The 142,279-nt window shown below is 40.9% G+C and overlaps 3 protein-coding genes and 2 non-coding genes across 9 annotated transcripts; 1 reads left to right on the plus strand and 4 right to left on the minus strand.

Moving 5' to 3' along the window:
* Window positions 1-8,644: 8,644 nt before the first annotated feature.
* si:dkeyp-92c9.2 (uncharacterized protein LOC571482 homolog) lies at window positions 8,645-16,992 on the plus strand. The gene is made up of 2 exons (XM_050035102.1): window positions 8,645-9,168; window positions 9,839-16,992. Exon 2 carries the CDS (start codon window positions 10,004-10,006, stop codon window positions 11,000-11,002), a length of 999 nt encoding a protein of 332 aa, XP_049891059.1. The 5' UTR covers window positions 8,645-9,168; window positions 9,839-10,003; the 3' UTR covers window positions 11,003-16,992.
* A 14,768-nt stretch (window positions 16,993-31,760) lies between these two features.
* myo1g (myosin IG) lies at window positions 31,761-95,791 on the minus strand. Of its 2 annotated transcripts, XM_050035098.1 has the most exons (22): window positions 95,585-95,791; window positions 90,875-91,083; window positions 88,701-88,794; window positions 88,284-88,449; window positions 86,222-86,275; window positions 86,006-86,101; window positions 85,692-85,808; window positions 85,313-85,519; window positions 84,926-85,071; window positions 84,707-84,821; window positions 83,851-84,021; window positions 82,524-82,594; window positions 74,868-74,942; window positions 74,585-74,717; window positions 71,551-71,717; window positions 70,273-70,480; window positions 69,442-69,665; window positions 68,215-68,359; window positions 62,605-62,709; window positions 61,765-61,878; window positions 53,921-54,078; window positions 31,761-32,543 (listed from the first exon to the last, which is right to left on the minus strand). In XM_050035098.1, exons 1-22 carry the CDS (start codon window positions 95,677-95,679, stop codon window positions 32,381-32,383), a joined length of 3,033 nt encoding a protein of 1,010 aa, XP_049891055.1. In that variant the 5' UTR covers window positions 95,680-95,791; the 3' UTR covers window positions 31,761-32,380. The 2 variants fall into 2 exon arrangements, with proteins under 2 accessions (XP_049891055.1, XP_049891056.1); XM_050035099.1 differs by lacking the exon at window positions 95,585-95,791 and having other exon boundaries at window positions 31,762-32,543; window positions 86,222-86,270; window positions 90,875-90,921.
* Window positions 95,792-100,542: 4,751 nt separating this feature from the next.
* On the minus strand, window positions 100,543-110,990 carry si:dkey-154b15.1 (RNA-binding protein 43). Of its 4 annotated transcripts, XM_050035129.1 has the most exons (9): window positions 110,923-110,990; window positions 110,657-110,697; window positions 109,949-110,032; window positions 109,279-109,357; window positions 108,891-108,980; window positions 106,446-108,751; window positions 106,133-106,338; window positions 103,560-103,651; window positions 100,543-103,478 (listed from the first exon to the last, which is right to left on the minus strand). In XM_050035129.1, the coding sequence occupies exons 7-9, from the start codon at window positions 106,314-106,316 to the stop codon at window positions 102,330-102,332; spliced, it is 1,425 nt and encodes a 474-aa protein (XP_049891086.1). In that variant the 5' UTR covers window positions 106,317-106,338; window positions 106,446-108,751; window positions 108,891-108,980; window positions 109,279-109,357; window positions 109,949-110,032; window positions 110,657-110,697; window positions 110,923-110,990; the 3' UTR covers window positions 100,543-102,329. The 4 variants fall into 4 exon arrangements, with proteins under 4 accessions (XP_049891086.1, XP_049891089.1, XP_049891090.1 ...); XM_050035132.1 differs by lacking the exons at window positions 109,949-110,032; window positions 110,657-110,697; window positions 110,923-110,990 and adding an exon at window positions 109,735-109,942; XM_050035133.1 differs by lacking the exons at window positions 108,891-108,980; window positions 109,279-109,357; window positions 109,949-110,032; window positions 110,657-110,697; window positions 110,923-110,990 and having other exon boundaries at window positions 106,446-106,527; window positions 106,759-106,829.
* LOC126384573 (small nucleolar RNA SNORA9) lies at window positions 109,718-109,852 on the minus strand. Its single transcript, XR_007569318.1, has one exon. It is a non-coding gene; the product is annotated as a small nucleolar RNA SNORA9 (small nucleolar RNA).
* Window positions 110,344-110,478, minus strand: LOC126384572 (small nucleolar RNA SNORA9). Its single transcript, XR_007569317.1, has one exon. It is a non-coding gene; the product is annotated as a small nucleolar RNA SNORA9 (small nucleolar RNA).
* Window positions 110,991-142,279: the final 31,289 nt, after the last annotated feature.

Below are 142,279 nucleotides of genomic sequence, written 5' to 3' on the forward strand. Positions count from 1 at the left end.
GGTGAAACCCTGACTTAATAGTGGAATCCCTCAGAGAAAGTTGCTATTCCAGCATTGGCAGCAGCTGTCTACATGGCAAAGTTACCCAAAAAAAGAAGACTTATTTTAAAGAGAGTCTGACAGTAAACCAAATTAAACACGTGTCAATATCAGCGAAGCATTTTAGAGATGGAGAGAAAATGTTGCTGATAGTTCAGCCTTCTGTTAACCAGAGCTAGACGCTCACAGTTTTAGCTTTAACTTTGCGTTAATGTAGCTAACGTTAGCTAGAGCCTCATAGCATAGTGTGTCCTCAGCTTCACTTCTCACCGCTACAAACCACCTCACCGGGAGGAGAGCAGGCAGCAGCTCCATAGACAGAACCCCAGTCAGCAGCCACAGCAACCTGAATCCAGACAGGCCAGTCCTCGCCAATCAGCAAACTTTCTGTTGCTGCAGTCACACAGGTTAGACCTGTTGCTGCTGCTTGCCACCAGCCTGCTGTGACACCCGCTGCTGGGGGGCTTATGCTGGACACATGTGGGTTGCCACAACCGCTGAGCTGCTCCCTGCTCTCATTTCAGGAGAAGCAGTCCACAGCAGCTAGGAGAGAAGGGGAGGAGTGCTGGGGTGGCTAACATTAGCTAGCTAACTTTATTTTGATCTGCAGTTTGAAAAACAGAGAGAGCTGGGCAAAGAGGGGCTGAGCAAATGAGCTGTGTGCAACTGTACAGTATAATAAGATTAAATGAATGAATGTATGGGAAACACTGGGTTACTGTGTGAAGCGTGTGCATATGCTCCTGGTCATCTGGTGGGAGGGGCTTAGGACAGGGAGGGGAGAGCTGCAGGAGGAGGGTGTATTTAAGATTCTTGTATTGGTATGAACAGCTTAATATCAGCTGACTTAGTTTAACAAATGCTCAGATAATGTCATTCATCCACCTTTAATCTCAGGATTTAAAAAATAAAAAGTCAAAATGGGGATTATGAAGACACTAACAGCCATCACAGGTCTGTGCTCGTGCCTCCTGTGTCAAATCTGTTGCTGTAAAGTGGTAGTGTGCGTGAGTGTGTGTGACGGTGTGTCGGTGTGAGTATGTGTGTTGGGTGGGTGGGGAGGTATCAGTGGACAACAACAGCTCTCTTCATAGCTGTCAGTGTATCCGGGTCAGCTGTGCAGGAGATGCTGAGAGTCCTGCAGCTGTTGGAGNTGTGTGTGTGTGTGTGTGTGTGTGTGTGTGTGTGTGTGTGTGAATGAGGAGATCTCCCCTATACAGCTCAACCAGCCAATCAGCCATCTTACGCTGACGTAAAAAACCTAAATGGAGGAGAAAAACAAAGATGTGTTTATGCCAGAGGAGGATCGCCTCAGTTTGGTTTGTCTGCATCTCGTCTGCTCAGGCTAAAACTACTCATTCTGGGTTTTATTTGGGTTAAAACGAGTGACTTTAAACATGTGACTGCATGTCAGCTTACTATACCACACATATAACAACAGGTGTGTAAACTATTTACATTTTAAAAGATGTAGAATTAATTCTTTGTCCAGTAAAATCAGATTAAAACACAATCCTCTTCTCTGACGAACATCAGTGTTAAAAGCTCATTTGTTGAGCCATTGTTGTTGATAGCAACTGACATATGTAGGTTGTGTTTGTTTTATTGTTGGCACATATAATATAGTGGTGTCTATTTTCTATGTGTTGCACTAGTGTTTTTTCTTTTTCTTTTTGCTTCATTTATAAATTTAATTGTAGATGTTTTGTGAGATTCCTTTGTTTGTCCTTTGGGGGTTTAAAATTCTGTTTACTCCTTTGATGCATTATGCTACTTTGCAAATAAAATTCTAAACTTAAAGAGGTGTTAATACTGTCTAAATTTCTAAATGTTTGCCCTGAAGCTAAGTCTATTAACTACTCTTTTTAGTGTCTCTGAGGAATCACTAGTATTACGTTATCCTGGTCGTCACATTTGGCTTGGAGGTATTTTTCTTCTTCACTGAAGAGGTCTAAACAACCCTCTGTCTCCTCTTGGTGGGAGTTCATTTGAATTGTTTTCTATATTTGAGAAAAAATACACACACTTTGAGAGGTTTCACTAATATGTTCAGCAAGAAATCGTATTCTGAGATAGATCATAGGATTCTCTGACCTTCCTGAAAACTGACTCACGTAGCCTATTGTTAGTATGTTAATAGGAGAAGAACAGCTTGACAAGCAAACACAAGTCACACTATTATTTATATCATATTACATCCTTATTCTATATTTATTTATTTTTTACTTTAGCCCATTTTACAGTGCCTTTTCAGGGTGGTAATATCGGCCGTAATGCCACCTAGCTGTTCTGTATATAAGGTATGATTGCAGTAAGGGGGGTGGTCCACAGAGTGGTCTCACATTTAAGCCACCACAGGAGGTAGTAACAATGCTCAAACAGTGTCTGTATAAATTGGACAGCTTGCAAAATGGGATCATGGGTGGGAGGGGTGTGATGTTTTGACGATGTGTAATGCGTACGACCCACCGCGGGAGATTTAAAAAGTAGCTGTTAGCAGTTAGCAGCTAACTCAAAGAGGAAGAACAGTGGCCATCAGTGTCTGCAAATTGGGAAAGCAATGAGATCCGAGAGCCCCCTACCCTCCGAGCAGAGGACGAAATCATCTGCCGTTTAACAGAGACAGTAAATGATACGTAATTGACGTGTTAACGCTATTGTCATTGTTTATAAAGTGCTGTCAATGCATGTTAATGTTACGCCTGTCTCGCCTCTTTTGATTCAACCACGCTGTAGTGTACAATCACACAATGAAGCGGGATGATGGCACCGTTGTTTGGTTCTGTGTAAAAATGCAAAGGAGACGTAAAGAAGGGACTTTGTAGTGGCCCTATAACACTATCTCCTTAAAGGACTAGTTTGATATTGTGGGAGACAAACTTATTTGCTTCCTTTGAGAGTTATAGGACAAGATATAAGCCCAGTCGCCAGAAGAAAATGTTGGCATCGTATGTTTCTGCACAGATATATGACATTTGTACGTTTCATACATATCATATCAACATATCCAGAGTGAAGTAGTATATGAGCTAAATTTGTCATCAGGAGATGATGGAAGATGTGGCTCCTCGGTGAGACGATTGCCACGCTGTAGACCACTGTTCGAGACCAACAAACAACAACAACTGTTATTCTTTTTTGCCGAGTTGAGTTTCCAGCTGGGACTGTGCAACCAAAAGCAGGTATTTTAACCCAAAGAATGATCTTTTCCTAACCATAACCAAGTGCTTTTTTGTGCCGTATTATAACCACATGTTAACCACATTTATTCATTTTCCGTAACCGCTTTTCCTGTTGGGGGTCGCACAGGGCTGGCGCCTATCCCAGCGGACACTGGGCGAGAGGCGGGGTACACCCTGGACAGGTCACCAGACTATCACAGGGCTGACACATAGAGACAGACAACCATTCACCCTCACATACATTCACACCTATGGGCAATTTAGAGTCACCAACTAACCTAACCTGCATGTCTTTGGATTGTGGGAGGAAGTTGGAGTACCCGAATAAAACCCACACTGACACCAGGAGAAAATGCAAACTCCACACAGAAGGGCTGTGTTAACCAAAGCGTTGTTGAAAAGTAAAGTTTCTGCTATATAACAACATACAAATGTAATGTATCTGTGGAATGTATTTGCAGAAATATAAAATGCCAACATTTATTCTTGCTATTGGGTTGAAGATCAATATCACTCTTATGTTTGTGTAGTTAGCTTAGCTTTATGCTAAGCTAAGCTAATAACTAGCGCTATCAAAAGGTCACAAAATCCACTGTGCTGCTTGGACAGAGACAGTGGCAGCCCGCCATTGTATCGTGCCAGCAAAGGGGTTAAAATTAGTGCATTTATCCGGGTGTTGTATTTCCATCACTGCTGATCGGAGCTGATAAATACCTGTGACAACTGCAGAATCATTTGACTCTGGAGTGAATGCTGATTGTAACCTTTCCCATTGAATACAAAAACAGACGTCAGTGGTTGTTAGTGGGTTTTTTGTCCAATGGAAAAGGGGCTCTTCACTGTCTTTGGTCGGACTCAGACTAGCTGTCCCCCTGTAGCTTAGCAGTCTTTATGCTAAGCTAAGCTATGTGTGTAATGTTCTCATCTAACTCTCTGCAAGATCAAGGGAATAAACGTGTTGCCCAAAATATGTATATATATTGCAGGATTGAATGTGGTTTTTCAGTGGGTGAAGGTGTGGAAAAACATGTCTCCCTATATAACGGCTCTATAATTAAATATACTGTACATATTTATAATGAAAGAGGTGTAGTGGATGCACAGCGAGGGGTTTTTGTCTTTCTGGCAGCTCCAGTGAAAGTCTGTCTTTTCTGGAGGATGACTCAGTGATAATAAAAGAAGTGGACAGCTGTGAGTCTGACAGCTTGTTTGAGAAGCTGCCAAACAAGCTTTTAGACGTATTCTGTAAGGTTATAAAGTGATCAATCAGATAAGTGGTTTTCACCAAAAAGGCTCCGGATAAGAAAAAAAAACAACTCTTTTTTTGTGGTTCTTATTCACTGATGTATTTAGAATTTGCTATGGAAAATATGCACTCATTGTTGTCATCTTTTAGAGTTAACTGCTGTTAGTCTCTTTTCTCTTCTCTTGTTGAAGCACTTAAAGATTTCTGTTGAAAGGCTGGAGGAAATGGCAGGTTTCTGGTCCTTGTGAGTGCTGCATAGAGAGATGAAGAATGGGATGGTGGCTGAGTGTATGTCTTCCCCCTTTTCTGACTGTCTCAGGGGCTTTTCTGTCCTTCTCAATCCCTGTGGGAAAAGGGAAGAAAGCCCTGTTTTAAGCAGTCACTTTTACACTATATGACAGATTTGAATTTCCAGTTTCTTCTTCTAGAGGCTGCTGGTGGACCTTTCACACACAAGACAACAAACAAGTATTTGCACACAGCTGCAGGCTGTTTACACCTTTAGATGAATGATACAGTGGTCTCTATGGATAAGTGTTTTTTGACCTATAAGCACAGTGCGAAGAAGTAGCTTCTCCGACTAACTTACTCCTTGGAAGACAAGAAGAACCAGATTTAATGGACTTTAATATGGCAGTGTTTAATTTTCAATGTACTTTTTATTGGCATCTTTCTTTTCCTGAGTTTGGGATGTTTAATGTAGGCTACTTACAGTAAATGTGTGTGGTTTCAAAAATTTCTCTTCCTACAGCCTCTGTTTATGTCTTCTTTTCGCCCTCCTTTGCACACCACCACTCTTCTTCTTATCTCATCTGCTCCTTATCATTTCATCTCATCATGTGTTTGTGCTGTTTATTCTCTGGTGTCCCACAATTTCCCATCTTTAGGGAACTCTTGAGACACAATCAAATAGTTCCTCCTTATTTCCAGAAATCTACGGAGGTTTAGGCATAAGAAAATGAAAAGATTAAAGCATATTAGTCAAACAGTAGGTGTGTTTCCAACAACCTCCTTTTATGTACGACATTGCTCTTGTGGTAAATTCTGTGTGTTAGCGCTGTTAAGCTGTTTAGAAATTCATTTTATGCTGACGTAATCTTGTTTCGCTTGATTTGTGTAGGGGCTGGAGATGGTGTGGTTGTGTGACGGTGGATTTTTGTTTTTGCCACCTGTTGTCAGGTATATTTTCTGTTTCATTGAGCTTAATTGAATGTAACATGGCTGCCCTTTTGCTGTTGTGCTCTGTGGGAGAGGGGCTGGAGTTTGTGTGGTTGTGTGTGTCAGAGGATTTTTGTTTTTGCCATTTGTTGTCAGGAGAGGAATAAACGGAGATCGCCTCAAAAGATATCCACGGTCTGGGCTTCTTTATATCAACACAACGCAGATAACACTAGAGTCCACTGGTTACATATCATTTATTCAAAACTCTCTATTGTCCATTGTCCACTGTGCCCTTTGTTATTATACATCCATTATTTTCCTTCTTTTGAGGTTTGACTGACGCTCTTTTAATTACATCATCTTGTTGCGCCCTCTTCTTCTGTTGTGGCACCTGACCAGAGAATCAGCACCATGTTCTGCTCATGCGATGAACAAACTCCAGATATTCACACAACAGTAGTGAATGGAAATGTACATATATTCACATTTTCTTTGCTGATTTTCTGAAAACTCAGTAAACATGAACCGTTTACTGAGAGTATCTAAAATGGAAGTTAGTTTTAATAATGGTCAATGAATCATTTATTTTATAGATCAGTTATAATGTTTACTTTTTGTATTTGGCAGTAATTCAGTTAGAAATCTTAGTATCAATACAGACCACAGTTCCTCACTTAGCCACTAAGTCTGCAGTTGCAAATTTGTCACAAAGTTGGTAATATTTGGGTTTTGGTCTGAGTAATGGACCAACCACTCCAAGGGATTTTTCACCCAACAACCCAAAACCTCTCATTAATGATCTATAACAGTCATTCATTAATTGCCAATTAAGCCATTAGTGAAAACATTTGAACTTATAAACCACAACAGCACCAAGACAACTTTAGTGTCGTTTATTTTGATCAGTGATCCAGAATGAAAATCTGCCTAAATTTAGTCATTTAGATTTTTGCTTGTGATGTGATAAACGATATTACAGTGACGTATTGCGCCAAACCAGGGAAAGAAAAACAGATCAGTGTCACATTATAACAAGAAAAGTTGTTTTTTCACATAATAACAAGATTTTTTCACGTTATCATAACATACAAACTTATCACATTATAAAAAGAAACTTTATTGCTTCCTCCCACAGTCCAAAGACATGTAGGTCAGGTTAACTGTAGATGTGAAATATAACCCTGAATGGTTGTCTGTCAGCCCTGTGACAGTCTAGTGACCTGTCCAGGGTGTACCCTGCCTCGCGCCCAGTGTCAGCTGGGATAGGCTCCAGCCCTGAATAGGATAAGCAGTTACAGAAAATGAATGGACGGGTGTTTACGTCAGTCAACTGAATACCAGACACACAGGCAGATCCAAAGCCGAAATGGATGGATCATCTTTTATCGCCCATCCTTCCAAGCATTGTATCTGATCCTCTTATACTCGACAGCTCAGGCAGCTCCACAACCTACAACACAGGATGGATTTATGAAGACACTTGCATAATAACAGCCGACCTGCCACCATGTGAGGGAGGCTTACTCCAACCCTCTCAGGTGTGAGCTCCTCACCAGCACTTCATCGTGATCTGTTGTTCCCTTTGTCAATTTGATTTCATTCATAAAGCTTTATACAGTTGATTGACACAGAAGGGTTACTGAAACAAAAACATAGTGTCAGCTTTACCATACAAAAGAACAGGGACAGCAAAACAAGTGTGAGTATAATAAAGATTTCAGGGAGGAGCAGTATATGAGCAGCTCAGTCTTATAGCGGACATTTAATATAACGTTTTTGCATATTGTTGCCATAAATCAATGTGAACCTATTATTGTACCTCCCTGTGCGTGACACATATATTTCCAGGCTTCTGAGGGAATATTGCACAACTTCTTTCAAGTCATTACACCTTCACTGGACCACATGCATTCTGCACCATTTGCAGTTTATGTAGCTGAGAGCGTTTATCGGACAAGTGCTACTTTGTGCAGAGCTGGCATAAAGATTTGTGCACATTTTACCTATAAAATAACAAATAGGCCTACTGTTGCTGCCACGGCACCTCTACTGCTGCCACTATCAGTAAGCCCTACTGCTATGATTAACACTACTACAAGTGTGTCACTGTTCCTATCCAGTGTTTATCTATTGTTAATATATTAAAAATGTTTTATTTTGATGGTCAAAGTTCATTCATGAGCTTAGAAACAGCAGTTGAGAACACTACATGACCACAGCATCCATAGCTGTTCCAGAGCTTTCAATCATATCACACTGTCTTCATCAGCAGATGAGAAGAAGTCTCACATGCTGAGAAAAAAAGTTTGACCATCTACAGTTTCATCATGACAACTGCGCTGATGACGATCATGTGATGTGATCAAAAGCTCTGGAAGAGGGAATAAATGAAACGTATGAGTTTCTCATTTAATGAAATTTGTATTTATTTTTAACAGCTTTACTATAATCCTATTTCAGTTTAATAATAATTAGTTGTATTTTGTATTGTAAACTATTATTTACTTACTCAATTGAATTCACTTATTAGATTTATTTATTTTTATATTTTCTTATTTAATTTGTTTTACATTTGTTCAATAAATTTGATTCGGTTTTTCCCTGAATTATTTAATTTTATTTTATTATTATTCTATTTTATTTACATTATTTTTTCCTTCTGTAAATGAATGCAAGCTGTGCATTATTATTTTTGCTTATTTGCTTTATTTCATTGTATTTTTATTACAGTATTATATTTAATAATCTATCTAGAGATAGATAGATAGATAGATAGATAGATAGATAGATAGATAGATAGATAGATAGATTACTATATAGTACTATTTGTTGTACTGCTGTACTGTGTGCTGTTTATTTGTTTGTTTGTTTGTGTGTGTGTGTGTGTGTGTGTGTGTGTGTGTGTGTGTGTGTGTGTGTGTGTGTCAGGAGGAGGCAGCTGAGCCCCGTTAGGAGGAGTCAGTGTCTCGGGGAGGCGGTGTGTAAAGAGTCGCTCTGTGCGCTCACTGGCTGCTCAGCCTCTAATGTGTGCACAGCCCGCTCAGAGGTCGGACCAGAGCCGGGACCGATCACCGGTCAGTAGGCGACTGAAGTGTTCAGTGTGCGGACACCCGCACCGATGACCGGGAACAGAAGCGGGAGACGTGAGAGGAGACTTTACGCTCGGATGTGAGAGATGGAATGCATAGAAAGGACTCAGACACTGTGAAAGTTTACATTTTCGGACATGGAGACACAAACGAAGAGACAATTAATCACAGTAAAGTCAGCCAACAGTCTCGCCTGAGGTCTGAGGTGCAGCGGAGGATGACACCTGCACCCCACCGGGCGAGGACCGACGCGTTGTTCCACACTTGCACATCTTTGAAGAGGAGTGGGTCAGAGCTTCTGCAAGAGTGACTTTAATTCTGCTCCCTGCTCGCTGCCATCTCCAGTTATCGTCTGTGGCTGCAGGAACATTTCTTTTGCGCTCCTTTGTATCTTTGCACCATCGCTGACTGCGGCAAGAAACATCTAATACCCGGACATCTCTGCACACAGGTGAGCATCAGAGAAGCTCTGAGGAGGACAGTGATGGGGTTAACATGTTAGGATTAATTATGTTGTCCTTTACAAACTAAAATAAGGATGTTTACTGTCTGTGTTGACATATAATATCTTATTACAGAATGAAATACTGTGCGTAAAAAGCCTCAAGTGTGTTCTTTACGCACTATTCACCGTCTTAACTCCTGCATTTTAGTCATTTGGAGAAAGATTTGAGTCCTTATATAGTTTTAAATCCAGGAATCTTCACAGGTTTCAGAGAATAGGAGCTCATAGATTAGATCAGGCTGTTGATTAACCCCTTATCATCCAGTTTTACTCGTTTATTTCCCCTGGAAGCTCGGAACAAATTGTCTTAGTCTGACTTGTCTACATTTTGTCCTGTATAAACCAGAAGACTACATGCACATATGGATGTTTTGCATCGTTTAATACACATCAGCCTGGCATGTTTGATATATTTGGAAAGTTTGGCATCTCCTCTAGTATTTAATATAAAGTTATATAGGTTTTAATCATGTTTGACTGCAGCACATTAGTCTGTGGTTGAAGAGATTAATGTCACTTTATATGATGTAGCTGTTATGGTTTTTAAAATGAGATCTAATGTTATTATTTTACTGTGTGTTTAACTTCTGTCCTCCTGTTTGTTGTGATGCTGCAGGTCATTCAGACGTTGACATGTCTGCACTCATCTCTTCATGCCGTCTCCCTGTAGAGAGTTCACATCTGCTGGATTGTAGGAAATAAAAGCGAGCTTTGCTTCCAACGCGTCCCCTCTCTACACCACAGCAGTAAGGCAGTATAATCTGCGGAGCACTGACTCACCATGGGCACTGTACTATCGCTGTCTCCGGGCTCTCGGAAATCAGGCTACTATGACAACCGGCCGGGCTCGCTCAGCCACTACCCGAGCATCAGCAGCCGCTCTCTCAACAGCCAGAAAGACCGCGGGCTGAAGAGGGGGCAGTCCATCTTCCTCCCAACACTCACATGGAAGCGACTGGTGGCCTCGACGAAGAAGAAGGGAAACTCCAAGAAAGGCTCCGGTGGTCAAGTGGCCCTTGGGGACCCTCTCAACAACAACAACAACATCAATATCTATCAGAAGGACCCCGTGTTGCACCTTAACCGTGAGAATGTGAAGAAGTCGCTGTCATGTGCCAACCTGTCCAGCTACGAGGGCCCAGCAGGACTGGGTCTGGGGCTCGGGCTTGGTTATGGCCTGGGGATGGGTCAGGGTCATGGGTGTGGCTACAGCAAGTCCCAACAGCTCTCCTCTGTAAAGAAAGTCCCCCAAGGGACAGTGAGTTCGTCCCCAAAGCGTGTCATAGTCCAGGCATCCACCAGCGAGCTCTTGCGCTGCCTGGGGGAGTTCCTGTGCTGTCGCTGCTACCGCCTAAAGCATCTGTCTCCGGCCGACCCTGTGCTGTGGCTGCGGGCTGTGGACCGCTCGCTGCTGCTGCAGGGCTGGCAGGACCAGGCTTTTGTTACGCCGGCCAACGTGGTGTTCGTCTACATGCTGTGCCGAGATGTGGTGGACGGCGACCTGGTGGCATCGGAGCACGAGCTGCAGGCCATCCTGCTCACCTGCCTCTACCTGTCCTACTCCTACATGGGCAACGAGATCTCATACCCGCTCAAGCCCTTCCTGGTTGAGGCGGGTAAGGAGGCCTTCTGGGACCGTTGCCTCGCCATCATCGATGCCACTAGCGCCAAGATGCTGCGCATCAATGCAGACCCGCACTTTTTCACACAAGTATTTGCTGAACTGAAGAGTGAAGGTGGCTGTGGGCCTCAGGACTATAGTCGGGTGCTGGATCGGTGAGAGGAAGTTTGCTGACTGCATGCCTTTTTGTACACTCATTCACACGTATACTTGCACACACATTTGTCTCATACAGATTCCCCTTGTTCTTCTTCTGCTGCCCTGCAGGAGCAACAAAAGCCTATCTCGTTAGAGTTATGTAGTTAATCATTCCATCTGTGTTTGTCACCATCGTCCCGTCCATCCACAGATAGAAATAAGGAATTCAAACATTTCCTCCCTCAAAGATAATTGGCTGACAGAAGCTCACAGTTGTGTTTTGTTTTGTCCACCTGAGTTTACTTGAATTGAGGAACCATTTGGTCCACCTGTCCCATCTGACCCCGTGTGTCTGGTCCCAGTCGTCCCAGCTGCCCCTCTGGATCTGCACAGCACGGCCTCCCAGCATCCTCAGCCGCCTCTCTGAATGTGATCAATCAGTGTGCACGGGACACGAACATCATCACTCCACACAAATACCGTCAAGGATTTTTCACTGGTTATATTCCAAAGTGGATTCACATAAGAATAAAACAGACAGTGTAATCCGCCGAGGCCAAGTTACATTTTCCAGGACAACACAAGGAGACATGTTGACATCCGCTGCTGGCTAAGCCTCATGTGCCAGCAGTGAAAAGTGACTCAGACTGATGGGAACAGCTGAGAGGTCCATGTTAGGTCCTGCTGGTCCTGCTGTGCGCTGTGTAATCAGTAAAGCAAAGCGAACAGGCAGTGGACCCTTTTGAGGGTCGTCTGGCCTGAGGGGACAGTTGCTGGGTTTTTTTTTTTTTTTTCATCCTTACTTGCTCAAGCCTGCCTCATGTTTCTATTTTGTCTCAGGAGAGTTTCCTGGTGGAAGCAGAATTTAAGACTGACGTGTCTTGTGCGAGTGTATGCATGTGCATGTGTGTGTAGGCATTGTGCAGTGGACGGCAGCCAGGGTCATCAGCTGTTTACTCCATCCTTTTGTTCCCTGCGTCTTGTTGACAGGGCACCCACAGGCCGTGGTATTAATGAGATTAGCAGATTACTGCAGCCCCTCCCCTCTCTCAACCTCTGCCCCCTTCTTGTCCACTCGGCAGCCCTGCAGAGCTTCAGTGGCTAATCCAGGTCAGCCTGGACCGTGCTGGACTGTAAACACACACACACATGTACACAAACACACATTTCCTTGTTGTGTGCGCTCTGATCTCCTCAGCGCATGAATAAAAACGCTGTGTGACACACGTGTGCAGCTCAGGGTCCAGAGCAGAGGCAGGGAAGCGCTATGCTGTTGTGGTTGAAGGGTTTTGTTGTTGTGGCTTCTGAATTTGTCCCACTTTCTCATCAGTCACCTGCGCATCCTCATCTGCCATCAAGAGGCCTGTTTGCTCTCTTATCTCTCCATCAACTCCGGCCTCCTGCGATATTATTCCCTCGAATGAACCATTGGCGTTTGTGCTTCAGTGCCTTTAATGTCGTTTTCCCATGTGTTTTAATGTGTGTTGTCAAAGGGGGTCACAGATGAGCCCAAGATTCATCGGTATTGTTAAAAAGCAGATCAGATTTAATATATCACAGCTGGATTTTTTGTGCTGGCATTGTACATTTCTTCATACGTACCACTTCAACATTTCTAAAGTGACATAGTATATGAGTTGGATTCATCATTAGTAGGTGGAGGGGATGGTGGACAGCGTGTCACCTAGGCGAGACGCCTGCCAAGCTGCAGATCACTGTTTTTTAGACCAACAAACAACAAAACCAGTTGTGGTTTAGCGAGTCATTGCTGTGTTTCAGCAGCGTTTTAGGCACCAAATGTGGGTGTTTTGTAGCAGCATTTTTAGGCATGAAAGACAGTTTTTTTTTACAGAGACATCTCTGTGTTTCATGACAGAATAGTAGCGCAAAAAGTGGTTGTCTTTTTACCTAGACATCGCTGCCTTACCTGCTGGGATTGTGGCGCAAAAAGCAATTGTTTTTTATCCAGATGTTTCCTGCTGTAATTTTGCCCCCCAACTGGTTATTTTAAGCCAAAAACGTGATCTTTTTCCTAACCAAAACCAAGTGGTTTTTGTGCCTAAACCTTATTACATGTTAAACCCTGGCGATGGTGAAACTTATCTGCTGCATAATAACGTGCTAATGAAGCATATCTGTGGTTTTAAGAAATGTACAATGCCAACATTTTTTCTGGCCATTGGGTTTGTTATAGGACAGTAGATGTTGACCTTTTTGGCTTGTGACTCCTTCAACCCATCGTTTTTGGTTGCGTATGTTACCAGTTGTTAGTAATTTAACCAAATACTGGTTTCATCCCGTGAAAAAGTAAAAATCGACCAGTGATTTAAAAGGAAAAAAAGCAAAGATCAGAGGAATAATTTGCTTATTTTCAGTTGCCCCCTCTTTAAAGCATCTGGAGACCCTTCTAATTTTACTTGTGACCCTTTTTCGGGTCTAGACCCTCAGTTTGGGAACTACTGGTTTACAATAGGAAGCTGTTGGTTCAAGATGTGTTGCCAACAATAGCATATTGCAAAGCTTTAATCTTATTGTGTCTGAGCATCTGGAGGTTTTCCACTCCCCTCCTCCATGTGGCAGTCGCTCTTGCACACTTTGTAACGACGCTACAGTATATACTCCCCCACAAGGTCATATGATAAACCAACATCCTCTATAAGATCCGACCTTTACACACATGTGCAAACAAAACACACTCTGCTACACATCCCCTCCTTTGGGTAATCCAGTCCTAATCCTCCCACCCAATCAAATAGAGAGAGGGAGCAAGGGATGAAAACACGAGGAAACAAGTAAACGGTTCAGAATCCGATGAGATTTGGTGTCACACTTCCCCGTGCAGCCTTCAAATCCTGCTCTAACAAACTGGAGGCCTCAATAGACCCAAAGCTGAACCCTGCTGCCTACTGCAGCTCACCCGGGCTTATTGGAGTCAAGCCTCCCTCCCTGCCTGCCTGAGGGATCTGGCGTGAGCTCGCACCAGTCAACCAGAGAGGAGTGACGGCAGTGATTCACGCTCAGAGAGCAGAGACACCACCACTGTCTCTTTTTCTGGAGCTTTGACTAGCAGCCATTTTGGGCTCGTTGTTGCGGTCAGTGCAGCTCGCTCTCTCTCTCTCTGGCCCCGGCTTTGACAAGGACACTTGTGTCTTGACTCAACCCCTCCCTCCCTCTTTCCACCCCTCCAACCCCATTTCCACACACACTCAGCTGTTGTTCCCGGCCTGTTTCATTAGATTTGACACCCCACACCCGCCAGCCATTGTCAGGACGAGGAAGGGCAGAATGAGGCTGTTTGTTGGCATCGGGTTGGTTGTGCTTGTGTGTGAATGTGGGTCAAAGTTAAGGGCAACATCTGCTTCCACTGCGGACCTGGACGTTAATTAAATCAGAAGATACAGTACAGCATGTTCAAGTGCTGCTGATATTAACTTTTGCCCGACAGCAGTGACCAGTAAGGATTAATGTGTTGCAGGTTTCCTTTGATCAGAAACAACTCACTCTTAATGCTCATTAACGACACAGACACAGAGGAACCATGTTCATTTAAGCCTCAATCAAGCTTTAATGCAGTTTGTCAAATGTGACATAATTTGGTCCTAACCAAGACGGCAACTGTCCCCTCAGTTCAGTACCTCTTTCAGTCCAATCACGAAGCTGTTCCTCCAATCGTTTCACATAGCGGAGCAGCTTCCAAGCCAATTAACTCGCATCTCAACTGGAGCTCTAATTCCGTTCATCCAATCAAACCCCTCGGCTTGATTCCAGGGCTCTGACATACCTGACTGATGGTAGACAGACACATGATGCCTGTGACATCTCTGTGGATAATATAGAACTCATGTTACTGATTGACTCCGGATATTTAAACAAGATTACATTTAGTGCAAACTGGACATTTCTCTGTGGATAGGACCTTCATTTTGGACTCTACAGATGGGCCTCAGACTGGCTCTGTTTTAGGGACTGATGAGTTTGTGTGAACAATGTGATATAAGATGTAACGGATAAGTCTAGTGTTAGGCTATACTTTTCTTACTGTCAACAAATACCATGCATTAGACTGTATTTTAGGACTTCTCAACCCTGTCTCTGTTCGGCCACAAGGCCATTTGTCTTACTAAAGACATAAATCTTTTAACACAAGAATGTATAGTTTTATTTTTTAAAAAGCAAAGTACTAAAAAGTGAAAAGTGCTTTTCTTAGGGACTATTTTCAGTTGCGGATGAATAAACATCCAGTGCCCTGGGTATTTACAGCAGGAATACAGTGTATGTAGGGTTGACTGAAAAAACTACAGTGCCCAGGTTCATCGTAGGGAAGGAACATGTCACCCAGTGTAACATTGTGGCTCACTGATGTGTTTTATAGACCCAATCAACTATAACATCTAATTTCCGGGTAGAAAATCCCTGCTTCTTGTACATGTTTCCATTGATTAGTTTTTAGCTACCTAAAAAAAATCAATATAAATCTAAAGATACACCATATTTAGAAGATTTTCACTTACCTCGCCATCAGACAGCCCTTCCTGACGGGTATCTGAGGCTGTTATCTCAAACCAGACACCAGACTCTGCTGACAAAAACAGCAATTTTACTTTGCAAAACACTGGAGTTGCTGGACTACAGCTGTCTTGATCAGTTAGTGTCATTTACAGCTGAAAATAGCAACACGTTTGACATATCTCCACAATTGAAGTCAGTTGCCAGTTTTCTACCTGGAAGTGATAGTTGTGGATAGCGTGATGTCACGGTGATTCGATGTATAGTTTTTGTACAAAAATGAAGCCCCGTGGCGCAGAGGAATACGATTTATCAGACCTAGATCTCGCTGATAAAATTTGTCAGTCGTGTTCTTTTCATGGGATCTGTTGACAATAAGAAAAATGTGGCCCCTAACAAGACTTTTCCTTTAAGTCACCACAGCTCTATGAGTTGTGTAGAGTTATTTCAGTATGCTGCTGCTGCTGCTGGAGGTTGGTGTGAGATTGATCTCAATGGCACACCATCGACCGATGATGTAAATATGTGGGTGTGTAACAGAAAGAGCCGTTAAGAATGAAAAAATGAACAAAAAGAAATAGTCTCTCTGTGTAGTAGCATGCATGCCGGCCAGGTAGTTTAGATCATGTTCTTTTTTTTACCTCTGCTTTTGTTTGATTTTTATAATGTGATGTTTTAAATGAAAGATTGTTTCTTTGGTAATTTAAAACTTGATCTCATTGGAGTGTTCCTTTACTGGAAACATGATGTCAACAGTATTAATACGACCGCAGGTGTACCTGTCGTCTTTATGGTGGTCTGTTCATGTTTAGAAACAATAGAGACAGAAATATAAATAAATGATCGACTCATTTTCTCAAGCTCGGTCCTGAAATAGCAAAGCATGTGACTTCAACAGAATTACAGCTTAACATCTTTTATTTTAAACTCACACCAGACTTCATTTGTTAATTTGTGAATTTAGATGTGGTCATGATGTGTCATCTTCCACATCAATAATATCGCTGCCCCCCCCACTCAGATTCACACTACAGTTAAGAATGATCAAGTGGCTATCAATAGCTTTTCTCACCAGTGCACCAGCTGGTGACACAAAAGCAGCCATTGTTTATGTAGCGTTTGTCACAGGCAGCTCCAGCTCGGTCTGCGTCCTCACTGGTTGTAGCTTCACCTCTGACGCAAAAAAAAGCTTTCAAATTTCATGTCATATTCATCACAACACACTGGACAGGCGTAAATACAGACATGAATATATAACTATGTAGTGTCCATCTCCTCCGCCCATAGTGACCCTCCTCAGCCATCATTGTAACCGTCACACCAAAATGAAGCGGAACATCACCTCCAGTGGCTTTTGTTGAGCCACTAGAAGTGTGTGTGAAGCTAAAAGTGAAATACTGTTGATGAGAAAAACTTGAAGAAAAACAAATGTGACTGTTTCATTTTTTTGTTTGTTTCCGTTTTTCATGATGATGTTGATTATTTAATAAAGTATTGAGTTGAAATCCAAATCTGGTCGTTTTCTCTTTTCATGTAGCTCTTACATCTGCGAGGCTCACACACTTAACCAAAACTGCCTTTGTTCTCCTCACAGTACGCATGAAATACTCTCCGCCTGCAATCCCGCTAACTTAAGACTGGCAGTAAATTCATGTGGGACATAAAATAGCTTAATGCACAGCCACACAATAGCTCGGGCGCTGCAGATGGCCCTTTGGCTTCCTGTCAGAGGAGGGGGTTGCGCTCCATCTGAGCATGTCTCTGCAGTCAATCACCACCCTCTCCACTCCGACCACAGGTGGAAACACTGTGATGCTGCCTCTGCTCAGCAACAACTCTTCTCGGTATGATACGAACCTTTGTGCAGCCCAGAAACATGAAAAGGTGGTGCTGCAGAGTTCAGAGGGCTTTGTTGTGAGAGCGTGGGTTAGTTTAAACTGAAAAAGAAAAGAGGAAATCAGGTTTTATTTGCACATTTAGTAGCGTCTGCCTCCGGCTGCCTCCCACTGTCACTGAGTGTTATCACATTTATACACATAAACACTGTGTATTTCAACTGTGCTCCTGTTATTCCTGCAGTCTTTAAATCTAATGTGTTTTGGCACAGTTAACTCTCAATGTTACTGTATGTCAGATTCATCTTGTCACAACAGTTTGTGCACTTCTAGTAACTAAGTACTTTTACTCAAGCACTGTACTTAAGAGCAAGGTACTTGTATTTTACTTGAATATTTCCAAAACAAATGTACCCTGGGATCTATATATATATATAAATCAACAAGTGATTTCCTTCTCTTTTAGCAAAATCCTAAATGATTGAGTTGTTTTTTTTCCCACCTGGACCTTTATGCTCTGCCATTTCTCTTGTTATCATCACGCTGTAACCTGTGATAGGCTGTTATGGTACCATAATAACTGCACATTCACATTTATGTAGTTCTTTGTTGAGCCGCAAGAGGAACATAGGTTTACATTACGAAGGATTTATGACAGAATCACTTAACGACACCAACTCCTGTGTGTGCACGGCGAGAGAGGAGAGGGAGACACGCTGTGCTGCTGCCAGAGGAGCCGCTGAATGAGTTCCTTTTGCAGGGAGTATGCAACAGGCAGTAACTCGCTAAAAGAGTCTGAGAAGTCCAGGGCTGTTCATAAAACATTCAGGACACCCAGGCCTAATGACGCCACATTTTGTTCCACACTACTGAAGCTGATCCTCTTTTTTTGTTTTTTAACCACCGCGGAGTCGCTAATTATTTCGCTTTCAGCCATGTTTGTTGTTGTCGTGTCCTAAGTCCTACAATTGCAAATATCATGATATGAATTTTTCTTATGATACTAAAAAACATACCAGTATTATTGTGAACAGGATGATATGGCACACCCCTAGTTCCAAAGAGGCAGTCCACAGTGGCAGGGAGCGAGGCGAAGCAACGGTGGAATGGCTAACGTTAGCTTACTGATTCTTGTCTCATTTACGGTGTGATAAACAGAGAGAGCAGCCAAGGTGAGGCTTTACAAATGAAATAAGATTAAATAAATTAATGTATAGGAAACACTGGGTTACTGTATGAGGCATGTGCGCATTTCTGTGGCCTTCAGGTGGGAGGGGCTCAGCAGGGAGCTGCAGCAGGAGGATGTATTTTCAGCGTTTGTTTGTTTTTTTCCTTTCCCAGATTTCTGCCCCCCCCCCCCACGCTTTAAATAACAATACTTATGTACTTTCAGCAAGGACTATTTCTTTCAGCACCAATTGAAAATACATTCATTCACTCTTCATACTGACTAAATGTTTTGAGTCTTTTGAAGAACAATTGTTGGTTGTGCTGCTCTGTATATAATTATCTGGTGTTTTAGAGAATGTGCTCAAGCAGATGAGAAAAGCTGTAATATCTGGATTCACACAGTTGCTAATAGTGTGATATACAAATCACAAGTCTGTAAAATCCCATCATAGAATAAAAAAGCAGTGTTTTCAGTTTAGCTTTTATCATTTAACAGATGTCTGCCATAAAACTAAGACTCAAAAATGACTTTTCAGTCAAAGCAGCTTACTTGGCGAGGCGCGATGTGTCTGTCTGCTCTCTCTGTCTGCTGGCATCGGAAAATGATTATTTAAATGCCATTTATAATCTGTCCACAATGCCGGAGTGAGAGGGTAGTGGGGTAAAAACCATATGGCAGTGGTCAGAGCCAGGGTCAGTGGCAGAGGCCGGGGACACCTCAGAGGGCAGAGAGGTGAGGGAGGTGAGGCCGATATGCTTTGATTAAATGAGATGAGGAGGCATTGCTGCAGATGGCTGCCACAGACTGACTGAGTCCTTTCCAGCTTTTCTCTGTCCTCTGAGGACACAAATCACCCAGCGCTGTGCCTCCCAGTGTCAGACTTCTATACTGGTTCACTGGGCTCCCAGTGGCTTTCTGAAAGCCTCGGCTGCTGTTCGCTGCCTTTTATCAGCCCTCTGGGAGCTAACATGCTCTAAAAAACCCCTCTGTCACAGCTTCCTATGGATGGTATCCACAGACATTATCAGTTCAAGCTGTGTTTCAAAACAAGCATCACTTTTCTAGTTCAATATCACCACAAATTACTCCATATGTTAGCTTTATTATTTAAAATAACTCCTAAGAATCTGCAGCAATATTTGGCAGCACAACCTTTGACTTTTATAAGAACAGCCATGACCAAACTGAAGCCAATGCAGAACTACCAAAAAATGCAGTTCAACAAATGGCCACTTGAAGCTGGCTCCAAAATAGAGTCAATCCCCAAAGACACCCATGTCAAAACGCCCAACTTCACAAAAATAAACATATTTACATCCTGGTACAAAAAACGGTTTTGGTCTCTATAGCTTATTTTCTCATTCATGATATCTGTATGGGGGTTCAATTTTCATATAACTCACCTGTTTACATTTTACTAAGGCTTAATCTTATACACATTTAAGGGCGGGGCCAACTGAGTGACAGGTTGTCTGCGAAGCTTCGCCACATCTATGTGTCAGATCCATCCCTCGCTCCTCCACAGCTCCACCCTCTCATCCCAATATGGTCACTTCTGGCTCCAAGACACCAAGATGGTGACAGCTAATATGACGAACTTGATGTCCACCAACTAATTGGTGACATCATGGTAGCTATGTCCATTATTTTTCCAGTCTATACCCAAAACCTACACACAAGTGCAAGAAAATGGCTTAAAACAGGGGTTCAAAGTTTTGAGTGCCACTTAAAGGGAAATTTCGGTTTATTTCAACCTGTCTCCTATCGTCCTAAATTTGTTTCAAGTCACTAGTGACATTGAAATAATAGTTAGCATGTTAGCCTAGATACAGCCGTAGCGTCAGACCTGTTAAAACTTAATTGAACGGGCATCCTTTCAAGTGCAAAGTTAGTGCAAAGTTAGCCGCCCTTATTTATTTGAGCCAGAATACACTGACGAAGAGCTTCGTGAAATTGAAGAACGGAGGAGGAGAGAGAGAGAGGTGCAACAGGTAGAGGATGACAGAGGAGGAGTGGCTGCTGCAAGGATTTAGCTCTGGAGATCGGTGGTGTAACGTTACCTGTGAATGCTGTACCCCAGTGCCCACAGAAGAGGAATACCTCTGTTGCAAGGACTGGGACCGGTTGCAGCCTTAGCTAAATGGTAAACAACAAACATGGCACCACACCGGTAAGGTAAGACAACACGTTTACATGTCGTTTTCTATATGTTCTCTGACATTTATCCTAACGATATGAGGCGGTCTTTGTGGAGAAAAAGCTTGTTTAGTGGACTAACTTTGCACTTGAAAGGATGCCCGTTCAATTAAGTTTTAACAGGTCTGACGCTATGGCTGTATCTAGGCTAACGGCTAACATGCTAACTATTATTTCAATGTCACTAGTGACTTGAAACAAATTTAGGACGATAGGAGATGGGTTGAAATAAACCGAAATTTCCCTTTAAGGAGCCAACATATGACTGAGGGCTAACCGAGCTAACAACGCTAGCATTGATGACAGAACAGTTTCCGTGCAACCAGTAACTTTCTACAAGTTGACAGATGCTTGTTATGATATATGTTTACTCTACAAGCGACACAGCAACAGGCTAAAAGTCATTTTCAGTGGAAGCCAGTGACATTAAGCTACAGCCTGCTGCCAGACACTTTGCTGCATGACCGCCGTGAAGCGCTACAAATCAAAGTTGACCTGGCGTCAATTTTTTTCAGTGCTTCAATGATGCAGTGAAGCATCGACCAGTTATATGTGTTTTATTTCTAATGGAAACAACAATTACAATTCATGCCTGCCTATTGGGTGGTCGTACAGTATCGGTTGGTGAAACAGTCAAAGTTCACCAAATTCAAACCCTACACAATGCAAAGATGCTTTGCCACTGGAAACAAACGTGTTATTCGCCCTTTCACTTGCACAGAATGGAAGTGAGTGGGAGGGGGAATATTTGTCAAGTTGTTGGTTGTTAGTTGTGCTCATGCATGACCATGGCCCTATTTAGCTCAGTTAGCTGACACTATGCTAGCTTTCTGTGTTTTGCAGTGAACATGGGGACGCATTGGGGCAGCAAAATGTGATATTAAGTGAGGCTCAGACTGTGATCAAAAGCATAGATATTGTTTTGACCAAATACAAACTTTAGTGGAGGTGCACTGTTGCAAGTAGCAGATAAACACAAACACCCATTATGACTAACTCCATAAACAAGCACTTGAGCAACATTACAACTGTGTCTCTACGATAATGTGGCTGGCCTGAGTCGACACTGTAGCTTTTGTCACTTGTAGTGTGAACACAGCATTAGGGAGGCAAGGCTTGATGCAGTAGCTGATGATTAAAATATAATACATGCATTTCATGTCTACTGGGCTGCAGGCTGCACTTTGAGGAACTGTGGCTTTAGCTGTGTTCATCTGCTTCAACATAAGCTGTGATCGTTAGCATGTCCAGCTAACTATCTTAGTACCCACAGTCGTAACTGTGTCAACAAGGCCAAGGAGCATTTCCATAAATAACTACCGTACATTAGTTTGTTGGGTTACTAGTTACATTACCAAAGTGACTGTAAACAGCACGTGCATGTGTGAGACTGGGAAGACTGACAGGCGTAACAATTGAAAAACTACAGTAACAGCTACACTGTGACCTACATATGCATGTTAAAGTTTACATTCAATTACTATCAATGTGGCACAGTTTCAACATTCAAACTTAAGATAAAAGGATTTCCTCGGGCTCAGTGCTGCCGCTGAGCTTTAAAAAGGAATAAAATCATTTGATATCGGGGTCAGTCTACACTGTGAGATTCTTTACAGATCAATGGTACAGTTTTAGGACCTTGGAGAGCTGTAGCCTGCTGGCACATCCTGACTGAGCGAACAGATGGTTCACTCAGCCATGCACCCCTAAGTACTGGGCGAAGGACGCTGCCCGAGGGGACTCCAGAGGACTCTACAGGGACGTCACTTTCTGTGAAGAGCAATCAGAGGTCCCATTAAAGCTTCATAAAGTGCTAAAACTAATAAGCAATCTTATATCCGGCTAACAGCAGTACTGTGGTACTGTACTCGAGTAAAATGTTGAGCCACCTGTACTTTACATGAGTATTTCCATTTTATGCTACTTTATACTTCTACTTCTTTCCCTTTCTACTCTACAACTACTTCTACTATTTTCTAGAGTAAATAATACAAAGGCCATCTCTGGAAAGTACATACAAAACATATGACAAGTATATAATATATGATGCATTGTTTTAGAAAGTAACTACCCTGTCCAGAATAAAGTCATTAAAGTTAGCTCCACCTTGACGTCCAGTTTGAAGACAAAGGAAAACTGCCTACCATAGAGTCACAACATATTGTTTTAATGCTTCTTTTTTCATCAACTGGAAAACAAACAAACAAATCATGTGTTTATTTGTGAGCTTTAGAAGTGCTGATAGGCTAATTTTGTTTTCTTTAGACAGAGTCAGATTCGCTGTTTCCTTATTTCCAGTCTTTATGCTATGCTAAGCTAAGCTAGCTGTAGCTTCATATTCATTGTTAAAACTTTCAATATGAAGCTACAGCCAGGACACGTTGGCTAAGCTTATTGACCTGCATGTCTTTGGACTGTGGGAGGAAGCTGGAGTACCCAGAGAAAACCCACGCTGACAAAGGGAGAACATGCAAACTCCGCACAAAAGGGTTCCCCCACCCTGGGTATCGAACCAGGAACCCTCTTGCTGTGAGGCGACAGTGCTAACCACTGCACAACTGCTCAAGAAAAATATAAGGAAAAAGAGAAATTGAGCTTCAAATGTGCTGCCAAGCTAATTTTGTTATCTTTGGATGGAGCCAGGCTAGCTGGTTCCCCCTGTTTCCAGTCTTCATGCTATGCTAAGCTAACCAACTGCTAGCTGTAGCTTCATATTTAGCGTAGGTCTACAGACACGAGAGTGGTATCAATCTTTTCATCTAACTTTCAGAAATGTATTTCCCCAAATGTCAAATTATTGATTTAAGACACATTTTAACTTTTTCAGAGTGTGGTTTTGATGCTTTTACCTAAGTAGCCTAAATGGTCTGAACACTTCTTCCACAATAAAGTAACTGCTGGAAAGTGGTTTTACATGCTATATCACAAAAAAATCAAGCTTGAGTGCTCTGGTTTCTCAAATATTTCCTGATCAGTAAGCATTCAAGCTGATGGCATGTTGATTCAGAGCAAGCCAAAGTAAAAAACCAATCTCTCCCCTCATGTTACTGTAATCTCCAGCATGTGACCTCCCCTCGGGCTGATGACGGAGGGATGCTGGAAAAACCTGCAGCGCTCACCAAACCAGTGGCCGGTCTGCCCTGAGAGGATTTAGAGGGAAAAACACAGCAGCTCTGGGACACATATTATATTCCCACTGGTAAATCCTCTCCAACTCATTACCAAATCCTCGCTGCAGGGCTGCTAATCTCTAAAGAGAGACGGACCAGGTGCCAGTCTTTTTGTAATGGAATTGCACGCCGCTTTAAGTGATTGCATCAACAATTGCCAGTCCCGATAAATTAGATTAGAAGGAACCAAGAAACTTCATCGTAACACAAAACAAACGGTGGATGAAAAGAATTGATTTACATGCGTCTACATTCAAACTACTCGACTGATTGCAATATTTGTTTCTGCTTTTCATCTACAGGCCTTTCACAGCGAGGAGGGATGTGATTGGAGCTGTCAGAGACAAAAATGATTGTGAAACATTATGTGGAAGAAAAAGCCTGGCAGCGTGAAGCGGCTGCGAATGTGACGGGGAAACAATTCAGAGAATAATTGTTGCACTTGTGCGGATGGAAAAGCTGCCATCAAACTAAACCTATCACAGATTTTTTTTTTTTTTTTTTTTTTTTTAAACTGATGAATAAATGTTGTGCGTCTGTGAAAAAGATTCTGCTTTGATGAATCCAAATGTCCTCATTTGATCTGATGATTAACTGTCCATGATGGAGAGGATAGGCTTGAATTTGCATCAGTCTCACACTTAATTTATAAATCATGGCTTTCACATCAGTGATTAGGATTACACATTAACAAATATGTATATGCTATAATCTGTGTTTATGGTTGAATATGTAATGTAGGGGGGTCATCTGAGTGTTTAAACTGTAACTGGGAGGAGAGCTGTGGTGTCCAGTTTATCTTGGAGCAGCTGATGATCTCTACAGAGCCTCCACAGAAACAGATAAGAGGCAGAGGATGATATGTTGTTTGCGGCATTTAAATAAACAAATATCAGTCATTTGCTTGAGCACGAGTTCCCTCTGCAGCTGTGGCGATCACTCAGACTTCTGGTCAGTTGTATAACAAAAGACGCAAGCTCTCTGACCAAAACAGACTTTAAATTAGATTCACAATTAACTTTGTTTTGCCACTAAATACAATTTGTGGTCAAAATAGGGCAGCAGAGCAAAGGGGCTGAGATGTGTGGAGGACAGCTATTTCTGCCGCATGTTTACTTGCACTTTACTCTGACTAATGAGATTTCTAAAATAACCAAGCACTCTGAAAGTGCTGGAGAATGAATGTGTTGCTGTACAGCTGCTGACTTGGGTCACCTAGTTACTAGAACCTGAAGGCGAAGAGCATTGTGGGTAATGCAGGCACTTTTAATGGAGATAAAAGGGTTCAAAAACATGTGTTTGCTTTGATTAGCTCATGTACTGGTTTTAGACCCACAAAATGCAAATGGGGAACAAATTGGTTACTTTGCCATGTGCACAGGTGTGTCATCCATCAAATACTCACCCCGTGTTACATTAAATTTGTGAAGAAAACTGTTTTTCTCGCATGCCTGCGGTGAACAAAGAATCCAAAAACTGAGAGAATTGTTGATTAATTGAAGTCATAGGGTGCGTGTTTAACAACAGCAAAATTATATCAAAAAGTCTATTTGCAAACACACAAACACACACAACTTGTGCAGTATAATCCAAGTCACATTTATCCAGTCCTATGCTCAGTACCTCATGAACAGACAGCCCTTTCTGGGAACATGGGAGCTGCTGGTCTACCACTGCCTTAGTCAAAGGTAGGTTGTTTGTGTAATTGTGTGACTTTGGTGAACTTGAACTAACTCTTTAATACACAAAAGTCACACAACAACACAAACTAACTGGCTGATTAAGGCAGTGGTAGACCAGGAGCTCCTGTGTTTGGCAAAGTAAAATCAAAGAGAAAAGAGAATAGATAAGTGTCACTTTCTGCTCAGTTTTAAACATTACGGTTTTAGTGAAAATGCATGTGTTTGGGAGGTACTGAGCTATGACCAGAGACTTGGATTATGTTGCACGACTTGTGTGAGAGTTTGTAAACAGATGTTTTGATATAGTTTTGCTGTAGTCTAAGGTGGACCCCTTATGACTTCAATTCATCAAGAATTTTTTTTCCATTTTTGGATTATTCGTTTACCGTGAATGTAGTGAGAAAAACAGTTTTTTATATAAATTCAATGTAATACAACTTAAGTACTTAATATACAAATGGTCATTTGGAGGATGAAGAACTCCTTCAACTCTGATCATGTAATTTAACCAAAATCAGTCCTGCTTTAAAACAACACCCTGGGCAGCACTGGTGGTGCCAATGAGAAATACCATCCAGGAAATCCTGTGAATCTCAGACGCCAAAACTCTGCACTTCATTTTCACACCAGAAACATGCAGTCTTTTCTCGATGATGTTATTCAATAAGCTTGGCTCCTTTTGTTTCTATTTTCTCCAGTACTGTGACTCATTGATAAAAATGTAATCGAGGTTTGCGGGGTTAGGATTAAGTGTGCTCTTTTTTTTTGGCTTATAAATGTGGCATGACAGAAAATGTTTGGGATAAACTGTCTCAAAGTATCTAAAAAATCCAAAGTCCAACTGAATTGCAGTTTTATTCAGCTTTCATACAGGATCTGTCCTGGTGGCACACACCACCACGCATTTTAACTTCCTCCAGGTCGTTCACACGTTGATGTCACCTGTGGGTCATTCAGGTCACACTGAACTCATGTAAGCATGGTTACAAGAGTAAAGGTGTGAATTAGTGTCAAACTGCCTGAAGGGACGTCTCAGGATGGCTTGGTAAGTAGCTGATAAGTGCTGCTTCAGGCCCCTGATCTGGGTGACACTCACTCGACAAATCCAGTGACTCATTGTGCTTAGACTGTGTCACAGCCACTTCAAAGGAGAGAAGGGAAGTTGCATATTAGGGGGCTTTCACATTATCGGCCCAAGCCCAGATCTGAGTACCCTTGATCCAAATGTCCAGCTTGTTTAATCAGTGACAGCGTGGGTATGGCTCATCGATTGGTGCCCAGGTTCACTAGAAATAGTGGTCTCGAGTACAGTTTGCATCTGGTGTGAAAACCAACTGTACAAAAACAGAAATGGACTGGCCATTAGGCGATTCTGGCACCACCAGGACACCACCAGCAATGTGGGGGACAAAATGTAGACAAAAACAAGACCTGCCCACTTGATGTTGGAACAGTCCATATAATTAGGGGTGAGCCTATATGGTCCCAAAGTTGTCAGTAGGCTATCTATACTGTTAGGTAGGTGCAGTGGTACCAACAGTCGTCATGGATAAGAAAGGACAGAAAAAGCAAAAAGGAGGAACAGTAAACACATCTGAGGCCCCTAAAAATCACACTGGGGGTCAGTACAGACAAAAACTGCTAGGGCTGAAATTTGTTTCCAGCCCAACTCTGGGTGAGAGGGTGGTTAGTAGGTATAATGTCAAGGTGGACTCCATTGTATGGGCTTGGGATCTAGTGATTGGTGCACTTTTTTGACACTGTAGCAAACAGATGTCACGCTGATGGCAATGCAAGTGTAGCCTACATGAACGAATGATGAACGATGGAGGAGTGGAGAGGAGGTGCAATCATACTCAGGCAATGTACAAATCAAACATACCTAATACATGGAAACTCCTAAAATTGGCATCAGTTTAAAGAATCCATTTAGCTGGTTTTAACTCTTAAAAACACCAAATGACCTTTACAAATTAAATCTTAGGGACATTAGTTCAAAAACAAAGAAATTAAAAATTCTGCTATGCCAAAAAATCAAAATAGCCGTTTCTCCGTGTTAACAGATGGTTTTTGTTTGTATACACATATTTATGGTGGTATTCAAGTTATTGTTTAAGCCATTTAAATAAATTTATCTACATGTACTTAAACAATGTTGAAGGTCGTATTTATCAACTGGTAAATTAGGAGCATGAAGACATTTCTTCTGTTGTAGTAACTGCAATGTAACTTACATTATAGTCATTTGAGGGACCACAGTTAGTGCTACAAATCAAGTGATCCGCCATTAAGTGCTGACATTGTGCATTTATTTTAAACAGACAAAGCTGAGCCAGTGTTCAGTGTCCTGAAACATGATTTTAACAGGCTCGTAAGCACCTGACAGAGACATATTTGTGTAAAAGCAGACATAAAATACAGACCGCAGCACAGAGGGACCGACAAATTTATATCTAATAACATGATGTACATTTGTTTTTGCAGTTACAGTTATTTTAAGTGGCAGGGTGTTGATTGAAAAGATGCAGCGCTGATCAGAAGTGTTAAAGTGATGCTCACAGGTGTGAATGCACTGTACAAAAACACAGCAGTGTCTCAGAGTTCGGGAGATGTAGCTGAGTGTGGTGTAAATTATACAGATACAATACAGTACACTCTGTCTCCACATTATGCAAATCACACACACCAAAAATAAACAGACTCATCATGCACACACATTCACAGAGGTATGGGGAATCACAGTCTCACTAACAGGTCAGTGTGGTGATGTGATGGAAACTGGCAGTGACGACAGAATTAAGTTCTCAGACAGAAAAACATCCACCATTTGACAAAGGATTCACCAACATATAACAGCGGATGCTATTGTCTGTATTTAAAGTGGAAACAGACAACTTTTCCCCCCTAGCGTTTCCAAGTGGTATTATTGTTGGTGCCGCTGATGCAAAGATGACCGCATCGCTTTCTGTTTTCCTCAGAGCCTAGCAACTATTAACACAGGACACACTGCATTTTGTTTTCCATAGTTACTTTGATTGCTCCACCGTCCACCATTTCCACTGCTGGGGACTAAACAACTGCAAAAAACTTATGATGCTCTTGTAGAAAATGTTGATCGAGACTAGTGAATGAAATTCAAACTAGCAATATGCTGTTATCAGATTAAACAGCTGTCACATTTTAAACAATGATTTGTATTAGTGTGTAGCGTCCTCATAGTGACTGCCCTCTAGCAGTTAGCAAGAGAAGACATTTGTGAAACATGATAATCGATCATTCTATGTGTTGATTTCATTTTTTATGTGGCGGATCATCTGTAGGTCACCTGTTAGTTTGCATCTGATGCTCCAGACAAGACCAGTGCAAGAGTTGGTGTAACGGAGGTCTTGTTTGTTGAAGGCGCTCTGCTTTAATATAAGTTAAAGACTCTTCTGTGCTGTTGTGTGCATGCCAGAATACTCTCTCCAGGCCTGCTCAATAAAGAAGAACTTGACTGAAGCATCAGTCTGTGTTCCCTGATCCCTTCATTTTACCACAGTAAACACTCCACCTGCATCACTGCAAACTTAAACAGCAGGAAGATTTTCCACACTCTTTAGTAACCAGGGATAGCTACCAAAAGCTACAGTGGAAAACAAAGTGCTATCCTCTACCTGTTACAATAGTTGATGCACTTCCTTTGTGCTGTAATCTGAGCCTTTAGTTTCCAGAGAGATTGCACCCAGTGGAAGATGGAATTGTGAAAGCAAGGAACCAATTGTCATCATTCTACAGCCATTACATTAGTCAGTCAACATTTGCTTCATAATGATGAGTTAAAACAAAAAAAAAGACTACTGACTAGACTACTATCACTTTGAAATGATCTTAGTTCAAAGTAAAGTCCTGTGCAGCACTGTTTTATTAATCCCGCTCCTGCCTGCTCCTGGTGGATTTCTGACCATTGCCAACCGTTCCCACTGTTTGCGTCTGCTCCCGTAGCCAAGGTGGTAAGGGTTGATAACATATGTACAACATACAACAGTCAGTTATGGATGGTGGGGGGTTAATGTGATAACGTATGTATTATTGCAACTCTCACCTGCACAAATACAAATGTCTATCACATTCTCCAGAAATGGTTGTTGTTATTTCTTTAATAATCTGTCATAGAATGGGCCAGTGAAGAGACAGACTTGTTGTATTGGGACCCACAGTTTATATTTTGACTTTCCGCCCCAGTGAGATGTGTTGGTTCCCATGGGACGCCAATACCAATGCAGTCCTCCAATTCAAAGAAGGACCCAAAAGCAAAACACCAGGTCGGCAACAAACAGGCAAGCAACAAAAACTAAGGAAGGAATCAAAGTACAAATCTAAAAACACAAAGACTAAATGGAGAACAAACCAGAATGATACAAGGAACACAGACAAGGTATTTGGACCATACAAACTCACAGCTGACAGAGAGAAAGCACACACACTAAATACACAAGGGAAGGAGGTTGATAATGAGGGACAGGTGAAACACATCAGGGTGGGGCACACAGTCACAACATAAAACATAAAACACTGAGCATGAATGAATAACTCAATCAAACAAAGGCAAAACGTGACATCAGGAGCAAAAAGCAGGACAGACCATGACATAGCCTGCTCCTCTTCTCTGCTGGAGGCTTTGCCACTACTAGAATATACCACCTGAATCTCTGACAGAACTATTGGTGCTTGAGATGCATTGTGGGTAATGTAAGAACCAGGAAGAAGACAAGTTCTACTCATGAATTATGTTATTATTTTCCTTGCAGTGACCCACAGGGCGCTTGTTAGTGTTTTATGTGATGCAAGGCTGAATCACATTGTAACATGCTTAATGTTGTCAAATGGTTACTTATTTGTTTAGAAAAAAACATGTTTTGGGTTAAAAGTTTGTTGTGTTAACACACTGTTACGTAAACTGAGCGACGTTATGTAGACTTCTCAATGTGCCAAATTACAACCTGAACCGAACTGACCTTGTGAGTTGAAGCCCAAACCCAGGCCGTCAGAGATCATCAGGCCCGAGCCAGACAAAGCTAAATCCCCCAGAAAGCACTACTCAGCTCCTCATGCACGGGACACATCGGCTCCAGCGTATCTACAGCAGACAATGGACCAGTTTGGTGGATCATCTACTCTCCACACTGTACTTCCTTGCCAGCGAAGCTTCCTGCTCCAGCCAGGAGGAAGAACAGAGAGCCCAGCACTGAGCCTAGCTGCCCCCTCAGCTGAGACAGAGCTGCTCACAGAGCGCTTTGTTTTTAATATTTGTTACAAATAAAAGTTGGTATTTGTTATTCATTTATTTAAAAAAAATGGAGGGGACCACAGCCCGAGCCCTAACCGACCCAGCACACATATTTGGCCCGAACCTGGTGAGACCCGTCAAGCTTTTCGGGACCACACAGGACACGAACTGTGGTCTCCTGGGTGAAAGTCCGGTTTGTTTGACCCTCCCTCCCTACCTCCTCGCCTACATGGACTTTCTTGCTCCTTGTACTCTGTCAGTTGCTCTCAGCATCCAGTATTATCATGGATGGGTTTACACTGAAGTTAGCTGAAAGCCGCTGAGAGGTGTGACAAAGCATTCCAGCAGAGGAGAATTAAAACTGGACATGTCTGGTCTAAATATAATTTCCCAGACAGGTGTCTCAAAACATGAGAAAATAATGAAAACATATCTATCTGCACGCTGCACAGCACAATGGATATGTAAGAAAATGTGATGGTTTTGTGACATTTCTCTGACAATCTATTTGCACTGGACATCTTTGCACATCAGATGTTTTGAACTCCTGTAAGATGATGTCTGCAGGGTCGTTGTGTTTGTGTGTTTATCAACCCAGTTGATCTGATCCAGAGGACACCGAAGGGACAAGAGAGGAAACAGCCCTCACGTCACTGAGTCCAGTTTTCTCTACTGCTGTTTGAACATCTCTTCCTGCAGGGTGGAGAAGTGTAATATACAAACACCAGGACATTAACTGATGCTGTAAATTGACTGTATTTGTACAGGAAATCCTCTCAATCACAGAGCAACACTGACAGGCTCCTGACCTCTCTCATTCATATTCTTACTTCTTCAGTCTTCCATTAAATCCCCAGACCACATTTGAGAAACACATTTTAATCATTGTATAATGTCGACTTGACTACAGCACACTGTCTATTCATGTGGCAAAGCATTAGGGAGAAATTAACACACACAGAGCTCGCTTAAGTAAATCTTGAATAATTTATTTTCTTTCTTCTTGTTTCTCTTTTTCCTCTTTATTACTTCTGACATGGAATAATTGCCACAGTCTGCCTTTTGAGGCAACAGCACAAAAAAAATAGTTCTCATTTCATTTAAATTCAACTCAATGTACAAAAATATATCTGGGATGTTTTCTCTTGGTTGTTTTGGTGCATTATGATGTGCAATTTGTCATTCAAAAAGTGCATTTACTTCTGTTTTTGTTCCATCTTGTCTTTAAAAAATATCTTCAAAAATCCTCAGTATTTTATGTAACATCAAAAGCAAGGACAGACTCATAGATGTGTGTTTGGCAGTTGTGTCCTGAGTCTATCCAACAACAAAATTATCTCCTAACTTCTCTATTCAATACTTTCGTAATTGTCTAGTAAACATTGTCCTCCTGCAGCTCAGGATTCAGAAAGCAGTCTCTGCTCTTAACACTTAAAAATCTTTGTGAAAATATTTCAACAATCTTTAACAATAAACAACAGTTTTTCAAGGCAAAATTGTTCCCAAAAAGTTCCCAAAAGGCAGAGCACTCAGGTCCTGAGGTCAAGCTGTCGGTGTTTCAGTCAGACAACTGTTAATTAGTGGGGACGAGCAGGATGAAACCATCTCGGCTCTTCTTAAAATCTACGTTGGTCTGGCCCGGCTTGGTTTCTACGGTGACGCTCTTTGGTTTTCCCCGCATATGAAGCTGCACGGCTGAAGGGCAAACCTTCACTGGGAAATGGACTTTTCTTATACTGAAAGAGAAAAAGACAAACACACATTTTTTTGTATTATTATACTTGATCAGAAGTTTATTCCTGCAACCTCTGAACTTTGCTTTCTCCAATTAATACCTTTCTATTCCTCTTACCTTACAGCTGTAGTTGGTAACTTTTATGAAAATAACTTTTTATCATATTTGCCGAAACTGCAACAAATTCAACAATATTATATGAGACAGATAGTCTGTAAATAAAAATAATTTGGTAGAACTGACCGCAGCTAAAGGAAAACAACCAATCAGAGATGAGGAGTAACACAGCTGTCATTCATGTCAATCGCTCTGTAGTCAAACTGTCAAACTAGGCAGCGCTGATCAAATATGAAACAAGACTCTGTCACTGTATTGCCCATTACTCACCTCAAAGGTATTCAGAAACATATTTTAGTGTACTGTTTGGCTGTAAAATGAGAGAGTTTGCGACCACCATGTTGGTTTTATTGGTACCATCCACAGCTTTTCACGATTGAAATGGAAATAATTTGTACCGAACTGAACTGAATTGGACTGCTTGGTGGAAACATGGTCTTAGTTCCTCTTCAGCTCTGATTGGTTGTTTGAACCTGATTTTTTTCCGGATTATCTGTCTCATTGTGAATATAGTGACAGTTTTAGCAAATATGACGAACACATTTTTTTTTAAGTTACCAACTACAGTTCTAAACCTCACGTTATTTCCTAACCCCAAACTAACACCAGGACCCCATGCGCATGAGAATTTGTCATGTTTCTAAAATATGTAATTTATGTCACTGACATCAATGCACTGATGGAGGACATGGATTACAGTGCTTGAAAATAGGAACCTATGTTTGAATTTTTTGTTGAAATGTGCTTCAGAAATTTTAGACATTTACAAAAGTTTGGTACATTTTTGGAAAATTCACCCACCAACGTCGTTAGATGTTGATATGTGGTTGAATTTAGGATGACCAAAATTAAATGTCAGGGCAACATCTAATGCCAGCAGCAATTTGATGTAAAATAACAACACTGAAGCGGGATTTATAGTTGTGCGGCAGACCCTACACCATAGCCTGTGCACATGGCCTCCACCGTTATAAGCATTTATATTCGTGCAGTGGTGTGTCTGTGTCACTCTGCAGTTACACCTCCAAAATGCTAGTCAGCAGTGGAGGTTTCTGTGAAGTGCTGTAAAGTTTAGTTGATTCAAAACACACAATAAACATGGCTTAATAGACACAATTTCAAAGACAAGTACACAAATTGGCTTCACTATAACTCGCAGCATTCACAGACAAACATTTGTCTTTATCTGGACACATTTTCTCCACAAATATGACATGCTAATGTTATTAGCACAAGCCTATGGCATTTTACATTGTATAAATTAGCCTAGCAGCTAGTGACCTTTTTTCTGTTCTCATATTAAACCAGGGACAACAGCAGCATTTAACAAAGGTAACAGTACATAATTTTGCTCTATTCCAACTCACAAGGTTCACTGAAAAAACAACTGTACCGTACTAAACACGTTTCCAAACAAATACATCATGCTAACGTTAATAGCACAAGTCCATAGCATTTTACATTTAAATATCGTCAACCTGATTTTCATTCTAACCAAAATTTAACGGGCAACAGCCCATTGGTCCGACATCCCTTTGTTCCGACCATATTAAACCCATTGTTCCGAAGTCCGTTCCGAAATCATCATGATGCCCTGTGGTTAAGGTCTGGTTAGGTTTAGGCACAAAAACCACTTGGTTAGGGTCAGGAAAAGATCATGGTGTGGGTTAAAATGAAAAAGAAAGTGACAAACACATAAGCCGTGAGCCTGCGCGGCCTCAAGCATTTCCCAGCTGACCCAGAGCTGGTCATGGCGCACCATACGCCCGCCGCGAGCCGTTCAGCACCGCGGACAGTCGAACAAATGGGATGTCAAACCAATGGGCTGTCGGACCAATGACATGGACCCAATTTAACATCCTTCCAACATAAGAGTCCAACATCTTTCTGATGTCATACTGACGTCTGGTTTCAGCTGTAAGTGTTCCTACTTTTAAATGAAAACATGCTATGACACAAAGAAGCTTTACACTGACATTCAAGTATTTCATGCAAAACAAAGCATTTCAGGTAGATATTTTAAAGCAACAAAAGATAGCAAACAAAACATCACAGCAACATATAAACGCTGCAGGTCTAAAAATGCAGTTCAACATCTGTAGGTCTAATAAAAATAACATACAGGTTCAAAAAATACTTACTATAATTATTTTTTATTTCCTTTATCTAGTTTATTACAGAGAAGTTTAGCACTGAACCAAAGTACTGCCAAAGTGAAGCAAACCGTGTTTCTTCAGGCACCCAAACTGCCTGCCAACATCTAGTTGAAATCAAAACATCACAAGACACTGTGTTGTTTACTATGATATTAATCATCCGTCATGTTGTGTGTCAATGGTAAAAACTGACAGTTGTGTTTGAATGCATGAACCCATCTCTAATGCTCCGCACAGAGGTGAAGATCCACAAAATCACAACCTGTCTCTTTTTAGCAGCCTTGTTATTGATCACTTGACACTTCCCCCATGTTGTTGGATGATTTCGACTGACCGCAGTCACATCCAGGGTGCAGGTGCTTTGGTGTCACACACCCACAGTCCCTCTGCTGACAGCTGGGACGAGGAAGTGTGGCTTTGCTGGCTCGACAGGCCGGTCGCTGCACAGTCAGCTGAAGATGATCCACTGTGAAGTCGCTGCTTCCTCTCAGCCCCCGGGGGATCCTGCAGCCTCAGCCCGGCCACGGCGACCCCCACAAACACAAGCTGGCCTGGCACATGGCTCAGGCTCTGCGATGTGCATACAAAGAGCCTCAGACTGTATGCACCTACATCACAGCCTGAGGCCCTGCAGAATACGAGTGCTTCAGTGATATTTCCATTTCTCCTGTGAATGTATTCAGAATGTTGTTTGTCTATCCACAGACGCACTTTGTATGAACCCAACTTGAAGCTTTAAAAAAAGCAGATGAAAAAAAATATTTGCCAACCAGCTATTTGTGGACGCCTTTGAATGTTGATAATGTGACTGATAAGAAGAGCTGGCTCATGCATACAGTATAGGACACCTTGGCAACTGTCTGCTTCCTTTGGCAAGAACAACTGAACGACCGTCCTATCCTCCACAGACTGAAGGGTCCTCCTCAAAAACTCTGGCTGAAAATCAGATGAAGTCCCACCTTTGAAAGGTGAACTTAATTTAAGCAGATTACATAATATTTTAGCTGTTATGCAACAGTGCTGGCAGTCGGGTTTAGTACAGTAGATTCACACACCAGGTGAGAGCATCACACACACTAAAATCTGAGCATAGAGACAGACCTAAAACACCACACTCTAAGCATCTGAATAATGATACTGCTCAGTAATAAACTGAATTCTAACAGTGCAGTCACATATTTGTTAATGTGACAGCAAAGCACTTACTCACTCCATGGAGTATAAACTGTATGTAAAACAGCTTATTGGTGCAAAAGTTAGTTTGGTACATTATTTGTTTATCAATCCATTTTTAAACTGGCAACTGTGTGTTGTGATACCTCATAAATACTATCGTTAATAGTAAAACTACTCGGACAAAATCTCTGGTTATGGTCTAAACGATACAATTTTAAACAAAGTTTAACAAGATTTACTCGCCTAATGGAAAATTTACATGCATTTGGTGCCTGGTGGGTGTTAATTTCGGACTTCAATTGTGTTAAGTGCAGTAAAATTTGATTGATTCAATTAACACACCTAAAACATGGCTTGATAGTGACAATATTAAACAAAAGAACAAAATTCAACTCCATTTTAACTAACAAGGTTCAGCTTCACAGACGAAACAACCTTCTTTCGTTAGACATGTTCCCCCCCAAAAAGACATCATGCTAACATTATCAGCATAAACGTGTTACATTTTACATTGCATAAATTAGCCTAGCTGCTAGCGGTCTTTTCCTCTACTCACATGAAGCAAAGGTAACCTAACAAAATTCAGCTCCTGTGTAACCCATGAGACTCACTGTCAAAACTAGTGTCTAATACAGAACATGCCTTTTCCTAGGGCTGGGCGATAAATCGATTTTATCGATTAATTTTAGGGCTGGGCGATAAATCGATTTTATCGATTAATTTGAATTTGCAGTTTAGGCCGATTTGTTTTAATGAAAATCGAGTTTCTATTTAAAATCCGCCACCGCCGCTCCACGCTGGTCTCCGGTAGTTCAGAGTGGGCTCACCCCTCCCCCCCGCATGCTTGATACACAAACATGGCAGCGAGCGGGGAAGAACTCCTTCTCAAGAAAGGGAACGAGTTCTTCAGCGCTTTTGTGTGCTCACCTGTGTCTGTGTGTGTGTGTGTGTGTGTGTGTGTGTGCGCGCATCAGGGCCGAACTCCGCCGTGCGTGACACAGAGAGCAGAGGAGGATTTTAGACGCGCACCGTGTAGGGACATAAATAACATGCCGTTGTGTAAATAAGATGAATAAGTGTTACCAACGCCAAGCTGGCAGACCCCTGAACCGTAGTAAAGGGACCTCCGAAGACCATTAGCTCCTTTAGCTTGTGTTAGCTCGTTGTGGCAACAACACATAAACAACGGGACTTCGTCTGCGTTAAAGAACGGCACTTTATTTTCAGCACTGCAGGGATGATGCACAGCCTCTCTCATCAGTGTCTGACTTTTACATAGAGGGAAATAACTCAAAAACAGCATGCAGAACTGCGTAGGCTTCTTCACTGTGGCTGCTCGATGTAAACAACATAGCACATGCCTCACTTTCTTCCTGGGGCGCATCCATCTGACGTCACACACCACACCCGGCGCACTAACGTCTCATACCTCCTACATCTACACACATACACAGCTCCACACACACACACACACACACACACACAAGCCACATGGGAACTGCCCATTGGTCTGACAGCCCATTGGTCCGACATCCCATTGTTCCAACCATATTAAACCCATTGTTCCGAAGTCCGTTCTGAAATCATCATGATGCCCTGTGGTTAAGGTCTGGTTAGGTTTAGGCACAAAAACCACTTAGTTAGGGTCAGGAAAAGATCATGGTGTGGATTAAAATGAAAAATAAACTGACAAACACAGAAGCCGTGAGCCTGCTCCGCCTCAAGCCTTTCCCAGCTGACCCAGACCCGGTCGCGGCGCACCATCAAGGTAGAAATACGCCCACCAGGAGCCGTTCAGCACCGCGGACTGTCGGACTAATGGGATGTTGGATCAATGGGCTGTCGGACCAATGACATGGACCCAAGTCACACACATCAGGCTCAGCCTGTAACATAAGGCTATTTAGTTTGTTTAATAAAAGGACAAGGTATAGACCTGTTCTATAGGAAAGGTAACCTTAAATGACTTCTGTTGTGATCCAATATAATAGTACGGGAAACACTGCCATATGATAAGAAAGGGGTCCAGTGGAAAGCGATCAAAGATGCAGTCGCAGTGTATATTGCAAGAGATATGGTGCCAATATATATATTTTTTTAACTAGGAGGGGAAAAAATCAATTTAAATCGTGAATCAGATTTTTTGTGAAAAAATCAGAGATTTTTTTTTAGGCCATATCGCCCAGCCCTACCTTTTCCACATACACAACATGCTAACGTCATTAGCATAGGCCTATGGCCTTTCTCATTACATAAAGTAGCTTCCTGATAGCAGACTTTCCTCTATTCATATGAGGCAAGGATAAATCACACACAAGACTTCAAATGCTATTTTGTGGGGGTGATATTGTATATATCCTACAAAAATGCACACACAACAGTTGGTATGTATACAAACTGTATACCTACCACACAAATACCACACAAATTAGCATGGTACAAATTACATTATGTACTTAATGCAAAGTCACGTAACTTATATTTTAAGTAAATGAACTTAATAACAATCACGTAAACGACATGGAGAGCATAGCATTTTGCTACTTTTGATTAAATCTAACTTTTACCTGCATGCTCACAGTCTCCTTCAAAGCTAGTCTACACACACATGATGGAGTTTTTGTTGAACTGGATGCAAAGAGATGAAACTGATGTTTTTCTGATCTAAGTCTTGGTAAGACAGCAAAAGAGCAAATCACCCAGACCTGGGACAGCTCTGTCACAAAGGTTATACAAGGTCATCATGGGTGTAATCCTCCCTTAGATACATATGCAATCAGGAGAGAATGACATGCAAAGTGTGACTCAAGCCTGGTACATCTGATCCACAAATACAGTCAGACGTGTTTGATGGTAGAATGCGTCACAAAAGCCTCATTAAATCTGTTCCTCCATCCTCCGTCTTTCCCACTTCCTACTGGGCATTGGGTAATTATATGTGACACATGACCAGCATGAAAGCAGGTAATGTGAATAGAGAGAGACAGAAAGAAATGTCCTCATAAACTACATAAAAATAACCAAACATTAACCAAGCTTGAAATTCAAAGCCATCACTTTAAACTGCCATGTTATTTGATTTCCTGGTGCTAAAAGACTTTGGACATGTTTCCAAATCTGTGTCACTGTTCATCATAAGTCACTCCAACAGGTGTGGCCTTGCTCTCTTTTTTCCACTTGGCCCCTCGTCAGCCTCAGACCTCACCTCGCTGAACCCCCTAAACCAGCTGTCCTGCCCCGCCACAGCAGGGACAGGCCAGACACGGAAACCCACTGACCTCCACAGGGTTTTGATTTTGTGTGTGATACTGATCTCATCCTACCGGCTACCACAAGTGAAACCTGACACCAGCAGTGTGTTTGGAGGAAGGCCTCTGTGGTGCAGCCATGTGCAGCTTTCTGCTGCTGAAGACTGTGGAGGCTGAGACCGTCCATGATTAAATATAGCCGGCTGTCACTCTTCATGCGCGCGCTTCTGTTCAAATACAGCTGGGCGATAAATAAGAGCTGTTATTGGGTAAAATGGAAGTTATGTTTGATCACTGCACAATTTGTGCTCAGTGTACAGCAACCAAAAGGTTTTGGCTGTGATGAGTTTTTTTCCAAGACTGTCCTTGCTTCAAATGCTCAAAAATCTTTCCCAGTAATTGTGCAAATCTAAAAGATAAAGATGGAGTTGAGATGTTGTTACAGTGCTGCCAAACCTCTCAGGGAGGAGGCTAGGTTGGAGGTTACCGGACACTGCGGTTTGCATCCAACCAACAAAAACATGGTTTCTCTTAGCCATGACCATGATCGTTTCCTGACCTTAACCAAGTAGTTGTAGTTGCCTAGCTGACAGAAACCCCACCTTAACATTTGAGGCAGCTCACGTGAAAACAGCACTGATAAACAACCTGTTTTTTTCCCTTGTAGGTTTAAAGAGTTGTTGTGTTTTCCAACCATCTTTCCGTCATAGCTGCTAACGCCATTTTTGAGGTTTGGGGGGACTTGTTAGGGTTAAACTGCAAACAATTATGAAGCTTGATTCTTTTATTTCCACTGGAGATTTTAAACTGTCATTTTAAAAATATTTTTTCTATGTAGTCCAGTATAAAAAAAACCTTAATCTAACACACTAAATAAAGGATCTAGACACCAACTCCTGTGCTTTAAAGCTAATTGTCAGTATTTAAAGTCCGCCTCTACTCAAAGGGTGTTTCTTTTCTGTTTATGTACCCAAAATTGTCTGACCTTGACTAAACTGACTTGCATCTGTGCAAAGTTTGTTACTACAGAGGTCACTGTCTAATACAGGAAACACATATTGGCAGTGGAACAGACGTTGACACAACACTGGCGAAAAAATCCTAAAACCTCCAGCCCAGAGTGGACTTGTCAGCATAGAGAGCTGAGTTAGCATTAGCACAGTGAAAGTTTTGACACCAAACATGGTAGTGTGTGCAGTTTATGGATGTTAACCAGACCCTGAAGCTTCCTTCCACTATCTACTGAAACCCCATCGTAGCAGATATAATTGTGTGTTTCAAAACCATTAACATAAGATACTTACTACACCTAATATTCTGATGCGTCTGGTAGTCGCAGATTTTAAAGCACAACAGACTCCTCATCTGAGTCAGACTGAGGCTCAAACACGTATGTCTGAATCTTTCAGATGTTTTCTGTGACGCTAACGCTAGCCATCTTGATGTACACTGCTCTTTCACCAGTCAACCTTGCAATAGTAGCACTAATCGCCACATTTTGTTTTAGGACTGTGCCAGTGCTGGAGAAATCGGGAAGCGAAACCTAGCTCCAGCAGCGGTGTTGAGCGGGATCCGGAATCCAGAACTTTTTCTGTGGGGAAAATTATGTTTTTTCCACTTTAAAACTTGTCTAGAGTGGGGTGTCGGTGGCTTAGTGGTCGAGCAGGCGCCCCATGTACAAGGCTGTTGCCGCAGCGGCCCGGGTTCAACTCCAGCCTGTGGCCTTTTGCTGCATGTCACTCCCCCCCCCCCCCCCCCCCCCCCCCCCCCCCCCCCCCCCCCCGCTNCTGTGGTTGCTGTTCATACCATGTTTTTTATCACTTGGCTCTGCAGAAACATTTAGAGTGTAGGTGTCAGCATGACTTCTCATTAATCTTCTCATTCAACTCTTACAAGCATATTTCCTAAAGTGTCGAACTTCTCCTTTAATACAAAAAGGCAGCAGCCCTCTCACATTCACCTGTAGCTTTCATCCATCAGAGCCCCTCCCCTCCATCTCACAGCCCCCCTTCATTCCATCCCACCTGACTCGACACCCACTCATCAACACAAGCCTGCAAATTTCCCCTTGCAATCTTAATTAGCACTTCCTCAGCTGCCTGGCAACCATCACTGGGGCAACAGCAGCATCTGCAGCCCCAGCAGCGGGGGCAACGAGACCACTCGAGGTCTCTGGCATAAGGTGGCGGGGAGCGGACCATATCGGGGTCCGCTTTGGCGTCATGGTGTTCACCATCCATTAAAATTACCATCACCATCATCAGAAACAGTGGGCCTATCTCAACCAGCTGCACCCTGTGTCTTGAGTCTCTTCAGGGGGCATTCTGGGAAAAAAATGAGTCATAGTGTAACAACAGTGGAGCTAATGCATGTAGAGTGGTTTCTCTAAATGGTGCAAATATGTTTTAAGATTCAACACTGTGGTCTGAAATGGCATGACTCATAAATGTGTGTCATTGAGTGTGATGTACTTCAATAATAGCACTGGCTTCAATCATTTCCTCAGTGCTGATTAATTCTTGGGACCATCAACACATTTCTGAGATAAGAGCAAATCAGTTTAACAGCGAGGTAGCTCACAGAGGGAGAGCTGAGCGTCTCATCAAATCGGTTCGTGAGGGAAGACGCTCGATTGCTATCAGGGGTTTATATGCAGCAGGAGCTTCAGACATGTTAGTGATGGCTTTGTAACACATCATATTAGTCAAAACATCAGCTAAGAGACAACACCAGGACAAACAAGCGCCTCTTGACATAAAGACTGATTCTTTTAACAGATGAATTACCGTGTCGTACTCGACATTACAGTGAGGCCGTTGTGAAGAATGAAAATGTTGCTTAGGAATCCATTTGTTGCACTCTGAGGTCGATTTAAAGGCAGCACGTGTGCGTGCTGTTTGAATCCACAAAGAGGGCCTTTTGATGCTGCTGCAGTTTTGAGGTCAGCAGCCGCCTCTGTGAGAGTGCGCCCAGGAGGCTTTGAGATGCTCAAACAGAAAGTCCCAGAGATTTAACAACCAAGCCACCAGTCAGAACCTCTTTAAAAAATATCTGCTCCTCCACAGACGAGCGTCTTTGATGTAAACTTGTGACAATGAGCTCATCGGGAAAATATGATGTTCACTGTCTCTGATTCTTTCACTAAACCACCCATCCCATCATCCTGTTAAATCCCTTCTCTTCATCATATCACCGTTTATGTCTGCCTGGATCTTCCTGGGGAATCCATTTAATGTGCATCAACATAATGAATCAGTGCACATGGGTCTTTTATTCAACTAGACGGCTTGGTTTAACAGACAACATCATTCTATCTGTTAAAACTGCATTTAGGTCATAAAGTCAGGAAGTGTGTTTACTGATTTGCTGAAATATGAGTTCAAACTGCAGCAGAGCATTTTAAAGCTTTACATTAAAAGGAAACTTTGTTTTTTCCAACCAGGACTCGTCTTTCTAATGTTTTTTGTGTCTCAGTGACTAATGGAGACAACAGATTTGTAAACTGTTCCAGTAATTAGAAAGCACTGTAGCTGGCGGGCATGAAACAGGCTGCTGTGTAACCACTCGAGGCATGTTCGTCCATGTGCTTGTTTTGCCACTGACAGGCTCATATTGTGATTATAAGTGTCAAAGAAATAAAACTTTTGTTGGTTTTACTGTCTATATCTGTGCGATGTTGATGCAAGAGACACTCTTCTGTCTTAACATAATTCTGTCTTAACATTTTTAAGACTTTTAAAAGATTGATCAAAGACATTTAATACCAATCAACGCCTTGTGAACGCCTAACGACTCCAATGCCTCCAAAGACTTTTTAAGGATTTGCAGGAACCCTGTGTGAGAATTCAATTTTGTTTTACGAGTGCATTCTTAAACCCAATTCAGAAGGGATTTTTATCTCTATAACCTGCGCTGGCCAGTGATTTTTCAACCTCAATGCTATCAATAACTATAGCCCTAACTAGCTACTGTTGCTCTTTTAGCTAACTCACTGATTATCCTGTAATTTAAGTCCAGTCCAGAGAGACACTTTCACAATTCACAGTGCATCTTTGAGCTTCATCACCTCAGAGCGGTGTAATAACTGAGGAACAGAGAGATTTTGCTTCATGTATGAACGTTGTTGCAGATTTCAGTCTGAACTGTAAAAGCAGCCTAATCCACTTAAAGAAAAACAAGTTTAAGTGGTTTTAAACTGTCTGTGTTGATGAAATTTCAGCTAAATAATTACCTTAAACATGATACTAATATTCAGTACAATACCAAGTATTATAGTGTAATGAAGGTCACATGTTTTCCCACACAGCAGCTAAAATGATCCATGAGCATGACTTTTATTATTTACTACTCACTTCCTCTGTAGTATTAATCCTGTGTGAATGAGGCCTTTGTAAGTCACTTAGTTATTCACAGACAGCGAGGATGCAGTTCTTTGTGTTGGTATGAAGAGGAAATGAGCGATAAAAGTTTATGGGGACTGTCTAGTGTTAGAGATATATTTGACTGGATATTATATAAATCTATGACCATAAAACGACTATTGTTCCCTTTTCAACTATTTTGAGTCCATTTACTTGTTTTTAGGAAAGTGTAGACGGTCCAGCTCTTCATACACCAACACAAAGTACTGCATCCTCACTGTTACATCGCTATCTCCACCTCCCCAGTCTCCTTGTGTTTAGGATTTAAGACCTGGAGTTACAGCTGTAGCAAGTTATGAGAACAACCAGAAGAAACATCTTTGCTAGTTTCAGCGATTTCCAATGTCTTGCTACAGTACACAGCTACAAGCTAGCTTCTGCCAGTGTTCACCAAAGCACCGTCCTAGTATCGCAGCGATGGATATAACAGCAGCAACTGCTTTTAAAGACACTTTGATTTTTGGGATAACCCCTTTCAGGTTGGCGGTTGGCTGGTGAAAACAGCTTTAGACTTAAATTTTACAATAAGTGTTCATCGTGTATCTCTGGGGTTTGGTTTGTGAGCTCAGGGACAATGTGTGTCAAGCTTGGCCAGATGAGTGGGAGGACACTACCAAACGACCAAACTAAAATGTGTCTTGTCGTTGCAATAACCTCAAAACAAGCATCTCCACTAAACTTCTACAGACTTGAATTACAGTTGCAGTAGAAAATCAGGACCAAATTGTTCGGGAGGAATGTGTCTTCAAAGTTTGATCTCAAGTTAATTTAGTTATAAACGACCCTGACGGTTTTGGCCTCACAGAGGGGAAGCATTCAAAGCAAGGGACAGTTATCAACAGTCCAGTGGAAGAGATAAAAGTAGATCAGGAGCCAGAGCCTTCAGCTATCAGGCTCCTCTTCTGTGGAATCATCTTCCTGTTTCGGTCCGGGAGGCAGACACCGTCTCCACATTTAAGACTAGACTTAAGACTTTCCTCTTTGATAAAGCTTATAGTTAGGGCTGGCTCAGGCTTGTCTTGGACCAGCCCCTAGTTAGGCTCCTCATCAGCTGTGAGGTTCCAAGGACTGAGGGATGTCGTATGCTGTAAAGCCCTCTGAGGCAAATTGTGATTTGTGATATTGGGCTTTATAAATAAAACTGAATTGAACTGAATTGAATGAAGAGACAGAAAACCCTACAAACTGCAAAACTAAAGAACTGCTTGCACTGTATTTTTGAAGCAGTTACCTGCAGTTTGGGTGCAGTTAAAGAGTAGATACACACTGTGACGGTAACGAAAAGGATCACTATAAAAGAGATATAGTGCTGATTAGAGGTGTTTCAGTATTTATCGCAGCATTATCTGATCTGATAAGCGACAATATTTACCTAAAAATTAAACTGAAAGAAGGGTCTTTTATTTGAACACACAATTTATTTAGAAAATATATAGCTTCTTAAATGTGTCAGACCTTACTATGTGACCGAAATATTACTAATGTAGGCATGAAAACTGTGAATCATCTTATTTAATACAGGCATTTGGCCACAACATGAAAGACGGACACACATACAAAAAACAAAACAAAAAAAACCCCACTGGTGCTAAATTTGGTGCCAGCTCTACTTACAGATGCTGAACACTAATATGCTTATATGTCATGGAAATGTATGTGTTAGGATAAAAATGTATTTAAATTATTCACATATGTGCTGATGGCAGTCAGTCACACACTGCAGACCAACTGTAATCAACAGATTCAGGATAAATCAATGAAGCACATGACCTGCCAGCTGTATGAGAAGGAAATAGGTCAGTGTTAATATACTACTATTACTACTACTGTTTGCGTCCACCTGGGTTAAAAGCTATTGTCATAGTTACGCTCAGTGGAGGAGGAAGTACTGAGATCCTTTACTTACTTGTACTAAAACCTCATTGCAAAAAATGACAATAAAGATGATATTTAGGAGAAAGTATGTAAGTATAATCAGGAAAATGTACTTGAAGTAACAAAAGTAAAAGTACCCATTGCACAAAATAGTTCCCTGTGACTGTTACATTATTTTATACATTATCATTAGATTATTTTTACTCATGCTTTCGTAAACGACTGATTTTACCATCAGTCTACGCCTACTGGAAGTACTTGCCACTGACACTCTCTGAAAATGTTACGGAAAGGATCCTTACAAAGACAAACCTTTTTGTTTAAGAGCAAGATTCTTTTTGTTTCATCAGAAAAAGCCCCAAAATTGCAGTCATTAAAATGAACAGTATTTTTTTTCTCTGCTTTTTTTCTCATCTAACTTGGTGAATTAAAAATGTATTTCAACCAAACCAGGGTCTGTGATTGTTGGGACAGTGTAATGATGAGCCAAGACAGTTTTTGTGAGATTTATTGTGTATCTGTCAACTGAATGATGTGATATGATAAAATGACTGTTTATTTAAATGGAGCCTGGTAGCGACAGCGATTTCAGGGCTGTTTCTGGTTCAACAGAAAGGATCTTAGACACTTGCATTAATAATCTGAGCCTGTCAGTGGCAAAAACAAGCACTTTTAGTGGGCGTAAAGTCAGGGTGTGTAACTGCACCAAAACTGCCATCAACAAACCCACCAGGCTCAGTTTAAAAAGACGGTGACTCCATTTAAATAAACATTGTAAAACATTGGTTGACAGAAACAGCTGACAGTTGGCTTGTTGAAATAAATCCTTATTTCACCCAGTTAGATGTTAAAATATGCTTGAGTCTGGAGAAATTGGTGGATAGTGATGTTGTAGCAGTTTCTGGGTAACTCTTTACTCTTTAACAAAAAGAACTATCTCTGTAGGGATGCTTTCGATAATACTGCTAGGAACTCAAATAATTTGAGTCTGTAAGTGGTAAAAAAATATATATATATATCAACAATACCTTGTTGAAAAATACCAAACCTACCCTTTTAGGTACAATACTTGAGTAAATGTACTTAGTTACATTCCATCACTTTTGATAAAAACTGCACCAGCTGTGATCCTAAGGGCCTGTTTATACGGTTCCGTATATTTCTGAAAACGGGTTTTTATCTTTGCATTTGCACCTATCACTTACACGTAACCGCCGTTTCCAAAGTGAAAGTTTTTAAAAAAAATATCCATTTCTCAGTCAGCCTCAGTCAGTCAGTTAGTAAGTACGTCAGTAATCAGTATAAATCCACTCACGTGCAAACTGCAAACATGGCTGGAGGAGGCAAAGCTGACCTTTTCCCACTGGCGAAAAGGACAAAGTCGGTGGTGTGGGAACATTTTGACTATCAGAAGAACCCCCAGAGCCAAGGCGAATGGTGTTTGACATATGACGTATCGCCACCTACTGGCATGGAATGCTAATTGCAGCAAAAAGCTGCCGTTTTTGCGTTTTCATGTAAACAGGGATATCGTTGTCACAACTGATCGTGTAAACCCCGAATTTTTTTATACGGGATAAATAAAAATCCCTTTTTTATTTGTATCAGTATCCGTGTAAACAAGGCCTAAGTCATGTATAAAACCAAAACTAGAACCAGATCAGAAGCTGTGCAGTCCAAAAAACATACAAGGAAAGAGACAAAACAAGGGACAGGAAGTGTGCGGAGGGGACGAGCTGACCGAGGAGAGTTCAGAGCACAGGCTGCCTCTCCGGCCGGGAGACGAACACATTTAGGACAGCCACTGAGGGAGAAAAAACTGGGGAGGCAGGGAAAGAGATGAGGCTATTTCAGGCTTTGGATGACGCCTTTCACGACCTAAAAAGTGAATTTAGAATAGAGAGGGCCTTCACTAACTGACAAACTGTTGACGTCCAACAAGATCAAACAACAAAGTCAACAAGTCCTTCGACTCCACTAACAGGTCACTGTGTGTCTCTGGTCATTAAAGCCACATCACAAGACTATTCATGTATGCTTTGAGGTTAATGAAATCATGTTTTTTTTCTCCTCCTCATTTTCTTCCCTCTTCCTCGGGAAGGGAGGGGGTGACCCAGAAGATTGCTATTAATGCAACACCGTCCCAGGTCTTTCCATATTCATAACCAAAAGTGCTGATTTAGAAAATGCAGGAGAAGGAGAGAGAAGCTAGGAGAAGGAAGAGATGAGAGTAAATGAAAACAAATAAAAGGCGAGAGGAGCGGAGTAGCTGTTTTGCCCACAAGCTAATGAAGTGGCATTTTATAAAATGTGAGGTGTGAGCTGGTCACCTACAATCACATCTGATTGAATAAATTCATGTATACACCCTCGGGGGCAGCAGGAGTCATCAAAAGATATTTTAATGATTTACAGGAGGAGAAAAGGTTTTTTTTTTACATAATTAGAGTGTCACTTTCAATTTATTATTGTGTGCACAAGGGGGAAAAATGGATCCCTGTGAAATGCACCATCTGACCCACTGCATGCCCTGTTAGTTAACTTGGCTTCTGTTGTTGTCTTCACTAACTTTAAATGGCGCAAACTAGTGCCTGCGCTGAACAATTATAACGCTACCACTTGCTGTCATCACCACCACAGAAGGGCCGCCTTTCAATTCATCTGATTGGACAATGGGAAAAAACTCAGGAAAAAACTTGGGGAATCACAAGACAAGAAATACTTGTTAAATTTCTTATGGTTCTTGACATTTATTTGACTTGGCCAAGAAATTGCAAAACAATGAATGTAAAGGAGAGGAACAGGATAAGAACTTGTATTTGTACTGTACGCGTAAACCTCTACATGTGTATTTCGTTTCAGAGCTTTTTCTTTTCAATGGCACAAACTAAGTGCTGCAATTTTTGGTGAAGCATCACAGCTGATAAAGAAACTTCTCTTCCATCCACAGGGAATTTCTGTGATCAATAAGATAATAAAATCCCCAAATTGCCTTTTAAGTAAAGAATCCTCCTCAATCTTTTAAGGCTGGGCAGATCATACCCTAAATCCTGCTTTTAGCCCACTCATACTCCCCCAGCTGTCCCAGCAGATGGTCCACGAGTCCAACCCCCCTCCAACACACACACACATGCACACAGTAAACAGGCACATACCGGCACACACACACCTCATTCATGCCGACAGCTCAGACCCAGGTGACAGGAAGAGAAAGCAGGAGAGAGACGGGGATGAGAGGATGAGGGAACACACAGGAAAGAGAAGAGAGGGGAGGATGAGCTCTGCTGAGGGAACAAGAGACGGATGTGACATGACAGAAAACCAGACAGCTTGTCTTCGCTCGTCCTCGCCGACAACAGAGAGCAGCTTTGAAGTCAGATTTTACCTTGTGCCTCTAACGCTGCTCTCTCTGACCCAGTTTTGTACAACTCACTGTGCCACCAACTCTCACACACTCACAGATCCACTCTCTCGTGTCTGATATCCAATCATGAGAGAAAAACACAATTGTTCCATTGACTGTTTCCTCCCCTGACCAATCTCCAAACCTCATAAACTAAAAATGACATGCGCGTGATTCTCAAAGTCTGGGATCTCATTTCCTGACAGTAGGAAGCACAAGAGGAGTGTGTTTGTGTGTTGTCATCCTCCTCCCTCCCTCCTCTCCCCCCTTGCACATGCTCACACACTTACACAGCTCACCCCTGACTTTGTCTCATGAGTAGAGGTCGCGACCCCCTCCATTCACCGCAGATGGTGGCACAAAGACAGGCGGAGAGCTGAAACTGACTCCTGATGGTCGACTTTCCTCTGTGACACCCGCCGCACCCTGACAGGAGCCACACAGCTGCTGCATAGACCCCAGTGATGCAGATATCACCCCCACCCCACCAAAAACAAAATAACCCAGACCAAAAGTCTAAGACTCGTTAAATCCACAAAAGCCTCACCAGGGATCTGGGATCAGCTGGCTGAACATACAGAAAGACTCACAAAAGTGGGCACACACGCTCATGCGGCTGCCGTCTGCCCAGCCTGTGCACTGCATAAACAAAACAAGTGACTAAACATAAGAAGTAACATCACACTGATGTGAGTGAGCTGACAGCTCATTAGATGTTTCATCTCTACATGACACCAGAAATCACATAAAAACAAAAAACTGGCTCTTAACTGTGAGTAAGGCTCATGTTTTTGGATATTCACTGATATATAACAGAGTTTTTTTTAAAATAGGCAGATCAGTTTCACCCTACCCTCGTTGATAAAACTGGGCTGAACAAAATTTTAGAAACACCTTTTGGTGTAATGCAGTACAACTCCACAGCATTACAAAAATACAACTTATAGCCTCATGAAGTTGTTTCAAAACACCTCCTTAAAACAGTCTCAACAAAACCTTTATGGGGGTACATTTTTTTGCATTTTGTATTACACCGATTCCTAAATGGACGCGATGCAAATGAGTAAACATCAGATTGTTTTTGTTGTTCCCTATTAAGATGTCCTTACATGCACTGTTTGAAAAACCGCTTGCCCTGGCTCTATTTTTGCAAATCTATGCACACCTCCAATCTATTTTTAGAGCAACAGCAAATCGTTCCTTAGGGTCGCTCAGGACTTGATAAACTCGCTGAATGTTGTTGCCGCTTGTGGATTATTTGGACACTTTTTTGCCCTCTGTCCGGCAGAGTTACTTTGCTTGGTGTGTGTTAGGAAGAGGTGTAAGACTCCGTTGAGTGTAGCTAGGTGTACCTAATAAACTGGCACCTGGGTGTATGTCACCACTATGGCTGTAACTGTTTATTTTATATCTGACAATTATCTGCCAAACAATTAATCTAGGTAATAATCTGCAGATTACTGTATAATGTAAATAACTGCTAGCTGCAGCCCTACCAATAAATAAACTAAAGTGTTTACTGTACCAGAGGCAGGCTATTTTTAAAATCCAGCTCTCATGAGATTTGGAACAGATTTTAAAGGAGCACTACATAATATTCCAAGCATTAATATAGCAACAAACAATTATTTGCTATGTAAAGATATAGTAGAGTAATGGCATCCTGTGCAGAGAATAAAGTCATGCTCCCTCTGTGTGTGTTGTAATATGAGCTTCTCTGTTTTTGTTGTGATAGACAGTCTGGCCCAGTGTGCATGTCAGTGCATGCGAGTCCCTGTGTTTGTATCCCACTTGCTCGCTAATCACTGCTGTCTGCACTGCGCTCATACGTTGGTTGCTGCTAATATCAAGATGGCGTTGTAGCAGAAGCATAGCGCTCACCCTCCAGTTCTAACACCAGTTGCTCTGTCAGCACTGTTGTCACTGTTAGCACTGTTAGCTACTAGCCACCAGCTCAGCCACCTCCATGTTAAGAGTTCATATCAGGCACATTGTATATAGAAGTACATATGTGTGTGGGCCTGTCTCGTTTCTACCCCTTAAATCTTCCACTTGATATTGAGTGCCCTCGTTTGTGAGATAAACCTTGATGAGGGAAGTGAGAAATATTAGGGTAGAGATCTTCTCCTAAGAAATGGGACACCACTTCATGCAAATCGGCGTGGCCGACATGCAGGCATACGTCACGCGGAGTAGCGATGCAATGAAAATGCCAGATCCAGCGCTTGTGTTGTGGCGTGTGCTGTGTTTATTCTTCTCCGTCTGATGATCTTCTGATCGATTTTGTTCGGGTAAGTCAATTTGTTTAAATATTTTGACGTTGTGTTCAACCATACATAGGTAGCAGCCATTTTAAAGAACTCAACTGGCTTCCAGTTGAAGCGAGAGTCACTTTATCTAGGCTGTGTATGGTACATAAGATCATTTATGGTGCTGTCCCTGCTTTTTTAATAAATTATTTTCAACATGTTAGGGAAGTACACAGTATCTCTACAAGAGCCAGTGTTGCTGATGTGCGCTTGTATAAGTTTAACTCTCTTATCGGTAAGGGATCCTTTTCTTACATTGGGGCTTTTCAATGGAACGGCTTGGATTTGGTTATTAAATTAGCCTCCAATTTAAGACGGTTCAAATTTCTTACAAAAGCCTGGCTTTTGGAAAAGGTTCCTATGTGAAAATTGCCTCAGCTCTTGAAGACGTATCTGTCTCAAATATGATTGTTCCCTTCATTTCTTTATTGTGACCATGGTTGTGTATGTTTTTGTATGGTTTTATTGATGGAGCTTTAACCGCCGCACATGTGGGTTGCCACCTTGTATGTATGAGGACCACAATGGAAATAAGACTTTATTTGTGTTTTTATCCTCGATTGTGTTAGCCAACGTGCATGGGTAATATGTACTCTTGTGTTTTATGCAATCTAATAAAACTAAACTAAACTAAACCGAGTTGCTGATGAGTTAACGCTAGTCCAACCATCTGTTGTTTGTATTTTCAAAACTTTGCCAAAGTTGCTGACTTCGCAAGGTGTTCTGAGAAATTTCATCTTCCACTTTGTTGAAAGTGTGGGTCGGGGCTCCCTTGGAATCTAGGGCGGGTTTTAAGTGTTGGAAACCACTTCCACTACCTCAGTTCTGTTTTGGGACACCACTAGCCTAAACGTGAACGCGCACAACCAAGTGCAAGTGGGTATTCCTAGGGGAAGTGTGGGTATTGGGACAGGCCCAAGGTGTGTTAAGTGACCATGAATGTGTGAATGTAAGCTATATTGATTTCAATATAGACTCTTAGAGGACAGGCTTTGAACTACAAAGAGATCCAAATAAACATACTGAGATGCTTTAATTTGTAATCATATGACCTAAGTTTGTAATTTTGTATCATACGTAGTGGCTGAAAGCCTCAGAAACACCAAGTAAGTGGACGTTGTTTTCAAGAATGAACCTTTTTGAAGTCCGAACTATGAAGACATCCATAGTCTTAAACATATAAGCATAAGCACAATGAATTTTCACCAGACCAGCGCCACTGTGTGTTTGTAATTTTCCATCACTCATTGTAGTCCTGGCAGGATTTGGAGGATTTAATACTTTGGGAGACCCATCAGTGCAGACTGGGTGCTGTCTCAGCGGGCCCTACTTATAACAACACACCCACACTAACACATACACACACCCACACACACACGCACACACACACACACTACTACCAAAACAGTCTGCTGTGTGTGAAAACTTGTGCCATTCAAATGAAGTCTGGCAGAGATGAATGGGGGTGGATGTGAATCAGGTTTATAAACAGCGATGACAAATCAGGTTCCGAGTGATAAATGTGATAAATGTCAGCATGACTGATTCATTTCACAGCAGTTATTCAGAGTGGGGCGCAGACACCGACAACTACGACAGTGATAAATGCCAAGAGTATGATTTGCGTAATTGTTGTGCTGTATTAATAGACTTCGTTTCAGCCGGGGTCTTTGACCGTTAACTCTGAGGCTGCCGCCATGTTGTTTATTCGTGTGACACGGAGACACAGGAAGGCTGCATGTTTTCCCACCAGGCAATCACTTCACAATCACTAATTAATTTCTCCTCTCTGCTGAAAGTTTGCTAATGAGTGAAATCAGCTGCCATAGTTTTTGGTACTAATGAAAACCTGACAACAAACAAACAAACAAATAAATGATCAGCATGAGTAAAAAAGTTCCAAACTAATTTGTTTTCTTTTTCCATAAAGGAAATATCTGCATGTTCCCATAGTGCTTCTGAAACTTGATGAGCTGACCTGAAAGAAATACAAAGCCAGCCCAAAACCTAAAACTTGTAACTAAACATTTTTGTAACAGTTTCAGTGTGTTTCAAATTTGGATTTGTGACACATCAAATTGCTTCAACCTGATTATTTCTTGTTAGGAAGGAATCATTTTTGTTGTGGTTGAGCTTGAGAGTGGACAGCACTTTCCAGTTTTCCTACCTTAATGGACAAAGCGCTTCCAACAATTGCCTCTCACTGACAAACTCACATACCAATGGTGACGGAGCTACCATTCAAGACACTGGCCTGGCCACTGGGAGCAGTTTGTGGTTCAGTAACTTGCTCAGGGTCACATCGACATGTGGGTGCTGCAACTAATGGACAACCCACTCTGTTAATAATGCTGACAGCTGTTTTCTCTGAATGCTCATGGTACCAAATTGTTGGGGAAAAATACTTGTGTCTTGGTCTAGATTGAGCTTTTGAAGAAACTAAACTTGGAATCTAGTATTCAGCTTTAGCATTTGTAGTTACATCATCCCAGGTGGGGAGCACTGAGGGACGTCTTTATAAACAGAAATCCTGAGTCACAGTGTGGAATGTCCCTGAAACTATGGAGCATCTCGGGCTTTTGAAGGCCGCATTACAAAGAAATTAAGAAGCCACAGGATGAAGTCAGTGAGGTTTTCCTGGTGAGGAAACACTGTCTGGTTATGTGAACTGACCGTGTGAAGTGGTCCACCAACGCTCCCACCAGCTCGCCCACTCGGTCCTGGTTGGTGCACAGCTCCCCTCGCTGCAGACACAGCAGGATGTCATCCTGGGAGGTCGTGTGTAGCGCCACCATTTGGTCGACCCCGCTGGTCACACTCAGTCCTGTTAACTGTGGAGAGGAAACAAAATTACAAAGTGAGACACGGACACAACACCAACTCTGACTAAGAGTGCGTCCACAGTAAAAGATGTACGTGTGTTTGGGAAGTCACTGTTAAACAGCCTCCATTCTTTATGCAAGTAATAGAAAGAGTAAAACTGACATTTATATCTTGTTCTCTCTTGTTTTTGTGTTTGTTGACCTTTTTTTCTGTGTTGTTTCAGCAGGAACAATCAGTTTCTTCAAGCATTGTTGGTGACAGTTTTAAAATAATATCTGTTGAAGTGTTCAGACATGGCGGCTCTTACTGCTTGTACCTTTACTTTTGATACTTAAAGGACATTCTGCTAATAATATGTCTGTACTTCTGCTTAACTCTGAATGCAGTGAAGAGGAAAGTATTGTTTAAAAGTTGCATTGCTGCTTTTAGTTTAGTAGGAGACCTGACTATAGGCTGACTGACAGATACGCAGTGTCACACTTGAGCACTGAAAATTCATTTGTGCAACAATGTCAGAGATTATCACATCAACGTATAATACCTGTAAATTTAATACAGCACAGTACGGTATATCCTGGATCAAAAATCACGCCATGAATGAAGTCAGTGGATTATTTCTGCTCAGAGTATGAAGGGTGAGAGAAAATCTGCCTGCAGTGCACGTGTGCAGTGGGGGAAAGTCATGAGTTGTGACCCAGTTGGAATAATGTACAGATTTACTGAGCCCAGTGGGGGAGGAAGTATTCAGATATTTCACTGGAGTAAAAGTAGCAACACTACAGTTTAAAAATACTTGATTACAGGTAAGTCCTACATTAATGATCTCACTTCAGTAAAAGCACAAGTTTTAGAGTCAAAGTATATTGAAAGTACCAAAAGTAGAAGTTGTCATTATGCAGAATGACTTATTTCAGAATAATGTATATTATATTACTGGATTCTAATAATTCATACATTAATGTGTTCCTCACTTTATATATGAGAGAGAAACAGACAGAGAGAGTGAGGTGTGTCACAGATTTTAGAGATGGGAATGGGAGACGGAGTGGATTAAGCCTCTTATGGTCCCCAGCACACACAGGTTAATCCGGCAGGGACGACAGTGTGTCAAGGCCAAACTGTGGTACAACCTGTCCCTTCAGTGTTCAGCCAGTTATTGTATTTACAAAAAAATGTGATAAACAAACATAATTCTTAATTATTTCTTATAATTTCCAAATAAAATAATGTCACGGAAAAAATGTGTGGTATTTTCTGATCGTTATGACATTTTTTCATGTTATATAAAGCTGTATATCTATGAATAATTATTTTCATTATTAATTAATTCAAGCCAACTGGTTTCTCAGAGTACAGGGTGACATCTTTAAGTAACAAACAAACAAAACAAAAAAATAATTACATAAAAAGGGAACCAAATAAAATCCTCACATTTGAGAAGCTAAAACTGGCATTATTTTTTTTTTTTTTTTGGATAAATTACTCATATAGCTGCAAAGTGGGAGCAACCACTGGATCTGAATGTGTTTTTCCCATAGACTGTATAAAAAAATGGACATAGCTTCTTTGACATCATCCACTGGTTTGTGGACTGCTGTTTTAAAGCCTTGAGCGTGGCCATTAAGGTGACCAAGAGGGTGGAGCTGTGGTGGGGCGAGGGGTGGATCTGACTCATAGACTGTAGCGACACCTTGCAGAGAGCCTGTCACTCAAAGTGGAACTGCTCTTAATTATGTGTAACTTTTTAAGCCTTCATTTATATAGAGCGTCACCCCCCCTATAGTTGTCATGAGCTGTGCTGTGCATTTTAACATGGGTGGGGACTGACTGGTTTCTGCAGCCAGCCTCAAGTGGCCATTAAAGGGAACTGCAGTTTTTGGCACCTCCATGTTGCCTTCATCTCTCAGCCCTGGTTGCTGCTTGGATTTTCTCCATTCTTTATTCCCATTTCAATTTTTTATGTGAACAAAATCCTCAATGTTGCTTACTACAATGTTGACTACTCAACTACTTCTTGGCAATAATGAATGCCCTCAGACGCCAGCTTTTCTCAGAGTAATCTCTGAAATAATGCAGTGAATAAAAGGGAATAAAAGCAAAATGCAAAACACTTTGTTATTGCAGTTGGGAACAAAATGTTGCTGACTTTACCAAACATTGACCCAGACTCATAAAGTAAATTAGTTCATGCTGCAGATTGTATTTTTCAACAGTGTTGTTTTTTAGCCTCCGCCCACCATTAGTGGCACACGTCATTATGAGCTCTGTGACTAGACGTGTTAAACTGTGGTCACAGTTAGCTGCTCACTTTACATGTCAGTGTACACGCTGACTTTTTATCAAAGAATCACACATTTTCTGATACAGTTGTTCATTTACTGCAAACAGATGAGTGAGTGATCTAACTATGAGTCACGTAACACTTTCTATGGGATAGATTTTTACTTCAGGCACCAGAGGCATGGAATAGCTCCTTCCTGCATGTGATCAATCAATTATCAAAATCAGGAAAACGTGTCACAGTTATGCACGTAGCTGATGTTTCATCATGTTGTTCCATCAGTTTGTGACCTAAGCGACACTTTAGCCTTCAGTGGTCAGACTTTATGATTCTGTACCAAAGAGTCTGGTGACACAATGTGAGGACAGAGCTGCACTGCTTCTTCTCTATTCTCTGTTTCTGACCTGGATAAGACTCATATCCTTCACTCTGAGCAGCAGAGCTTAATGGCATCAGCTATCTTTAGCTACTCCGCTGCTGCATAATGATGGTTTTTAACCCTCTGGCATGTTGAGTGCTCTTTCTCTCTGTCTCGCTCTCTATAACCACTGCTGGACGTCCAGCTGTGCTGACTCATTGTGTGTTATGTAGGTGTTGGTGGTCTTTACACAAACCCTCAGTAAAATTACACTGCACATACAGCGGAGAACAGATCTGTACCATCTGATCACTGTTTTACTTTAACATCCAGTCTAACCCTGTTTATCTGAAACTTTATGATCCATCTCATTCTTTGCTGTCACAAACAGCTGACAGAGAAATTATATTAAAATAACAGGAAGTGAGTCTGAGATGTTTCAATATGACAAAAAAAATACCAAATGACAACTCAATGTCATGAAGTCGACATCAGCACATGAATATTTCATAATGTAAAGTACCAGCGATAAGTTCACAAAAAGTCCCCAAAAATTCCTCCCACTGTAACAAATTGCAATTCTCTGTTTTTAACAGTGGAAACTATCACAGCATAAATCAAACTGTATCCTCTGCGTAGAAAACAGTACATGTTTTTATTAGCTTTAGCTTCAGTCCTTTAGCACCATAATGTGTATGTCGCCATTCCCATTCTTATTTTCTGCATATTTTTGCAGGGTTGTCATTTTAAAATCAGATAGAAACATGTAAAGATCAGCTACAGTGCCAGACAAAAGGAAATGACCAAAATACCAAAAGTATTGCCCAGCTGGCCAACAATGTTGTTGATATTTGGTTGAACTTCTTTTGTGACGTCAGGTGACCAAATTCAACATCAGGACATCTAATGCCAAAGTCAATTTGATGAAGAATACTGACAAGAGATGACGTTAATATGTTTCTGTTTTAAGTTGTGTTGTTAAGTAACCACAATCCAACGTCTTCCAAACATCTCATACCTAAATCATCTTGAGGTAGAATAGCAACCTTAGGTCATAATGTGAGGAGACCAAAACACAACGTCTGCAAAACATCATAATGTTAACATCCATGCGACGCGACATTCTAAGTCATTAGACATTTAAAATATCGTTAACCTTATTTTTCTAACCAAAATGTATCGTCTCTCCAGCGTTAGAGTCCAACGTCTTTCTGATGTCATATTGACATCCGATGCCAGCTGGGTAAATGTGGCAATTATTTGTTTTTTTAAACAAAGTTATTGATCTACATATAAATCCTGAGCTAAAACTTGACGACTGACTTAAGGTCCCCTGCCTTTGCACTGTCTGCAAAATAACAAGTGGTGATGCCCAGGCAAAAGGCATTTCACTTAGTACAGTAAGCCCAATACTGTATGATAATTATGACCTAGATAGAATCCAGTGATACATCATTAAACTATCCACTTATTATGAAATAACAAAGAATAAATAAGTCAATTTGTAGGTTTTTAAAAACCTGCTTACTTTGATTGTCATTTGATGGTACATTACCGACTCACATCATTAGGACCAAATTACTGTTTTTCCTAACCCTCAAAATTTCAAGTTGTAACACAAAACAGTAACTTCATGGTGGGGAAACAAAGAACCTTAAGTAGGTTTCTTCAGACCTTTCCATAGTTAAGGCAGTCTAAAATAAGAGACAGAGTTTTCAGCCAACTGACAGGGTTATCGTCAGGTAATTAGATAATGCTAGCTACTTGTAGCTGAGAAAATCTGTCTCCAACATATTTCAGCCAACAAAATTTCGATGATAAAAAGAGTTTACAAAGTTTCGATGGTGCTTATGTGCCATGCAAAAGGCCCTCTACTTTTTGTCCGGCTGCTGTTAAACTCTTAATTCAAGTCCCTGCTATCTATACGTCTCCCCCCAACTTCCTGTTCAGAAACATCAAACTATGGAAAAAAAATCATGATCTCAAAGCTATTTCAAGGGAGCATCAAGATTAAATAAAGCTGTCATCTCCTCTCTCTTCACTTTTAGCCTGCCGTCCTTCAGAGGTGACGGCCCTGTGAGATTCCTGATCCAGTTTCTCACATCGGGCTGTGAAATGAGCCAGGTTCACTGTAGACGGCCGAAAACCTAACGCTAAGTGTATATGTCACAGCACGACCACAGCCTCACACACCAACCACAACACCTTACGTAAACCTACATATCTGCACACGTACTGACTGATCAACACACCCTCTCTAAAACAGGTCATAAGCCCCTTTGAGTCAGACAGAGACGGTGTTCTCTCACTTACTGATGGATGGCACTGACCCAGGTCAGCCATGATAGAAGATGTGTGTGTGCGTGTGTTTGTGGAGTGAATAGAGGAAGTGCACAATTGAGAGGACAGAGTAAGAAATAAAGGACAGCTGGGATAAAGTACAAGAGGTCTGACCCACATTCCTGCTGGCTGTGAGGAAGTGGAGCGCTCCTTGGTTCTGTACTGTGTGCATCGGTGTCCTTGTTTATGTCTCAGTCTAAGGTTCTCTAAGTGTTTATTTTAGGAATAAGGTTAGAATAGGGTTTTGGTTAAAGAGGCACTCCACCAATTTCACACATCATAGATGGAGTTAGAGAGTACATGTTGTTAATGGAAAGCCTACGTTACAAATTGGAGGCATGAAGCCCTTTTCAACCAAGAAGTTCCAGAGTAACTAATGTGGGGACTAAATGTTCCTCTTGCACATTCCTGATAGTGTTTTCACTGCATCTGAAGAACCGCAAAGATTATACAAATTAGATGGCTGATTAAAAAATGGCAGCGGCTTGTGAAGCACAATTTTTTCACATTAGTACACAACACAGTGATTCTGTTGTACAGTATGACTGATGTTTGAGTTGTGATTGATAAATAACTGAAAAGGAGAAGCGCCTGTCGCCACGGTAAATTATCTGCTGAGTATTTGGTTTATTTATTTTTGTTGTACAAAAACATATCCATCATGAAACTATCAGCAAATAAAGTTATAGTTCATTCAAAGACTGTAGTTTTGTCGACCACTGCTCTGCCTTTCTCTCGTTCACAAAAAGAGTCAATAAGCCAAAAACCAAAATCTGGCTTTAACGTTAATAAAAATCAAAAAAAAATTAGGACAAGAGCACTTCCTTGTGAAGTCTGAAGTCTGGAGTCTGGTGGGTTTGGCGATAGGGATTTCGGGACTGTTTCTCATTAAACAAAAAGGATCTTACTCTATAACAAAAGGTCTATCTGTGTAGAGCTATTTTCCATAATGTTGTCAGACACTAAGAATACTAATCTGACCAATTTCAAAAAATTGTTTGTCTCCATTTGTCACTTAGACACAAAAACATGAAGGGTCCAGGTTGAAGAATTCCAAAGTTACCCTTTAAAGCTCCTGAACATTTTGAAAGTACTTCCCCTGTCGGAGCAGGGACCTTTTGCCACCTGAAACTATCTTACAGGAACTAAATATAGTTCCCTGTTCCTCTGGTCAAAAGGCAGGTTCAGGTCCCAACTTCCTGAAAAGATTCTTGGGTCTCGTGGGACGGTTAATTCAGTGAAGACTGATAGAGTTTGAAAGATGTGGTAGTTTATCAGGTAGGAAAAAAACTGCCACCACAGAAAGATGCTATGAGGGAAGTGTAAGATCCAGTGCTTTTTGGGGCTAACCTACATTAGAGACCAAATGTAAAAAATATTTTGGTATTTGCTGATTTAATTTTGATTATCCTTTTAATCATCTGTCTTTTTAAAGTTGAGTAAAAAATGCTAGTAGTGACGTTACCACCACGCTACTGGGAATGCAGTTAAATTAGTAAAGTCACTACTGCCCAACACCGTAAAGTTCTTTTTCTTCTTCTTATCCGACCAAACTCTCATTGGTTGGACAGTCGCAGGTGTTACTTTAATAAGGCCATGTGTCCACCACAGCGTTTCTTTTCCCAGCTGGAAATGGCAAATGTTGTTGTTCAGCACCTCTGTGACTGTTTGTCTTTATGGTATTTGTCCCACCCCTTCACCACTGCGATTGGACAGTTAGTGACAGTGATGAGTGCAGAGCTTTACCCAAAGTTTAACATTTTCCAACTCTCATTTTTCATCGGAAAACGGACAAATAATCACAGAAGAAATTCAGTGTCGTATTTATGATTATGGATTTATCTTACTAAGTCTCCAAAAAGACGCGATCACACCAGAGCTAATGTTAGCTTGGATGGCTAACATTAGCTTCTGGGCTAAAATTAGTAAGTCTTTCTCTCACATGCATATGGCAGTGTCCCCAGAATTACCTTCTATAGTGTCCAGTATGTTAGATTTTTATCATCAGTCCTTTTCATTGTTTAGGAGTGAGATGGACTCGTGCAGGCAGCTCAGGTGGAAAAACATTACCATGCACAGTTTATTTTTGGATAACATCACATTGGAGATCACATTTATGTTTCACTTGAGGCATTCCACTTGCCTGAACAAAGAGTTAACTTGCCCTGGGCAAGTGTTAATGCCGAGCCCTGTGACAGGAACAAAATGCTTTGGTGGACAAACAACACTACCAGGTAGAATGCACTCAGTGCACTGTGGCTGATTGACTTAATCTAGAGATAATGTGCATTTTTTTCCTCCATCAAACAATTGATTGGTTGAAGATTAGGTACAATTTCAGTCGACCATGATTTTTGTTTTTGTTTTTAATACAGTCCTACACTTTAGGAACCTTTTTTTGTCCAAAGACTACAAAAAACACAAGAAATTGCCACACCAGAGCATTAGTGTCACCTAGTCCTCCACTGCAATGACCATGATGGGGATGTGACTCTATGTTTACACTGCTAGTTGACAAATTAATGTTGAGAAGGATAAACCACACTGCTCTCAGTGAATAAAGAAAGTGTAACCTTAATTCAGCAGCGTGGGTTGTACGCTGCATATGTTTTTAATAGTATTTAGAGGACTGAGGCGCTCAATAGCTTTAGATTAAGGCTGTGCAACAGTGCATGAATGTGTGAGTGTGCATGCATTTCCCGTGTGAGTACTTACAGTGTCTAAGGGAAGCCTCTTCAAAACCTTGTACTGTTTCTTTGGCTCTAATTTGTAGACGCACTTGTCTGTGATGAGCACGGCTCGGTCTGTGCTTTTGTTGAATCTGTTCACCTGAGAGAGCAGAGGGAGGAGAGAGAGAGAGAGAGGAAGATCTGTAGCATTTCTATTTTCTGTGAAGAGCCTTTTCTTGCCACTTGTAGGATCTTTTGGGTTATCACGACTCTCGATTCAGAGAGGTTTTCCTTGTGGAACGCACGCAACAAAACAAAAAAGGCAAATTCAGATAAAAAGACAAAGGCTCTCGTGGGTCTGTCAGTGTTGGAGGTTGTTTTATTTCACTTTATCAAAGCCTGCATATCTTCAGAAGTACTTTGGCTAAAGCTGCACCCAGAATTTAGTGGAAGCCCTCTCTCTACAATCCCTGATAAGGAAAATATGGCCATTATTATCCACAGGGAGATGATAAGGGCAGGTTCATCATGAGGTGAAATAATAAGCAGGGCCTAACTGACTCCATTTAGTGAAATCACAACGAGCAAGCAAAGGAAATCTTAAAGGTTAGGAAAATTGTAGGAGAGAATTCATAGCTCAGTTCCTTTTGTGATTAATCCTCTGATCATTATTTCTTATCTCATTTCTGAGAGGGTTGTATTCACCGCTGGAACACGAAAACTTGAAAGACGAGCCGACACAAAAGCAAGAGAATGAGGGGGTGGAAAGCAGAACACAGCAAGTGAGAAAAACATCCCAAAGCTAAAAGGAAGCAACAAAAGAAAGAAACTCCTTGTATAAAACAGACATTTTCATTTCAGCGTGTTCTTTTCCCACATACTGTACCTTCCGACAGAAGCCAGAGAAGAGGACCTGACTGTACTCGTCTTTGTTCCTCAGCTCCTTGGAAGCACGCATGAAGCTGGAGCTGGTCTGAGGGCAGTCTCGCACCTGCACAAATGAAAGACCCCGTGTCATTTCCAAGAAGCCACCAGCCACAGTACGGTGGTATAGGAATGTGTCTCGTTGTGGGTTGTATAAAACTCTGGGTGACCTCTCTCAGCCCCTTTCAAGCCTTTTTTATCGCTTTAATTCCATAAGCAGCAGATCAAAAGCTTGTGGCCTTGGGCTGCTGTTACCAGACACGGTGTTTGACGTGCCATTAGAGAGGAAGCATGGCGGCTGATACTGGAGCTAAACTGCCTGATGAGAAATACAGTCGGGGGCTGCTAATCTAAAACCATGTCACCGTCTGCCTCCTATAGAGCCGTCACAATAATGTCTCCGCTGCTATGAGACAAAGAACTGCTTTGCATTCACTAAATGGGCATTCAGCAAAATTCTTATTAAAATATTCAGTAGATGTAAGGATGTATGCATACTGAATTAACTAAAGCATGTGGCCAAAAGTATGTGGACATCTCTTGTCCTTGTGTTTCCATTACCAGGTTCAAGTTGTGTCAAATCAGGCCTGAGATGGACAATCTCTGAGGCCAAAGCGTACCAAACAGGTTGCAGAGGCATCAATTGGGCTTTGTCATCATTTAAAAACACAAATACATAAACCATCAGAGGAATCCTGAATATGTCATATACAAATATTGAAAAAATTATTAAATTCACTGTGCCGCTCAATGGCTACAGGCAGCTACCGGCCACTTTTAAAATGGAATGTTTCATTGCATGTTACTCAATGTGTGAGTTAATGTTGTGAATATGTTACCACGCATTAAAGGGAAACGTCTGTGTTTATTAACCTGGACCCTATTTTCCCATGTTTTTGTGTCAAACTGATTAAAGGGAACAACAGTTTTTTAAATCACTCCAGTATTGAGAGAGACTGCTGCAGCAACAGAGGTGAAACAAGCTGCGGGCATTTGTGCACCGTCAATTTATGTCCACTAAAAGTGCCTGTTTTTGCCACTGACAGGCTCAGATTACTATAATTTTATGATAACATTATGGAAAGGATCCTACAGACAAATAAAATGTTTTGATGATCAGGTCTGTTTGTTCTGGCAACCAAGTCTCACTCATGGAGAAGTCTTGTTTGAAATCTAGTAAGACGTATTTTTTTTCAGGAAAGGTGGGAACATTGGTGAGAGTTGGAGAGAGGAGTTTATGTTTATGTTTATGTTTATTTTATTTAAGAAGGGACAGTGCACATTAATTAACATGACCACTTAAGTCACGTAAATGTGCCAGATTTAGCCATACAGGCTAATTTTCATCTGCAGTCCCTGGCAGGTTGATGGTATATACATATATATATGAACAGGCATTAAAATAACGTACAGAAGTACAAAAGCACAGTGCGGGGAAGACTTTACTGTGTTGGAGTACAGACAGTGTAGCTCAGTGTTATCTCAAATATTTTCAGTGTCTTGGCTGAGCTGATTTGAACAAACAGACCAGATCGGTGAAAGGTGTATAGAACATTTCATTTCTTTGTAGGATCCTTTCTAAAATAACAATGTGAGCCTGTCAGTGGCAAAAACAAGCACTTTTAATGGGCATAAATTGACGGTGCACAGTTGCCCATTGGTTTAATATTGCAGCCTGTTTCACTGCTTCAGCTGCAGCAGTCTTGCTCACGCTAAATGTCAATTAGACAACTGACCATTTCAATTGATTTCATTGTCTCTCTTGCACAACACATGCTCCAGTGATGTCTGGATCTTAAAAAATCTTTAAAATTTTTTTAAATGAATTACAACAGGAACATACAAATTGCGACTATTCTATTTCCTCACTTGGAGCAAAAAAGTGGTGGAGTGTCATTCCAGGGTGCTCCAGCAGCACTACGCCCACAGTATGCTTCTGAGACACTGCAAGCAATCTAGTGGAGATGGGCATCTAGCATATGTTGGTGCAGTGCTGGGACCACAATAATACCAGCAGGTAGGGCTGCCACAATTAGTCGACTAATCGATGACTAATCGACTATTAAAATAATCGGTGACTATTTTAGTAGTCGACTAATCGGTTTGAGTCATTTTTCATAGAAAAGTACTATAAAGTACCCCAAAATACTCTTACTGCAGCTTCTTACGTTCAGATATTGGCAGTTTTACACACTCTCCCGTGACAGTGAACTAAAACCCTTTGGCGTGAGTATGAAACAAGACATTAGATGACGTAATTTTGGGGTTTGGGCGAGACAGACCAACATTTTTCAATATTTTAACACATTTTTCAATGAAATGATTAGTCGACTAATCGAAGAAATAATCAACAGATTAGTCGACAATGAAAATAATCGTTAGTGGCAGCCCTACCAGCAGGCAGACAGAAAAATGTTCCACTGGTTCACAAGCACATCAGTAAAAGACACCTTCAAGCGTGTAGTCAGCTCCATAAAGTAATGGTTTTAAGAGTTGGGTAAGGAAGCACTCAACTGGTCTGCACATCGATCCCCATCCAACACCTTTGGGCTGAACTTGTTACAGCAGAATGACCATGTTTCTGGAATCAATTAGATGTTTAAAAATGATACCACATATCTCGGATGTCTTAAGAAGAATTGGCTTTTGTTATTCCGATGGAAATATGCTGAAAAGGTGAGGCTTCCTCACAGAGCTCAGGATGGCACCCCACGCACGAAGGTTATCAAATAATTTAATCATAACACACTTCTGGACTTTCCAAATTTTATTGGACTTTATCAATTTCTGATGATACAAAGAGTCTGGGAAATGCAGACGCAGTGTTAGCAATGATTGTGGATGGGGGGGAAATGGATGTAAATAGCTATTCCAAGAAAGATCTCGGCTTTGATTTCTAAGATGAGCCTGAATTTGAAATAATGAAGTAAACTTCCTGAATCTTGTGATCTTGTTGAGCATTTTTGAGAAGACGTGACATACACTAATATGTCTAACTTTTCTTTTTACCGTCTGTACCTAAAGACTTGAACTAAAGTAACGTCAGTCACATAAATGTCATGATTCAGGCTGACTGCATGCCGGATTACATGCACTTATCTATAGGTCTTTGTGGAATTAACCACAATCTCGTGAAGCTGGAGCCCTGAAGGAGGGCAGCAAGTCACGGGCTGTCTGACAAACTAACGAGGGGAGTGACTCAGTCATGCTCACGCTCCCTGAAGGCGTCTTTCAAGCCTTCGGCCACCAAACAAGCTCAGATTAGCTGTTAAATGAGCCGACTGTGGGATTCATTAAAGAAGGGCTGTGTTCACAGGCACCATCCTTCTTTAGTCACACTGTGAGGCTCTGCGTCACATGCACCGTATACATTCACAACAGCAGATGCTGTGATCCAAAACACTGCTGCTTATTCAAGTCTTATTTACTGCGATACATTCAAGTGAAAAAATCCAATGGATTTTCCCACTTATTTTCAGATAAGACAAAAGCATTTTGTTGTGTTGGTTTACAGTAAATGAGGTCCTCTTGTGGCGAGGACTGCTTAGAAAACACTACTGGGAGAAAACACAAAACTTCTGTTGATTTTACATCAGAGTCCATGAGAGAAAAAACTATTAAAAATAGAAGATTAAACTACAAAGTGTCCGCACTGCACTGTGGGTTTATTATTTTGCTATCTTTTTGCCCAAGCTTCAAAGCAAACCAAATTTCCCACAACAATCACAAATGAAACTGTGGATGTGTTATGAAAGCTAAAAAGCTGCTTTATATCATTAATAATTTTAAAAATACCATCTTGTTAGGGGTATGTTTGTGTGGTGCACTTAAAAAGGGGGCACAGAAATGTGGTCGATGATGAACAACAACAGAAAATAAGACCTGTTTAATTGTGGAAAAGTGGAAAAAGGAGAAGTAACAGTACCAGCTTTTTTTCCACAGCCATATTCATCACAGGGAACTTGCTCTGGTGACTTTAGTATTAAACTCTGGTCACGTGATAACGTGGTCGTATATCAAGGAGATCATCTGTCCCAGGTCATGTGATGATGCCTGATAAGGTTCCATTTACTGAGGAGGGTCATGGGTTACAATCGAAAGTCCCAGAACCATTTTATACATTTGTTTGTTTACGTTTGTTTTAGTTGTTTTAACCTGACTTTTGTTGCATACACATCACATCTGCTGCATTGCTTCAACTTATGTGACAACATTTGCACTGTCCCAGTTGGATAAAATAAAGGCCCTATTCACACACGAGTAGTATTACCTGCAGACCTCTAGTAATTTGTAAGAACTACAGTAGTGGACTGTGAGCTTAATCCTGTGCAAATCTGCCATGTCCATAATTTGTCAAGTAAATATTCCACCTCAAAGTACCTACCAAACTTCGCAAAACACAGAGGTCTTGTGATTAGTCCAGTGCAAATCGGCTTGGAGTCGTATATATTTATTGATTTTGTAAGGTTTTTTGTTTTCTCCACACCTTTTCTGCCTTCTTCCCAGTCAAGAATTATGGAGGCTGCATTGGCAACTACAAATGAAGCTCAGCGTAAGTTCAATCAGGAAGACTTTCTTTGCACTCATCCATTCACAATTCTCTCCCTCCCCCTCCCACTGCTTCCTCTAATTAGCTGACTATGGGTGTTCACTCTTCTAGTTATCCAATCAAGCTTTGCCACGATCTCTCTCAGCCAATCAGGATGCCACTGCAAAATTTAAAATCTGCTCTCTCTTCTGCTGCTGCCTCCACCCCGTTCACCTCCAGCCATCGTATCCAGAGTCCAGAACAAGCTCAACAAAGGCTCATTCCACTACTCATCAGCACTTCTCCATCTATTCTTTTTACTATTAAAAAACGACTCTCTCCTGATTGAAATGAAGGTTTTGGCAGCATTTTGGGTGCAGGGAGCTCATCTCGCTATGACATCATATCCAGGGGATAATGTCAGTAAATCTGAGTAAAATACAGAATAGCTTATCCTGTGACAAATGTGCCGCACGATACACAGACGTGAGGGGATCATTTCTAAATCACATGAGGTCCCCTGGTAATACTAGTCCTGTGCAGATAGGGCTTATGACGTACATAAATTAGAAGTGAAACAATTGGCAGAGGAAGTTGATCTGCAAACATTTTGGACTGGTTAATCATTTTTTGACATTTTTAAGCAGAAGTAACACAATTTCAGTGGTTGCAGCTCTTAAAATGTGACTTTTTGCTGGTTTTTGTGATCATAAACTTAATATATGTGGATTTTGAACTGCTGCTCAGAAAAAACAAGCTGTTTTGAGCACATTAACCTGGGCTTTGGGAAACTGTAATGAGCATTTTTCACTTTTACTACATTTAATTCATAATAAAAATGATGGGAGTTGCAAATAAATAAATGAGTAAAAGGGTGAACTTTGAATACTTCTACACAGATATGTCTTCCCATGGTAAAGAATAAAACTTTGACTTTAACAGTTTGTTTTATGTGCGGCAAATATCGGGAATAATCATGGACAACTTTCCCATGATGTGTGGTAAATTACAGATCTTTGTGTTTTGTTCATGTGCAGTTCTTACATTGGACAGGTAGTCCCTCTCCCAGGCTCTGCTGACTCCCCAGTCTTTCCTCTCTCCGCTCAAAGCAGTCAGAGCCGCAACTTTGGCTCGAACCTCCAGCATGTCAGACGGAGGGATGTTCTTCACAATCTGCCTCGCCCACCACCTGACAACAATGGATGGGAACAAGACAGCATGTCACGTGGGCGGAATAATACATCAAAAGGTGCAAGAGAAAACACATCCTTGTTGTTCCAAAACTCCCTCACTCACTCAGAAACTCATTCAAGTTATTTTACAGTTGCTGAGAATTTATGTTGAAATTTGGCAGAAATAATGATCAATAATCAAACTTATTTCAATGCAAATCAGTGTTTTAGAGCTAAATTAAAAGATCAACACCACTCATGTCGGTGTGTTCCTATGAAGCTGCAGCCAGCAGTGCTCACAACTTTAAAGTTTAAAGTTTCTTGTTTATTTCATCTGTACTATAACCAAAGTGTAAACGGCTCGCTGTGTGTTTGAGGGCCATAATATGATGCATTTCCTGTCCAAGTACAGTGACGTCTCAAGACGTAGCTTTGGACAGAGCCAGAAGTTGCTTCCCTGTTTGAAGTTTTTATTCTAAGCTAAGCTAACTGGCGGCTGGCTGTAGTCTCAAACTATTCCTTTAAGGGGTTAAAGTTTCATTTTGTTTCCTTATTCAAAACAGATTTGTGATTATTGTCCAAAGTAAAATATGGTTATAAACTAAAGCCTGATTTATGGTAGGGTGCTCGACACTTCGATGAATGTTACTCGCCAGAAATGACGTATGTATGACGTACTTGACGTATGTTTGACAGTGTATCGTCTCGTCCATGTCGCACATTAGTTGGACCAAAACGTATTCACCCTGTAGCTCCCTTGTTTAGTTCCTTTTCTTGTGCTCACGTTGTCTTCTCATTAGCAGTAAGTTTACAACCTCTTCCTTTTTCTATTAACCCACTGATTTCATCAAATCCCTCCATCATCAAAATGCAAAAGTAAACAAAGAAGCACACATTTAGATGCAAAATAAAATAGCTTTCAGAGGGACATATATATCGATTAGGATATTGGAGGATATCATCTGGTTACCATACATTGAAAACATCCCGCAGCTCTTTAATTTCTGTCGACAACACTCATCATAAGTGTTGAGCTTCCCGCCATAAATCAGGCTATTTTACATAAATACTGATATTAATATGGGGTATGAGATCTTACCGGCGATGCAGCATGACTGTGTTGTTGTGAAACTGGGACAGAGCTGCAGGCGGGGTCGGCCACTCCACACTCTTTCCGTAGTCAGCCATGGTTCGCACGTTAGCGAACCTCCTCTCCACCTCCCAGAAATGGGCCTTCACCTTGTAGCGCTTATAGCAGCCCATAATGGTGTAGATGGCCCTCATTCTTCGGCACCTCATGCGAGCCAAAGCCCCGCGCCACACCTGGGAGTTTAAAAAAAAGAGGGATGTGTTAAAGACAGAAAGGAAGAGAGGGGAAACTAGAGAGTCCCACTGAGCTGAACTTGTGCTCCAGTTAAAGAACCAGACTTCTCCGCAGAGTCATCAAAGTAGGTCAGGGAACAGAGAAAGGAGCAGGGTGTTTCATTGAGCGAGTGCAGTAATTGACTGTAATGTAACTGTGCTCTGGATCTCATTAATTATCCCAATTATTGTTACAGGAAATTAGGATTCAGGCTGGCAGATGAATTCCAGTCAAACATAACCAGGAGCCACATATTCATGAGGCTGAGGCAAACTCCAGTCTCAACTTTGAAACCCAGAGGCCTGGGTTTGAAACTGGAGAAGATAAAGTTGCAGGTGATTAACGGAGATCACATGATCCAAGCTGCGCCTGGCGTTAAATTAGGTCTCTGTGTCAAGTAACTGGACTGTCAGATAAATACATCCTTAGACACAGTACATGCACAACTTTAAAAACAGCTGACGAGATGTGATGTTTCAAATCGTGTTGAGGCTGTGGATGAATACCAAAAGTGCAGATGATGACGACACCGATGGCAAACAATATAGTGATTCTAATATGGCTGACCTTCTGCAGGAAGAGCACCAGGATGGGAATGAGGGCAGCTCTCTCCTGCTCGAGAGTGTAGAGGGACCGCGGCGTTCTGACAAACAGCTTAGTGTGTCCGTACGCCACATCGTCCTGGAAACCATGCTGGTTTACGATGGCCTCCACAGCCTCTCTGTCCGAGGCCATCAGGTGGTTCGGCCAGGTGTACTCGCACGTCATTTTATACCTGAAAGTTACAGAGGAAATCAGGGCTTACAGCATGGAGACAAGGGTGCAGCTCAGGACTTCTTTCTGTATATACAAAAGTGAAATTGTTACTATAACTGGGTCGCTTTTTAATTTACCTTTACCTTTTATTTTTATATGGAGGATGGAAAATGACTTAAGTATAAATAAATGAATAAATTAACGTGTAAATGAATACAAGAATTAATAAATATGTAAATAAATGCATGGATAAATGAACAAATAAATAAAGGTTGAAAAAATATGTAAAATAAATACTTAAATGCATAAATAAAAAAAGTTTAATTAAATAGGACATAAAAAATAAAAAATATGTCCTTTAATACACCTACATGTATTTATTATCATTTTTTTAAAATTCATTTTTATTCACTGATTGATTTTTGTATTTATTTACTTATCTATTTACTCCTGTATTTTTGGTATACATTAATTTAATTTCTCATTATGTCATTATTATTACTCATTATCTCTTTATTTCTAATTATTCCTGTATTTATTTATTTTATGTACTCATTTATTTCTGTATTTATTCATTTATTTGTTTATTTATTTATTTCATGTATTCATTTATTTTCATATTTATTTGTTTATTTATTTATTTTGATACTTATGTCATTTTTTTCCCCTCCATACTTTTAGCCAGTTTTTTTTTTTTTTAAAGGGTCACTCCACCAATTTTACATGTTATGGTGAATTTCTTGGTCACAGGGACGTCTACTCAGCTTGTGACGCTGGGAGTTGTATAATGTCCTCTTTGGGTCTGGAGAAGATCTGTGAAGTTTATATTAAGACTGCATGCAGCATTGTTCTCCAATTTTAAATGTAACTTATTGTTAACTTTTAGGTTAACAGTTTTAAATAAAATTCCATCTTAGTAGCAAGGAGCACTGGATAGTTTGGTACATTTTACACTGCTGTGTCACACTGAGCTGCTTAAGTAATACAAAAAGACACAAGTTTTTCTCAACTTCCTCATACAGATATCTACAAAAAGATGAGCTGAAACACAGAGGAAGTCTTGCTTCATAGAGCCTCATATTCTCTTACCGCTGTAGGACACGAGCGTAATGCTGCCTGTAGGCAAAGCCCGCTCTGCGCACCATCACATTCTCCATCAGGCCCAGGTAGGCCACCTGGTGCTGGCACCGGGCGTCATCAAACAAGACCGGAGACTTCATCTCATTGGGCTTTATGCAACGCACGTAGTAAGGCTCCTGAAAGACAGAAGAGATGTAGGTAACTCATCCGCTGACTTTGTTCCAGTGTTGTTGCTGCAGGACTGAGAAGTGAGATCATTTTATTTACTGTAAATTATTTTTCTGGTATCACATCATCGCATTGCTCTAACTGACTTGTGCATCAGTATACAGAAACATAGACAGTAATACTGCAAGAAATCAAAGGATGACATTAAACACAATAAAAGTACCACCGTAGCACGACACAATGTTGCTCCAACACTTGACATGATTCAGTGTTTGTATGATTGAGGCAATATTTTTTCTTAACACTCTTGTTTTATCACCTGCACAAACTTTGATTTTTGTCATGTTTATCATTGTTTTCATCACTGCTGTGTTCATCACTGTGCGAGTAAATAAACCATACTCAGCTTGTAAACGATGACAGAGCCCCAGCCAAGCTGCAAAACTGGCAATCTGAGTTCACTGACCTTAATCAGACTTGCAGAGTATTCCAACAGACGCTACAGTGAGCAGCTGAGCCTCATAACACATCCAGCACATCTACTTATTAACAGCACATTAAACTGCACATTTCAACTTTGAAGACGATAAAGCCTCCAGTGTGAAGCTACAGCCGGACGCGTGCACCTTGACAGGGATCTCTAAGGGACACGTTCATCCTGTCAAAGAACAGAGACTGCTGTGTTTTCACTCTCTGTCCATGAAAGATGAACAAGGCGGGACAAAGTGAACACTTTCTGCTCCCCGACACTGTCGTCCATCATATCAATGATGCATGCGCATGTGTGCCCCCTGTTTCAACCTAGCTGAGCAGAGATTCAAGAAAAGAGTCAGTTAATGGGGGCTGGGAGCAAATGGGGTGGGCAGAGTGGGCACAGGTGCTTCTGTTCGGCAGCTGAAGAAAACATCCGCTCTTCCAACGTGACCTGAAGGTTGCCAGGGGAGTTTCCTTTCATTTTACCTCAGCCACACCAAGACGAGATGCTACAACAGCCTGACAGCAGGCCGTCCCAAAATAACAGCAGGAAATGTCAGACTTCAGTCAGTGAGATGAGGCCAGGAGAGGTGAGCAGAACATTTTGTGGTCCAACACCACCTCCCCCTCACCACCCTATCAACTCCACACACACACACACAGCCAGACGGGATGAGGACAAGCGACCTACAAAAACTGTTACTCTCTGACACCAAAAAGAGCACATTGCTATGTATACATGTTCCTGCTGGACGGCTGCATACTGCCTCCAGCGCCATACTTTGTTATGCTTGGTGAAGAGCCGTCCTCCCAAAAGAGACATCGCACAGACACATTGGCAGCCTCAGAATAGCCTGTGACTCATACAGGCTTTACAGGGACCAGAACAGGCAAACTGGTGCAGAGCATCTTCCAGATGACAACAGAGGAGTAAACTGGGGAAAAGATCTATGTTGGTGCTAAATACTCCAACATGAAAATATGATTACAAAATCAAACCTCCGGTGGCTTTGGTTTGACACCAATTCTGCCCTACAAACCCAAAACACAGTAACTACATATTTGGTCAAAACAGTGCTCTGACTTTTAGTCAGAGTCTGTCTTGGGGTATGAAAAATTGAACACAGTAATGTATCATTTAACTAACTAACATTTAACTGCAAAGCAGGGCTACAAATCAGGTCAAACAACAGTAAAGTGAGGCCGACTCAGCAAAACAAGACAGCTATCGCAAGTGTTAGCTAGCTAACAGGTGGAGATAGTCACAGTTAGCCAAAAGCTAAAATGAAATTTACTTATCTATTTACATCCAAATTTTTCCCAGCTCTTTTCTGTAATTGAAAAATATCTATTTGATAAATCCTCACTTTATTATTGTACTAAATGAGGCAGTAGCTAAATATAATTCTGATAGAAAAACCTTCGACCTTTGACCAATGACAATCAAAATCTAATCAGTTCACACTTGACTTAACCCTCCGGAGTCGATGGACGCGCCAGTGCGTCCAAATCACATGACCGATTTAAGATGACATAGCAGCAAGACGCAGCTTCGCTGAGTCTCCGTTTCAAATTGTGTCGAAAGTGCAAACTTCAAACTATATACCATTTTTAAATTGTGTTGATAGGCCAAGTAAAACCAGACTTTTGATAAGCTACGCCCTGCTCTTTCCTGAATACTGTCATCACATTTGGTGCAGGAAGAAAAACAGGCTATTCTAAGGAAAGTGCTTGCAAGCAAAAAACACACATGACACCACCTTTCCTACTGGTGGTTTTCTAGTGTGATTTTAGGTCTAATATAACTATAAAGTCACACACGTGAGGTTGTGCTGAAAAGATGACACCAAACAAGGCAAGGTAAACAGTTTTTAAGGTGAAATTTAAAGGTAATCAAAAGTAGCCAAAAACGGCCAATTATACCCATGACCCCAGAGGGTTAAAGTGGATGTTTGCACCAAATTTGAGGAAATTCCCTCAAATCGTTCTTGAGATATATTCACAAAAATGGGATGTACATATCGCAGGCGTGGAGGCATAAAAAGAGAGAGATATTTAATTTTTTGTGAACTATAGATTGTAAATAATCAAAATCTTTATTTTCTTTAAGAGACACAGCATTTTGTTAATATTTTATGATGTTAGATCATTATCATGTACATTCTATGGCATCTTGACGACAGTACCACTTCTCTATTTGTTCTGCAGTTTTCAATCCAACCTAAAAACCTTTTCTCAAAACTTACTGCTCTCTGCCTTTGCACCGCTGCTTGGCTTTACTTCATATGTGTCAGAATTGGGTATCTTTAATCCGTCTAAAAACTGCAAATGCCAACCACAGCTTCCTCCAGGGGTTAACGGGAAAGGAACAGGAAGTCATTTTTAAGCTGAAACCACTGACCTTGCAGCTCAGTTTATCCACCAAGGCCACAATGGAGTTCTTGAAGAGGGTGGCTGCAGTCAGAGGTCGCTTGGTGACCTCTGTGATGCTCAGCTGACCATCTGGCCACATCTCCTTCAGGACTGGGTTGGCACTATGAGAAAGAGAAGGGAGCAGGAAAAGGGGGGCAGAGAGTGAAGAGAGGGTGTCAGTAACTGGGCTAGCAGAGGAGTGATGTGCATGAAACTCATTTATACACTTAACCCAGTTACTGAACTGTCAAGAGCATCATGATGTTTGGCACCTGTTGTACATGAGACGCTTGAAATCTTGGAAAAGCAGGTCCTTGTTTTTGTCCAGAAAGCCTTCGACAGAATATCTGTAATAGATGTAGAAGCAGAAAGTGAGAATAATCGAGAGTAATTGTAAAACAAAGTGGCTCAAAAGAAGGAGCACTCAGAGTGAGGAGGTGTGTCAGAAAAATAATTTAAATGACAAGAAAGTAACACAATTTAAACAGTAAGCATCTGCCACTAAAAGGGTCACTATCACTACCCATTTAACAGACTCCATTCTCTGCTCCAAATGATTCACGGCCTTCAGGCTAGAGGATTAGAACAACAGTCATGCCGCTCAGACGATTTACAAATTAGGAACATGGTCAGATTCCCCCCACGGCTCACGTTTTGGAGAAGAGAAAAAAAAAACTGTCTACAAACTAATCTGTCTGCCTGTTTTTAAACTGCTCAGTTGGTTTTGTTGAGGCATCAGCGGGAGGTCACGGGCGCACTGTGCGGCACGGTTACATAAGCCGTCCAGCCTCGGGGTGAGAGCCTGCTGTAGTGTAAGTGTTGCCTCACACGAACCTCTCCCTCTCCTCTTTCATTTACAGTGTCACAAAAACTTACACAGTGTGGATGATTCGCTTAAAAAACGCACACTGCATTTAAAAGCCTGCTTAGGTCTCAAGTATTATCAGATAAATGTACTTAAAAGGTCAAAAAAGTACCAGTTCAGTACCAATGGCCACTGTGGGTAATGTATTATCTTATATTTCTATAGTTTTACTTTCTCAGACAGTTATTAACTAAAACCATGTAAGACATTGAGAGAGGGACTCACTCCCATAAGGTCACACACCAGTGATTTGGAAATCACTGGCTTACAATCATAGACTGTACACAGTAATGGATGGAGCTACCATGACATCACCCACTGGTTTGTGGACTGCCATTTTAAAGCCTGAAGTTTGGCCACAAGTGACCATATTTGGACGAGAGGTTCGCGCTGTGAAGGAGTGAGGGGTGGAGCTGACTGAGAAGCCGAGGACACTAGCCACAGACACTCAAGTGGCCTCGCCCTTAAATATGAATAACATTAAGCCTCGATAAAATGTAAACAGGTGAGTTATATAAAAATTCATCCCCCTACAGTTGTCCTTTAACATTGGCATTATACGCAACAGGTTGCCCTGCGTCAGAGGGAAACGCAGCGGGACAAGGACGAAAGTTAAGTCGGCAAAAGTCCGAGTAGGGCAGGTGGGAGTGGTGGTGGATGGGTTCAACAAACACCGACTTTCACCCGAGAGAGCGGTGTTCGCATCCTGTAAGATTCTAAAGCCAAACTTTTCCTAAACCTAACCATGTGTTTGACGTAGTTCGTTATTTTGAAAGAGACTGTATGTAAACGTTAAATTTCCTGTGAAAACAGAAGTGTATCTTGAGGGAAGACAATGCATGCAACAGGCAGAACTTGACACAGCGTCCCAGAATGTCAACAACCAACGCACCTTGCACGTTTTATGTGGACGTCCATGACAATGTGTGACGATGTCGGCGTGAGAACGTGTTGATACATCAGTGGTGGAGGAAGTATTCAGATCCTTCACCTAAAGTTCTACCGTTTAGGGTCAGAAATGAAATATAATATTGCTAACTTAATTGTTTTATTAGTTTACAATCACCTGAAATAAGAATCGTTGTGCTTTTGTTGCCTTAGATGAGCAGTTTCTACCTACATACAGAGCGTTAACATCTACATACAGAGCCGGTCCTTTTCCACAGAGTCCACCATGTTTCTACAGTAGCCCTGCACAAGCTAAAGCTAAACATACTTGCTCTAGATAGGGCCATTTGTATTTTCACGACAGCCTCTGTAGTTCTCCTATACACCTGACACACAAGAGAGGTCTCAATTGGTTGAAATCTGCAACCTCACCAGCAGATGCCACTAAATCCTGCACACTGGACCTTCAAGTAAAGTACTAATGGTATAGTACCAATGTAGAAAAATCCATTACAAGTAAAAGACCTGCATAAGAAATTCTACTATGCAGACAAAATGTACGTAAGTATTAAATTAAAAGTACTTGTTCTGTCCCTGTGACATATATTACTATATATGACATTAATTGTTGTTAATTAATTGTTAATGATGCATCAGTGTGTAATAGTGATGGGCAAAGCAGTTCTTTAGATATTACTGAATCACTAGAATCGCTGAGAAGAAACGATTTGAATCACTCAGGGATCGGGGTTACGTCGTTCACTGAGTGATTCGTTCACCGAGTGATTTGTCACGCGGTAGGCAGTCCCTCCCTGCACCCTGGCTGCCTCACGACTCGTGAGTGATTCATCGTTTGCATGGACCGAATTGGCAGTTCCACTCCCAGCCTGCACGCTTGCTGCTGAGCTCAACTGAACTGAGGAATGAACGAATCAGTTCCGGAAGTGATTCAGTTCAGTACGTTCACTCAACAGATTCGTTCTTTTGAAAGATTCATTCGCGAACGACACAACACTAGTACTGTAAGTAGCATAGTTACTGTTGCAGCTGGTAAAGATGGAGCTAGTTTTAATACTAGCTTTAACAGCTTTATATACAACCTAGGGGTTATGCTCCTTCCAAAAGGTCACAGAATAAATGTAGGAGGCAATAAGATGATTAATAAGAAAAAAACATGCATTTTATGTGCTTTTTGGGGAAATAAATCATTTTCCGCTTTATTTAAATAAGATCATGTGTGAATTTCAGAGTGGAAATCACTCTTTGGTGGAACTGCTTGCAACTCAGAGAGGTCATGAGCCAAAAAGGTTGGAAAACACTGGCTTAAACTGCATTTATATTATATTTTTTATGTAAAATCTAAATCCACAACATGCCTATAGCTGTCAGATAAATGCAGTGAAGTAATAATTGTACCATGATACACTCATTGTATCTGTCACAATAACTACTTTTGTTGGATGGTGACAGCAAAATGTGTCACCATGATTTCTTTTCTGTTCATTTGGCTTAGGCAATGTGAAAAAACGCTTAGGCGCTTGTATCCAAGTCTTATACTGGCAGGAAAAAACCTGCTGTTTATTCTGGCATCATGTTGGCTAAAATGTTGGGGGCATTCTTATGTAAACAAACAGGCATGTAAACACAAGTGCAATATCGTATAATATACGGACATGACCTCAGTCATTTTTGCTGATATTAATAAGTCGATAACGTAATTATTGCAATAGGAATTTAAATATAGTGAAGTAAAAAGTACAATATTTGCAGTGAGGTAAAAGTAAAATATTCCTGTCTGAAATGTAATGGTGTAGAGGTATAGGGTAGCATGAAATGGAAATACTCAGGTACCTCAAAACTATACTTAAACAGCACTTGAGTAAATGCATGTCCACCACAGTAGTTCACACTCCACACACACACACATATTACTTTTACATATTTCCTCTGCATTCCTCTTCAGCAAACACACACACACACACACACACACACACACAAACAAAACCACAGGCGCACAGCATGTCACATGTCATCTGCATGGCCCTGTCTGCGATTGTGTCCTCGGCTGTCACATCTGGAGGCAAAGAAGCGGAGGCTAGCTACGACAGATGTGTCCCCTTGGCTCATGGGCGGCGAAACCACCTGACCAAATCCCGGGAAGCTCGCCGGAGAGAGACAGAGTGTGAAAGGAGAAGGGAGAGCAGTCAGGACAACACAATAACAAGCCACAGCGCTCATTTACAAGGACAGGACAGGACAGGACAGCCCTGGCAGAGGACGGACAAGAGAGGACATGCCGAGATAAAGGCAGGGGATCTCCAGAGACAGGAGGATGATTTAAAAGAGAGTGTATTAAAGTATGAAGGTCAAGGATGGTGCAAGGAGAGGGCTGCATTACACAAGGTTAGACAGAGCTCACACTGAGAGAGCCAGGCGACAAAGATGTGAGATTTCTTGCAATATAAAGTTGCGCACTATGGGAATATGATACATCTCATGGCTGCTCAAAGTGCTGCATGTGCAGGCTGAAATACTGCAGGGAATTAAAATGTGGACGGCAAAGAGAGTCAGGTGAGGGTTGCAGTGCAGAGGGAGGAGAAAAAAGAGGAAACAGGAAAGAGAAGGAGGAGGAGGAGGGAGCAAAGTAGGTCAAAGCTTGTGATAGTGGTGGTGTGGTGAGGGTGGAGGCGGGAGGGGGTGGGGGCAGTGGGTGGCGAGGATGAGGGTATATTTAGCCAGAGAAGACTCAGATGTGGTGGGATGGGACAGGGATGATGGGTGGGGGGGTCACTGCCACCAGGAAGCAATATACGAGGGGTGACAGCTCAGCTGGAGCGACCCCGACGTGAGGCAGGGTGACATGGACATGCAGTGACAGGGACAGCCATCTGTCATCACCACTGCAGGTCTGTCATCCATGTTCTTATCCAGCCTGTCTTGTTAACGCTGACAGGAAAGTCCATTTACTCAAGTACAGTAAATATATGTCTTTCTGTATAACATTAAATATTCATCACTAAACCAAAAAGTAGTTTTGCATACAGATTTAACATGTAGAACACATGAAGAGCTTTTAAAATATGACGCATTGTGAAAAATCAAATTACCGAACCGTTTACATTTAGAGCTGAAACAGTTTGATAATCATCACAAAATAACCTGGAACTCTTTACTGATTATTACTTTGAGGGAATACTTCACCCTCCAAATGACTGCTTGTATATTGAATTTGTCAAGGACAGTGTTTTTCTCACATGCCTCCTCAGTGAAGGAAGAATCCAAAAACTAAGAAAAGTCCTGATGAATTATGGTCATAGGGGTCTGTTTGTGACAATAGCAAACTATATTAAAACATCAGTTACAGACTCTCACACAACTGAATGGGGAACTGAACTAAAAGTGAAACTTATCTATACTCTCTTCAAAGCCAGACAAGAACAGTGATTTTATATCTTGCTGAAAACAGGAGCTGCTGGTCCACAGCTGCCTCAATCAGTGTATTAGTTTGTCTTATTTAATGACTTTTGTACTTGAACGGGTTAGTTTCGCTTCAGAAAAGTCACACAATAACACAAACAAACCAACTTATCGAGGCATGTGGACCAGCAACTCCCATTTTTGGCAAGGTAAAATCACTGTTTTTGTCAGTGGAGTCTGGCTTTAAAGAGAACAGAGATAAGTCCCCCTTTTAATTCAGTTCCCTGTTCAAAAGGGCTGTTTGGGAGGTGCTGAGCATACGACTAAATAAATGGGACTAGGATTATACTGCAGGACCTGTGTGAGAGTTTGTAAAAGGATATTTTGATATTGTTTTGCTGTCGTTAAACATGGACCCTTCTAACTTTAATTCACCAAGAACTGTATCTGTTTTTTGGATTCTTCGTTCATTATGTGAGAAAAAAGTTTTCTTTGCAAATTGAAATACCGGGTGAGTAATTTATATACAAACGGTCATTTGGGGTCGAGGTATTCCTTTAAGTCATTTTTTATGCAAAACCAAAAAAGCATTTCATAGTTTCACCTTATCAGATGTTAAGATTTGCTGATTTTCTTTGTCTTGAACTACAGTAATCTGAATAATTTGAGGGGTTTTGATGGTGTCACTTTGGGTAATTGTAATGAGCATTTCCCACTATTTTCTGAGTTTATACAAGCTGGAAAATTAATGGACTGAGCAAGAAGCGGACTAATCCACAATGAAAATATTCATTAGTTACAGTCCTCTGAGGAACAGTCTCAAATTAGCATCAGCTGATAAATAGATGATGTTGTTATTTTTAAGTTGTGTTGTTGGAAAACAAAAATCCAAAGTCTTCAAAATGTCTCATGCATATTGACATAGAATAACATTTAGTCAAAGGGTATGCAGAACAAAACCCAATGGTTACAAAACATCATAATGTTAACACCCACACAACGTGAAACTGGATCTGAATCCTACTAAATGTTGACAAGGGAGGGGCATTTAGGAAGAGAAAACACACTGTCCATGAGAGCTGTGTTGAGCTTCAGAGAGGGATGAAATTACTCTGTGTTTCAATGTGTGTTCGACATCGTGTTAGCCTAGATTTCCCCGAGTCAAAGACCCATGATAAACCCTACTCCAGTTCTCCTTGATTACTGCTGTTGCTACATCTCGTGGAGCCAAAATTGTCTCATCAGCTGGCTCCATCCCTCCCTGCCCTCCTCCTCCTCCTTTCGTGTTCCCTTGACATATTAATGTCCTTCCCCTCTCGAGATTGAGGGCAGTACACGTGAGCAGTGGGGATCTTCTGAAACCAAAGCCATGACGGGTGACTTGCTGGCTAGGGGCCTCATCTGGCCACTGTGACGTTTAAATTCAGTGGGCACGTTAAGGAAGTGGAGCAGTGATGGGAAGGGAAACAGGACAAACTGTTTGATCTCTAGTCTGTGAATCTTAAACCAAACGACCACTAACAAATACAAAAATGAGTGTACTTTCAGAATAAGATAAGAGCTAAAAATCTCTAATGTGCAAATATTCCTTTTATAACACTACCTTTGATTAAAGATGTAATCATACTATAAATTCTATTCTAATGGCTCTGAACATTTTGTGTTTGAATCTGGTCCAGGACCTTTTTGCAAGTCACCAACCCTTCCCTACTTGTCTCTACTGTGATTTTCTCAAAAAGATCTTTATAAATTAGGACTAAAAGAGGAGGGATGGTTTAAAACAAGTGACAAATACACACGTTCATGCTGTTATTGTTAAGAGCAGCACCTTATCTGTCATGTGAACTCTGACAACAACATGACAATTTACATTTTAATTAGGTAAATATCTATCTATATCTATCTATGACTTAAAGGGTAACTTCCATGTTTCAACCTGGCCCCTATTTTACACATGTTTTGTGTCTAAGTGATTCATGGGAACAATTAAAACATGGAAAAATAGGGTGCTGGTAGAAAGAAAATGAAGTTATCCTTTAACATGTGTGACACCTGTCGGAAAATAATACAACCTAGGGAATCTAGGCAACACCAGCCATCAAATAAAGGTAAAACAGACAACTAAGTATCATATACTGAATTTTAAAATGATAATATGATCTGTGAAGTCAACACAGATGAGAGCATCTCCTCTCCCTGCCTCCACTATGTCACATGTGTTGTTCATGCCTATGGTTGTGTCTGTGCGCCTGGCTGTGCAGGTTAGTAAATGTACTTTATGTATGTGAGTGAGGAGTCCTCATGTGTTATCATGTGAGTGGATTGTACAGCACATATGTAGCTGTCAATTCACATGTGTTATGTGGATAACGTCCTGCACTTGTTGGAATGGATGGCCAACATTCAATAACTACAATTTCCATTTCTATACGTAACAATCTCTTAGTGTACGGTGCATGTAGATCTTCTGTCCTGTAAATTTAACACTAAATTTGTGTTGGATATTTGCAACCTCTGGGAATATATCATAAGATCACAGTTCAGACACAAATCAATGGTTTTCACACCATTAACAACACCACTGGAATGCCTCTATGAATTCACCCACTGCTGCCGGTGTCATAAACTGACCTCTCTTAATAGGATTATTTGGCTTACACTTCTGAACTCTGCACTACACCCTGTCAATTTTTCAGCCACAGACCGGCCGCGGGGGGCAGCAGATGACTGCGACAAAGTAAATGTGTGAGCGACTCACGTGACGTCTCCCGCATAGTGGCGAATACGGAAGTGTTTCTTGAAGTCCATGGTTTTGTCCGTGGGGGTGAGCTGGAAATGAGGAGGAGAAGCTGTGAGTGCAGAGCCAACCGTATGAAATATTAAATACAATATATTACAAACATTTACAGTGTGCAGATGTCGGGTTTAAGAGGAGGCCCCTGTTGTTTGAAGAGCAAATGATGATGAGTCTGAAGGCAAAACACTGGAGAAACTGTGCTCTCTACTGAATGCAGCACAAAACTGCACCTGTGTTTAAGGACTTTTTAAAATCAGTGTAGAGTGACTCTTTGTTCATGCTTCCTAATTTTAAGACAGCAAAACATTTGAGAACAAATGAAAATATTATATATTTTTAACATCCTCATAGATTTTTGTCCTCTCTGTCCTGATCATCACATTACCCCTAAAAAATGACTTTACATTTTAGCTGTTAGAGAAGCTGTATGCAACATTCTTAACATTAATATAGCAGCACACAAATATTTGAGATATACAGGAGTAATGGTGTTCTGATGAAGTCATGCTCCCCCTGTGTGTGATATACTCTGAGCTTCTCTGTTCTTTGCTGTGGTAGACGGCCCGGCCAAGTCTGCATGTTAGTGCTAGTGAGTTCCTGTGTGTCCCAGTGGCTAGCTAATCATCACTACTCTGTGCTGCACATATGGCAGTTACTGCTGATAATACTGCTCCTACAAAGTGAAGCCAAAACATCTTGATTGCCCCCTGGTGGCTGGCTGCAGTACAGGCCATAAACCCCATCCCCTCCTTCAAGCAGAAGAGACATGGGCCAAACTAAAAACTCAAAGTACACATCAAATAACATTTTCCGAAAGATGATTTCTGTCATTTTAGGTAGTTCTTATCATGCTGATGTGTGTCTATGTGTTTGTTTTTCTGTTACTAGTTAACAAGTTATTTGATGTTAAAAAGGGGGACTGATTTATTCTACCTGCCCACAATTACAAGCGCAAAACATCTCATCCTTTAGATTCCAAACAATAAACTCTTTCACTTTCGCATTTCTACCCTACAAGAGAAAATATGAATGCTGCAACTTTAGCTGGACAATATGATTTCCTCATTTGTGTTTTTTTAGAAACTGAGAAGGATATGTCAAAACATACCATCACTTCCTACCTACCAAGTGAAGTTATAACTACATTTTCAAAGATCCCCTTTTACAGATCATTGCAGTTTCATGTTGAGTAGCAGATCCCTGCCTAATAATGTGGATAGGTCCTCTGATTATCTGTATGAGAAGGAGAGATTAAGGCTGACAGATGATGTTTCTGATCTGTTCTCACCTTGCGGGAAGTGTAGTGGGGGTGCTGGGCCAGTTTGGTGTCCATGCTCTCCAGGCAGACTGTGTCGGTGACTTTGCCTACAGTGAGGCAAGCTTCGTCCAAAATGGAGATGATGCCTTTGTGAGGCTGCTCCACAAGGTCCACAATGATCTGGTTGTTGAAGTAATCAATCTGTGTGAAAGCAATATGATTCAGTTCAGTGTGGAAAAAATGCTGTGATTTTTATCAATCATGTGAATGCATGTACGGCATGTGTGGTTTTGTTCAAGTGCATGCTTCTGCATTTACAAACTTGTGTGTGTGTCACATCTGCACCAAATGTTTCTGCCACTTTCATAAACAAGTTTTTCATACTGGCAAACCCATTTTAAGATAAAACTACAATTACTGTCAATCTAATCAGTCTATTCCTGAGTCCAAATAGGTGCTCCCTCGAAGTGTTCCTGAGATACATACTAAATTGGGATTGGCCATAGCTGTCGTCCACACCGAGGCATTTTAAAATGTTATTTATCTCTATGGAAAGTGTTGTGTAGCAGTTTTTGTACAAAGTGGGACAGAGTGCAACTAAGACAAAATATAAACAGGAAAAATTATCAGTAAGGTGCGATAACCACATGTACACAATGCAAAACAATAATCCCTAAGTGTGTGAGGCCACTCAAAACACTTGAATAATGTTAGAGAAAATGTACATTAATATTCACTACCCTGACCTCAAACTGACGTATAACTACAATGTACAAACATCAGTCTATGTCCTGCACAGCCACTGCAAATGCAGAACAGCAGAGCATAAAATGCTCTTCAAACATGGCACCTCATGCTTGTGTGGTTGTTTGTGTGTGTTTCTCACATGTTGCCAGGTGATGCCCTCTCTCTGGTATTCGTCTTGCTCCTGTCTGAGGATCAGCTCGATGAACAGCTGCTGCAGCTTCTCGTTGCAGTAGTTGATGCAGAACTGTTCGAAGCTGGCCGACAATAGAGGAACAAACACTTGGGCAACAGTATCAACAATGATCAATTCTTTTCCACTTAAATGAGGAGATATATTTCACAACAGAACAACACCAACCTGTTGTTGTCAAAGATCTCAAAGCCGTAGATGTCCAGCACACCGATGACTGTGTTCTTCCCATGAAGCAATGGGTTGTAGTCTTTAACTTCGATGACGTTGTTGATGCGGCTTACAATCCAGCCGAAAAGTCTCTCATATAGAGCCTACAGCAGAGAGAGTGTTTGTCTTTAACAGAGCCTTAGATTAAAACAATGTGAAAACTGTGAAAATTAGATTAAAGCAGAGCACGCCACAGTGGTGATGTTAACATAATTTTCTTATCCTAGGGAAGCCGTGAAACCATTAATCTGTAAACGGCATAAACCACATCCTGATAAGCTACTTTGTCAAAAGACATTGGGCTGTGTGATTTGTAAATGAACACAGGAAGCAAGTAAACAGCACCTTGGCGAAAGCGTCCCGTCCGAAGCAAGCGTCCTGCTCCGTGTGTCCCTTCTCGATGACCTCGCCTCCCCCGGTGGCCACGGTGCGGTACAGCAGGCTCTTACTGACACTGTCCACATCTGTGTCCGTCAGCTCAGAGATGTGGTTAACGGCTTCAAGTCCCACGATCTGAACGCTCTCACCATCACTCTCAAATTGCATGTTACCCTGAAAACAGACCAGAGGCATGATCTCATCAGTGTTGGTGATCTCATGAATCACAGATTACTCTACATGTAAAAACAAGTGGTGAAGAAAATACTTTTCATATTTTTACATCAATTCAATCCCAGAATATCTGCATTAACTTTTTCTATTTTTAACAATCCATTTAACTCACCAACAGAAGAATGGAGGCCAGGATCTGATAAATTGAATTAATTTCCTCTTTAGAGAAGCCAATCACTTCCAGGGCACTCATCACTGCTTTGTGGCTTGAGCGGTCGTTGTTGGAGGTCTTAAGAAAAAAAGGATTTCGGATTATTATCATCAGTTCAGAGGGAACAATCTGGATTTTTGCAATTCATGCCTCCAAAAGTACAATGATTTATATCAGATTTTCTATTTTGCAGTTTGTTTAATTTCATATCAACAGCTGTTTTTGTAAAATAGCTCATGTTGTCTGTAATAAAACTGAAAGGTGAAAAAACTCACGGTAGTTGCAGCTCCCTCTTTGGTATAGGTATAAAGAGCAGGATCGTTCTGTAGATGACATGACTCCAGCATCTCGTCTGAGCCTCCACGCAGTAACTGTGTCAAATACACATCAAACATCAAGTTCAGACCAAGAGAGTTACTTGAAAGTGGGCAGAGCTGGGCAGTAAATGATTTCAGGGAGTAATAATACTAGCAGCATGGATTAGAATTTACCTGGTAAAATGAGTGGAAGTTCCTCTCCCCATCTTGCTGATGGACCACCCTGGACTTAAACAGGAAAACAGATTATGGTAGAGAACCAGAGATTCATCCTCAGACACTTACACAATTATTCTGTGATGACCAATTTATTCCAGGAGGTCTTTTTTAAAGTCAAGTGCTGCTTGTTGTATCACTTCCTGCATTGTCCTTACTTTAGTTTTTCTCTAAATTACTCTTTAACAACCCCAAGAGGAAGGGTGTTACCTTTACTCAAACCTCTTTGGGTTACAACTTAAGGTAAAGCAAATCATTATAAAGCAGATAGTTAAAGTTCTTGCTTTGATTCAAATATGTTGTAATACTCTGCAAACACACAGCTGTGACCACATTACAATTTCAGTATCACTGTGCCAATTGTCATATGGGGCGCAAAGCTAAAGAGGGCAACCGCCAACTGAAGCCCAATTCTTTATCACCAGCCAGAGTGAGGACCGTAACAAGTTGTGCATTCAGTGAATGCACAAGAAAACCACATAGATGCCGTGAAAGAAACAAACATACGAGGATTTATGTTTGAACAGCACGGGGAGGAAACCCACTGTGTCCTGTCGCTTTGTTAGAGAAATACCTGTTGCTGCCCCCCAATCCACCGGCCTTTTATCTCCATCCAAACTGTTAATGCTAAAACTTTAGCTAGCATGCACATGTTTATTTGTAGCCTATTATACTCACTTTTCTCTTGCCATTGTGTCAATTGCTTGTGATTTTATTTTTGTTTCAGCTTAACATTAGCTTGGTTACTCACCAACAACCCGTGTTTTACAGAGTGCTGCAGGAATTAGTCCTAAAACCCAGAGAATAAGTTAGTATTTTAGCACTTCTAGTTCCCTCAAGTCACTGGGGGCTTTTTAATGGGTTTTTGGATACCCAGGATTAAGTCTGTGGTTAACACAAGCTTAAGAGACTTTCACGTTTTATTCTACAACATAAAATATTTCAGTATATACCCAACCTATGAATTTTGAGGCTTTTACGTGTCTTACAAAGGCTGATTACTAACAAGTAGCTAAATGATGCCAAACACGGCTTTACAGCCTCGTTGTGCTGGTGGGGTGGTTCATTTATAGCCTGACGTTAGTTTTTTACCCCTGGCGATTGCATTTATGCTTCAAAATTCTACAACTTTGTGAAGATTATCTTGCTGAACAAAACAAATAAGAAAGCTACAAAGGGGGTAAAGCAAGTTTTGTACTGCAAAAGAAAAAGTGAAAGTAACACTCTGAACTCAAAGAGCACATTAATGTGTCACAGATAGATTTTTCCCAGGATGGCTGCTGAACTTTGGTGACAAATTGTACATCTAAAAAAAGGTTGTTGCTCTTTGATCCTAAGAGATTGATGCCAAACCCTTACAAATAGTGCTGATGTTGTTGACGGCTGAAAATGTATCTGATCTCCACTGTACTGTGGCTGCACTCAAAATGTCTAAAAGTAACACAGTGCAGCAAAGGATGGATCACACATATATCTGAAGACATGAGAGAAATCCATGACTAAGCAACAAAATCACCGCCATGTGTTTTTCCAACAGTGTTTTAAGACAAACACTGACCAGTTGTGACATCACAGCAGCACCACTTTACTGCTGATGCAGAAGCAAGACAGCATAGAAACAGTGTGGTTATTCCCACCTTCTGAAAATGAATCATGGCACCATCATTCACACCAGCTCTGAGTGCCAGACGGATCTTTAACAGGGCGGATAAATACAGCAGCATCAAGTACCCCCAGGTGAGCCATTCATTAACGTGTGGCAGCGGCAGCACATTGGCTTCACAGATACATCTATTCATGGATGTTCCCTGACACCTTTTTGTCATCACCTCATGAAACATTCATGTTCAAGAGAGAAGACGTAATCTAAAAACTAAATGAGCAGAACTTTTCTTTCAGAGGTGGGCACATCATGTCCCAAAAGAGTGTATAACTAGTTCATTATTGTGTTTCATGGAGCCGTGAAGGTCTCCTGTCTGCACTCAAAGCCTCTCCATCATCCTGCCCACCATGCCCTCACCTTCTCCAGCAGGTAGTTGTTGATGTGTCCTCCAGTGGGGTCCCCGTTGAAGTTGAAGTTGATGTCCATGTACTTGCCGAAGCGGCTGGAATTGTCGTTGCGATTTGTCTTGGCGTTCCCAAAGGCCTCAAGCACACAGTTGGATTTGAGCAGCACATTCTTCACGCTGATTTATCACATTGTGGAAACCATTGATGGAGACGTGAGAAACGGCCACCAGGGAGGTGAAAATAGAGGAGTAGGAAAAAAAGACAGTGAGATGATTTATGTTACATCATGTTCTCATGATCCAATTATTTACTTGTATTGGATTTGAGGAAAAGAACCAATCTGGAGCATTTCAGTTTACAGCACTGCCTTAATAAGTCCTCTTGCCATGAATAAAGGTGCTGTAATGTCACCAAAAGCACCACTCACCTCTCAACCTCTGCCCGCTGGCTTGGGTTTGTGATTGCTGCAATGTACTGCATAATGTATTTACTAGCTTCTGTTTTTCCGGCCCCACTTTCACCTGAAACCCAAAACACACAGATTACACAACACAAATAAATCAGTATTACAGCTGCATTATATGGAAATATTCACACAATATCTCTGAAAGAGAAAGTAGTACATGAACTCTGATTACCTGAAAACACTTATCATATGACAGAGTTTTTGTTGACTATGCATAATAAATGAGGATGTGGACTTATTGTACTGTGTGACTATAGTCTAAATGGAACAGTCTTAGTGCAATTACAAGTCACTGGTGTGATCTGACCAACAGACTGGACTGGACATGTTCATTTAATGATTTTTATGAAAAAATATTTATTTTGTCCCTAAATTTTATTCCTGACAGGGTGAAACTTTATCTAGACCATCATGGGAACCAAAAATAAAAACTAAAACCAAATATTTTGGCGTTAGCAAATGTTTACAGTGAGTATTAGGCTAATGGTAAGGAGTTATTATCCAGAGAAACATAAAAATATGTATATAAAAATGAGCTAGCAATTAGGTGAATAAACATCACGTAAATATAAAGAAAACACATTTGACTCTTAGCTGTGATGTGCAATACTTAGCTAACATTAGCTAGCACAAGTTCAATAACGCTGCTGGCCCAGTAATCCAAGTTATAACCCCAGTTAAGTGTCAGAAAAAGCATACAGTATAAACAACAATTTTCTAAACATTCAGAGATTAACATGAACATTCAGACAGATACCTGTATGATAGGAGAGCACCTGGAGGGTATCACGCTAATATCTCCATCACAGGTTAATAAACTGAAATGGCTAACCATACTGTGGATAACAAAAACGCACCTACTCTGTAGCGGTGTTGTTCTGAGTGCTACATGTCAGTCAAGAGTAAAATATGTCGACAACTAACTTAGCTACCTTATTTTGTAAAGTTATAAACACTCACGCTTCCCTGAAGATGACTTCCTGATGCCATTTATCCTCAGCTAACACTAGCTTTGAGATTAGCCTGATGCTAACATATCATTGCTAATGTTGCTAAATCATGCTAAATGGTAGCATGTGTAGCCATTAACAAATTACAGGCCTTAAAAGAAGACAGCTGAAACTAATGGACACCCAGAGATGAAACAATTGACTGATTGATTGATTGATTGATTGATTGATTGATTGATTGATTGATTGTAGTAAAATTTAGTAGTTTTTTAGTAGTAAATTTACAGTAAAATGATTGTCAATAATTTTGATAAGCCTATTGTTTAGCACTTTTCTAAACAAAGTTACAAAGTAATAAAATAGTAAAGCAGTATTAATAAAACGTTTTTATTTTATTTAAAAAAATATTTTTACTTGTTTGTGAGAACTGAATCAAAAGATATCTCATTCTTCAAGCGTCATATCCTTAGTCGTGGGGCTGTAGGAGTTTCAAGTAAGTTTTTAAGTGAAAATTTCTGAACCTTCAGCCTCTCAAATGTGAATATTAAATGTATTCATTTATCAATTTTTGTCTTCTGTAGCCTGGATATCTTTGAGTTTGAGAAAACAATACATTGTAAAGATGTCCGCTTGGTCTCAAGGTATTTTTCGCTGTTATTTCACAGACCAAACCATTAATTTGACAAGTCAAGAAAATGGATTCATTGATAGTAAAAGTTGACCTGGGCTGATGGTTGCTGAGCCAAGTCTGACAATGTAAAACAGAGTCCAGCAAGCTGAGATTCACAGCCAAAGTACAGAAAATGAACTCATGATTTAACAACATAGCTTCTCATCTGGTGCCACGCACAGGCCAAACCTCAGCGTTAAACAGATGTAAGGACCTAACAATAGTAAAGATGTTGCTTGTGGCAGCATGGATTTTTAAAACTATTAGTGTAGCTAAATATTTAGTTTAATGAAACTATCAATTTGTTGTGCTGGCAATGAATGCATCAGATATAAACATAATGCTGCATTGAATCATTCCACAAACAAGAATTAAGAATGTATTGTCTGTGATCAGGTTTGAAGTTAAAGTGCGGGAAGTCTATATTTAAAACTGTGCAACAGCCTCACACACAGCACAGAGTTCATCTTAGCAGGACTGCGTCTCATTAGGTGAAGAGTGCAAAAGACACAGACCTGATATGACGATGCAGGTATCTTTGGCCCGTCTTTTCATAGCCTTATAGGCAGCATCAGACACTGCATACAGGTGAGGAGGGTTCTCATACAGCTCGCGACCCCGGTACGCATCAATGGTGTCTTTGCCATAAATGTCCATCTGTCTGTACGGGTTAACGGAGACGACTACTTCTCCGATGTAGGTGTAGATACGGCCCTTCTCAAACCTGTCCAAACAACAGAAGATACAAACATACTGATGGGATATTTTACAAAAAATGTGTAGACATATATGTAGATATACTTGATGCATAAATATGTATTTAAGTATTTTTATTTACTTAAACACTCATTTAAGAGGGCAAAGTGACGTTTAGAACCATTTCCCCCATGATGTTTCACACCACCCATGAAAAAACCCTCGACACATGAGTTCCATGCAACAATATGGTGATATGTAATTTCCTGACAGGAAGTGACACAAGTGTGTGTACACTGAGAGCAGGAAATGAAACCTGTGGTTCAAAGGGCGTCACAGCTTTGTGTAACCTCTTGTGGGTTTGTTGAGCTGGGAGAGGTAAGATTGACTCATTGTGTCATGAGGGTTGATGGAGGAAAAATGAAATTTCTTTGTATACTATAAAAGGTGGTCTGGGACTGGACACATAAGCTATGTCACAGTTAAGAGGCTGATCCTTCGAGGTCCATATTTGTAGTTCCAATACATCCTAACAGGACAAGGTTGGTGCAAGGCTGAAACATGGCCTTGTTCCTGAATTTGAGAGACACAACTTGTGTACTGGTCAGCTCTTACTAGATCGTTTATGTGGTTCTTGTTACCCAGTAAAGCTGGGAAATATCATATGACTTTTTACTGTAACAGGTCATCAGTCATAACAACATGTCAATAAGTCTTAAAATATGATGCATGGTGTTGCTCAGACTCAACAGTATGTAAAGTAGTTGGCTTTTACATGTTAACTTGTCAGTCAGTAAGAGGCCATTTTTAATTTACTTTTTACTTAAAGGGGAACTACGCCCATTTTCAAAATTCATACATGTCTTTTCTATGGTCTAAGACAGTCCAAAAATGAAAGTAAAAATGAACAACTCTCTCCCAAAAGCTTGGGAGTGATAAAACTAAAAGTTGTAACATCATCATAAAGTCTGGAGCTGCTCCATAGACAATGAAAAGTGACAGATGTTTTAAATGACACTGAGAGCACCCAGGGGAATGTTCTGGGTATATGGGTACATTTTCTGTTTCACAACTGAGAACACTACAATAAAATGAAGCTAATTTAGGAATAAGAAACAAAACAAACATTCTGTGGGTTCACAAAATCAGACCGCCATTCATTGTCTACGGAGCAGCTCCACACTTTATAACCTATGACATCACAAGTTTGAGACTTCCTCCTCTAGTTTCTGGCTTTGAGAGAGAGTAGCTCATGTTCACAAATACTGAGAACTTTCCTCAGCCATGGAAATAACATATTGGAAGGTGGTGTTCCCCTCTAAGTAAAAGAATATTGACTTCTTTGTGGAAATGTGACACTGTGAAGTCATTCTGATTTGACCACTGGTATTAACATTACATTAAGGCCACTTCCCTTATTGATAAACTTAGAATGTCTTCATTATTCAAATTGAATAGGAACATCTGAAAGCACCATTAGTTTTGGTTTGTGGGAAGCTAGACTTTGTCATTTAGAAAGCAAAAGCTGTTTCAGCCTCGAGTTTAAATTGAGAGTTGAAGGACTCTGCCTCTGAAGTGAGACACAGCTAGAGATGATTATGGCTGCATCTGAGGTCATGTTTACATGAAAACGATCAACTGAAAACAGAATCGCTTCTCATTTTTGTTTTGAAAAAAGTTCTGCTTTTAGACGACAACGTTTTGATAACAATCGCCATGCACAGGGATCCACAAAAATGACCAAAAACGCTGCAGTATAGATGCCAGGCCAGTAGTTGGCGGTGTGACGCGTACGCTTCCTTCTACAGAGCGGCGATGTATAAACAAACAAAATGGCAATCACACGAACGTTTGTCTGGACGGACGACGAGGTGGAGTTGCTACAGTAAATCTACACTATGATGGGGAAGCGTTGATAAATTCAACAGGGTGAGCAGCACAAGCAGAGCTCAGGAGTCCGCCATTGTTGTGATGGTCGACTTTCTCGCGTATGCCTAGTGACTGGAAGCATAATGCGCATGTGCGAAAAGTCTGTTTTCAGAGGAACTGCATATTGCAAGTTTACATGACAACGGAGACGGTGCCGTTTCCAAAAAATTGCACTATGGAACCCGGTTTCAAAACGTTGCGTTTTCAGGCACCCAAAACACCGCTGTCGTGTAAACGATCGGCCAAAACGTAACTAAAGTTTACCGTTTTCAGTTGAAATCGTTGTCATATAAACGGGACTTGAGTCACTGAGAAGGTTGTGGATATGTTTTTTGTTGTTGTGACCAGCAGCTCTTCAGGTTGTTCAGTTGGTCATAAAAAAATTCTACACCTCTTTGGCTGCCACAGTTTTTGCCCTCAGAGGCTGATATTTGGCATGAAGTCCAAGTGTTTGGGTGTGTGTGTGAAGGTGTCTGTGTTCATGCCAGCTGGCTAAAAGGAAGGGGGGGGACAGTGAGAGTGGCCTTTAACAAAAATGTGCATAATTTACAGGGGTGGTGGTTCATGTAACACACACACAAATAGACAAAGAGACAGACATACAAACACACACCATTTTGCCAAATCCACCTTCACAACTCATGAACCGGTTGTCATCACTAGACTAGTGGCAAGTGTTTGTGAGGCTGTGTGCGAGTGAATGCATCAACATGTGGATGCATGTATTTGCGTGGTCACAGCTATTGTGATTTCACACTTGTTTCACAAATATCGCTCGAGAACAGCAAATTATAGGTTTCCTCTGTGTAACAGTTGGGTTTGGTGCCAAAAAAAAAAATAGAGAAGTCACCCCTGTCTCCTTCCTGGTAATATACTGACCAATCGGGTAACAGGTGACTGAGTCCATGTGAGACTACATCTTATGTGAGCTAGAGGGAACAGCTTGTTGTTGCTTTAAAGGTATCAGTTTAACACTTAAAGTGATGTCTTGGTAATGAAAACAGTTTCACAAGTCTCGATCTCTGGTAGTTTTAGAGTTAAGGCAACGAGTGTGTGTGACTCAATAAAAGGATCACCACCAACATGGATAGATTCCTGAACAGCCCCACCAGGCACAGGCACATGCACAGGCACAGTTAACACACACTGACCAGAAAGAGATACAAAAATACCACAAAGAGATGCAAATGAACTGCAAAGAGACAAAGTAAATACAAAGGGGCAAAACAACCACAAAGAGACACAAAACGACCAAAAAAGACATAAAATTACCTCAAAGAGGCAGAAAAAAAACTACAAAAAGGGGCAATACAACCAAAAAGAGACAAAGTGATTGCAACGAGACACAAAACAACCTAAAACTACCTAAAAAAAAACAACTAAAAAAGGAGATACAAAAGGACTATGAAAAGACTCAGATTGTCTACAACAAAAAAAGTGGCAAAAGTGTGTGTTTCCAGTTCTGTGTAGGAGCGGTTGTGGCACCTTTAACATGTCTGTGCCTGGGGACCTATTGTCTCATAATCTGCCCATGACGACCAAGGTGTCTCTGTCCATCAACCCTCATGAAAATCTGTCCAGTTTTCAAGATATCTTGCTGACGGAGAACCCAACATAGGATAAAAAATAACAGTGTTGATTAGCAACGTTATCCGAACAAGTGAAGACAAACAGTGCAAATACAAGAATAGAAATGCAAACACCTGATCTCACAGGTAGAAATAAAAAAGCAGAGCAGATCATTAAAGTAGTCACATATCAGCAAAAACTTGAGTGCCTGTTTCTGCTCTGCCACCAGACAAGTCTGATCAAGCTGTGTGATGAAACTCTACATACATTATTCACACCAAAATAGGCAGACAGACGCCAAGAAGTGTAACTATGTGAAAAATGTTAATTTAGAGCCACCTGCTGCGCACACGTCAACAGAGAGTGTGAATTCTAGAGAAATGTAGAGCTTATTTAATATAACTTGACATTTTGGTGTCTGGCTGTGCTGCCGGGGAAAACGGTGTGATTTTTTCACATTTTGAACTGAGAACATGAAGCCCCTGCGAAAGACACCAAGGAAGTGAGAATGGACACTGTCTGGTCTGGAAAGGTCACAGAAGAAAATAAAAGTTACATTAACTTGAACAGGTTTGGTGAGACCAGCTGTGTTTTCTGGTAATGTTCCATGTGCTTCATTGGCTTCACATGACAGGCGGTGTGATGTCGTGCCGTGATGATCACATTAACCACAAGTTTATATCTGAACCCCGAGGGTGAGCGGGAAAGGTAGAAGTGACTCATACTTGTCTCTTTTTTGTCTTTATGTCCTCTGTTACTTGAGAGATGTTGTCAAGATAATGTCAACTTGATAATGTAGGGGTACTATGACAAATTCTTTTTTTGTTCTTGCAGGCTTGTGTCAGAGACAGTTGAGTATAACAATGTATATCTTTATCTTACTTATCCAACACTAATTTTAACATAGATATTAAAGAACATGCAGTTTTCCTTCATGTAAGAGGGATGTATGAATCGTTAACCGCTGCATCTCTGACACCCAGCTGCCTCCCCTCCCTTCCTCCTCTCTAAGAGTATCTCAGGCCTCTTACCTCAACTTCAGATTCTCCATAAACTGCTCCATCGTCACCTCATCCAGCAGAACAAAGTCTGACTTCCCAAACTCCAGGCCCTCCAGCTCCGCCATCCCTGTCTGTGTTCACTAAACACACTAAAAATAAAAGGACGGACAAGACGCAGAGGAACAGAAAGCAGCTCAAGGAAGAAGAAAGAGAAGTATGGTCGACTTCTGGGGCCCGGTAGTGCAGACAGTGTGTGTGCTGTGGGCGTGGCGAGCTCTCTGGTGGTGGATTCTAGGGTGTGCTTAGTCGAGTCACAGAGAGCTGTGGTCTACAAGCTACAGCACGTCATCCTGTCAGTCAGCCTGAAACCTCATGCAGATCTGTATAAATAGCAGGAGGCTATCTTTAAGAGCTCATACCACTTCTGCATCCTCCTCCATCGCTCTCTTCCTGTCACAAGGCCTTCAAATACCTAAACAGACTGTGACTCTCACTGTAAGGCTTCACTATTTACTCTGCTTTTGTGTATCTTTTCTCCCCAGAAACAGGAACCCACATCTGACATACTGCCAGACAAGGGCAGTTAACCTTGCAAATTTGGGGGTAGAAAATGGCCTTTATCTCCTGGGAAGGATCGTGGCATTTCCTTTCTTAACTTTGCATTGGCAGAGCAACGTGTCCCTCAGGGGTTTCTCTAAACCAGAGGTTCCCAACTCCCAGCTGAGCCGAGCTGCAACGTGAGAAACTTGTGCTTTCGGATGCTGGAGCTAAAAGGTTTCATCGTACAGTTTGTCATGTAGGACAAATGTAAGTGTGGGTGTATCTGATAAAGTTCAGAATGTGTGCTGACTAATGCAGTTGATTTCAAAACCACTTTACCTTTTTCTTGAAATCAAGAACCTTTTCACAAATTTTTCGAGGTAGTTTTTCCTCCACAGGAACACTGGTAAAAATTTGGGGTCTTGAGTTACAAGACAATTACTGTGGAAGGACATAAGACAAAGCTAAACGAAGCTATCCTGTGATTAAGGGTCATGTATAGACATTACCTCATTTGTAAGGGGTCAAAAGGCGCCAGTTTTCTTCTGTGTAGAAAACTGGCGGTTGATTACAATTGCAGAGATATTTAAAATCAGCAAACTTGTTAATTTCTGTTGTCTTTTCAGCCATAACTGGTACAATTAAAGATGCACCGATCAGCCAAAACATTAAAACCACTGACAGGTGAAGTGAACAACACTGATCATCGTGTTACAATGCAATGTTCTGTTGGGAAATCTTGGGTCCTGACACTCGTGTGGATGCCGCCTGACACGCTTTACCCACTTAAACACCAGTGCAGACCAGGCACCCCCTGTTATGGCAATGGCACTCCCCAGTAGCTGTGGTCCCTCCAGCAGGACAATGCACCATGTCACACCACAGAAACTGCTCAGGAATGGTCCGAGGAATAAGACAAAGAGCTCAAGGCATCAACCTGGCCTCCAAATTCCCCAAATCCCAGTCTGATCAAACATCTTTGGGACATGCTGGTACCCCACCTCACATTGTACAGGACTCAAAAGATCTGATGGTAATGCCCCGATGCCAGACACCAAAGGACACCCTCCAGAGGTCCAGTGTCCATGCCTTGACAGGTCAGAGCCAAGTCTGGTCTAAGGAGCACCCACCGTGGATTGGAGGTACCCCTGGGGTACCAGCACGTCCCTCAAATGTTCGAACAGGTTGGGATCTGGGGTATTTGAGGTCTCGCCACATTCCTCGGGTTATTCCTGAGTAGTTGTTGTGGTGTGGCATGGTGCATTCTCCTGCTGGGGGGTCAATGCCATTGACAAGTGCCGTTGCCATGAGGGGGTTTACTTGGTCTCCAATGGTGTTCGCCTGGGTGGAGCACCTCAAGTAGCATCTACATGAATGCCAAGACCCAAGGTTTCCCAGCAGAACATTGCACTGTAACAAGACGATCAGTGTTATTCACTTCACCCACTATTGGATTTAATGTTTTGGCTGATCTATATATAACGAATATCGTGAAAGTCTCTTCAGCTTGTGTTAACCACAGACCTTATTTCAAGCATCTGACCAACAACCTATTCAAAAAATCCATCAACTCTGAGATGAGGGGACTGGCAGTGGTAAAATGCTAACTCATTTCCGGGTTGTAGGGCTAATTCTTGGGGCACTAGGGAAAATGAAGAAAGAAAAACCTGAACAATTAATAACAAAGATCAACTTTACCTATGTTTCCTGTGTTGCTGTGCATGCTACTGCAAGCCAAAACCCACTCAACATGTTCTGTTATTTCCTCGCTATTTGACTAATCTTCATCCAATTTGCCTAATCTTTCACAGTTGTGAAGGTAGTGGGATAGAAAACACAAATATGATGCAAAAGCCTTATTCATGCATCAATCATCAAACACATTCAGCCTCATGAATGAACTGTTTTGGTCATAGTTTCAGCATTTCCTCTGCCCCTGCATCTGTATTACAGGTGTTCAGTTTATGAACAAATCTTTATCAGACAAATATTTGATCTGAGCTGAATGAAGTTATTTGAATCAGCAGTGATTCATGAGGTCCATCTCTAATCTGTATACCTCTCAGCATTGTGTGAAGGTCAAGATGCACTGATGTGATGAGCTTGACCTTTTGTCCCTCACAGTCAGCTGCTGGCAGTTTGCCAATGCAACATGTTACAGCAGTGTGTGTTTATCTTTCCAAACACAGGCTGAATGACACAGCTCAACTCATGACTCAGATGGGGTTTTTTTCCATGACGAGCGAAGTCCACGGCTGTATTGTCCGTTTCATGAATAGAGTCTGTGATAAGGATGAGCAGCCACTTTGTATGGAAACCCTTAAAAATGTTTAAGTTGTGTCTTTACACAGCCTACATGCATTTTTTAAATTAAATTCTTACTAATGCTGGATGATACTCTTACTTGTTTAGGTCAGTCCTTTCTCTTTAAATGTAAAGGCTTGGTTCACCCAAATTACAAAAAGATAAACTTTTTTTTTATTATTTACACCCAGTGGAATTTAGCCATGAATGCTGTATTTGTCCAGGTTTTGAAATATCTTGAAAGTGAATGGAATTTTTATTTGTGGCGCTCAAAAACACATTAGACACTCAAAGAAATTATTTGGTCCATTTTGTCAGGTTTGTGTATTTCAGTTACATAAAAATTCCATTCAATTGAGTCAAGTAACTCTAACATAAAACCAAAAAATATAATGTGTTATAAAATCTAATAAAACTGAGATGAACAGACTATGAGAATCTATGTGACTACAGCTCCATAAATGTGCCTAATTTACTTTAATAATGTTTATGTAATTGCTGTTAATGAAAATCTGTGTATTTCAAATACTGTACATTGAATTAACTTAAAGTTTGTGTAAATTCTGTTAAAAATTCTATGTATTTCAAATATTTGAAGTAGAAGTTAAGAAGTACATTCAACATATTTGAAATACACAGTTTTATTAACAGTAATTAACAATGATTACATAAATTACATAAATTTGGTACATTCTATGAGATATAGTTACATACTTTTTTGTCTATTCCTCTACATTTTATTTGATTTATTTACATGAATAATACTATTTTGGTTTATGTTAGGATCACCTGCTTTAATTGGATGGAAATTTTATATCTAAGTGAAATATGTAAACTTGACAAGATGGACTGAAATAAAGACACTCATCCATTCATTCATTCATTCATTCATTCATTCAATTTCAGAGACAGACATCTCAAAACCTTAGCCAATAAAACTAAAACCTATCTGGCAAGTTTTGGGTAAATTAAGGATTGGATTACTGGACAAAAAAGTCCCACCTCAAGGTGCACTTTCCTTTATCCAAGGTTGAAACAGCACAGATACAGTTCAAAGCTCAGGAAAAGCTGGTAATAGCCTTTAATTTGCCCGGTCAAGTTACTATTTGCAAGGTAAACGATGAATGTTGATGCTTAGTTTTTAAGTAAACACAGACAAGTAGTGCTAAGTGGGCTAATGAACAGATCCATCTCCATAGCACCTGAGCAGTGATGAAGACTTTTGAGTTGAGGTTGTTTTATCCATCCACAATTCTTTTTTAAGACTGAACTTTGATGCTTGATGTTTTTGTAATTTGGGTGGATGAAACCTTTAATCAGCCAGTTAACCTGCCAAATAGACAATTAGTTTAATAGTTTGTCTTTATGTTTCCTTGGTTTTAGCTAAGCAATATATACATATACAGTCAGGCCCATAAATATTTGGACAATGATACAGTTGTCATCATTTTGGCTCTGTACACNTACATCTATACACACATATATAGTGTCCTTGGTTTTGGCTAAAAGATAATGTTGTATCGTGTTAGGTTTTTGAGATACCATGGCAACAGACAAACAGGAACAGGGGAAACCCACTGCACTAAGCTCTGTGGTGGTGATTTCTCATCAGACTGATTTTTATTTTAGGTATTACTGTTTACAGAAAGGCATATGAGTCATACTTACAGTCAGCAGTGCAGCCCCCTTTAAATGGTCTCTTTAATGCACACTTGATACAAACATCAATTGGAAAAATGATATGAGTAGAGGGACTTTACCTTCAAAATGAAACATTTTGATTTGTCATAAATAAATAACACCTACCTACTGCAGAGCATTCATCTGCCTTCACAGCCTGTTCTTTTGTTGCCGCTTTCAATTTTTTCAATGCTGTAAATGCAATAGTATCCAGCCCAATATCCAGTTACCCTTCCTGTAAATACACATGCCTGTTAGATCCTCATCAGTCATACGTACTTCCTCTCTCAGCACAGGTTCAGTCGACTGTCGAAGCATGTTTCACTTCCTGCTCATGCTTCCTCTCACTATTTTCTGTCTCCATGTAGATGTTGTGTTCAGGTGTTACAGTAACAAACAACATTAACATTAATGACAACAGCCCCAGATGCACAGTGTAACTATGGTAAAGCACAAACATGTAATTATTCTCATTATCACATTTATTTAACACTCAAAGATCCTTCAGATTACCCATGATATTAATGTTAGTGTTTTCCCATTTACACAAATTATATTTTAAGCCATTCAGTTTATAATTTCCCGTTCACCAGTCATTACAGTGCAAGCAACTAGCAATGGTGAAATACAACTTTGCAAGAGAAGTCAGTCACAGGCTTCAAATAACTGACTGTTCTCGTGACAGAAGACGTTGAATAATGTATTATTCAAATACAATGAATATTTTGACATCAGGAGAATATAGTGTTAGAGTCTAAATCAGTATATTGCACCACATGACAACAACATTCATCAATCTGACAGATCAATTTGCATTTTTCACTTCAACTATAATCATTAAGCAGAGCTGAATAAAAAAAGTCCAAACCAAACTACAAGGCACAATCGATATATCTGTATGGCTTATCAACTAATTGTAGCTTAGTACAAATACGGTATATTGTACAGCTGTAGAAACAGCTATCCTTGCTCTCTCCAGGAAACTGTCAAAGCACATGACCCCAAAAATGCCACAGCTTGAACAGACAAGATATAAAGTGTTAATTAAAGCTGGGGTAGGCAGGTTTATTTTGGATTCATTGGGCCAAAATAATATAATAGACTTATAACATATTGTAATTCAAGTGGTCTGAGAGAACACTAGACTTCTGCACCTCCTCTTGGCTCTTTTTTCAGGCTTTAAAAAATTTAGGCAGTGACAGGAGATTTTTCAGGGAAGGCGCTCCTATTGGCTGCTCTTAAATGCAGATGCATGCAGGGAAAGCCTGATTCAATGGCGAAGAATCTTCAGAAAAAGTTGGTGTTCCAGCATTGGCAACAACTGCCTACACTGCAGAGCAATGCAAAAAAGGAGGACGGAGTTATCAAAAAGAGGATCTAAAAGAGAGTCTAATAGAGATGGAGAGAAAATGTTGCTAACATTAGCTAGAGCCTTAAATCGCTGTGTTCTCCACCTCACCTGGAGGAGAGCTGGCAGGAGCTCCAGAGATGGACCCCCAGTCAGAGGCCGCAGCAACCTGAATCCAGCCAACACAAACCCCAGCTCCAGGGAACCAAACAGCACTGGATCAGCAAACTTTCTGTTGCTGCTGTTACACAGGTTAGACCTGATGATTCCACTGGCCACCAGCCTGCTGTAACACCTGCCGCTGGGGGGTTTGCACTGACTATAGCCACTCCCTCTCCTCCTGAGGAAGCAGTCCACAGTGGTAGGGAGTGAGGCGACAGGACAGTGGAGTGGCTACCTCTATCATGAAACTCTATCATGAAACAGGATCAAATAAATTAATATATAGGAAACACTGGGTTACTGTATGAAACGCTTATGTCTGTGGTTGTCTGGTGGGAGGGGCTTACAGAGAGGGAGGAGCAGGAGGAGGAGGGTGGATTTTCAAATTGTGCACATGTTTTTGCCTCCTCCAGATTTCTACCTACCCCAGCTTTAATGAGCTTAAAAGGTGCTGGTAGGCAGGGCTGGTTACCTTTGGACAGAGAAAGCTGTGTCCTCATTTCCAGTCTTTATGCTACAGTCAAATATCAGTATTGCTATTGGCCTCCAGAATCCAGTATCAATCACACTTTAGGATACAACGCCATGCACCTGCATACTCAAACCTATTACTCAGTATGGCATACAGCAGGTATTTATGCATGGTCAAAAAGTAGTGCTTAAGATGTAACCTGAGACAAGATGAGTAAAGTTTCAGTGCTGTTTTTCTACCTTCATCAACATTACTTCATTGCTCTTTTGTCATTTTTTCATATTTTTAAACTTTTTCTTTATATCTTTGAAATATGGTAATTCCATGAAGAATTTCTTGGCTGATCTAGGAGGTGGACGTCTGCTTTCTGTCTCTTGCTCTTTAACCCCTTCTGCCCGGGTTTTGTCGTGGGTCTCAGAGTGGCTTCTTCTCTTCCAACCTCCTCGACCAAAAGCCCGCTTGGGCTCAGCAGCTTTCTGTTTATCATCTTGGTAGTGTGGCAGAGAGTAACTAGCAGCTCCTGCAGGAGATAGATTAGCATTGGCACCACTATCTCTTTCTGTGTACTTGCGACTGAGTGGTGGCAGAGAGCTGCTCCTCCTACTGGAGCTTCTGTACGATGTCCTTCCTGTACGTCCCGACTGGTCAGCCGTCCTCCCTAACAGCCTCTGCTGTAATTCGTAGCTCTCACCAGATGGTCCGATCAGGTGAAGTTGATCATTCTTCTGACATACCAGCACTAAATTGTACACGTTTTTGTCTTTCCGAATTCTCTCCAAAAGAGCCTGGCCATCATGATCCACTTGCTTCAGAGGAACTTCCTGTCTGCGCAGCGACTTGTTGAGATCATTCAGGAGGCTCTGAAGTTTACCCACAGCTTTCCTCGAGCCATTCCCCAGTAAAGTGATGTTGCAGCTGTCACCAACTTCACGCACATCCATTCTAACAGCATGGCTGACCAGGATTGTGTCAATGTCTCTTTTCCTGAGCCGGTCTGCATAGCTAAACACATCTGCATCAACGACAAAGGACTCCCTTCCAGACCTGAGTGAGCCACGCAGGGTTAGATGTTTGAAGGGCGTCCAAGATGAGGAGGTGGTGGGTGAAGATGGAGAGGCATGCGGAGGTTTGTCTCGGCCTCTGCCACCATTTGACATCGAGCTGTTACTGTTGTAGTGTTTGGAAATGGCTCCAGATGAAACCGCTGGGACGGGCCTGATGTCCGTCTTAGTTTGCGATTGAAGAATTTGCTCCAAAGACGCCTTCACAGCCTTCAGTTTCAAAAACGACCCCTTGACACGCACCTGATCGCCGCTCAGATCTGTCAACTCAAAGCCATGTGACCTGAGGATTCTTCGCACCTCTGCCTCATCGGGGAAAGTACTTAAATTTACTGTCGCCTCCACTGGTAAATCCACCTGAGAACAGACAGACACACAAATGAATTCTGAGAGAGTAAAGGATGAATCTGACCTAACATAGTGTGTTATCTCAGTTACCTCAGTATGCTCAGGTGCTTTCACTGTCAGATGGTATTTTTGATTATTCATTTCCAACACATGGGGGCTCCTTTGCAATACTCGAGCAGCAACTGTGGAAGGAAATACAGAATTGGACTTGATTTTTGCCTGTGCAAAGACAAATAGAAAAAACTAAAATCTCTGTTTTTGCTGGTGCTAACCTTTTCACTTTAATGTGATATTACACATATATGAACTAAACTGCAGGTTGATCTCCTGTTTTTGTTTTTTGAGTATGAGATATATAGTTTTACATTTGTCCTATACAACCCAATTTAAGTCTTCCTACTTCCTTGCATTTGTTTATTGTTAGTCCTCTCATTTTGATTTTACAATACACATTACAGGCCTACACTTCTAGTATCTGTTGTTGATGATGTATTGGTTGTGTTTTGCATTTTTTGTGAACTGCCTGTTTTATTCCTTATTCCTTATTTTTATTCATTAAGAAATGCAAATGCATAAAACAAAGAGTGGGCGCTACGCTTCCTCAGTGCCACTGTCCTGATATCAGCCATAACCTGCAAGTGAGTGTAGTGGTTTGCTGTTAATGCTCTGAATGTTGCATATAGAACCTTAAATTATGATCCATGTACGCACATAATATTGTGAAATGGTCTAAATACTTCTTCCACCGCTGGCTGAAGGGCACAAAAGACATACAGAAGCCTTTACTCCTCTCTACAGATGGGATACTTTATAATTACAGATTAATGTGGTGAGACTACACTGCTAGAAGACAGCTACTGAAACTTAGACCTACAGTATGTTTATGACACCATTATTCACATTGCTGCAGCTCCTACTGATGGTCAGTAGGGGGCGATAAAGGCAACAGATTAGTTTATAAGCTGTCCACTTCTGATCCACTTTAAATACCATAAAGTGTTGACCATGTTGAAGAGTAAAGGAGGTCTAAGTGTTCCTGATATGTATTTATATTACCTTGCATACAATGCCAGATTTCCCATTGTATGGGGTTATAGCACTAAAACCTGGAAGCCAAATTGGGATTGGTTAGAGGAACAGATAATTAAAGACCATAATAAACATATATCCTTACCATCATTATGGTACTGTCCTAAAGATATGGCAGGCATAGACAATCCAGTAATTAGGTGCTCCATTGGCATAGTGAAGCTCGTGCACAGAAGGCTAGGCATTGTGGGGAGTTCCCTTCCCTCCTGCCCACTATGGAGTAACCCTCTTATTTCAGCAGGCGGCCTCCCTTTAAACATTTCTTCTATGAAAAATTGTGGATTACATACTTTAGGGCAAGTTGTGAAGGATAACACCACGATACCTTTCACTGAAATGTTATCGAAGTTTAATATGAATAATTCCAATTTCCTCTCCTATCTCCATCTTAAGGCTGTGATTACCAAAATATCCTCAAAAGGATCAAGTGTGTGTAGTCATGAACACTTAGACAAACCCCTAAAAAAACTTGTGGGTGGAAAAGGTCTGGTCTCAGGCATTTATAAATTACTACTCCTATCCTCCTCCAATACTAACACTAGGGCTCAGACAAGATGTGAGGAAGATTTAGGTATCTCACTCTCCCAGCATGAATGGGACAGAATTTGGAATAACTGTATCTTTTACTAAATGTGCACGTTTCAGGATTATCAATTTTAAAATCTTAATAGAGCTTACATCATGCCCTATAAGCTAAACAAGATGGATAACTCTGTTTCAGACCTATGCTGGCATGGGTGTGGGGAGGTAGGCACCCTGGCCCACTCCCTTTTGTTCTGTCCTGCTGTCAAGGCCCTCTGGGATACAGTCAAAGCCACAGTGTCCCAAATTTTAAATACTGAACTGACCCTTTCTCCAGCTACATGCCTGTTAGGTGTTCAACCGACTGGCATTAACTCTTCAATTGCACAAAAAATTGTCTCACTCGCATGTCTTGCAACTAAACGTATAATACTCATGAATTGGAAAGTTAGAAACCCCGACTGTTTTAACATCCTGAAATGGCTGGATGAATTTTTAAATCTTGTTAGCATGGAAAAGGCTGCTTTGGCATTGTTGGACCTTCACATGAGGGAGGACGGCTTATGGGACATAATTAGAAACTTTATGACAGCACAGCACCTTGCCCCCACCCCAGCATAATGTGGTCCCATTGAATCAAGGCCTTTTGCCCACTAAGACTGTTAACAGGGCTTTTTGTTGATGTTCCTAGTGATTGACTGTTATCCAGGTGACTCCTTGTAATGTCTGCACCTAAGTTCCATCCATATTGTCTCCCTCTACTCCATACGTCTCCCTCAGGAAATATCATGTGTGTAAGGTCAAGACTTTTACAGTGCTTGCACACACTGCTAACTCAGTGTTACCTACTTATTGTTTTGTACTCCCCCCCCCCCCCCCCCCCCGAGTTTGTTTTGTTTATGTAATACTGTCCTAGTATTGCAATGTTTTGTACTGCACTGTCCTTCGTCTGTTTGTATATTGTATAACCCCTAATAAAATCTAAATATGAAAAAAAAAAAAAAAAATACCTTCCCCTCCACCTAAAATTCATGCTCCCCACCATGACTTACTCTCTGGCTTCTTAAATATGATGAAAGCCTGCCCGGGCTGATAGCAGGGGTACACCACCCTCTCCACATCTCCTCCTCCATGTCTGGTTTTGAGGAAATACAGTTGCAGTTGAGCACATGTCTTCTCAGCCGGTGCAACATCTGGCACGCCCAAAACCTCAATCATACTTCCCTTTTTCTCCATCCTCACGTCGGTGTTGGAGGTACTGTGACAGCAAACATAAACACTTGTTATAAATCATACTGTCCACTTTGTACTGGTTATTTTTATGTTAGGCCTACATGATGATAGGATGATAGGTTTTGAGATTACCTGAAACTTCAATTCCAGGTTTCATCGAAAGTGAAAGTAATGCGGCTCTTGGCACCCGCAGCTTCTTTTATACTTCTGGAAACTAAAATTAATGCCAGTGAAAGAGCGAATGCAGCGGTTAAAGTAGTACAGACAAGAATCACACTCTTTGCAAAGTTAAATCTTGCTTTTTTCTGATCGAAAATATCCGCCAAATACTTTAGAAATACTACCGAGTGAGTTTAGTGTCGACTGATTAGTTAACTCGATAACATTTCTATCACAGGGAAACACACCGCGACTAATTCAAACTGAATCGACAGTGGTAACTTACTTTAAAGCTCACTCCTGATAACTTCATGATTCACTTCACTTTGTTTTTAATCAGTGCGCGATGAAACCGAAAGTAATGACGTCATTTCCGCTCCAGCTTTACAGTTTATTCACTCCACAATAAAATACAAAATTCCTTCTCATCATTTTGTATTGAGTAAGGTAAGATATTACATACATGTCTGCATTTATGGTCTCTGGGTTTTTTTTATATGATAATGATAATAACTTGGCCAATGTTTCAATTAATCAATCAGTTCAGTAACAGGTAAGAAAACCCTTCACATTTCATACAGAGATTGCATCCATACATACATGCATAAAGTAACACACTATAAGGGTGACATTAAGTTATATTAAAGGGTTTCATCATCTAATTTAATATATATTTAAAGTGATTGTCACTGGTCTTTGCTTGCGCTCTCTCATAAGACCCACCTTTGGTTTGCACTCAGTGTAAAACTGAATCATTGATCAGATTTATTGCCAAATAGGCTAGGCTGTCCCATACAAGTGATTTCCCTTTGAGTTATGCCTAACTGTGAAAATTATATCTAAAGTACGAGAGATAACAAGAGTACGGTAAAAAAGTCATCCAATCATTAATATCAAATTAATGTTAAAATGTTAAGTGAAAACAGCTGTACATGATTTAAAATGAAGAGAGTTGAATTAAACTCTAATGCAACCAATACCTTTACAAAGAGGCGTTACTTATGTTTTGTCCATTTTTCAATATTAGAAACACATTCATTATATTGCACCCAGTACAACACCACTGCACATTACAACCTCAGCAATAAACATCAGAAAACACCTCTCTTGCAGTATAAATGAAAACTGAATATTGTGTTAATAAAGGTGAATTTATGACTGATCTATTGTATTGTATTACATTCTACAGGTGTACCTAATAAAGTGGCCAGCAGGTATATATCACAGCATGAAAGCCTTAGTAAGCACTTCTTATGGTATTTGTTATTTAGCAGTAACTTACAACCTCGGTCCACAGATGATATTTTATTCAATATACCTGCTGTAAATTGGGTAGAATTTATCTACATCCATAGAGGAACTAACATAATTTGATTCTTACTTATAATAAGCAGAATAAAAACAAACTGTAGGTCAATACCACACAACTTGCAGTAAGAAAGCCCTCCTAGATTTTAGAGCATTTTATTTTGCCAATGACTCGCTCTAGAACCTACAGTTTATACATGGTGCAATAGTGCCCTCACATGGATCTTTGTAGAATTACACATTGTTTCAGAACAAAATAAGGTCAGTATTTTAAAGCCTTACGTCCTCTAAGACTGTTAAGGCAAAAAGCTAACCACCTTAATTTCATAATCAGATTTAATGTGACCACAGTTGAGTCTCCACAGATTATAATATTACAAATGTTCCTGTCAAACATGTTTTTCCTCACAATGTCACTGTAAGTTGACAGGCTTGGTGATAGTCTAGAAAGAGTCACCAGGAATAACTGCATGCGAATAATATCAGTTACAAATTCAACTAAAATGATGCATTTGTCATGTAATCAGGACAGGAAATTAAGTATCATGTTTTTATTCAAACCTTTCTCCAGTTTCTGGATTTTAATTAATCTTTTCTTCACCAGTTGGCCACAATCCAGAATCCTGATGATCACCACAATCTAATGTGATAAATGTAACACCAGCTTTAGCCTGAATTTATTTCTTGTTCAATGATAATCCAGAGACACCATTACTTTGTCACCCACTGTTTTCTTTACCAACAAAATATATTCTCCGACCACCAATCAAGTTACAAACACACATGCTCAGAACGATGTTTATTTCAATAGTGTTTCTCGTCAAACCCTTGCACAATATAATTTGAATGATTTTACCATCAACATAAATCTTTCTTCTCTCTTCCCTGTTACAGAAGTTTACTGCAGATGCACAAATGTGATCATTGTTTCCTTCAGCAGATGAACTGGTTCTCCAACTCTCTGGATAAACCTGCAGACAAAGAAGACATTGTTATCAACTCCTTACTGTGTATATATATATATATATATATATATATATATATATATATATATATATAAAGACAAAGTAAAGGTCATCAGGGTGATTTAGGGTAAAATGTAATCTTTACCTGCATTGAAGTCTGGTCATGTTGGTGAATTCCCTGAAGTTTGCAGCTCTAATGCAGAGTCACATCATTGATCCACATGGCCAGTAAAGCCTTGGAAAGAATAAAAGCAGTATTTCTAAGACACTTTTTGCACATTTATGTTTATACAAGGACACAACACTGTCCAATAGCCAGACTGGACTGGACTATGTACAACCAGGTAAGAGTACAGCAGCATTTGAGCATGTGAGATAATGACAGGAAAAAATCTAAAATGTCTGAGTTCAGTTAATCCCTTATAGCTAAATTTATCTAGATCACAACTGTCCAGGTCTGATCAATGTTTAGTGATGGATTGCTGGTAAAAAAAACAACAAAAAACAAACAAATGTTAAAAAGGTAAACATACCATTTCACCTTCCTTGAAACCATGACATGACAGACTTCTGCACTCAATGCCTCTGAACATAGTGCTGAACCGTCCACTCCTGTAAAGCAAAAAAAAAAAAAATTCCAGTCGAGCTAACAGATGACACTGGAGCACAACAAGCATGTCATTGAAACCTAAACCTTTGTTTATACTTGTGACAGACACCACGACACAGGCCTCTGTAGACTGTACAAAAGCTAGCATGCAAGAGATGAAAACTCCAGGGTGCGTGCAAAAGAAATATTCTGTAGATAAGCGGGCGGGTGCTTCGTTACAAAAATTCACAGAGGTGCACAAGCAAGTGCTGTACAACTTTTAGAGCCTTCATGTTCAATGCAAAAGAGGCAATGACATTATTTTTGGCACGCAAACCTTGTGCCAGAGACACTACAGCAAGAATAAACCTAAATTCAGATGAAAATGTTGGAGGTTTACCTATAACCCTGCCATGAAGAGTCACAGCAGGGCCTCAAACAGCCTCACATCTCTCTAGCAGACACTACAGGAAAGATCAGAGCCACCGCAGGCTGAGCCTCGCTGGAAAGGTCTGCACACGTCCATTCATCCAAGATAACGTAGCAGTATTGAGAAGTATACAAAATGACAGAGGTTTTCAGGCCACATGTTCTTTAAAATGACAAAAACTTACTTATCAAGCTCAAAGTCATTCTTGAGGATCAGATGTCAGTCAGGAGGTCTGAGTGGTGCGAGGCCTGGCTTCATCTCTGCAGACCTGTCAGAATAAAAACAGAACTTCAAACATTCTGCAGTTTGACGAAGTTTACGTAAAGGTAACATCACACATCATGTGCCATGAAGGGATGAGAGTTCAACAGCTTGTGTAATGAAGCGAAACTGACTTCCCCTCAACAGTGGATTAATTTGCATGATAAAAGCAGATGGCTGTAAATGTCAATATCAAAAATATGTCTTCTGCACAACTGTAGTCTCTAGTGAAATCCACTGATATGACATGCCTGCATCACCTCATGGCACAAGGTTTCAGGTAGAGAAAGTCACATTCAAGGTGTATTTAACACTTAAGATTGTCTGAGGTTTACCTATAACCCTGCCATGAAGAGTCACAGCAGGGCCTCAAACAGCCTCATATCTCTCTAGCAGACACAACAGGAAAGGACATAACCACTGCAGGCTGAGCCTCGCTGGAAAGGTCTGCAGAATTAACTATATAATACAGAACTGTCACTCTGAAGTCTGCTATTTAAAAGCTTTCATGTTGTTCCTGTGTGAGCAACGTGCAGAGTTCTTCACATCCCATCCAGTACATTCACATGGGCTGCCTGGGAGACATTGCTGCTGCCAACGTGATAAAAATAAGAATAAAAAGCGTTTTTACCTTGACATTTTGATGCTGGACGCTGCAGACATGCCTTCAGTCTGTGAACACAGAAAATAGATGACAGCTGTTATAAACTTAGTTAATATGTTTGTGATACAACGAGTAGAAGCGGCGGCATGTGACTGATTTTGACCGTTTAAGAACATTTCCTCAACAAAACCGCCATTTTGTCACAGCTTGATGCCTCTGGTAACATTTCACAAAGTTAAAAACTTTAAACATTTTGTAATTTAAGTCGGATGGTAGACGATTATTAAATTTACCTCAGGTCGACCACTCTGGAGCCGTCTGTTCGTGCTGCCGGATGTGACGTAATTTAAATTAATGCACGGGGTTTCCGTCTTTCTCTTCGTTGACGCCCCCCAGCAGGGGGCAATAAAGTACCAAAGATGGCGGCGGGGTGTTTTAATAGAATTTAATAGAACGTCTTCCCTTACAAAAAAGGAGATTGTTACAAGTAAAAATCCGTCTGTAACTAAAAGGCAGTAGCATCGATAAAACTGTATTTACAGTAATAAAAGGTTAATAAACACAGTACATAGCGATTTAAGAAGAATACAGTAGTGACCATGCACCATTTATAGCACTTTTCAAATCAGAAGTTAAGCTATGATCATAAAGATGAAAGTAAAGTAAAACAAAATGTATAAACCATGAAATTTAAAGTATAAAATGATGTTAAAACATGAACTGAATGAATGAATGAAACTAGTACTGTACATTCATCCCAAATAAACCACAATGTATGAAATATTTTTTAAAAGTTTTATCAAAATGCAAATAATTCCAATAAGGCTGACTCACTTCCTCTTGCTGAAATTTCCCATTCAGTGTGATTACACAGACACAAATAACTCGTTTCTCTAACCTGGGCGAGATCATGTTTGGGATATGGTGTTCACATGAGCACAGAGAAATCAGGTTATTCATATTCCCTGCATACATCCTGGTTTGTTTCAAATTACTCCAGTTAGCATATTTGGGTTTCTCATAAACTGAATATGTGTTCACATACTCAAACACAAACAGGATACTCCCAATACCCCATGTAGACCCACTCAGTGATAACAAATGGAAAACAAATCTTCACCTTAAGCAATGAGTCCAAAATAAGACACATAATGATCACATGGTGTCAATATAACTTCCCATTTTAACCATGTGGACTGATGACAGGAGAGTTTGGCACATTATACAGCTTATTCATAAGACTTTTACTTATTTTTAAAAAAGCCTTTTTGACAAAGTTATGATAAAACCAAGAAACTAAGTGGTTAAGTGATGACTACCCTACTGTACATACAGGAATATATGACATTTAATAGGCTGTGACTTGAATGGAATTAGATCTATAACTTTTTTTTGTATTAAACAGGGCTATAAATGGATAGGGAAATAAAATAGTACAGTAAATACATCCAAAATAAACCACAATGGTTTATTGAAATGCAAATATTTACAAATAAGGCTTTCTCACTTTGCAAATTCATTATGTATCAGTCACATGGTATCAATTTCACTTCCCATTTTAACCATGTGGACTGATGACATGAAAGTTTGGCATATTATACAGCTCATTTATAAGACTTTTACTTATTTTTAAAAGAGCCTTTTTCACAAAGTTATGATACAACCAAGAAATTAAGTGGTTTAGTGATGACTGCCATACATATATGACATTTAATAGGCTGTGACTTGAATGGAATTAGACCTATAACTTTTTTGTATTAAAAAGGGCTATAAAAGGATAGAGAAATTAAATAGTACAGTAAATACACCCAAAATAAACCACAAGGGGTGTTTTTTTTTTTTAAAGTTTATTAAAATGCAAATATTTACAAATAAGGCCTTCGCACTTTCTCTTGCTGGAAATTTCACAGTGAGGACAAGTGGAAAACAAATCTTCACCTTTAGCATGAAGTCGAAATCAAGATACAGAATGCAAATTCCTTATGTCATGATCACATGGTATCAATATCACTTCCCATTTTCCCATGTGAACTAATGACATGAAAATTTGACACATTACACAACTCATTTATGAGACATATACCCTTAAAATAGGCTTTGTTGTGGGGTTTTTTTTTAAGTATCTTTGACTGATTTATTCAGCACACTTACAGTTCATTATACTGGATTTTAGAATGAAACCAATAAAACCATAAAAAGTGATACGAAAACTGCTTTATAGCTACCGACACAGATCGTCTCCATGTAGGAGGGCTTTTATAACTCAGTGGACAGACGCTGCTGGTGGGTGTTGGCAGCTCAGACGCATCCACCAGGAGGGTGCTCGTGGTCGATGACTCAGACTGCATTGCCGTACAACAATACAAACCATAGAGGAGCAGACTTCTGCTCTGGCCGTCTGTCGTGGCCTGTGCCATCAGCAGACATCCGAGATGAATTTCAGCTTTGTTTGTCTGCCGTGATGCTGACCGCTCGCCCAGCTGGCGGGGTTTGCATACTGATGAAGAAAACGTACAATCTGAATCTGTGTTTAGACACAAACATGAGCTGTTTTAGCTGCTCCTCCTGTTTCTGTGTGACTGGGAGACTCTGACGTTTGAAGAAAGTTTTTATATTTAATAAAAACAACAGTGGAGCCAAGCACAGACTTCAGCATCAAAGCTCTGATGAGGCGATAAATAAGAGCTGCATTATCTCCGAAGACTCCACCAAACGATATACTATCATAATTTGATCTCCTTGAATAATCCTATTTCCATCATGTCCTGGGATTAATCCTGACAGAGTCTGTACAATACCACAACAACATAAACAGTACAGATCAGGCCAAGCTTGAAATAATTTACCAGACTCAAAAAATCAGATTATGACATTTCAGCCTCTGGGCAGAGTCTTAAAATAGTTGTTTTGTGTCCCTTTGAAGTTATTTTGTGTCTCTTTGTAGTCCCTTTGTCTTTTTGCAGTCATCTTGTGTCTCTTTGAAGTTGTTTTGTGTCTCTTTGAAGTCATCCCGTGTCTCTTTGCAGTCATTTTATGTCTCTTTGAAGTTGTTTTGTGTCTATTTGAAGTTATTTTGTGTCTCTTTGTAGTCCCTTTGTCTTTTTGCAGTCATCTTGTGTCTCTTTGAAGTTGTTTTGTGTCTCTTTGAAGTCATCCCGTGTCTCTTTGCAGTCATTTTATGTCTCTTTGAAGTTGTTTTGTGTCTATTTGAAGTTATTTTGTGTCTCTTTGTAGTCATTTTGTCTCTTTGCAGTCATTTTGTGTCTTTTTGTTGTCATTTTGTCTCTTTGAAGTTGTTTTGTGTCTCTTTGCAGTCGTTTTGTGTCTCTGAAGTTTTTTGTGTCTCTTTGAAGTTATTTTGTGTCTCTTTGTAGTCCCTTTGTCTTTTTGCAGTCATTTTGTGTCTCTTTGAAGTTGTTTTGTGTCTCTTTGTAGTAATTTTGTGTCTCCTTGAAGTTGTTTTGTGTCTCCTTGAAGTTGTTTTGTGTCTCTTTGTAGTAATTTTGTGTCTCTTTGCAGTTGTTTTGTGTTTCTTTGCAGTCATTTTGTGTCTTTTGTGGTTGTTTTGGCCTTTCTAAAGTTTTTTAAGTTAGGTCAATTTCTGTATAAACAACAACAAATGCATCCTTATTAGTATGGGATAAATTATTATTTTAAACATCTGTTATCAGCCTAGAATTTCATGGTGCAGCCCTAATTTTTACATTAATATTCTATCACATGGCTACACATAATGTGAACGTGTGTCCAATTTAGAATAAAAATCTAGTCGAGTCATTGCTTAGGTGTGACAGACAGGTTAGACTGCTGAATGAACCTTGTGTCAGACGTCAGAGGATTGGCCTGATCTCAGACACCACTGCACATCACCAAACCAGATCTGTAATCTCCCTAAAGGGGGTTTAGCGAGCAGTCAGCTCAGTGCTACGCTGCTCCAAATGTCGTCACTGCTCTCTGATTTGTATCAAGGTGACGCTCTGTGGATCACCTCCAGCTGAGAGAGTCACACATAACGACTTCACCCTGTCAGAGCCTTTTCTCAGAATCACTATGGCGTCACGTCAGTTACTTTCATTACAGCTGCTAAATATATATCCTCCATCTGTTTAACTGCTGCAGCACATTATACATGCAGTGTGTAACAACAGGGCTGCTTTTGTTTCAAACTTAAGATTCAAGTGAGACTTATGTAAGTGGCATTAGATTACACTTGAGTCGGCATGTGAATGATGCCTTTGTGCGAGTGTGTGTGAATGTGTGCGTGTTGTGTCAGCTGACCAACATCTCTGAGCTCCTGGAGAAGCCACCTGGTCTGAGAGATTGCCGTAGCTAACAGTTAATAAGGCTGCAAAGAGCCTCAGCTGTGAACCAGCCCACGTTCCACCAGAACCATTGTAATCAAGGATGTGTCATCAATGGAGGGTGCTGCACAACGCACAAGGACAGTTTACAGTAGAAGCAACTTTTATTTTGTTATTACAGATATTTGTTTTTACCCCTAAAACAAGCATGGACCAGCTATCAATGAGACCACTTCATGTTGTTTTTTTTCTGATGTCTCACTTGACTTCTCCATTGTTCCCTTCTCCATCCTCTCTTTCCAATTCGTAGAGTATGACATTGCCACCACTGTTGACGCCACAGTTTGCGCTTTAAGTCAAGGAAAACTTTTCAGGTTCTAAACCAAATCATTTTAGGTTGAACTGCTCCGAATGGTTCAAAATTAGGTGCAGGAACCAGAGTGGAACTGGTTCTATGTTGGTCTAATGTTTTAAAAACACTTGTTTTTCAGACCTATTGAGTTAGACTGAATCACTTTTTCACGTTTTTTCTTTCATTGATGCATGGTGTCTATTCAATTGTCCAGATACATAACTCCTTCAAAATAAAATACACTGGCAAAAAAAATATGGTCATTATTATTCACATATTTGGATGTAAAAACAAAAATTTGAAATAAATCTTAATTTGTGGTTTAATAATTCATGCATGAAAGGGATAAATTTACTCTATATTCTTAGATCTCTCTTAGAGTGGCGGTTGTGTGGCTCAGATCCTTTATGTTTGGCGTCCTCTCAGATCCATATTCTTCATATTAAATAGCTACAAAATTTGCAATATTGGGCTAAATGAATAAAAGTGACTTGACTTGAATGTAGAAAACAAAGAAATGTAGGAAATCCTTACATCTAAGAAGCTGTAAATTACAAATGTTTGATATTTTTGCTTCATAAAAAACATACACAATAAAACAATCATGACACTTATATAAAATATGTACTTATATTTCAGGAGGCAGATCAGTTCAGAATCTGGTAAGAAAAGTTGGATCGTCGTCTTAAACAATGAAAACCACACTGATTCCATGTCTGCTGATCTAATAATGTTCCAGCTCTGTCCCTATTTTGACTTTAATATCAACTGGCAGGGCCCCTTCTGTTTAAATCTGTGTGCTGGGGCGGTCTGACGTGGACCCACAGTTTAGTCTGATCTGGATGCCACAGAAAGACAGAAAGACCAGGAGAACTGAGGTGCAGCTGAGGCTCCAGCTGGTTCAGGAGCTCCCGGCCTCTCTTATGAAACCACGCAACAATCTGAGAGGATTTGTGAGGTTTGCAGTTTGAGGATAATTGAGGTTTGATTCAGACTTTAGGGGTTTAATGAGCCAGTAATCCTTTTCACCTGATGATCGCCAAAATGAGGTGAAATACTTCATTCCCTCGTGGTTGAGAGAAAGGGGGTGTGGGGCCATGATGTCTTTGTGATCCTTGTTGATTGTGTTTAATCAACCATTGTTAGTACATCACTGGTGGAATGTAACCAAGTGCTGTAACATGTACTGTACTTAAGGACAATTTTAAGGTACTTGTACTTTGAGTATTTCCACCTTCTTCTTCTTTATACTACTACTCCACTACATTTCAGGGGGAAATATTACACTCTTTACTTCACTACATTTATTTGACACTTGAAGTTCCTAGTTTTTTTTTTTCAAACCTATATTAGGTTTCACTGAGAGGAAGCCTCTCTTTTGCAGGAGCCCCCTAAACACATTCCCACAGTTACACTCCTACACACCTGAAAGCTGCCAAGTACAACCACAGTTTGATCTGCTGGCCACTAAACAGCCCTACTGGAGCAGTTAGGGTTAAAAGCCTTGCTTAAGGGCACCTCAGTGGCTGTAATGAGGGAGTGCTAAGTACCGCTTTTTCACTTTCACCACCTTATTATCCTGCCAGTTTAGGGATTGAAGCAATGACCTCCCCGTCACAAGCTCAGACTTTTTATGTTATGTGATGCAGTACTTAACTGCTAATCTACCCAGTAGTGTACAAAGTATTGAGAATAACCTCTACATTGACAAACTGTAACATTAAAATGCTCTTCCATGTGTTTGTTAGTGATTAAAACAAAGTCATATAATATTCTGTAATAGTATAACGCTCTGAACGGAGCCATTCTGCATAGTGCACACTTTCACTTATGATACATTAAGTACATTTTGCTGATACTTCTGTACTTTTACTTAAAGGTAAACTATGCAGATGTGTCCTAAATGTAAAGATTCATACAGAGGTAATCCCTCTCAATCATCATTTATGACCCACAAAGTATACGGCAGTGTATTTGTCTGCAGAGACTTTGTCTGCCTGTATTTAGTCGGGATATTTCTGGGTGTGTCCTTCCAGTCAATAACAGCTTGCAAGTGAGGCTGGGAACTTATAAAAAGCTAGCAACCAGGTTTCAGACTGAAAGCAGCATTCATCCAAAAGGAAGCTATGAAAATTGCAGCCACAGTGTTGAAAACATGCATTATAATGAAATTAAACACAAGGCAGCCAAAGCTCGTTCCAAAACAAGAGTGAATCTGAGGTTGGCTTTCACTTTTGCTCACAAGAACCAAAGCAACATTTTCTATTTGATAGGCAGGTGCTGGCAATTTTCTTAGTTAGCTTGCTAAAATATGGGTGTCTCCCACTTCAACAAATGTAACATTCCTACATTAGTACAGCAGCTTGCAGTGTATGCACAGGCAGTGTAGAGAGGAGGGGCCAGGTTTAAATGTGTTTACAAACAGTAGACAATCCTTGCGCAAGTCATCCCACTGAAATGGTCACAGTTAGGCAACAAAAACTATTTGGTTAGGCTTAGAAAAAAATCATGTTTTGGGTTAAAATAAGAACATTTCTTACGTCATATAGATGAGATGTGAGTGATGTCAGTACACGACCAAGCGCAAATTACCTAATGTTATGTTTAAACACTGACATCTGTTTTCACATGAGACACAAACTGCAGTCTCCTGGATGAAAGTCCGCTTTTGTTTGACCCATCCACCTCACCGCCCTCACACTCTATGCAGACGATCTCACTCTTAATACTTTGTCAGTTGCTCTCAGCTTCACATATTGCCATGGATAGATTTACATTTTGGTTAACTAAAGGTCTGGTGCATCACAGATATGCTAACCAGTGCCTTTGGTGTCAATATCACACAGTGAGCATCATGACAAAGTGTCAGCATTTGACAACCTGGGAATGAGAACCAGCTGGCATAGAATACCATTAAGTATAATTTTGATTTCAGGATTTTTACTTTTAGACTACAGTATATCTACTTTTATTGAAGTAAAGGATCTGAGTACTTCTACAACTTGGACTGACAATCAACACAATGAAAAACAGCACATATGGACACTGGAACAGAGCGCAGCCTGATCATGTGCGTGCACAGATGTAATTCAGGAGATGGATCATATACTAAGAAGTTTTCCAGTACATGATTTTCCCACCATGCAGACTGAGTCAGCCTCTTAGGGCTGTGCAGCACCCGATGCAGGATGTTCTCTCTCTGTGAGTCTGACTCACCCTCTCAGCTTTTCTTTGTTACTGTCTCCCACCTCTCCACTGCCACCTCCTCCTCCCGTGTGCCACTACATCGGTCCTCCCATGCCCTCCTCTACCACCCTAACCAGCCTGTCATGTCTCTTTTACAATCAATGGAGGGATTTATTCCAGGTTATTTAAGGATGCCAGATCCTTCTCTAATAGCCTTATCACATGACACACTGTGCCGGCTTCATGACTCTGCAAATACTCACATCTCAGCGTCATGTCTTTGCATCAGCTCTAGGAAATCTACAGCATGAGTGCATAATGTGCAACTAGTGTCCTTTTTAGATGTCAGGATAAATTTAAAAAAACTCTTATCTCAGAGTCGTCATGTCCTGAGCAGCATTACTCAGCAGGACGCCTCAGCCTCACACTGTGTTTGGATTTCACAACCTACAGTGTGCGGGAAAAAGTGCTACTCATGGGTGTTTACAGTACAAGTAGATCAAAATGTTTTTGTTCTGGAGCCAACAAAGCCAGAGTACACTGCACATAAAAAGTATTTCACACGGTAAAGCAATGGCATTAGTGATAAGAGCATTTTTATGATCAGCAACAGAAGCCTTCTCAAACATGTGTCGCAATGGTTCAACAGGTCTCTTCCTCTAAATGGGAGGTAATGATTGTTTTCACATTTTTATTTCCTGGTTTGCCACATGAAATAAAAACCCATAAAAATACCAGGGAGACACAAAGTATTTACAATGAGTAGTATCACTTTTGTTTTTTTCTACTTTGAGAGCCAAACATTTCAGTCTGCGTGACAGAAAAGATTTTATGGGTTTTTGTTACATGCAGGGAACATAATGATACTGACAGAAGACCGATACGTCTGAGCATGAGGAAATGTCAAAAATTGGCTGGTGGAAAAACACTCAGATACATCTTGGAAAAAGAGATTTTTCTTCACTTGTACTGGATACTTTACATTACAGAGAAACAATGCTAAATATTATAAATATTACTCTGTGATGAGAAAAGGCTCCATCTAACCTAATTCTGCATTTTCCTTTCCTGCTTAGTGGCACTTAACTTGAGTATTTCAACCCAATCACCAGAATAAATGTTAGCTTTGTCCATTTTTGCAAACCCAGATATGTTACATTTGTATGTTTCTATGTACCCAATATGTTAAAACTTTATGTTTCCTCACATTTTTATGTTATAATACCACTGTGGTTAAAGTGTGGTTAGATCTGGTTTAGGCACAAAAAACATTTGATTAGAGTTAGGAAAACATCATGTTTTAGTTTTTTTTACATGACTGAAAATGTCCAGAACTCTTGATAAAAACACCTGCTTTTGTCACTACAAACAAGGGTGAACATATCCCTATCTCTACAAACACAGCTGGACATGTCTGAACTGTCGTAAAAAAAACAACTGCTTTCATCACTATGAACACAGCTGGACATGTCCCAAACTGTTGATAAAAACACCTGCATTTGTCGCAACAAAAACAGTTGGGCATGTCCCGAACTGTCGTAAAAAACAACTGCTTTCGTCGCTATGAACACAGCTGGACATGTTCCAAACTGTTGATGAAAACACCTGCATTTGTCGCTACAAAAACAGTTGGGCATGTCCTACACTCTCATTAAAAACACCCATTTTTGTTGCTACAAACACTGCTGGACATGTCCCAAACTGTCATTAAAAACAGCCACTTTTCTCGCTATGAACGCAGCCGGATATGTCCCAAACTGTTGTTAAAAAAAAAAAAAAAACACTTGCTTTTGTTGCCCCAAAGAGAGGCCAAAATATCTTCTTTTTTTCGCCACAAACACGGATGGACAATTCCCGAAATGTCATTAAAAGCAGCCACTTTTGTAGCTACAAACATTGTCATTAAAAAAATATCTGCTTTTCTCACTACAAAATCAGCTGGATATATCCCCAGCTCTTGTTCAAAAGCACCTGCTTTTGTGGCTACAAACATAGCTGGACATGTCAAAACTCTCCTTAAAAAACTCCTGTGCTGGCTGCTACAAATAAAGCTGGACATGTCCCAAACAGTTGTTAAAAAACACCCACTTTTGTTGGTCTTGAACAGTAATCTGCTGCTGTCTGCTGCCTGGCAGCTGCCATGCGTAGGTGTCACACCATCCACCATCATTTTCTTTCTGAGAAACTCAGCTCTTATACATGAAATCTGAAAAATGTCATACGTAGTATGAAATGTACAAATGTAACATATCTGTGGTTTGCAGAAACATGCAATGCCATCGTTTATTCTGGTGACTAGGCTGCAACTTTTTTCCTCTACAACTTTATTCTTCTACTCCACCACATTAATTTGACAGCTTGAGTAACTGGTTAGTTTTCAGATCAAGATTTTATAAACAAAACGTGTGATCAGTTTATAAAATATGACAGTGTTATGGATTTAACTAACAAACAGTATATAAACCATTACAATGAGCTCCATAAAGTGCTGATTACATTAATGCATACCTAAAAATGGTCCAGTAATATAAAGATATGACACGAACAGATTTGAATATTTTTGTTCCTTTACTTAAGGGAAATTCTGAATGCAGGGCTTTTACTTGTATTTTACTATTTCTGTAGTGTGGTCTCACTCTTTTTACTTGAGTAAATTACTTGAATACTGGAAACTTCCACCCTAAAGGTTTGCATTGAGAGAGAGAGGCCTTGAACTTTTCCAGTGGTGTTTATCTGCTGTATCCTGGGTGACGGCGCAGCAGAGGGAGGAAGAGATATCTGTGGTCCTTGAAACACACTTTAACATCCTGTTTTAATCACATGTCCCTCATCAGAGCAGCAGCAGCAGCCACAGCAGAAACACAGGAGCGGATCTAAAGCCTGATTTGATTGCTGCAGTGATTATCACTCCATCAGACAGGCAGTAATTGTGAAGTAGATGTGAGGAGGCAGAGGGAGGCGGGGGGCTGAGCACGAGCAGCTTGACAGCAGGCCAGGTTAGAAGGAGGAGGTCAGGGAAAGGAACATGCTGATCTGCCAGTCATAATTGCTGGATTGTTTCTCGGCCTACCTGTGGGTGGTGTTGTTCAAGCCGAAGTCACAGTGTCATTGCGTCTCCTGCTAGGAGTCAAGCTATCCGGGGTTTAATGGCGCACATGCAGAAACATTTTTCTGATCTGCACAGGGGCTCCGCTCGGAAAAATCAATTAAGAGTGGCTAATGGCAACAGAGATTTTTTCCCTCTGATGGCTTTAATCCTTTTACACATGTTTTAGGGACAGTTGTGGGGAGCAGGGAGGGTGGATGTTTTCACCAGCTCTCCACATGTCTGAATGCATCAGTGATTTTATCAGATTATCTCAGTTATTCCCTCTGTGCCGTAAAAATGTCCTGAGTACTTCCTACTGTAAATGAGCTGCTGGAGATACAGCTGGCTTTGCATGACAAGAAGTACCAACTATAAGTGCATGGTCACACCAGGAAGTGGCACAGCAATGATCATTAGGAAGGGCCCTCGGGAGTAGGCAGTGTTTTATTTATTTTTTTGCCTTTCATTCAGCAGAGCAGAACAAAACTGGATATGGCAAAAAGCTAATATGATTGTTTCCTTGATACTGCGCTCTCCAAGTATCTATAAATAGATGAAATGTCCAAAGGCTTCAGTGTAGTGCATGAGTCCTGCTCTGACCCTCCTACCTTTTCACAGCACTCAGTGCCTCACTGTTCAAGAGAACCCTGCAGGTTTTTATTTGTTGGCTTACTGACAATACTCTAATTTAAAAGTACAACATATTAGACTTTGTCAGAGAAGCGGCAGAATGATGAAGTCCTGGACTCATTTCCATCACTGTTTTGGTTAAAGTAGCAGAACTTAAGCTAAACTAACAGTACTCTGTTCTGAGACTTACTAAGAGACAGAAAACTTTTCATTCCAACAAACATTATCGGACAAAATCTGCCGTTAAGTGTAAGAGAAACTTACTGTGATAAGAACTGCATAACTTTATGCATCGAAATATGTTGAGCATGTTCATATTAATGTTGTTTTATGTTTGAATTAAGATTCCAAAACTCACAAGCAGATTCACAAAAGGATTGTAGTGGGGGGCATACGCAGGTCATTGGGTATATCCACCTCTTTGTCTGGCTGTTTACAGTATTCCCATCTATCAGCTTAAAAGTTCCTGGAACATATAGAACAGTATTCCCACTTCCTCCTCTGTAACCTACCAGTCAACCTAGCAGTACACCCACCTCTTCAGAGAGTTGGTGGCAACTGAGGTGCACTGACAGACTAGGACATTGAACCCCAACTATGATTTCTCTCCGTCCCGTTTAAATTCCTAACCTGAAGTTTTGAGAAATGCCTCTGGGCCTCGTTTGCCAGGACCTGTAGCTTGTGCCCTGAAAAATTCTGTTTTCTCTCTGTCACTGCTCTGCCTACTCTGTTCTTGGCACAAAGGCAACATTTATACTTAACATGGATAATGGCAATCAGTCCCAAAGAGGGCAAATTGCACTCAGCTGCAGAACATTATGAGTGTGTTTACGCTGTAATATAATTAGTGCAATGTTCTTTATGAATTGGGCCTTGAGACACGGCAGATAGCAGTTGCAAAGTAGGACTGGGCTTTGTCACAAAATTACAGTACCAGTACCCTGTAAGTAATACCAGTACCAATAGAACACATCAATACCAGTAACGTGAATGTTTTGATGGCATCTTGGCACTCTCAACAGCTAACTCCGTCAAATGCACCCCTCTTGACTTCACCACACCACAGACTGTAGGGTTGTAGCTGCTGCTGTGGGAGTGTGAGCTCCATCCCAGGGACAATTGAGAGAGTCCACCCGCCTGCACACACACAGTGACAGGGCTAACTGTTAGCATCATATGGTTAACGTTGAATAACAGTTATTGAAAGGCTGAATGACAGAATTGAGCAGTTTTCAGTGTCTGTGTGAGTTTGCTGGGACAGCTTAACTGCTCAGTGTTGGATGTTAGCCGCTGCTGCATTAGGTTATGCTAACTAGGCAGACGTTAAACTGTTCACTGCGAGGAGAGCGGCTCTGAAGATTTGGGATGCTCAGGGATCAGAGCCCCAGCACAGAAATGATTAAATGTAGGTATCGTTTGACTGTAGACGTTTCAATACCACTTGGTATTGGGTTGTTTGGTTGATACCTGAACGGTATCGAGAATACCCAGCCCTAGCTGCAAGTGATTCATGGAGCAATCAGTGGCTGCAATCCATTCTTTATCCCCTTTGTGTAACTTTTGTTTCAACTGTTCTAGACATCCCATTACATATCCCTCTAAGGTATTGATGCCTTTACCTCATAAATCATGACACATGCTCTCCCCCACATAACAGCATGTTAGCTGCTTTTAATTTTAAAGGCGCCGTATGTAAGAATGTGGCCAAAACGGTTACTGCACTCAAAATCAAAATACTGCCGCGAGTCGTGTCCGCCCCCCTCCCCTACAGATTCAAGGCTGCTGGAGACTGATTTGTTTGCCCACATGCGGCTGCCCTGGCAGGGCCGCGTTGCCATGTCCTTGATCTTTGGTTTTCCAGCGGACTGTTCGAGCAAGTCCGGCTTCTCTGCTGCTAACGCTGCTGCCGGGATACAGCGGAGGAGCCAGCTGCTAATGCTATGTACTGGGACACTGCTAATGCTGCTTGCCGTGCTGCTAACTGTTGACCCACTTGCACATGGGCTACAATGTATGATCGAAAATGACAGTTGAAAGTATCTGAAATGTCCATCCCCGTCCTAGTTAGCCAACTTTGGCTAAAGCTTACCTGTCGAGGAGAAGAGTAGCCACTTCGACATCCGATCTCAAATTCTTCTCCGCTTTCAACCGTCTCCACCATTCAAAAGCATCTCCTATATAGACCCTCGCTTTGCCTCGAGTTTTGTCTTGGCGTTTTTGGGAATCATAATGAGGTCATTTGGGTTTAGTCGCACCGTCAGCCATTGTAGCTCAGTCGTAACTGTAACTGATGCTGAGACTCTACTGACTGCGTGACTGGTAGACGGCGGTGGGTGGCGCAACAGGCGAAAACACAAATTCAAACCATAAACATGATTTGCATACCGTAAAAAAAATTTTTTAATGCGAATATTCTGGCTGTACTATTGTTGTCGGTGAAATCAGTATGTTATATGAACATTATTCCTTAGTCTCTGTGACATATTAGGAGGATTTTACGACTATTTGCTTTAGATTTCTTACATATAGCTCCTTTAAAAAGTCTGCATGGATATTGGGCACTCTGGCTCTGGTAAAACTTGGGTAACACTTCTATGAAGGCCACATCTATAATGCATTATAATACTGTATCACCCACCTCTAATAGACTTCAGGTTAATAAGATGAACTCTTGGTGAAAGCACTGCTTTAATTTAGTTTGCCTTTGAGGACGAATCCACTGCTTTCAATTAAATTAACTGATCTTGGTCTGCCATTTTGCTAAACGCTGGTTCGACTGAGCCTTCAGACTGAGTGACCGAAAACAGGAGGCATTTTTTTAACTATAGTACGTGATTTATGACATTTTTAAGGAGGGAAGATTATATTCGCTGTGGTTGGAGGACTGAAATATAGCTGTGTATTTGCCCACATTTTAACCTTGAGGGATTTCATATCACAATTTCACTGCAATGTGTGAAAATTTGTTATGAGTCATTATATTTAGTTCCCTCATAAATTCAAGCACCTCTAGCTGTGAACTCATCCTCCTCCCTCTGCTTTTCCCCAGTGAGTCAATCCCATTAACCTGTTGGGTAAAGGTGCAGGTTATTCTTGACTTCTAAACAAAAGGGCATGAGCAGTGTGAGACCTGAGGCCAGGTAAGCAGCTCGTAACCATGGTAACATGTCAGGAGCTGCCTCCTACTGATACCTTCATTCATAAACAACACCCACGAACAAGAGCCCAGTGGCAAAAGCACACATTTTAATTAACGAAGATGGATTTTCAGCCACATTACTGAACGTTTTGGGTCAGTTTATCAGCAAATAACCCTTTAAAACTTCATTATAATGCTGAACTAGAGTTCAAGTATGATATAACCTGAACTTATACAATTATGATTGCACTCTATGTGGGAGTACAGCATTTTTCACCAACAAAAAACAAGTAGATTTCATGTAAATGTGTCATGTGAGTGTCTGACCACATGCCCCTGATTGTCCGGGTTATATTTAAAACGGCTCTGCAGGAACACGGGCGGAAATTTCCACCACAGACTAATCAGCTGATGACAGTCGATCAATGAGACCATCACAGTCCAGCGCGCTCGCTAACTGATCTCCTGGCAGTTTTCCACGTCAGCGGGCTCAGTGATTACAGATCTCATTGAGAAAAGAGGGGCCAGGCTGCAGGGATCTGTCTTTAAGTCTATTATCTGTAGCCCAAATCCAACAGGATCCTTCTGCTAGTCCAACCTGAACCTTCATCACCCAACACCATCCCCCTCCTCTGCTACAAGCTTCATTTGCACAGTGGAAACAACAAAAGTAATTATTGCATTTTGGGTGTTTTTAACTTTTTGCTTGAAGCTTTTGTTTATGCACATTTTAGTTTTTTATTTATTTATTTTGCCTTTGCCTCGGGGTGGGCTCTGACCAAGCATTCACCTTTTGTCTGTTGTTTGAATAAATTGCTGCTTTTTATGTGAAAATTTTAGCTTATTCTGCTGTTTGACTTGTTGTAATTTGCTCCAGACTATCTGCAAGCATCAGCTAAATGTTGTAAATGTAAATGCAAAGCACACTCCGTACTTTCTTTGCAAACTTTCATGACCCAGGAACCTAGTTTTCTCAAGTAATACTAATTTCTACCTTAACAAAAACCCTTACCTTTACTTTCTGGCTCTGGATGGCGGCCAACTTCTTTGGTTCAGAGTGAAATATTTCAGCAACCATTTAGTAGATTGCAATGACATTGGTTTCAGACGTTCGTGTTCCCCACAGGCTCATGAATCTGACTGACTTTGGTTATCCTTAATAAGTCACAAGACTATGACAGGGCTCGTATATTTGTCATGAATAGAGATTAAAACACTTTTATGTATCAGGCTCTAAATATGTTTACTTCTGCTGTATGTTGGGCATTTTAACACGGGGGTCTATGAGGTTTGACTCTGTTTTGGAACCAGCCTCAAGTGGCCATTTAAGGAACTACAGTTTTTGGCACTTCAGTGTTGGCTTCATTTTCAGCCCTGGAGGTGTAGTGGTTAGAGCACTCGTCTTCCATATGGAAGGTCCAGGGTTCAAACCCTGCTGGGGTCGACGTCAGCAAAGACAAGTGACCAAATCAAATGGGATCAGATTCCTTAAGGAGGCTTCAGGGTAAGAAAGTTACTCCGGAATCTGAGCCAAGTCCTCAACAAGGGCGCGTCTCGAGCCCGTTGTAGACGGGAGGTTCCAGACGTAAAAGCGGATTCAGGTTGCTTGGCCAAACTCCAAAGGTACTGAATCCTCCATCTCCCATAATGCAACTCAATCGGTAAGCTTCACGTCTAAAATAAGCAGAATTAAGGCTGTTGAGATAACTGCAACATTGCAATACCACACAATTGACAAGCCACCTGCAGTTTGGCAAGCAACCACCACAAGCGCTATGTTCATGTTTTGTCCTTTTTAATAGGAACACCAGGCCTGTTCACACAAACAAACACTAGCTGTGTGACAAGGCACTATATTATGTGCTGAGCGCCGCATATCTGTAGATTTTCTTTTTCTGGAAGCCAAAAAATGTTCAACTTAAGGTGAAACGCTGCAGCTGCTCGTCACTGTCCTTTTGTACCCAGTCATCCAATCACAGTGGAGGAAGGGCAGGACAAATACCACAACGACCAACCATCACATCGCTGAACAACATTGGCAGAGAAATTAATTTTAGATATTCTGTATCATAGCAACCAGTTGCAACCAAAGTGTCTCAGCTGAAAAAAAAAAACACTGTGCCCTTCATTGCACCTTATTGCCCTTCTGTATTCTGCACATAACGATAAACAAGTATTTAATTTGTTTTAAAGCTGTCATCTTTATAATTCAAAAAGCAACAATAGACCTCAAAATAGCCTAACAATAAAGCTTATTTACAAAGCGCTAAAATCAGGATAAATGAAGTAATTTGCAAAAACAACAAAAAAATGACATTAATACTGCATACTGTGTTAATAACCGCAGGGGAAATTAATTCACTGTAACAGCTCTATGTGGAATGTTCCTTTAAGCAGTTTATCAAACGCTTTATTAGTATTCAGTCAACTACAAGTTAAATAATTGACAGTTTCAGCACTAAAACATGATTGACTCGTACAAATGTTGACAACTTAGAGGTGTAATGTTTCTTATCTCACAGCAACAAATTGGGAGATAAGCTACGTGACCTTCTGGAACTTTACAAGCAAAAAACAGTGGAGAGCACAGATTAAATAACAAAAACAAGGTGTTGTCTCTTAGTGAACTTTGTTCAGCGGGAACCCGTCAGAAACGGAGGAGCAACAAATGCACATAACACCAGATGTCTGAAGCCGTCCTGGGCGATGAGCTGCTATAATTAGCCAGACACACTTGAGCCAGGGCCAAAGAAAGAGCCTATCTACAGGAGGCGAAGTCCAAATCATCCACAGTGCTGCTGGGAACCGCTCGGCTCACTTTTGATGTCCCAGCAGGAAACATGACATAAATATACTTGCTGGTCACCCATTGTTAAAAACACACCCAGACCCTGAAGTCTCTATCTAAGACAGCAAACCAACAGGGTGTTTCTTTTTTACACACTAAAACTTTCCATGTTGCAAAGAGCTCAGATTCTGCACCTTCAGTACAGACTGTTGCAGCTCGCTCAGTACACTCAGTACAATCCAGCACTAATCTCTTTAAGTTTGATATGCCTGGGTTTTTTTCCCCTGATTTCAGCTTGTGTGTGTCGCCGCTCCTCCAGCTGTTGTTGAGATGTGATGATGATGCTGTAGTCATACAGAGACAAACAGCTGATGTGAATGTTTGGGAGTGTGTCTGTGTTATCTCCTTCAAGCAGGTGATGTGTTTTATATTATTAAAGGTTGAGATCATTAGTGAGATAAAAGCAGATGATTATTTCACACACTAAGACTGACTAAAGTGCAACACACACCGCTGCCGGCGCGGCGCTGTGGCCGTCAAGGGCCGCCCCCCAACACACACTGGCAGCGGCGCGCAGCGGCACCGTCAACATGTATTTCCCACCCCAGCCCTCTAGGTGGCTGTACCTACACTAGTTGCCAACGGTTGCCAACTGCTAGTAACAGAAGAAGAAGAGGAAAAACTTTGAGGCAACAACAACTTGAATTTCATGGGTGAGTTTCTTAACAAAGTCGTCTTATTAAAAATTTGAAACAACCGGAGTTGATCCTACGAGACGAGACGTACATAAAAGGCTTTTCTCGCAGCGCAGGGCCGTGCTGGAAATAGAGCAGTGGGCTGAAGCAGAGTGGCGTGGTGCGTCGGCCAGCGCCAGTGTGGGTTCGTTCATAGAATATAATGGAGGCGGGCGTTTTGACGCGCGGCGTACGGCGGCGGTGTGTGTTGCACTTAAGAGTCAAGCTCCTGGTACTGCATTTAGGGAGGTAGAACAACATTTTAAAGGAATAGTTAACCAAAAAACAATATGAATTGTATATAGTATTCATCTCCCCAGGGTCTCCTCCAGAAAAAGTTTGAATTAAATGGTGTTAAGGAAAGTGAAGCATAACAGTGCAAACAGACTTCGATGGAGTACAAATGAAAGACAGCGAGACACACAAGTGTTTCCAGGGAAAATGGTCCAATGCTTTGTTAAGCAATATTTTACCAGAAATATTGATTGGATTTATATAAACATACAAATGGAAACTGCTGCACAGGAATGTTCAGAGTTTTTTTTAATGTATTTTAAGATTTGTTGCTGTCTTTTGTTGGGCCTCCGTTGAATTCTGTTTACACTGGCACGCTTTTAGTTTTTGGGTGCTCCGCTCTCTTCAATGCCATTTGATAGAAAACTATCAAAGAAATGATTCAACATTCTAAAAACTACTCTTATTTCTTTTCTTTGCTAAGAGTTGAGAAGATCGATATCACTGTCATGTTTGTACAATAAATGAGACGCTACAACCAGCAGCTGGTTAGCTTAGCTTAGCTTAGCTTAGCTTAGCACAAAGACCAGAAACAAGGGCAAACAGTCAGCCTGGTTCTGTCCAAAGGAAACAAAATCTGAAATAAAATACTTAATCCATTCAAACTGCACACAAATATGGTGTAAAATGTCACATAGCATTTCTGACAGACTTTTTCTTTTCTTCACCAGCAGGGACTCCAAAGAATTTTGTATGGATTCCTCAACATTTTGCTCCCTTTGCACAGAGCCAGGCTAACTGTTTCCCCTGTTTCCGGTCTTCATACTAAAATAAGCTGCTGACTGTATAGCTACATATTTACCATAAAGACATGAGAGTGATATTGATCTTCTCGACAAACTCTCAGAAGACAGCCAATAAGTCTATTTCCCAATATGTTAAACAACTTCTTTCTTATTTCCTGTCAACTCTGTACAGTCTGCTCTCCAAACAGAGGCATACAATGACTATATAGCTGGGACTTGAATCCAGATTATGTTTGGAGACTACAGAGCCATGTACTGAACTGACCACGCCATCCTCAGTCTCTTCTCTTGCATTTGGCATAATTGAAAATACTGGACTCAGTTGTTATCTACCTCGTGATTACATCCTCAACTCTCCGTCTTACTTGGATTTTTATTTTGAAGTGCCCTTGTGCATGAAATGTGTTGCATGAATAATTTTCCTCCATGTAATGTCTGGAGGTCATTCTCTGCTGTAAGAGAGAACAACAGAGGGTAGCTGTGTTCGTATGTATGTCACTGATGCACCTTAGTTTACTGAATAATGGCTCCTGTCATTCAAAGCGTGCGGGAGAAGCTGCTAACCTAATAAACTATTTTCCATTTCCATGTACCTGTCAGGAACATTGGATGTTATTATAATGACACACACACACACACACACACACACACACACTGTGAATAAACCTGCACGCTCCTCCTGTCCACCCCCCTCTTCATCCATTCATCCGCTTATTCATTCATGAAGTCAGATTAAGTTTAATCCCTCCGCGCACTTTTCTCACCATATATCCACTCTACATTTGCTATCTAAGCTTCGTGGTCGGAAGAGGTTACAGCACTTTGTTTTTTTTCTGAATGAGGGTTTTGTCTCCAGATTATTGTGAATTATGCACAGAGGTTCGGCTAATCCCAATTACGCATACAGAAGATGTATAATCCAACCAACACCCACTCCCAGCTGTTGAGAGAGAGAGAGAAGCAGTTGATGTCATGTGGATTTTCCTCCCTGACTACAGCTACAGTGAAATTTATTTGCCCTTTTCATTTTCTACTTTAATTATTTTTTGTAATTCTCTGCAAAGTTTTAGCATCTTGTTATAAAATCTTTTTCACGGAGACAAGGACAAAAACTATTTGTAGATACCGAAGATTTGTTACTTTTCAAACATGCAAAAGGTCAAAATAAAACATAATAAGACAAAATATCAGCTACAAGTGACCGCGGCCTGAAAATATCAGCCTTAATGCAAAATGTTAGCATGTGCTGTCATGTTGGACTTTCCACCTACCTACAGGCTGGCAGGAAAGTTTGGTCATAAACCAAAGTATTAGACAAGTATTTTCAACAGGCAAAATGTCTGCTTCTGAAACGTCCATGCTGTGGTATGATGCTGTGCAGTGGATGGAAAAACACCAACAATATATTGCAGCCAGACCATGGACAGCTGAGCCCAGTCCCTCCCGGCTCCCTTAGGACCATTTCATAGGCGATGCGAATAAGCAACGCAAGCGACACGAGCAACGCACTTCCTTTCATAGTCAACACATTGAGCACAAGCGACATGGGCAACACTTGAAATACAATACATCGCTCGCGCAATAGGGGGTAGCAGAGTCACCGGTACATTCCAGGTGATATTCATATTTGATATTCAGATCAAAATGGCTACTGAAGAGGAGTGCATTCTGATGCTACTTTTGAATCGACGGTGGCAAAAAAATCACGCAAAACGTAAGGATAGGCCTAGAAGGTGGTATGTCCATCCTCTGAATTGCAGCAGAGATGAGGATGGAGAGTTTGTCTCTCTTGTGCGCCCGATGCGAATCGTAGATGAGGAGAGGCATTTTAAGTACTTTCGCATGTCCCTCATATTCTTCCAATCTTTTACTCTCTTTACTGTTTCAATGCTCTTTCCCATTGCCATTTCTATCTCTTTCCACGCATTTTCTACTGCTATTTTATTAGAGTGCAGGGCACTAGAACTGTCATATAAATGGGGATGTTTGCTGTTCACAAAGTTTTTCCTCCTCACCACCATATTTCATACCTGCTTCTTCTGTGAATAACAAAAAGTGGTTAATTTCAAGTACGTAACTTGCATTATCACCCCTGCTGGCAACGCATGGTATTACACACGTCGCTGCGTCGCATTTCAATAAAATGGACAACACATTTCGAGATGAAAGCACGCATCATGGTGGCCAATGCGTCTCGATGCGTCTCAATGCATTCGCGCATTTGCGTCAACTATGAAACGGCCCTACAGTCAACATGCCGGCTAATATAACAAAAATTGGGACTAATTCAACTCACATCATGCTAACTGCAGTGGGACATAATAACATATTTGCTATAGAATTAATCTGCAGATGTTCTGATTCAAAATGAGACCAAACCTTTCTCTGAATGTCAGTTTTTAGACACGGCGAAGGTCAAAATGTGGCCAGTAACAGACTAGGTAAAGCCTATTGCTTTTGATAGAGCCGATTTCCAAAGAACTTCTGGCCCCTTCTTATAGTAATCAGACATGTATGGTCACTTTAAGAGAAAGATGAAACCAGCGATGTTGAAGATTCTATGTCTGAGAAAGGACTTTTGAGACGTAGGCTGCATTCACACCAAATCTGTCGTTCTGGTGATTAGTCGCAGGGTTGTGTAGCGGTGTGAATTGTCACTGAAGTGGCACATTTTTGGGGGAGTGAAAGGAAAAAATTCAGCAGCTTTGGTAAGTTTGTTTATGATGGTTAAAAGATCAGTAGAATTCCTTTTGATTATCATTAATGCAGTATTTTTATTGCCACTGGAAACACACATGCGTGCACTGCACACACAAAGTGAGTGCTCTTGTTTGTAGGCTCAAAAACACAAGCTGTGAATACATACACTATTTCTTTTACTCACCATCATATTTAATGATAGAAAAAGACTGTATTACTTGTTCGCGTGGACTGCCTTTCTGTCTCATCGGCAGTTATGTGGGAGAACACAGACAGACTTTCTCCAAAAGTTGAATCTTTTTCAACTTTTCGCCACAGGCTGCATTGTCTTTTTTTCCGGTCCCCCTGTCCGCCCCATCACTGCAGCCTAGACACACTGCCCACATTCAAATGAATGGGAGGAGTGGCGTTCTCGCTGCAACACCAGATTTAGTGTGAATGTAGACTTACAGCATACAGAGTTTGTTTTCACCCATTGAACCATGAATTTGCATTTTGAAATTCTTACATAAAAGCCTGTGGTACACTAACGTGCTGCAGTCGTCCAAAGGTCAGCTAACAAAGCTTTAAATAACATCATGTAATCGTTTTTAAAAACACGTCTGTGAAACTATGTGACACACTATAACATTTATAACCAGAAGGAGATTTACTTTTTTCTCATCCAACATTTATCTAAAAAAAAAAAAGATTCTCCTGCTTGATACACAGCTTCTTACTGTTCCAATGTGTCTGCTTTAGAGTGAATACAGCAAATAAAGGTTACAAGCTGCCTGCCTGTAGAATAACATTATATAACTCTGTCAGCAGACATTACCCTAATTCCACTCATGTGGCTCTGCACAGGAATGCACTCACTAAACAGTTCTCATGAGCCGAAACATAAGTAGAAAAATGTGAGTATAGATAGATAGATAGATAGATAGATAGATAGATAGATAAAAAAGAGTTGAATCAAGCGCGGTCAGGAATGCAAGTTGTAAAAGTTGTGTCTCGGCCTCTGTCATATGATTTTGTAACCTAAGGAGCCGAGACACTCACAAGTGATCCGCCTCTGGTTCCCATGATTAAGCTCAGCTACCCTCCACTCTCATGATCCGGCTGCCCACATCCATCCTTAAAGGCACGTGAGCCTCCGTGATCACTCGTGATTCAGCCTGAACATCTCGGGACAAACTTTGATCTTAAGACGTCAAGGTTTGATTTTTATCTAAGAATACACGCATCTGACTAAAACAATTCTCAAAGTGAAAGTTAATAGATGATGATCATGCTCACAATAAAACGACTATAAAATGAGCAGCACGTTATCCTCCTTATGCCTACTGTACCATACACTAGAGACTTTGAAAAGACATTTAAAAGACTAAAGTCTGCCACCCTCTCACATCTAAAGACTTTGATTTTGCAAAGACTGGGGATCTTAAAATGTCACTATTTTTGGTGGAAAATATTATGCCAAACTCCCTTTAAGAAATAGGATATATTAACAATTCCCACATGTCCGCAAAACACATAACTCTAGAAACTAGGGGTGTAACGGTACACAAAAATCACGGTTCGGTACGTACCTCAGTACACAAGTCACGGTTCGTTTTTTTTCGGTACAGTAATGAAAAAAATAGACAACTATTAAATATCTTTTACTTATTGGTAACCTTATTAAAACATACCACCACAGCAGTTAACTCTTTTTACACAATTTTTGAATGAAACAAATATATATAAAATCCTGCTTTTTCACATTGTTTGAATGAAAATAGAAATATAAAAGTGAAAAATAAAATCCTGCTGTTTTTTTAACACATTTTTTGAATGAAAAATATAAATATACATTTCTGCTTTAACAGTTTTACTCAATTAAAATAAAAAGTATAGTGCAGCTGGTCAGCTTTAAAGCCTGCTCAGATTCAGTTTTACTAGGAACTTACTTAGCTTTCCCACTTTGTTAAAGTGCAGTAAACAAAACATGCTTATATCTAAAGTGCAGCTTAAACAATTTTACTCAACTCCAATGGCGTTGGTTATTTCTTTAGCGCGATGGTCAGGGAAACGCTCTTTCTTTTTAAACGACGACGATATCGTAGTTTGCACCAGATTGCTTTTTCTAGTCGTGCCGGTTAACGTTCAAACTCGGGTGGTGTCGCTTTAGATGCGTTAGCATGTTAGACGTGTTTCCAAGTACATACCCGACCGCTGTTCTGCAGTGTCGGCACACTGCTTTTGTCTTGTCCACTTGTTTATTTCCATCTTCGTATTTTACCCTGAAACCAAAGTGTTCCCAAACGGAGGACTTAAGGTTTGCGGGTGGGTCTTCAGGTTCGTCAGGCTCACTTGCCATGTTGTCAAAATGCGAGAATGCGCTGCACAAAGTGAAAGCGGAGATTTACGGTGGGACTCGTACCGTCACTCAATTATGTCCGTCGGGGAACTAGATATTTTAAATGGTTTGGCTCGCAAAAACGGAATTAAAATAAAACAAAATAAAATAAAATAATATCCTGCGCCCAATAATTCAATACAGGGTCGTGCCGAACCGAAAGTCGCATACTGAACGGTTCGACACAAATACATGTACCGTTACGGGCCTACTAGAAACACAAGATGAAAGGCTTTATTTATCGTATATGTCATATGTTGTATTTAATTTCTATAGAACCAGTGTGATAAAAGTAGCAATAGGAGTTACCATCTTTCCAGCACAAGGTGCAGATGTTATTCTACAAACTGGACATTAAGAATGTGCGGTGTCCCACAAGGGTCAATTTTGGGGCCCAAATGATTTATTCTGTACATAAATGACATCTGTAAAGTATCTAACATGCTGAAATTTGTTGTCTTTGCGGACTACACAAATATTTTGTGCTCTGGGGATGATCTGCAGAAACTTCTCAATGTAGCCAAGACAGAATTAAATAAATTAAAATGCTGGTTCGATAAAAATAAGCTATCATTAAATCTAAACAAAACAAAGTTCATCATATTTGGAAATCGGAAAATCAACACAAAACTTTGTTTGGAAATTAATAATGTAGAATTAGAAAGAGTATATGAGAACAAGTTCTTGGGTATTACAATAGATCACAAACTATGCTGGAATCCTCACATAAAGTATTTGTGCGCAAAGATAGCAAGAAGCATCGGAATACTGGGTAAAACAAGACACATCTTGAATCAGAAAGCACTGCACTATTGAACCTTATCTGTCATACTGTGTTGAAATCTGGGGAAACACTTACAAAAGCAACCTACAAAAGATATGCACATTGCAGAAATGAGCCATAAGGATAGTACATCAAGTTGGTTATCTAGAACACACAAACAGTCTCACACTCTGAAATTCATGGATATGGTCAAATATAAAACCGGGCAAATTATGTTTAAAGTAATTAACAAGATGATGCCAGAAAACATACTAAACATGTTCTCTGGTGGAGATGGGGGTTACAATTTAAGAGGATCTTTGAATTTAAAACAACCAAAGGTTCACACAACTCGAAAAAGCATGTGCATCTCTGTTTGTGGGGTGCTGCTTTGGAATGGCTTGGACGAAATGACCAAAAGGAGTAATCTTATAAGAAAATTCAAAATCATCGATAAACAATCAATCATGGACATGTATAAGAGAGAGCTTGAAAAATGAGAATTGTACATACTTAGTATATTTTATTTTACATTTTGTGGCATTAAGTTGGTTTGCCTCTGGTAGGCTATCTATTTTGCACTGTAAAGTGGCTATTATTTAAACTTAATCTAATGAAGTAGTAAGGAGGGGCAGGACTAGATAAGCATGGCTTCTTTCTGTCCCTTCTCGGACATATAATATGGTGTTTTGTAAATGAATGTGTGTTGAATTAGTTGATTGTACAATTAATTTCTATTCTGGTTGTTTGACTTTTTAAGAAGAATTGTCAACTGATATGTTGAACTGTTTGAGATAAATAAACAATTCATTTCAATTCAAGGCATAAAAATGGATTACAAATAATCACCTAAACAAGACTGAAAGAAGGATTTGTCCAGAGAAATGTGATCTCACCAACTCTTAAACTGTTACCTTTCTCATTCTTTTTTAAATGGCAACAATTTAAATCAACAATTAGGCAGTTATTAAGCAAAAACGCAGAGTGAGGATTTAAAGAACCAGTGACAGGATCTTTCGACTAAACTAAGCACAAACAGTAAGGGCATTTGTGTTTGGTAGATTATTTCTTTGTTGTAACAATGCTTCTTGGCAATAAATCTTATACCGTTGGAAAGCCTCTTCATTTCCCTTTTAAATGGTGCCACATTTGTAAGGAACATGCATTTGTGGGATGAGCAGCAGAGCTGAGTATGTGGGTTGCGCCCATGAAAAACTTGCAAAATCTTCTCTGCCAATGCCAGACAGCTTTGCCTGATTGGCACCTGATTGTCAACACCTGTGATCAAGGGCCCTACAGTAGTCAGTTGGTGTCTGCTCTAAGAATCGGACTGCCACGTTTGACTGATCTGGATAGGGCTCGTTCAATAAGGCAACTTTAAGCTGGTGTTCTGCAATACCAAGTTGCGACATTATTTGGAGTGAGCCCTAGTACCATCTGCAAACTGAAGGCCAAGTTCCATACAACAGGGGATGTCACAGACAGGCCCTGAAGTGGGCACCCCAAGCAAACTGCACCCCAAGAAGACTGTTTCCTCATCCTGTCAGCACTTAGGAACTGTAGGCAGTCTTCTGCAGATTTGCAGCCAAGGTTTGCAGGATGATATGGCAGACGGCTCTCTGCCCAGACAATCCGGAACAGACTGCACGCAGCCAATGTCCAGTCTCATAGGGCTGCCAGGAGGCCTGCCATGACTGCCCTTCACCGTCAGGCCCACTTGCGCTGCTGTCGGCAACACGTACACTGGGAAGCTGAACATGTGGAGGAACGCTATGTTCAGAGATGAGTCCAGATTCAGCCTACAGCAGTTGGATCGGAGGGTCAAAGTGTGGAGAAGACGCGGAGAACACTTTGCTGATTGCTACACCGATAGAGTAACACCTTGAGTGGAGGCAGTGTGATGGTGTGGGGCAGCATCTCCCTCACTGGAAAAACGAGGCTTGTCATCACTGGAGGCAATCACAATGCAGACAGATATCGAGATGAAATTCTGCAACAAGTGGCAATGTCATATCTCCACAGTCTGGGACCGAGCTCTATCCTCCAAGATGACAATGCTCGCCCCCACAGAGCGGGGTTTATCAGAGACTACCTCCAGAATTTGGGAGTGGAGAGGATGGAATGGCCTGCCAGCAGTCCTGACCTCAACCCCATTGAACACTTGTGGCATCAGCTTGGGCGTGCTGTTCCTGCCAGAGTGACCAATACAACCACGTTGGCTGACTTGCGACAAATGCTGGTTGAAGAATGGGATGCCATCCCACAGCAGTGTGTGACCAGGCAAAATAATACATTGTATTAACATGAAGGCTTGCTTACATTTTTACAGTGTCTGTGCTGACACCGGACACCCCAGCATGAAAAGTTAAATCCTCACCAGTAAATAATCCCTCATAAAACATGTCACCCTAAACTTTATTGTCATGTTTATGTCTACTTCTTCAGTGACACACAGTGTGCTACTGGAGAAAGACTGGGACATTCATGTGTTATAAACTGTTTATTACATCTTTATAATTCCTTAAAATATGTCTGTTTATCTTGTGCGGAAATCAAAGCTCCACCTCGGATTTAAATATTCATGACTGCATGATTCATGGAAGAGATAAATCAGCTCTAGTTATTCCAGCCAGTACAGTTTCCCAGTAAACATATCACATGTACCCACAGACTCAGCAATGATTTAATATGTTTACACTTTGAAGTTGAGTGCATCACAGGTGCCTGCAGTACACTCTGCCTACGCTGTGGTATTTCACACTGCGCACATCGCTGGATGATTTGTTGCCTGCAGAAGCTGAGCCATGCTCGGAGTCCCCTTGGATATAGGATAGTTACATGAGCCTCTCATCTTCCTCTATTGCATAAAAACACTCCAGCCTGGTATATCAGGACATGCAGCAGGGATGCAGCGGTGGTTTTCAAAGTACCTGTAAAAGATGCAGGATGCGCTTTTATCCCAAACTGAAGCTGCACACAGCAAACTTCAAAGGCTGTGGAGCATCAGGCTGTGGAAGCTGCATCCTTTGATCTGTGATCTGGTTAAATGAACCAGCTGCTTTCTATAATAGCCACAACAAGAAGCCACTTGCATCTCCACTTCTTCCCCTGGTTGAACTAGAAAAGCTGCTATAATCGGGTCATGGAGGGAGGGAAGGAAGACGCTCACTTTGAAAAGTATATCAAAGTCAGGATAAGAGGAATAAGTGTGTCAATCAGCTGAGTTTATTAGGTTTGGAGGTTTTGTCACTGTGCAGTGTGACTTTAAGGAGTCTCAGAATTTGTATATATGACTTAATATATTTTTATTCCCAACTGCAAACTTAAAACTAAAGCCTATTTAAATTTTGTGCAACTTAAAAATACTCTTAAATTGAAGAGTCCCAGTAATCCTGGCAGGAAAAGCAGCAATGTCCCTGTAAAAAACTGCCACTTTTCATGGCACTATCCCCGCCGATGTTTCGCTACAAAAACACCCACGGCTGGAGCCTACAAAGCTGATGGAAACGCTCTGACAGGCTGCTACAAAACACCCACGAGTGAAGCCTTAAAAGCTATGCAGCAGTATATAAGTAATTAAAATCAGCTCCACTTTTACCAGCTCCAACGTTTAAGGGATGAACACATCAATGCATCGCAAGAAAGATTTTAAAATGAGTGATTCTGCACAAAGAGTACTTTTACATTTGGTATTTTAAGTCTTTTTGTACTTTTGCTTTTGCAGGATTTTGAATGCAGGTTTTTTTTAACACTGTAGTATTGCTACAATTATTTAAACAAAAGATCTGAATCTGAATCAAATGGCTATTGTTGAAAAAATGCAGGCCAAAAAACAGCATAAAAAAAAGTCTGATTTCATAAAATTCTCAAAGATTTGAACTATAAAGTGTTTTTCTTTTTAAATGTAAAACAACCTGTTGAGGTGTCATCTTCAGAGCAACATGTTCTGCTTGTGCACAAACACGATTGTCACTCACTATTGTCTGTGCAGAAAGTGCCAACGTGGGTCGTGTTCCAGCCGGGGAAAGATTATCATGGAGTCATTCATTCAGCTCAGGTCGGATAAACTTAGATTGGCCGAGCGTATGTTAAAGAGGATTAAGGCCTGGGCCGTGATTCTGGCGTGATTTGGTTTCACTTGTACAACATTCCACTTAGTTCAAAAACAGTGCAGCATGCAACCAGCTATTTCTAATTTATGCATAAAGCGTGGTGTTTTACAGCAGTGACAACATGTTCAGTACTTTCACCCCACATGCTTTGCTTTGTCTGCACAGCAGCATCAAAGCCAGCTGGGCGAGGCATGATGATCGACTTGGTTGTCGCCTCTTGCGTCAAACTGATGACACAGTGCTATTTTTAAATGGCATTGACAGGCCATGATCAGTGTACATGAGAGGGCGGAGGAATGCACAGTTAAATTAAGAACAACTTTTGTTAATCCCAGCATGGTATTGGCATACAATGATTTGACGTCAAAGCAAAAAAACTTTGGGATTCCTGACAGCAGTGTTGTCTCTGTGATTATGCAAAACTATGCTTTCATGTCAGAACTGGGAGGCAACGACACAAATCAGATGCACGCAGCTAAATCAGAGCACCATCATGGCCTAAATAAAACCCCTCACTGCAGTCGTTCTGCAGTTGAGCACTGTACGGGAAAACAAACCCACCGGGTGCAGATTAAAATTCTCTCACAGATGCATCAATATTTTCCCCATAAAATCGCTGTCACATGCACTGCAGTGACCCACTTCCACCTGTGTCTATAAAACAAGACAAGAAGAAAGCATCTCTCTCCAGGGAAGGCACGAAGTGGAAAATTCCTCCTTCAGTGGCCAAACAAACGGCATGGGGCCCAGAAGACGCCTGCACAAACTTGGCTTTGTTCAGAAGAATAACTGCCTTATATGAGGAATCCCTGGGCTTTGGGGAAGCAGAGGGAATTGCAAAAGCACTTCTCGGCATAAAAACAAGGGCATTCCTCTGAGAAGATCTGAGAAAAGAGATTTGTTGGGACATGCAGTGAGGTGTCTGATTCATCCACTAAATGTTGTCTTTAAACTTTCCATGATGGTCTTTCCTGCAGACTCACATGACCCAGTGCCCTCTGTGAATGTTTAACAAACAGTGAAGGACACAAACGTGAAGCAGTCGCATAATACTGTTTGCATGATGGCGCTATGATTAACCCGTTAACCTCTTGTCTTCACACAAAGCCATTTTAATTCCCCTTTCATCCTCGACCTTGTAGGTGAATTTCCAAATGATCTTTCACGCCATTTTGAAAACAATCTGAAGGTCAATCGCAAGGCTTGTAGCCTCCATATTACAGGCCTCGGTGTGCTGTTCAAGGCAGTTGTAACTGCTGCACAAACACAATAAAACCACAAGCCTTTTATTTTAAATATTCTACTATGATCCTCCAGTGTTTGAGAAGAATACATTCAAAAAGGAGACAGAAAAAAGCAAATCGCTGCCTTAGGAAAATGACACTAATCTTGACCCAAGCTCATTTGTATTGAAGATGTGTTGCCAATTTATTTGTCAAATGTAAAATGTTCTGTCACAGTTAAAAGAAAAAGTGAACTAAATGATCGTATCATGATTTTAGTGAAGCCAGTTTTCTCTACATGTATATAGCACAAAATGACAAACCTGCCTTAGAGGGCATCATGAGCTGTACAATACACAACATTCTTTATCAGATGCTTGATTCAGGTAAGACAAAACTACAAGATACCTATGGAAGAACAACACTTTTCCAGGATGGAAAGAAATGCAATAGACACTCCCAGCATGTGAAATACAGCAGCTTAATCAGTGGCCCTATTCTTCAAACTATGACGCTCAAGGTACTCCTCTAGTGTCAATTTTGAACATTCATCTATGGTGTAATAAAATCCACTTGTTGCATGCATAATGTCTTTTCAAAATAAATGTCCTTGTTCACAGGAAACCATAGGTTTCATCACCAAAACTACTTCAGGTTTAGGAAACAAAACTACTTGGTTATGTTTAAAAAAAAAAAAAAAACTTTTGGTTAAAATAATTGTGTTTGTCAGGTAACGTTAATGTCACATGCCATTAACTATGTTAAATGCTTAATAAAACAAGTTGACTTTTTTGTTTCATGTGGGACACAAACGCCAGTCTCCTTGGTGAAAGTCCTGTGTTTGTTTGGCCCATCTACCATCCCTCCCTCCTGCCAGCTGTACTCGAACTTTATTGCTCTTTATACTACTTCATCTACTTCGTCTAAAGCGGACGGCGGAGGGCGCATAATCCATGTCGCAAGTGTCATTGCTATTTAGATGCAAGTGCAGTTGTCATTTTCACGCCCTGCGCCCTCGTCATCTAACTAGCAAATGAACTTGCGCTTCTCTGGGTGTGTTGGTCTAAAAATGAGGAGTGGTCAGGCGCAGTCATGGCGCGTTGCTAGTTAGATGACGTAAAAAGCAAATGTGCCAGTGACCAACAAAAACCTGGTCTAAAGTCAACGGCGCAGTATTTCGCTGTTAAACAAGTTAGTAATATGCGTCTCTAGGC

Source organism: Epinephelus moara, chromosome 22, assembly GCF_006386435.1.
Source record: "Epinephelus moara isolate mb chromosome 22, YSFRI_EMoa_1.0, whole genome shotgun sequence".
NCBI classification, from domain to species: domain Eukaryota; kingdom Metazoa; phylum Chordata; class Actinopteri; order Perciformes; family Serranidae; genus Epinephelus; species Epinephelus moara.

What these genes read in the sequence shown, in the direction of transcription:
- myo1g (XM_050035098.1), bottom strand. Translation starts at nt 95,679, where the DNA reads ATGGCGGAGCTGGAGGGCCTGGAGTTTGGGAAGTCAGACTTTGTTCTG. An exon ending in CACTATGCGGGAGACGTCAC is followed by an intron (nt 74,943 to 82,523) that starts GTGAGTCGCTCA and finishes CATCTATTACAG; the next exon opens with ATATTCTGTCGAAGGCTTTC. An exon ending in TACGCTCGTGTCCTACAGCG is followed by an intron (nt 70,481 to 71,550) that starts GTAAGAGAATAT and finishes TGTAACTTTCAG; the next exon opens with GTATAAAATGACGTGCGAGT.
- si:dkey-154b15.1 (XM_050035129.1), bottom strand. Translation starts at nt 106,316, where the DNA reads ATGGAGAAAAAGGGAAGTATGATTGAGGTTTTGGGCGTGCCAGATGTT. An exon ending in CATATTTAAGAAGCCAGAGA is followed by an intron (nt 103,652 to 106,132) that starts GTAAGTCATGGT and finishes TTCCTTCCACAG; the next exon opens with TTGCTGCTCGAGTATTGCAA. An exon ending in AAGCACCTGAGCATACTGAG is followed by an intron (nt 103,479 to 103,559) that starts GTAACTGAGATA and finishes GTCTGTTCTCAG; the next exon opens with GTGGATTTACCAGTGGAGGC.
- si:dkeyp-92c9.2 (XM_050035102.1), top strand. Translation starts at nt 10,004, where the DNA reads ATGGGCACTGTACTATCGCTGTCTCCGGGCTCTCGGAAATCAGGCTAC.